Genomic DNA, 120,875 nt, shown 5'->3' with positions numbered 1-120,875 from the left:
GCCTGAGTACCCAAACAGCACAGTAAAAATACTGACATAGTAATATGCAGCTGAAGCATACACTGAACTACATTTAAATCTCTTTTAGTGTCACCCTCAATGTCCGACCATTACTCATACTCTCCATAATGTATGTGCAATCTGAGAGTGTTTGCAGCCACTGATTGCATTCTGATAACAGAACTGGTTTGACTATGGAATTTTCTGGGCTAATCCTATTTTGGTGTTTTAAAGCAGTGGCATCACTACCTGGCTGGATACCCTCATGCAATTCCAAATTTAAATAACATCTTTCTCTCTTTTTTTTTGGGGGGTAATGTTTTAATGGATGATCAGTACCAGTAATGTTTACTGTGTTGACAGTAATATAGGTAGGTTGGTAAATATATTTTTTATTTCAATGCACTTGCATCTAGCTTTTCTAAAAATAAGCAAAGCAGTTGTTTTCTAAGTAGATACGTGGCGTGATGGCTCTTTGCCGTTGTATGCGTTACCTGAGAAACTGTCATGTTGCAAAATTCAATGTGTTGGAATCAAGTTACTTTATTAAACTGTTTGGAAATGTGTGTTTAAAATCAAGAAGTATTTATGTGTTTTAGCGGGTTCATGAAGGGTTAGAGCAAGTTTGGAAGAATTTAGTACAATGTAGCAAAGGTTAGAACAAATTTATTAACGCTGCAGCAGATGCCGTATAGAATGGTGTTTATTGAATATCTTCCATTTAGTACTGCTTAACAACAGCATCATCTAGCATAATGTGGATATTGGCTCTAAAAGTGAGTCGATGAAAACTGATGAACAGTGAACTGCTGTATGGAGACACCTAGCTTGGTGAAGTGTCTGTTTAGGTACGTATCACAAGGCAACACTTCACCTAAAGAATCTGGTGAGGAGAATGAACTAGAGAGTGGAACAAACAGGAGCAAGAAAAACCAAAATAAGAAATTTAACTAGAAAAATGAGCTCTTAATATCGCAGCTCACTTAATTTAAAAAAAAAAAAAATGTAGCTTTTATTGAAGTCCAAACTCTGTGAAAACAAATTCTGGCTTAGTGGACAAATTTATGAATAAAAGGTTGCAGTAAATCTATTTGCTGGGTGTTAACAAGGAACTTGGTATTTGCACATTGCAGAATTCATATTAGTAGTTATTTTATAAGTTGATGTGGTTTGTTTTAAACCAGACTACATTAAAACTGCATGGGTGAGGTTTTCAACCATTAAACTGAGGATACAGAGAATATAAGGCATGACAGAACCTAACGCATCTCGTTTGACTCAGCTTTTCAAAAGGAAAACTACTATATGCGTTTGCTTTAAACAGAAAATATAGAGAAGCACCTGTTTTCACCACTTCCAATTACAATTGATCAGTATATTTCAGGACCCCAAAAAGATGTTAGAAACACTCAGAAAAATACACCATTTTTCCTTTGTACATAGATAGACAAACAGATATGCTAATTAGCATTCTTATGCTAATTTATTTTTCTGCTGCTGATGGGAGGGGAAAATGGAAATTAGCTTACTTTCCTGTCTTTGATAAGCTTGCTTGTCTGCACTTCCCCAAGGAGGACTAGGGAAAAACACACATAATATATGAAATATAAATGAACAACAATGGTACAACAGAAAAACTAAAGCAAATGCGACCAGAACTGCCAGGTACAAAATCATGAGAAATGATAACAAATGTTATTACAGAAATAAGTGAGGAAAAACAATGTGCCACTATTATTGGAACACAGGGAACCTAATGGTACCTGAACACCTGCGGCTACAAGTGGAGGAAGGGAGTATGTAGCTGTTAATAAATCACAAGGGGAGGTCAGTGGGTCAATTGGTCTTCTGGGTCCTCCACTACGACTTCCAGCTTAACAAGTCTGTTTATAGTGGCAAAGGAGGGGGAGCACGGCATCCAGCGAGACAGAGAAGGAAGCAGAAGAGCTCACTCAATGGAGCAGGGGTGGTCTTCAACTGCACAGCCTGGTGCATGTACCACGTTTTATCCATGGCATTAGTTGCTTCTGCTAAATGCTTGGTGAAGGCCAGGGTCTGACCCATCAGAGACTTCAGGTGCATCTGTTTGGCACTGTCACAATGCTAGCCTCCCAGCTCCACACCACCCATCCATCGTCTAAAAAGGATCCTTGACTACATATCTCGTGACCGGTCCAGAGGTGACTTGAGCACTGAATTAGAAATGTCATTGCTCTTTCCTCTGCTGCCCCTTTGTGGCATGTATCTAAGGACAGAAACACCAGTTTATTTTACCAGGGCTGAACTAGGTTGAAGTTAGTACGCATAAAAGAACTAGGAGAACTTGATTCCACTCTTCCCTTAGGCTAGTTTCAAGAAGGACAGGAGTAAGGCAAGGTGTTTCTGACCATCAGTGGCAGCTGCTTCAAATTCAGGATTGTAACAGAGAAGACTGGGTCACATGAGAGAAAGAAAACCTTACAGATTCATTTTTTGCCACTTCATAGGCAACCCTAAATGCTAATTGATCTGCCTTCATCATTACTATACCAGAGCAGAGTAGGGACTTCTTTGGTGAAGGAAAGCCTGCATCTATACATTACTTTTTTATTATTTATTGCTGTTGCAGCACTGGCTGCTTGGGCAGGAAGAGCTTTTCGGCATGACAGCTCACAAACCCACGACATGACAGAGTACCACAGATGCTTCCTGCTGCTACCATTTAGATTTTCTCTTGATTATTACTCGTGTGGCTGGTGCACACAGGAAGATGAAGTACTAGTCATTTCAGGCTCTCAGAAGCTTTATTATTAAATACACTATTCTGTTTGGGTTCCTGCATTGAGTATAAAAGCTGCCACCATAAATGAGGCAGCTAGATGATGGTCTGATTCCAAGAGTAAGTGGTGCAGTTGCATCTTATCAAATGCTGCTTATGAAACGATAAAAATCTAACCAATGGGCCCTATTCCACCAATGAGGCATGCAAGTATAGTGGGTCATTTTGGCGGTAGAAAGTCCAAACTGCGAATATCTTCCCCACTCCACACCCCCTTTTCTCTCCTGCAGGAAGGCTGTATACACACCTTGCTTTAAGACTTCTTTCAGGGAAGAAAGATAGAATTAAGGAATCTTATGCTGATCTCAGCATAACGACTGGTTTTGTTTCAGGGAGGGACGACTTCTGAATGGCTGAACAACCCATGTACTGTACAGGGGAGAGAAGCAGAAGGTGGCATCTGCTTGATAGCACAAAAGGGAGGAGGGAGGAATGCCCCTAATTTTCTTGATAAAACAAGTTTGCAAGAACACTGCTCGGGCTCCCTATAGCATTCTGTTGTATCACGAACCATTACTTGTTTTTATCATTTTGCACACTTCTAATCGCAAGGCTGCTGCATATGGACACGCTATACCCAGAATCTCCATCACAGTCCAGTTGGGATTCCGCAGAGTGTTTTACAGTGGCAGTTTGCACACCGGTTCTCTGGAGACCAGTCCCAGCTGTGGGGAGGGTCAAGAGGGCGTCATAGCAAACAAAATATGCAGCACATCAGTATCACTGTCACCCCCGAGCACCACAGAAAAGAAAACAGAAGTCAAAGCGCTGCCCCTTTCAAAGTTTGAAGGGATATCTGGGCGCCACAGCTTTCGGAGCTGCAGTGGGAGGAACGGCGCAGGAAGCGTGTTCTGACGGCTTCTGCCCCTTCAGAACTAACCCAGGCACAGTTTTCCTTCAGTATCTTGCGAGGCTGCAACCTAACAAGTATTTTCCCACCACACAGTCTCTCTGATAGAGACAAAATATGAAATTCATGCTAAAATGGTGATAAGCCAGCCTGTCAGAGATGATAGCACCTAACTTGCTCTGTGCACTGCTTGCATTTTTTTTGCACTAATTCTTACTTAGAAATTGTTTGCTGGCTACTTTGACTCTAGTTTAAGAGAATTCATCCTTAACCAGACTTTTGTTTTGAAGAAGACAGCCTGCTGCCAGCATAAACATCTTGTTCTTGCACCCATAGAACAGTCAGGGTGTGCTTTGAAGTTCCCAGTCGTTGTCAGAAAAGAGCCCTGTGTGCTTGCTACAAGAGCTGCCTTCAAGATCACCCCTGCTGCAAGGAAGTTCTCCTGCCACAGTATTGAAGATAATCGTGAAACTTAGGTCTTCACCAAAAGCATAGGAACGCTTGGAGGTAGGCTCTTTTTACTGTGACACATCACTTAATTATGTTAGCTACATTTAATTTTGGTATTTTAAATAAAAAGCACTAGATTAAGTTTCTTACATCCGTTTACTTAGAACATTTGGTTTTCTAGTCTTTTTACACTCCCTCCAACCTATCATCACTTATGTCAAATCATGCAACGATCCACAGTGGTTGTCAATTTTCGGTATTCAGATTCACAGCGCAGATCATAGCAGGTTCTCCTCCAAAGCAAAACAAGGAGTAAAGATGACTGAAATGCTCAAGCAAAAGCACGAGCTGATAGAGGGCATGGTTTGTAGCACTCCTGGCATTAGTGCCTCGAGCTGGAGGAGGCTGCTTTGGGATACACGCGTTTCAACTTGTATATTCATTCTTTTTGCTCCTATCCTGTTATCCTGCTTTGCTTCCCTTGAAGCTTCCAGCAGCGTCCACTCTCGCCTTTCAACTCCCACTTAACTTCCCTCATCCACAGCGTTTCAGCTGTTGCTTCCTCCACCTCCAGCTACTGGAGCACGAGGAGCCACAGAGGGGAGCACCTTCCTGCTCGAGTTTTGCTGTCCAGAGAACAGCCCACGCAGCCGGTAGCATCCAACAAGCGCCAGCTTGCAGCAGCGGCATCACTTTACCCAGAAGCGGTTCCGGTGCGGTTCACCACGCTGTGGCAGAAGCTGTTGAAATGGCACAACTGAGGGGACGCTGCAGGAGGAGAGGAGCGGAGCGGAGAGGGGAAACCAAAGCCAGCATCATGGAGTCCCATCCTGCTGTGCCCAGCCACATCCCCCTGCAACCAGGCAGAGCGGTTTTCTCGGAACAGGTACGATTTTCAGGGAGTTTTGCTGAACAACGGACAAGGCTGGCTATATAGATATTTAAAGGGTTGCAACTTGTCCACGCTTTCCACTGGGATAGCAAAAGAGATGCCCAGCACCGGGAGATCCCCCTTGACAAGTGTTAAATCTTGTTCAAAAGCTTGTGTGTCTTTCACTTCAAAACACTTCAACACACTTCAAAAGTAGAGTGTCAACAACAACAAGCATTCACAGAAAAAAAATAACACTTCTCCCTCAAATTCCGTTCTTTGAAATGGTTAAGCTCTTTTATTGCATAACATTACTCTCCCCCTCCTAAAATCAAACCTCTTGAGCTGCATAATTTTATCAGGGTGGTTAGTGGTTAAATGTATCTCTCTACAAAGTTTCCTCAAAGGCCTGATTTCTAAGTTCGAGTACGACCATCAAGCCTTGCAAGACTGAAACAAGGCAAGAAAGCCACAGGAGCACTTGTCCCGCGTTTGGCAACATCCCAAACCTAGTCAGTTTGGAAATAACCATCTACGGCTTAACAGTTAGAACTTGTATTGATTCCAAGCGCAACATTTCAAACTGGGTTTACGATCGCAGGCAGGAGTCTGTTTCAGCATTTCATTCTTCTAGACACAAGATAGTCAGAGATCAAGCGTCACTTCGGCAAACAAACACTGAGGGGTCTATTGGTTGTGCTGATTGCCTTCGGGGACAGTAATGAAGAAAGCTGATATAAAGCAGTATTCTCAAGTGGCGTTTTATCAGCGCACGCTCCTCATCCAGCGATCAAAAAAAGCCTGTAGCACTTCTTCATTCCAACATATAAAAATGCTGATCGTGTTGACTGGAATCAAGCTGACACATGATCGTTTAGTTGATCTTGAGACTTGCACTGTTTTAGCCCCTTTGAAAAAGAGCGGTCTGCGATACCTAAAGCTGTAATAATTGTAATCAGCTATTGCCGTGCTTGCAGAATGCTTGGGGACGGACTCCTGATATCCCAAACTCTTTAAAAATGGCAGCTCGGAAGAGTTCTAACCACCTGCTGTAGGGATTAAGTTCATTTTTTATTGAAACATTAATACCTTTGAAGTGAAACACACTGCAATATACTGGCCCTACAGAAGAAAATTCAAATTATTTCTGCACCTTTAAGGTAGAGAACCAGAATGCAGCATATTAAGATTTAGTGGTGTAGGCACTCCCCCACATCTTCTAAACGTACTTATTTTAAGTCTGTTTTAGTTTCAGAAGCAATGTGTTATTTATAACCAAAAAAAAAAAAAAAAAAGGCTACGACAACTGTTTTTGCAGAAACCCAGCTATCTTTTTTTCAATAGTTAGAATGTCAAATTTCTATTTGAATCATCTCACATTACTTTAACATTTGGTCAACCAGCCAGCTAGTTTCGCTATACAGCTTATACGTGGAACATTTGACAGAAGCTTTTTCCTGTTACATCCTTTTTAAGACTAGAATGGCAGTTTGGTAATGTCAGGCTTTCTGCATTAGCATTTAAAGTTTTATATGCAATTATCTGAGAACGGGTAAAAAGAAACTCCAAATCTGATATAACACTAACTTCTCCAAGTGTAACAAAGTAATTGTGTAACTCAAGGCAGAAGAGGGAGCATTTGCCTGTAACAGCAGAACCAATACTGCATTGAATTTACTTTCACAGGTTTTTCGCTCAATTAAAAGCCTGTAACACTACCACTTCATGAACTAAGGTACGGAGAAAAGTCAGCTTCTCAATTAAATTTAAACTATAGGCTTCTATGAAGGAAAATCTATTGTTTAGTGCTTTTTATTCTTGGTAAGTTAGAACAATAATATAGCTTTCATTAACTTTATAGGACTGCAAGAGAACTTTCTTTTTCAGAAACTGATTTTAAATACAAAAAAACCACACTAAAAATGCACAGTAGAGAGCAGGGCAATGAAACCCCACAAATAAGTCAGCTTTTCCTTAGAAATAACTACAATTTTTATTCTTTATACACCTGAAAGATTTGAAAGAACCAAATAACAGAGTGAGAAATCCTCTTCCTTGAGGAGCAGCTGCTTTCCACAGGTCTGCAGCAGAGCTTTCTGGAGATCATATTAAAAATCTATGGGCCTTCCTATGAACTCCAGAACATTATACTTTGAAGTGGCTAAGAGTGTCTGGCTTGTAGTATAAAACACAAATATTAGAAGGCATAAGAAAAGTTTAACAGATACCCACTGACGACAGTTTAAAAATGGGATCACGGGATAATTCAGGTTGGAAGGGGCCTTGGGAAACCATCTAATGCAAACTCCTGCTCAAAGCAGCAGAACTTCATGAAGCATCATTCACATTATTTCATGAAGCATCATTCCTTTAATGCCTGCAAAAACAAAAAAGCTGTGAATTTTCCTCACTGAAGAGTAGTTTTCTGCAGACTAATCTCCCATCTTTGCAAAAGAATAATTGAATAAACTGTTATTTTGAGTGTTTGAATACTGATTTAACCCAGTATCCCTCTTCACGGCTCAGAATATCTTCCCAGAGCGCTGTCTGCAGAACTGCATTGGATAAGCTCAGGGAGGAGGGGAAGGGGCAGGGATTAGAAGCCACACAAAATCTCTGCAGTTCAGCACTCAGCATTAACAGCCACGCTCTGTGTTATTTCTCCTGCAGGTTTCTCTTCTAACAGGAGATGAGAAAAGCTCAAGTCCAGTTTAAGCTTCACTGACCTTTACTAAGCTGAAGCATCCTACAAGGAGCTTTTCGCTCATGACCAGTAACTCAGTTCGTGACCATCTCTGAAATTTAAAAATATCACCACTGAAGACTTCAAGATCAGATGTTAGCTTAAGTTCAGCTCACTAAAGATCAGCTCTAAGAACTGCAAAAACACTTAAGTAACATTATTTGCACAAAGCTTCTTGTTACTTACATTAGCCACAGGATGAACTTTTAATTCATTTTATTCCATTTTCAGCTTGTAAGAAGATGATATGAGGAAGAGCTGCTAGAAAAGAGAAAAACACATGCTTCTATTTACTAGAAGATGTTCCTGCAGGGGAAAGGGAATTGCAAGTTTTCTTCAATGCACATATGCTATCCCCTTTCTTCTGCACCTAATGGCCCCATCTTTCCAAAAAAGATGAAAGCCACCGGCAACATTTTAGACAACCTGAATCCCCCTCTTGTAAGAACAACTCTGGGATACCTAACAGGCCAGCAAGCATAGGATATCATCTTGCATGCAGTAATGTAAAGCCTGAAAGTTGTAGCATTTTAGATAAAAAAACAAGCAAGGCAGACTTACTTATGCTTAATCATATCATTTTGGGAGTACTTTTTAAGTGGTAGCATCTTTCAGTGCTGCCGTCTAGAGCAACACACATAGGAGAGGTCTTTTGATAACACATATGGAAAGAACTAGCTTTGAAAAAAATACCTATTTTTAAGACAGAAGAACAGCTTTTTTTCCTTTCCATTAGAAAAACAACAGTATGAGTTTCATTTCAAAGTTTCAAAGCCCAAAAAGCTATCACCAGGACTGCTTCGCTGGTTACCTAGCACATCAGGATTCCAGAAGGCCCATCGTGACTTTACAGAGCACAGCTAAAGTTGATGCCATTTTAAGGGATTAGTTTTTTACTTTCCCAGTCAGTCATAATTCAAAAAGGTTTACTATAACAGAAGTGATCCAAGCTCTGCGATCACAGTAAGTGTTACAGCAGACAAATACCAACAGGCCCATTGGTCAGGTCCGTTTAAGATAAGAGAAAGAGAGGCGTCTGTTGCTTTCTTGCTTTGGCTCAGGTTTGATCACTCCAGTGACTGATTTCTTTGTTGAGTCCCATCTGTGTGTACAAATAATATCCCTGAGGCTAATGGGGAAACCCTATAGAATCACACCTCCTTCTCAAGAAGTTCAGGATCACAGAATGGACCCGGTTGGCAGAGAGGTCTGCAGATCATCTAGTCCAAGCCCCTGCTTTGAGCAGGGTCAGCTACCACAGGTTGCTCAGGGCTGTGTCTAGTTGGGTTTTGAGTGTCTCCAAAGATGAAGACTCCATAACCTCTCTGGGCAACCTCGTCCAGCATTTGACCACCAGCACAGTAAAATAAGTGTTTTCTTGTGTTCAGGCAGAACTTCACACGATGTAACTTGTGCCTGTTGCCTCTTGTCCCGTCAGTGGGCACCACTGAGAAGCATCTGGCTCCCTCCTTTGATTCCACCCATTGCACATGCACAATTGTGGCAAATTAGACCCCTACACAGCTGAAGAGCTTAATGCTTGTTGTTGGCGTTGGGTGGTGGGGAGGAAGAGGGGGTGTTTAGCAGGTGTTTCCTACCCGGGGCGGGGCCAAGGGATCTGTGCAGCAGCGCACAGCCTGCGCCTGCTCATGTTGATTGTGTTGTGGATCGATCACTCCTCCATGTACGGGGGTCTGCAGGTCAGAATCACTACGCTTGTTCAAATAAATAGATGTTTTATAGTATAGCTACCTTACATTGCCGCTTTATTAAATCCTCATAGGCCTTTTATGCTTATTTTCAAAGCCCTGCCCTTAGGACTTTTTACTAGAAGTGGGTCTTTATGACATACCTGATAGAAGTCTACTGTAAGGCATAATCTTTTGAAGTTTCCTGCCCAAGGCTTAAATTTAAAAGTGTTATCCTAATTCTCAGCACCTGTACACCTGCAAGCATGACCTCAAAGTCTCGGTATGTGTAGAGCTGGAACCTTGTCTATATACCAAGGTGCTTTCATAAAAGCAGAAACAGAGGTACAAACGAAAATCAAGGGCTCAGTGAGGTAAGGGGATTTTATGAACTACCTGGGAGAAACACTGGGTCTTAAATGTTCGCTCTCTACTGCTCATTCTTATGTTCATTCACTGTTCATTCTTAGTCTAAAGCCTAATTCTGCAAGCCTTCACACCAATCAAAAAGTGGAAGGAGCACATTAAGGACCCTTCACTGGAAACACGAACAGCCACACTGCACAGCAGTTTTCCAGCGTGTTTTCTGATAGTGGGCAAGATCTTGAAGTAGAAGGCAGAAAGGAAGATCATAAGACAGGGTAGAAAGATGATAAAGGAGAAAAATCCACAGTTGCACCTCTTACTCCATTTGTCCTTCACTGATTCCCTACAATAGTCCTTGTCAGACTGGAAGGGGGAAGAGGAAAAAGGGAGAAGATACCAAGTTTTAGGTCACGTCCACTCTACTGCCAGTTTTAGTAGAACAGAGCCTAGTTGATGTGGTAAAAGGAAAAAAAGCTAGGAATGACTCATCTTTTTGGAAATTAAAATATGACAGAAAGTACATTTTCCAGAGTATTTTTTATTTAAAAACATTTAATAGAGTGCTTTTTGAATTATGGTCCTCAATGAATTAGACTGTTGCACTGATTAGAATATTAATGACAATACAAGGCATGTGAGGAAAGACCTAACTTCCCATCTTCAGATGTAGTGTCGTCAGAAAGCAAATGCTATCACTTCCTACCAAAATATCAATTCCAAGAGCTCCCTATTTCACATAATCTATGCCTGACCCAAGTATCCTTTGACAGGTCCTATGGCATGGATCTGAACGTTCTAAATTGATAGTTTTGCAGGTCCTCTCCTAAAATACATATAACAAAACACTGCGCATTAGTCTCCAGCACAGTATTTAAAATAATCTATTTCCCCACAAACGCCAGCCAAAATAGTGGGTTACCTTGAGGAGATCTTGAGGCTAGCTTAGGTCATAACTGAAGATGCTTTATACCTACAGCCATCAGAGCAACCAACTTGTGGAAGAGGGAAAATGTCAAGTCCTGTATTTGTAAAAATAAAATTGTCAAAGATCAAAGATAATAGATGTATCTTCTAGAGTTTATTTGTAGAGTGCTTTTGGTTTTTTTATTGTAGTATCTTAAATCAGAAGTTTTGTGAGGCTATTCATACAAAGTTTAGAAGCATTTGAACGGTATGGTCTGATTTTCTACAGGAGACTCTGAAAGCTTTTAAATGTGAGAAGCTAGCATTCACTTTGCAGCTTCGCAATTGTCATAGAGCAACGCCAAGGTTGTGCCTTTGTTAAGGAGGAAGCCATAGAAAGTTTTCTGTATGATCATACTTACTGTCTTCCAGCATACTTCAGCTTCGTGCCCTATAAGAGAGGCAGCCTAGGAAAGCAGATGAAGATGTTCAGAATATTGTTAAATACTGATTTCAATGAATCAGAGGGATAAAGAATGCACACGTGCATTTCAGCAAGCAACTGCTGCTTCACAATGGGATTGACACTTGTCACTACACCACAATTCGAGATGCCAGTTGATGTTCCAGTATTCCAGAATGTACACTTCCATCAACCAAAAGCTGTTAATTCCCAGAAATCCCCTTGCTAGTTGTTTTTCCAAGCTTTAATTCCCACCATCTTTCAGTAGGAGCAAGCCAAGGAACCCTTTTCAGCCTAAGGGTTTTATAGATTTTTAGAAAACTAGATGTCAGGTGCACGCAACAGTAGTAAAGAGATACAGAGGAATTCACTAGATCTTGAAGATCAGATATGGCTGAAGCTAGCTACTGCCCATCTTCTGCAATTCTAGGCATCCTTATCTGCCTTTTAAAGGATCAGACCCAGAACACTAATAAGATGTGAAGTGGTCATGAAGTTGTATGTGGACACAGAACAAAGTCCTCTGCCTGCTCCATACAGGGCAGGAAAAACCTGCTTGCTTCCTCAGAGCTGTTCATGTTCTGGATATAAACTATATAAATCTCTTTTTATGTAAAATCTCCTATTAATGCTGCGGACTTCCTATGAAAGCCCTAAGAGCCATGTCTAATTTGTTTCCCATACTGAGGAATGCTTCCTGCTTCGCCAGATTTGCAGTGTAAGCACCAACTCTAGCTTCATGCTTTGCAACTAGAATGGTGCTGCCACTGTCGAGTGAGCAACCCTTTCCATGCTGTCTTCTTTCAAGTGTTTAAGCCCATCCCATAGTTTTCTAAGCAAATCCTCATCCTAGACCTCACTTTCAACAAAAAAGACAAGTAGTACCTGTAGGAAGCTTTTGGTTTAGACCCCGTGTAAGCCAGATCTCCTTGATGGATCCTGCAGTCTCTTGAAGAAGGTGGTTAGGTAGTTCTGTATACAGTCCAGGGGAGAAGATAGGCAGGAACAGCTCTAAGGGTCTCGATTCTGTCCCAGAATTTCTCATGACATGGCCCTGAATGAGCAGACCAGTTCAGTCTGGAGGCAAGTCGGAGCTGGACCCTCCATGCTGGCCAGGCTCATCCAACAAAGTTAAAGTATTTCAGTGAGGGCTTGAAATCTGTAAGACTGGAAGATATGCACTGCTTGGGGAGAGGGTGGAGGAGGAAAAAAGCAGGAGCTCTTTAGAACCAAGTATTTGCATCAGAAAAGCAATAAGGACGTTAAGACATTCTACTTCAATGTATGCAAGGCTTAGCATGATCCAGATTCTCCTAGGGCTCTGCAGAGGCTGGCACTACTGGCAGTAGAAACTAAACTTATCAGGCCTTTGGAATAACTTCCCAATACAGTCAGCCATACATGAGTTACCCTTCCATGAATATTACATTTGCGTGCTTACTTTGAAACACATCAGAAAACCTCCTGTTACTCTAAGAAAATCTCTGAGAGTGTTAGTTCATATTTTCTGGCTGCTTACACTTGCGACAGACCCCTGCATTTACCCATTGGTTGGGCATTAAGGCATTTGTTTCCGTTATTCTCTCCAGACTACTCCGTGACGCAGCATTTTCCTCTTCCTGACAAGACCAATACAGAAAAACAGAGTCCTCTTATATGAGAATTTCCACCCCTCCCTCAAAGCCAAGGTTAGGTATCCTAACATTTGTCTTAAACACAAGTACAGTAGACACCCTACCCAGAACGCTGAATTTTAAGCCACTTCAAACAGAAATGCAGTTCTGGCCTGACTGATAAGTTACTATTGCTTGATTCCAATACCATGCAGACCATGACCTCTTGAAAGGGCTTTAAGTCGTAGTAAGAGCTATTTTATAAAACTGTCATGCATTTCAGGTTTAAATCAGTACTGTACTGACATTCAAGAACTTCAGTCCCCATACAGACTGAGATGAACAGCACTTTTATTTATTTCAGTTACAAGACGACAAGTAAACCTTACAACCAAAAAGGCAATGAAGGTCTCATGAGCTCAGTGATAACCATTTCATAATCTAGGCAACACGTCATGATTTCTTGAGATCACAAAAAAAGCACACCCCCCCCTCAAACAACTTCTCCTTATTTCTGCAAGGAAATTTCCTGTAAGAACAGCGTACTGATGTTAACAGAATCAAGAGGGACCACTGATGTACAAAGCCTACGTTCATCCTCTCCCCCCCCGCTCCCCAAAAGGCTTAAGCGTAGACTTTATTCTAAAAAAGATAACATGCAGTCATGGTCACAGCTGGAAGAGAGGGAAGAATTAAAGTCTGTTTTCAAATTAAGTCAAATTATGATGTGCTAATGAAGTTAAGTGAAGATACTTTCTCACACAGCACTCTACTTCGCAGGTAAAGAAACTCTCCTCATTTTAAGCCGATGCTTATCTGACTTTTGTAGTAGGAGAGAACAGCTTCCATAAAATCTGATCCCCCTACCAGGTAAAAACTATGACGAAAGGGAAGTGCTAGAAACACGTCAGAGAAATTACTATACAAAGTGTCAAGTGCAAACCCCCCCTTGCCTAGAATTCAGTGTCTTTACTTAAGTACCACAGAAAACAGTGAATTTAGGAGTGGTTGACAGTGGGATACAGTGCTACAGGTTGAACACCAGCCACTACAGGACAAACCCAACCATGCATGTATCCCACCACAAGGGAAAGACAGGCTTGAGCTTCCTAACCTGCTCATTTCTGCACTTCCTTCTAGTATTATCTCCTCCCTCATTAACAACTTAATTCCTGCACTCCTTTGAAGTGACCCCTTTAAAAATGCCCAAAATTCTGGTTTATTTGGCAAAAAAATTCACTTGCTATTTTGAAGAACACAGGGCTGGCAAAAGGGAAAGGAAAGAGTTTACAACTGATTTGGTTGCTCTTCTAAGCAGTATTGGACCTAGAAAACATGAGGAAGTACCAGATCAAGTACCGTTCCATCATCCTTCGCCATTTAAACAATACCGTTGAGGCAGACCATAACTTCTTCAGTCAATCGCTAGCAGGTCAGTTTTGGTGCATAAGGTATTAACCAACTGGAGAAATGTATTTTCATCCGTGCTGTTATGTCAGTTCTCAGTTTCCCCTCGCTTAAGTGGTCAGGGATACGTTTATTACACAGTACTCACAGGAAGTCTTGGCATTTCAGGCAGACCTAGTCATTCCCAAGGAGTATCCTTTTGGCTCAGTGAAGACTTTTGAGTACTCAGCTTACATTCATTCTGGAGGCAGCCACCATGATTCCATTTACCCAAAGTACTATTTTTAGTGGGGCTGTTACCATCTTGAAATTGCAGTTTAAAAGTTAAGCAGTAATACAAAAAGAGTACTTTTCAGTGTTTCCAGTGAAGGAGCTGAGGAAAAAAAATCATCTGTAAGAAACCATTGCTGCAATTTTATTTTAACAAAAGGGCAGATTTATTCATGTTTACAAACAAGTTTCAAAAACAAAAAGGAGAACATGTATGCTACCCACTAACAACCTTTCAAAATGCCAACAGCCCTCATGCTGCATGAAGGATTCTATAGATTAGAAAAAAATCACAGTTCCACTCACAGTTCACCAAGACAGCACTAAACTAACATGTTTAGACAAAAACAAAGGACTAAGATTCTGATGTATTTTGATTTAATCCATTTTGCCCGAGATAACAGAAATATTTCAAGCAAGTTCCATCACATATTGATGTCCTGCATTAAACAATCCTACTAAGTTCTGAACAAAAGTTATTCAGTAAGTTTCTCAAAATTTTTAAAAATTAAACAGTTGTTTCAAAACCATTAAGTAGTAAATGTATTTAAGAAACTAATTAGGACAGAGGCCATAACTTCATTAGAACACCACTGCTCATGTTTTTACAAAGCATTAGTGTTATCTATTTGGCTATTAGTATTAGCAATTTATCTACAATATTTAACAAGGTAAATTGCAGGCAAAATTTAGTACAGTTTCAATAGAAACACCCTTTTCCTGAAAATACAGCAGTATTTGAAGGACTAGTTTTTTTGTTTTTTTTGTTGTATTTTTTTTTTCTCTGCATCATTTATAAGGAAGCTTCCCATCTATGAACAGGAACAAAAAAAAGTATCTACAAACCTTGTAAACAGATCTGTATCATTTATAAACATAAATAATCCAAATTATTAACAGCCAACAGCAGAAATTAAAGTATCAATTCAATGATCCAGGGCCTCCTTGCCCTTCCCAGCCTTCCCCTCAGAAAAGGATCATGATAAACTAAAGCTCTGCTAACACACTGTTCAGGACCATTCTTAAGTACAACAGATGATCCACAGGTCACTTATGCCGAGTTACTGTTTATCTGTCAGAGTTCATTATTACTCCCACCCCCAGAAAAGCACCCTCCAGTCTGGCAGAAAGCTTTTTTTTTTTAAAAAAATAAATCTACATTCGTACAAGTGTGTCTTCTGTTGAAGTCCAAGACAAGAATGTCATCTTGTCCATCATAATGTGTTGAAGAGACCCAGTTTCAATTTCTTTACAATGCAGATAGTGTGTTAACATTCAGCTTACAATCAGAGTGATGTTTCCAAACTATGTAGCGGGCTCCCTGGGGATGAAGAGGTAGCAGACTTGTTCATGTCTGTTGTAAGGTGAATTCCACTGTCAACCGCATTGTTATTTTTATTGGGAGAGGGTGGGGGAGTAGAGTTGCGTTTTGTTGGAGCATCATCTTCAGCATCAGTATCATCAATAAGGGGAATATGAGGCTCGGAGTCTTCTATTCTAAACTCGGGATGCGTCATAAAATTGTGAATTGAACTTCGTGTCTCAGGTTTCTCTAGCCCCTCGTACAAGGAGCTACGAAATGCATTCACCACTCGGATCTGTAAGCGAAGAAAAAAGGCCATTAAAATGCTGCGGGTTTACTGGTAATGGCATGGTTCTTATGAGTTTGAATCCACACACAGCTAGACATGAGTGAATCGAATTTGTATGTGATGCAGTGGAACTTGCAATAAACTGTAAAAAATGAAGAGCATTTCGGTACAGCACTGCCAGTCTACACAGTAGGAATAAAAATTGTGAGAGTACTGCAAAAAGCTGAAGGGCCTAAGAATTCAGACATGGCACTAGAACTGTTCAATTATTTAACACGGGCTAAGCATTTTTCAGGAGTGAGGCCAACAATTCTTTACTTATTCACAAATTAAATAAATCTCAATGAGTGTTTTACTGAATACTTGGGACAGGTGTGGGGGGGCAGGAAGGCTGAAAATAAGTTAGAGGATAAAAGGGTTACTAATTCTCATGCGAGGAACTGGGATGTCAACTGACTATGAAAAAGCCAAGCAAGTGTAAAGCCAATGTCACGATGACTAGACATTTACGGAGAGTCATGCAAAAAAGGATACCGCTGTAACAGCTGTAAATATTCGAGTATATACCCATTTACCACACTAGAGAAAGTTCCTTACTGAACAGTGCTTTGGAAACTTAAGACCAGAACTAGGAAATTGAATACTCTATTGTACAATTAAGTAGCCACGACAGGTTGTAACTTTAAAAGAGACTATCCAAGTAGCACAAAGTACGAGAGCAGTACATGATCAGCCTTTGCTTGAGCCTTCAGTTTATGCTGAATTCACGGACAGAATTCCCAGGCTGAGTATTATTTCAAGTCCTTTACATTGTTCAACTACTGTTTTTCAAGTCGGAAAGCTAAGTTTACAGAATTGATAAATAAACATTTCAGAGGGAAATTAGACAGAATAAAGTGCAGCTTCATTTTGCAAATCGTGCGTGTCCAGGTTGACTTGAATTTAAGCTTTCCAAATTGTAATTTGAATGATGAAACCACCTGCCCACACCCCCTTCTCCTCCCACGCCCCACACACTTCCCTGAGCAACTACAGGAATTCAGGATTCATTCGTGAACTGATAAAACAAATAAGGCTAGGCAGAAGACAGTGACCCCTTTGTCCAAGATTTTGACAAGATAGTTTCCCCCTCCTATTACAACATCTCTACTCTGATTCTGATTAAGCGTCCAGCAGAGCAGTTTCAATCCCAGAGCTCCTCTGTTGCATAGTAAGCGGTATAAAAGAACTTACTGTTATAAACATTAAGTCCAATTTAAAGATTTTTTTTTTTTTTAAACACTTCCAAGATGACTCGTTTTGAGCTGAGAAATATGTCATGACTAGTGGTTCCGTAGAGTTCCTTGACAGTAAAAATAAAGTGACTTCCAGGTGAAGGAATGAAGCTGGAAGGTCAAGCAGATCAACAGCACAGACTTCAAAACACCTAAGATACGCCAAACCACCTCGCTGTAAACACAGAGAAGGGCTCCCCAAAAGTAATGCATTACCAAATTTGTTACCACAGAATCACTGTGGTGATAAAGGCCTAAGCCTTTACCACAACCTTCTGTTCTCTGACCTCTAGAAATGGTGTTGTTCCCTTACTTCTACTCCCTCTGAGCAATTGCACGAAGAATTTTAGTCCAAAGCTACCATGTCCCCATTTTTATACTACAAGTACCGGTCTGAGCTCCATTAACCACGGAAACAAGGGGAGGGGGTGCGCTACACACGCAAGGGGGAGGACATTACCACCCAATAAAGGGAGGAGAGAGAATAACGTGAATGTGCTTGAGAAGTAAAAGATTACAGCAGCAGCTAGTACTTTAACTGTTCATTCACATGAAGAAACTGAGCACGCTGTTAAGGAGCTGGCGCGCTACATGAGCTTTAAACAAGTCCAGCAAGCCACATAAACCGTCTTGGCACTTACCAAGAAAAAACAGCAGTGACAATGACAGACTGAAAGTTTGTAAATGCCTTTATTTGGCATGTAGCATCCCACTGTGACACTGATTTCTGTGGCAAAATGAAATACGACTGCCTCGTGGGACTGGTTTTTCATTGCTTACAGATGGTAAGTTAGAACATAAGTAATAATGGAAAACAATTTTTGGCTTAACAGGACAGCTGTAATTATCATAGGAATATGAGCATACCAAGCTTGATTCCCACGCAGAATCCACACTAAACAAGTGGTCTAGACACTCCTGTGAACCCAGGATCCTCAATGAGTCCAGCCATGAAGGCAGAAATCAGACTATCAGCATTTTAAGTTATACTTGAAGAGGGAAAATCTAGTGTTTCGGAGGCTTTATTTTCAACCACTCAAGATAATTAGAAGAGAGAGGTAACTATAAATAAATTGCATAACTGAGGAGCAAACAAGACAATTTGTTATGTGTAATTTATACTGTCATCAGGCCTTCCTCATATTAGGACCAGAATAGTAAGGAATGCACTAAGCACTCCAAATCCTCCTAGCCAGATGGCTGCTTAGGAGTTGCAACCTCACTTCAGAAGAACAGCTGAACTATTTTCCAACAAACAGCTCCGAAAGAGAGACACAATGAAATAACACATCTGCTTCCCGTTAATACATATTAGTTATCTAAAGTTGTTCTCCTGGCGGGTGTAGCAGAAGGCCGTACGCTACTTAGTGAGGGGGAAAAAACTAGTTCTCTGCTACTGTAGCTCCGTATCTGCACTGGTCATTTGATGCCATGAGATGCTGCAGTGCCCATTAGATTCTGCTCAAATGGCAGCATGGCATGAAGTTGCTCTCTAGAGAATTCTGAATGTCTAATTAATGTTCTTGAGTGTAGTTAGGGATACAGGTTACTAATTAGCATTTTAAGTAGGAGATGCAATCCTGTGCATCCCCACTGTTAAATCTACTTTTCATTTTGTGTTCTTGAGGCATGCGAATTGGTGAGCCGAGCTTCTCAATACTACTGCAAGGTACCTGGTCTTGCTGGTGGAGAACAAGTACAGAGGTAAATACCTGTGCAAGCTCACACAGGAATTCTAGCCAAGCCAAAAAAAAAAAAAAAGCCAGAAGAGAAAATTTAATTTAAGACAGCTCCTGAAATTAAGGGTCTTCATCCATCTGGTAATCTGAAAGTTTAAAAAGCCGGGGCGGGGGGAAAGAAGCCCTCTCAGAGTTATTTTAAAAAACAATTATTTAACCAGTGTCTAGGAAGTTAGAGAAGGAAGTTAAACATATAATTAAGAGGGAAAACTCTTTGAACAATAGATATTAGCTATCAGTGTTTAACTACAACTGTTATGCATATTCAGGCTCCAGAGTTTAAGCCTACATACACGAGCAATTAAGTGTCTAGCCTCTACGAGGAAGGCTGAAACTGAAATGCCACTGAGAGCACAATACGAAGAGGGCAGAATTAAGACGAGATAAACTTTACTTTCAGTGATGGCTTATGAACTGCTGCCAGAACCTAGAGAGGAAAAAACCCTTCAGATTTGAGTTTCACCAGTCAACGCTTAAACTTTTTTCCTTTTTAGATTAGCTAATTAAATCCTTCTTCTGACTTGCACCCATTTTATTAGAAGCCTTGTTTCGCCACCTGAATCCTGATGTTGAGAAAGTTGTGTTATTCAGTAAAAAAAAAAAACAAAAAAAAACCAACAAAAGCAGAGACTCAGAAGTTCCTTACAGGCTACAAAGAAAATATATTTAGTGCTCCATGTTCTAACTTCATTATTTTTAACATACCATTTGCTTTCCCATCAGCTTGTTTACCTTAGGTAACATTTGCACTGCAGCGCCAGACATCTATTTTTGTTGACCTGGGTCCATGATTATACATTTAATTTGCTTATTCAAAGTAAGTCACCCTAAGAGGCATATACTCGAAAATTTACAACAGTTTTCCTGTTTCATCTCAAAGATCCCTCTGTACACGAATGGATGAAGGCACAGGATGTGCAGGCTCACAGCTTTCACATTAAAGTCTTTTGTTGAAACTGTTCCACCTGTTCTCAGCCCTCTAAGAAAAAAAAGTCTTGAGGACTCCACTTTGTGGAAGAGCTCTATAAAAGCCTGAACGATGATTTTAAGTACTAAGGAGAAAATGAGAAACGTTAGGTACGTGAATTAGGAAACGTTAATTTCATGCACTTTAGGAACACACACTCACACCCCACAGTAGTAGAAGCAGTAGTAGAGGAAAACACTACATGTGTAGGGGTAGAAATATTTGTTACATCATGGTGCTGGCTGGCGATGGAGGGTTGCCGCCTTAGAGCCCCCTGAATGGTACTTCCACTCTGGAAAGCATTCACTACATCCATCTGCAAGGAATCAGAGATTGTGACAGCTTGCTCAGCAAGAGAGAGAGAGAGAACAAGAGAAAGGACCATCCCATCTATAACACACAAAAAGTAAAGAAAAAAGGCACTTTTTTTTTTTTTTAAATAGAGTAGATACACAAGATACATAGGTAAGAGTTGCATTTAGAGCTGAAGAAAACAGAGGACCCTGAGGGATTACACATCCATCCATACCCCCTTTTGGCAGTCTCAGTCACACCAGTTAGAATTGCCACCTTAGTCAAAGGACTGTAGATGGAGAGGAGAGATTTCCCTCATAACACCCACTGAGTCCTACCTTTTTCAAGACCATACCTGAGTTTGTATCCTGTTTAGGCCCCTAAACCACAAGATCTGACCACGACGTAATTCTCTCTCAGCATGATCGATCTCCTCTACATCTTCTGCTAGTTCTTCCTCAGGAATCTCTTCCTTTTGTGTTCCATGACCAGCTTCTTTAAGGAATTTCAGACGGCTGGTTGGAATTGTTGAAATCAACTAACGGTGAATGAAAAGTATGAATCAGAATAATTCTTTTTTTTTTTTTTTAAATAACAACTGTAATACCAGACTTAAGGCAAAGTGGAAAAAACAAATTACATCAATGGAATGAGTGCATCAATGTAGAGGTGAACAGCTGCAGAGCTGTGAATATCCTCACCACCTCAACTGAAATTAAACTTGGACTACAAACCTAGAAAACAAAACATCCTTGCTAGGCACAAAGAATTCCACTTTAACATTACTTGACTATGCCAGGAAGGCGCAGTACTGGAGGTACAAAATCCATTAATTCTGTAGATGGTACTTGTATCTAGAGCTTTCAGAGCTCCATTAGTTTGATGAGCATGATGTGATACCGCATGTGAGAGACACAAAATTTAATTAAAGTAGCCACAGTTAATTCAGAAATACAGAACAGACATGCATTATTTTGTGACCTGGAAGGTATCAATCCATTTGTAAGGCAAGTGAGGTTTCCAAAACCCTTATTCCAAACTGTTACTCTGTTACTTGGAGTACACTAGCTCATCTGTCTTAAACTAAAGAAGAACTACATGTGGTTGTTCCATCTTTCCTTTTCATCCCCACCTTCAGGGCTACTCTGGTGAACTATGGAGTCAAGGGGAGTCATCTTTTGATACGTCCCATCTAGCAGATCCAGATCAGTTCCAAGACTGCTTTCCTTGATCATCACAAGCCTAGAAGACCCTTTCAGCAGCTGCAGAGGGAAAAGACTGCTCCAAAAGCAAGATAAACCGCCCTTTATGCTGAAATTGCTACTATGAATGCTCCCAGATCACACTTCAGTTTCTGCTATTCTCAGAAAGCCAAAAGCTCTTTGACTTTAATGAGATGCTAGAGCAGCATGAACTGCAGCAGGGAAGCTTTGCCCTTGCAAGACACTCTGGGTCAAAGGTATTTCCAGTCATCTCGATTCTCTTCTAGACTACTTTTAAACCTCAGAGTGACTCTATCTGATTTTTTAAAATAATTGATTTTCTAGAGAACCTTAATAAAAAGCTTATAGTCACTTTATAAATATGTGCCTATGTACATATTCACAACTAAAATTCACCCTGTCAGTTTTGTACTGAAGCCTGAAGTGTCCTTTACAAAACGGAAGGAAAGAAACTGTAATGGAAAACTCTTCATGTGGTATGAAAAGTTTAGACAACTATGTCATTAAATAATGGAAAACTCCATAGCTCTGAAGTTTCATGTAAATAAGCTTGCTGCTTACAAGCACTGTTGTGCATGCAATAGTAATTAAACCCTAAGAGGGGAAAAAAATGCAACAGCTTAATAGGTGGGTGAACTTTCCAATTATTTCATAATTATGCAGATGAAGATTAAAGAGAAAGTTGTTTTCCATTTTGCTGCATTTCTTGCTACTCCAGGAAGTTTTCAAATCAAGAAGAAAATACCATCAAGTTAAACAATTATGATTTTTCAAGAAAACCATTCAACACTAAGTTAAATATTTCAACATTAACATGTTCATTACCTCTGTATTCTTACAGAACTTCTAGCACGTATTTGTTTAAAGATATGGTCTCGTATTTAAAAGATAACTACAGCTCCTTCTAGTTAAAAATTACTGAACATAAACCAGCCATAGCATCTAGTTATGAAATGTAACTAATTGATTGAGTCAGAGTAAGGAATATCCAACTAAGGACTTCCTAGCTATGGAACTAGTCAATTTTTCGTAAAGCCATATATAAACCAGTCAATTATTCATATAGTCCACTTGAATGATCTGAATGCTAAAAGACAGTATATTTTGATTTTCCATGTAAAGTATTTTAATGTGAGTAGGCATTTGCCATTTTGAAAAAGCTAGTTTACCTGGCCCCAGAGTAGTGTTCCCATGCCCAGGAAAATGGACCACAGCCACTGCTCAATCGAGAGTTCTGAGCAACTGAAAGGCTTCCCACCAAACTGCACAATAATTATCTGTGAAAAGCAACATCATTAAAACAATCAGTGACCTGTTACTAGAAAATTCCCCAATGCTTCAAGATCACTACAGACAATTCTGCAATAGAACATAGGATTTACCGTCCTATTAAGCATACACTTTCACTGCCTCAGCAGTTTGGGCTAAGTCATCTTCTTATGCTTTTCAGTATTCCAAGAATTACCCATTTATTCTTCAAATGCCACACTCACAAAAACCTGTTGGATACTTCATTTTGCTTGCAGTTCTTTCCCTTCATTCATTTCCCTTCAATTACAGCATGTATTCGATGCTACAAATTTACAGTGATTATTTACCATATGAACACCCATCTCAGAACCAAGCTGATCAATAAACTTGTATTAATACAAGTCGTAGATCCACACGACATGAAGCATTTCAGAAATAATTCAACAGAATATTAATATGTATCCCATCAGTGTTAAATGTCAGGCTTTAAATCATCACGGTGTAACATCTATGTAGTACATCTGGGGAGAGGGGGCAAAGGTGTCAACAGCTAAATTAAAAAAATCTTCTACTGACTTACCTATTACAACAAGCTGTACAGGCCCTAACGAGCAACGTATTCCTCTGCATAGGAATTATATGCATGAAAGTCTGCCCTGGAGAATCAACAATTCAAGTAGCAGGGCAGGCGTGGAAAGAAGACAGTATTGACCAGTAAGTAGGACACCTGACAGCTGAAAAGCCCAAGAGTATCTTCTTTTATTAACACAGAATAAGACACTGAGACGACAACTCAGGAGTTACTTATTGGGAAGGCATTCAGTCTGCCAAGTTTATAAAGGGAACACAGTTGCAGTCAGCAGTAATTTCTACACATTTGGCTTTGTTGTACAACAGCAGTCAGTCTGCTGCATATGCAACCCTAAAAATTAGAGTGGCTTCTGAAGAAGTGTTATCTAAAAAAAGCATAAACCTGGGTTGATAAGAGAACTAACTTTATGTGAAGCAGAGGTGCATACATTGGCATCACCTGAACCGCTATGAATTTGGTTAACTTCATGGAATCCCAAGGAGAAACTTAAAGGCGTCGGTTATATTTTAAATCCGAAATAACTTAAGCCAAAATGGGAAACAGTTCTGAAAAAAGGCAGTATACTGATTTGTTGGTTATTTCTTTTGATGAATTAAAAGTTAGAAGGTGAAACTATTTCTTGTAAACTATTTCCTTTAGATTCAATTTTGACTTGGTGTTTTTCAATACCAGAGTGTTAACCCAATCAATTTCAGACGATTTCATTTTATTTGTTAGGATATATTGAGTTAACAAACTAGCTTTTACAAGTCTGCCTAGAAGGTCCCTGGCCATCAAAGTTTGTCGCCTGAAACAGCAGCATTTATACAGATAACTGTAAAATATATACCAATAGAATCATAGAATGTTCATGGTTGGAAAGGACCTTTGAGATCATTGAGTCCAACCATACACACACACACACACACACCCCTACAATCTCTGTCACTAGAGCATGCCCTGAAAATACAGATAATTGATTTCTGCATCAGGAAAACAAAAAAACAATACTTAGGTTTCTAAAGCTTATTCATGTCCAAATCTCATTAAGAAGATATGAGAAGTTGTAACTTTTCTGTAATTGTTTAAATGGGCTCTCACTCAGATGCACAGGCAGATACTATGAGGAAGAGTTCTGAATGGGGCCGGGGGAATATACAACTTCTTCACATTTTATCATGACACTAGAACACTAAGATCAAATTTAAGGACTAGAAAAGTAAAAAGTTAAATACAAGTATTTCTCCTTTCCAATTTTACCAATTTCAAACAGGTCTTACCTGAAAACCCTGTCAAGCAGCACTGCCAAGTGACTTATAGCGCGTTTGACACCAAAGGTTTTTCACATCGCAGAAGGTAAATGCCTGGCACTAGCTGATTAGCGTTTCCAAGCTAAGCAAGTACACCAGTGTACTAAGCGCATTTCCCCCCACCCGCCAAGAATTTACTTACCTGCACAACAAATGTCCCCAGAACAATAGAACAGAAGATAGCGTTGTTAAAGATTCCTTCAAAAACGTTTCTTTCACCGTGAATTTTTCGGGCATTTATTTCATTAAAGAGCTGCATCATCACAAATGTATTAAATACAATAGTATAATGCTCTGAAGGAGGAGCATGCAGAGGTGCATTTCTTCCACTATCAATATCAAAAATTTTCTCACCTGTGAATAAAAGGCATTTATCAGCAGCTTAATTGGCATCTTTACACACATACACTACAACAAAAAACTAGTTTTAAGATCACATCTCTGTACGACTTTTAGAATAACTTTGTAAAGCCTCAGTATTCTTACCAGCAAACAGGAGTGTGAAGACCACTACGAGTTGGTAGAACGCATGACCCAAAATGTTCTTCATCATTGTACGGGAAATCAAAGGTTTGTTTCTACCATAAGGCTTCCGCAACAGAAGAGATTCAGTAGGTGGTTCTGTTGCCAGGGCAAGAGAAGCTAATGTGTCCATTATGAGATTTACCCACAGCATCTGCACAGCTTTAAGCGGAGAATCCTATAAAGATAGATACATAAACCCTCCAATATAAGTGAACAAATTGCAGCTATTAAAGGCATCTGTTATACAACATGGGCATGTTCTTTGGACTAGCATTTAACTGAAAGTTTGAGTTCGACTTAATCAGTCATGACATTTTTAACCTTTATTAGCTAAACTAATCCACCACCAGTACGTACTTGTGTTATGCATGCTCCTGTAAAAGCAACAATTACTGCTACCACATTGACAGTAAGCTGGAACTGAAGAAATTTGGAGATGCTGTCATACACGTTTCGTCCCCACATAACTGCTTTAACAATACTTGTGAAGTTGTCGTCTGTAAGGATAATATCAGAAGCTTCTTTAGCTACATCTGTTCCAGCAATACCCTAGTAGAAAAAGAAAAACACTATGAAATATAACAGGATGCACTGACTTATGCAACAGAAGCTATTATTATATCCTTGGGTCAGCATTCACTTTGACGCACCACATCTGAAGGACTATTTCAATGTAAGCACCTAATGTGCTACTGATTCAAGTTCGGCTTGCAAGTTCTACTCAAGTATGGTGATGTTGTCTTTAAAATAAAGACCTTAATAAAATCCTCAAGTTGACAACACAGACACTGTGTGAGTTCTCCCCAAAAAAATGTCACTGAACTCTGTTCAAGTTAAAGGCCACCAGATGGTGCAGTACTACAGTTTAGTTTATGTCCTAATAAGTTTGCTATATGGATTCCAGCAGTAGGGAAATGCATATGTTAACAATGCAGTAGAACAATACACATTACCAAACACCTTTTGCAGAAGAGCATCGGCATTAAACAGTAGAATATACAATGTCATTGCAATGCAATATGAATTCCTTAGTTTTAAGCACCTGTAGGTCTCCCACAGTATCCAAACAGTTAAGCCGAGTTCTGTGTAATACCTACTTCAAGGATGTTTATTTTTGCTTTTGGCATTTCAAACCCACTAACTCAACAGCAAATTTAATGATCCTTATTCTTAATACATTATTTTGCCAAGGAAACGAGTCACCTGCACAGCTCTGTGTAAAGCTTAAATGGTACCTTTAAATATCATATAGTAGACAATATATTTTAAGTGCTATTTAGGTAAGCAGTTAGAAAAATTAGCTTCTTACACAGATGAACATAGACAGCAACTACAGGAAACATTTAAGTTCTGGAAGATTAAAATAAATCTGTCCCTGACAGTGCTAACTACAGCAGCTGTACAACGGCAGAAAACAGATACTCATTAAAACAAGACTGTTACAGTCTAGAGAACATTCCGTTTGTAGCTATCAAATTTGGAAGTTATGCTTTTGAAAAATGCTCCGTCCAAATGACATGAAAGCTCTTCCTCCTCCCGTTTTTTCCTTCAAGATTACCATCCAAGTCAGTGCATCTCCATGTGGTGTAGGAGGAATGCGGTCTTCACATTTTTTTCCTTCAAATGCTCAATAATGAGTTTTTAAAGACTAAAGTGACCTACTAGCAACAAACTGCACCTTCTCAGCTTAAGACTGAGGAGGAATCTTGAGGAATCTATCTTAAAGTATTGCGAAAGAGACAGAAGAAAGCTGAAGCCTACATACTTCAGGCATGAGTCTGTCTAGTACTAGCACTTAAACACAGGACTTGGTTTGGCTACCATTTGAAAGGGTAGTTGAGAATTTAAATTGAGAAAGCCAAGTAATCTAAGGTACCATCCAGAAAAATGCAGATCCTAGCCATTACTTCAGTTGTACTGGAGATGTTTCTTAGTATAGCTTCCCAAGCCATTTTAAACATCAACTGTCAGTCTCTCTCATTATAGTCTCCCTGCTTCTACGCATCATTTCATGGAAAACATTTAAAGTAATTTTGCCTTATGTTGAAAGATCTCATTTCAGAAATCTTCAGCATCAGTAATTCCGTTCCTACATTTTGTAACAAGACTTTTATTCAATGGCAAATGCCACAAAGACATTTTCCATCAAATAAAAAGTTGGAAGACTGAAGAAGGAGGAAAAAGTAATTAGTATTAAGTGAGACATGTTGACTCCATTAACTTAGTTGTATATTAAGCTCATGAAACAAGCAAGGCTATTCAATCTTCTTTTAAGTGATTTGATAAGTTATTTTATCAAAATAGGTCTCCAAAATACTGAAGATTAAAAAAAATCATACCATAGCAAATCCAACATCTGCCTTCTTCAGAGCTGGACCATCATTGGTACCATCACCAGTTACTGCTACAACTTGCCTCTGTTCAAAGACAGTGCTGTCAATTATACCTAAAATAAAATGACACAGTACGAAATTGACAACACAGCACAGATTAGACCTGAAAGAGAAACCCAGCTTTTGTCTTCCTCAGAGCCATTAAAATAAATATATATATACACACTTAAAAAAAATCACAACAGATAGTTCTAGTTGGCTCCATTTCTCAAGCAGAAAAAAAACCAAACAGCAGTTGGCAAATGAAGACACCCTCATAGGCATTTCCCACTGCTCAGTTCTAGATTTTTTTTTTTTTTTTTAAGAAGCTTTGCTTAAAAGCTGAGAGTTTTTACCTACCTTTTACTAGAGTGTGTTTGTCAGTGGGAGAAGATCTTGCAAGAACACGAAGCTTTGGCCAGATTTTATCTATTCGCTCTTGCTCTATCTGCAAAAAGAGCATTGGTTATATCTTACAGTTAAGAGACTTAGAATATCTGCTGATCTACTTTACACAGTCAGCATGCTTACTTCTCCTTTTTCATTGCGTATTCTCCTGTTAAAGTCTTTGCCCTCTAAACACAGGAAGTCTTCGCCAGGATTCAGGATACCACACTTCAATGCAATAGCACGAGCAGTGTTTATGTTATCACCAGTGACCATGCGCACAGTTATGCCTGCACGTTGACACTTTTTTATTGCATCAGGTACCTGTAAGAAAAAAACAAAAAACAAAAACAAAAACCAAAAAACAAACCAACCACAGGCTTAGAGACTGTACATTAGCTGAATAAATCTAGACATGTCAGTGAAAATAATGGTTTTGGCTCAATCCAGGATAACTCTTATTTTAAAATATCAAGACTGTTGCTATGGAACATTTTTTTTTTAAAAAAAAAAATAGCTTACCATAATTCTTTTCCTGAAAAACACACAAATGGCAATTCTGGCAAAGGGGCTTTCTTGTTATGTCATGGGGCCTTGCCACATGCCCTCCCCATTTTTCAAATACTGCAGTATTCAAAGATACCACAAAAATCCCCATGACTACAGCCCCCACGACAGGCTGTAGTATTCAAAACTAGAGTACTGGCTTTTCATTTATGATGATATGAAATAAACTACTGCTCACACTCCACTACTTCACCCATGACTTCTAGTGTGAAGGGGTGACAGTGCAGATCAGACTGGAGTTCCACTTACACGTCGTTTAAAAACTTTCGCTATTGAAAAATACTGCCCTCCTTAGACCCCAACCACAAGCCAGACTCCTTGCCTCAGTTCTCAGGTGACAAACCCTCCTTCTCCATCATTCCCCAGGAGAAGCTGGCAACAAGCACAATGGCTAATATTATCCTAAACAATACTCCTAATATCCCAAGTGGTAAAAAAATGACAAGTTGTTCCATCTACTGAGACGCTGCACAGTAAGCGCCTTAAGTCATTAATTTGTTCAGAGCTTCAGTAACACAGCATAAGTGACATTAAGAAGTTTTAATCTGCTTTTATAGCTCCATTAACTTTCCCTCCAAGAAATTAGATTTTCATTTATCAACTATGCTCAAGGCATACAACAGCAATTCAGTTTCTTGTACTCTCTGCATGATGAACAACAACATGAATCAAGATTCATTGTAACAGAATCACTGCAGTTTAGTCAGTGACCTCACCTCAGGTCTCACAGGATCTTCAATCCCAACAACAGCAATGCACGTCAGACCAGTAACAATATCATTTTCATTGTCCCATTCCGGCTCAGGTTCCCCTGCTGGGAAGTCTCTGAATGCAAGGCAGATGGTTCTGAGCCCTTCAGAAGCCATTGGCTCAATTACGGTTTTCACGATATCATCGCGGTCCCTAGGTCTAAATACCTTTGGTTCTCCATTAGCACTCAGTATTTTGAAGCACCTGAAAGGGAAGGTTTTAAGAGTTATCAAATTCTAACCAGAAGTTCAGCCCATTCAATGGCTTATTAGTCAACGGCAGTAAGTTTCCACTTAGTAAACAAAAAGTTTTGTTTTCACTAGACTCACTCACTCACACACACAAAAAAAGCCAGTAGCAGCATCTCCAAGGTAATCTTCTCCATATGTACTTAATCTCTTCCCTATTGCAAAACATACTAGAAAGTTAACTGAGCCAGTCATCATAGGATGAAAAATAATGCACAATGAATTTAGGACACAAACGTTAGTTACCTCCCAGAAGCATCCATTTCTCCATTGTATGTAAACAGACTAGTGTCTGCACTGGTTGAGTCAGTCAATCCAATTTCAAGTTCAACAAAATAATCCCACCTTGTTAACAGTTATACAAGTCTCAGAAGTACAGTATGCTTCCAGAACATGCATGTGGTGCTTACACAGCTGTAAGCACTAAACTCACAGCATTAAAAGCAATCTCTGGTACTGCTATCCTTAAGAGCGGTAAGGTTTGCCCCCTGCTCCCCCGACAATCTGTGCATCTGGCATAGAGTTCTTAATGTGAAGTATTAAATTAAAAACAAATACTTAAATCTGATTTAAGTGTTCGTAGAAGAGACTGGATTCAACACTACGTACTCTAGCATTTCAACACATGCTTTTAGTTACGTTTCTTCATGCCAAAGATGCCATTCATTTCATAGACAGCATAAGTACGTTACCAATACTGATGCCATGAATATAACACTATGAAATATTTTTATCAATAAATTTAGTCTTATTCATCTGTGTCCTTAGCAAAGTTTTCCCATAAAGCAACACCATAAGCATGTGTTTTACGAATTAGTACTAATTCGCATTTACTATTTAGTACTAAAAGATAGGAATTTATGACTATTTTAAAGTATCACAGTCATACCTGTCAGATCTGCTAAGATGACTACTGCTACATTTAAATGCTTAGTCCAAGGGGATTCCCAGATACAATACATATTAAAAAAAATGTGAAATTAAAATGAAGTAATCCCTTAAAGCTTTGTAGTATTCATCATAACTGAAATTTGAAGTCTATCTGAATTTGGTTATCTGTTCAAACATCAGCAACCACTACGGATATCTTGTGTTATCTGCCATCATAGAGGTTGTGATAAATTCACAGCATTCCAAGATGACTAAATGGAAGGCAGTAAGTTTTATGTAAAGATTTCATTGAAACTCACCATCAAGTCAAGTACTTGAAGTAAGTCAAGAATAATAAAACTGCTCTGCTTGAAAAAAAAATTGCTGCATTTTTTTATACACTTCTTAGTGACTCATTTGTGTCTTATAAATATTCATGTTTCAGCTTTCTGTGCTCAAGAATAGTCATACATGTTATAATAAAGAATGAGCAGCACAACTGGCAAACCAGGTTACAAGCTCTGAGATTAATTTCTGGCACTGCATAGGTAGTGGGTAAAGAACGTAGTTTATGATGCTAAGCCTTTTTCCTAGTCAGTGCATACTCTGAAATAGTTTTGGAATTACAGCTATTCCAATAGTATCCAAATCAGTCTAGGTTTTCTTGTTCTTTGCCAAATGTTCTTATTATTTATTTTCTTATCTCAGTTACAAAGCCAAGTGGACCACATGAGTCCGGGCTGAATGAGTTCTAGCAACTTCTACAGTTCAATTGCTCAGTAAGATAAGGTACAAAATACTTTTGAAGGTAGAAGTAATGCAAATATAGGCATAGTTATCCACCGATGAGACTTGGCTTAAAATCTAGCTATGAAATAATTCACATATCAAAAGGAACAAGAGTCCTTTAAAGACTGACCTTTTGTTGTCAGCACTAAGTTGAGGAAAAGGAAGATTTCATCTTTTTTCTTTAGTGCATTAGTACTTTCCTAGATAATGATTTGGGGAGCTAGTAGAAAGCAAAAAGGCAAACTGAACTGATGAACATAATCTATGTGGTACTCAGACTAGAAATAGTCTGACGTTAGAACCGAAACCAGAAGGGCTGCAACTGCTGTTCCTAGAGAACATGATGCATACATGCTTGACTTCTCTCCTAACCTAGTTAGGAGTTACCACAGACGCCTTCACGCCCAAAGGTTTGTCCCAGTAGTGACTAATCTCTCACTAATAGTCTAATCTCATTCTAATAAATCCTCTATAGATGGCCAGATGAATAAGGAAGCAATTTGCTTTGTCACATTAAAAACCCTCAAGTTTCTCCATTGGCCAAGTTCAACCTCCTGTTAAAATGATCAACTTGGACACGAATTTGCAGAGTCTTTTGAAGCTAAAAGCAATCGCTTTTCATAGGCACAAGTCTTTCCTTCCTGGAGTTAAGGCATATCAGCTGTTGGGGCTTCACTGGAAGATGGGTGAGCATTCTGACCAACCTAAAACTTAAATAGTTTAACTAGAGAATAGATCAATTCATAGATGCTTTCCTGTATCAGAGCAGAGTTCACAAGTTAAAAATAATCACCAGCTCTTTTGGGGGGGGTGGGGCTGAGATGTGAGAATTAAAGTAAATGAAATGCTAGTTGCCCACCTTACTGTAGGAAGTCAGTTAAGGGAAACAAGGTGGGAAGCCGGCTGCAACCACAAGGGTACAGGATGGCTGCATTTGTTTGATAACAGGACGACAGAAACATTTCCCAGATTTATGGCACAATGTTCCTTAGCACTTCAGTCTCCTCACCTATCACAACATTTAGCCAAATTTAAGTGCTGAATTACAATAGTAGTTTTTCTTACTTTTTAAGAACTATCTCAGAGGCACCTTTACTGAATATCCGGAAACTGCCATCAGAGTTTTTTAACACAGTACTCATAGATTTTCTAACAGAGTTGAAGGTGTACACTTTGTACAAATCCTCTTCTGGTATCTCATTTCTTACGTCCTGATAATCACGTTTTAAATCCAAGAGCAATCCCAGCAAGGCACATTCAGTTTTATTTCCAACATGACGTGGTAGGCCACCTTCTTTTTCAGGAGGCTGCAAGAAGAACAAGAACCTTTGCTGATTAGGAGGTTAACTTACGAACCACTGAAGTACAGCATTTAGGCAACAAGGAAGCTAAGGCCAAGCTCAGCTCTGAGATGGGGAAGTTTCGCTTTCACTATGATTACGCTATAAATTCCTATGAGACACGAGTCAAAATCATAATGCTGGCTTTTGTACGTAACTTCTTCTGGAGCTGTTTGGGATTTTTCAGTCCCTTTCTCAGACTCAAAAATCACCCATTAAGTTTGTGTCAAATCCCAACGTGACTTTTCTAAAAGGCAATCTCCATTGCTTGAAATATCTACCTGATCAATTGAGTGTAGTCCCTGAATAATTATTTTTCATTTTATAAGTACAGGTAAGTTTACTTAAACTGATTTAAGCAAGCTAAATGGCATTATTTCTGCTAAATTAATGTATCCTCTCCTGTAATAACTCTTCCTCAATGACTTAGACTACAATCACATCACCTGTTAGCCTTCTACTGAACAAACTAAGTCTTTAAGCCTCTTAAGTCTCACTACGAGTTCTGTTTTCCAGGCCATGGCCTATTTAACTGGAAAGAGTTCAGAAACAAGTTTCCAACCCTTTAATACCAGAACAAGTTTCTAAGCTCAGCAATGTGGAATATGCACATACTAGTGCTAAAAGTAAAGGAGTATTCCTCTCAAGATATTTCTGAGCTTACATAGCTATAACATTGCAGTGTAGTTTGTAGCAAAAAAGGCAGAAGCACTTACTCAGCCTGACATGCCTCAAGCAACTAGAGCTGAACTATATATATTAATCAAAAGTCAGTGATCCATCTTCATCGTCCAGAGCTGCAAGATCTTGTATTTGGCTGTACTGAATACTCACACTTTCAAAATGTTCACTTTAATGTGCAGTTTAAGATGTCCAATTCTGGGCTCCCTGGTACAAAAGCAATGGACATCCAGCAGCAAGTCCAGCTATGGGCCACAAAGATGATAAAGGCACTGGAGCACCTGACATAGGACAGGCTGAGAGAGCTGGGACTGTTCAGCCTGGAGAAGAGAAGGCTCTGGGGGAGAAACTTACCAGTATGTATTAAATGCCTGAATGGGGCAGGCGAGCAGGACAAGGCTAAAGACTACTAAGCCAGAGTTTTTAGTGGTGCCCAATGAGGGGACAACAGGTACAAACCAAGGCTCTTGAAATTCCATTTGAACACAAGGAAGCACCTTTTTTACTCTAAGGGTTGTCAAATAATTAATGAGGTTGCCCAGAGTTTGAAGAGTCTCCATCCTTTGAGATGCTTAAAACCTAACTGGACATAGCCCTAAGCAATGCACTCTGGGTGACCCTGCTTTGAGCAGCGGGTTTGGACCAGAGGATCTCAGGAGGTCCCTTTCAGCCCTCTGTGATTCTGAAAAACAGACTAACTCTGGCTGCATTGGATGTAATTTGATTAAAATTCTAGTAGTAAAGGACCCGGTCAGTTTACATGCAGCTACTTTTTTTTTTTTTTTTTTTTCTTTCTATAACGCTCACATGCTCTATCTCATTAGTACTTCAGTCTTGTTTCAGAGAAATCTGTGCTGGTGATCTTGATGTGTCGCCTCAAGTACTGCTACTGAGGAAACTCTTGCCAAGGTAGCATCTTTATTGGCTGAAAAATAGCTTTTGGACTGGGGTTTTACTACTATTCCTGTACAAAGGCATTCACAGTGGAAGCTGCTACTAAATCTTGAAGTGCTAATTTATTAATATTTTTTTAAGCTAAATTCTAATTATTATTTTTACTGCCTTAAAGAATAGAAGTTATGCAACACATCGGAATAGCTACAGCAAAGAAACTATGTTTGGAGTTGCAGAAAACGACGCATGCAAAAACGCTAAATAGCCAAGTATGTAAAATGTGTAACAGTCCATTATTCTTTTTATTTCAAAATATTTTGGAGGTCTCAAACAAGGTATGAGCAAAGATGTTACAACTATAAAGCCTACAAACCCATACAGCAGTATCTGGGCTAAAAAATCCATCAAAATCCTCATCTGTACTTGCATTGTCTCATCACATTCGAGCTAATGTTATGCTACTCTTACATGCTTACTTTGAAGTAGCACTCAAATCAAGCCAAGATGCTCTTCAAGTAAGGTATGAACAGCCCCACTTCTAAAAAATTTAGACACAACTGTGAACTTAAAGGAAGTTATCTTCTGGGGATGGTATCTTTGAATTACCAATTCCAACTGAAATAAGCTATTTTTGAAGCTTAGTCTCAAATGAACAGTTGAGCAATTTACAGCAGATACAAAATAACTTACACTGCATTTTGCCACACACTTACACTTAACTGCCTACCACGCGGCCACCAGACAATTTGCATCTTTTGAGGAAGTTGTTTAGTTACCTTGATTAGAATGAAGAAATCCACTTACCAGTATTTTGGAAGTATAAGCACAATTAACAGAAATTCCTGTCACAAGGTAAGCCATAATTTTCTCTGGAATAGCTTCTGGTTCTGGAATTTTTTTATAATGCTTTTCATTGATGTAGGCTTGGACCACTGTCATTCTGTTCATAGTCAATGTTCCCGTTTTATCTGAGCAAATGGCTGTTGCGTTGCCCATTGTTTCACATGCATCCAGGTGTCTCACCAAGTTATTATCTTTCATCATTTTCTAAGGAAATAAAAGCAGTCAACAGCCATCCATGACCATTCTTTCACATTTCAGAAATCCTTATTTAGGGTGTCCAGTCTTACACAGCAGTTTCAGAAGACACTCAGCCTTTAAGTTATCTGGCATCTCACCAAGGAAGAATCTGTAGCTGCCACATTCTGTCAGGATACCTTTAAGTCTATTATATCACAGTAAATTTTGTTTTGAACAAGGTTCATAAATACAGTCTTAATCTCCTGTATCTGCATATCACATCGACTACTGATACTATTCAGACTATTATGAGCAACTAGTTTACGATATATTTAGCAATAGAGAGGTACAGACTGAGCTTTACCAGATACAACATTAAAAAAAGTCTTTCCTCTTAAAAGAACGATAAGTAAGCTCTGTTACAGACTTATCCGAAAATCACAGGATATTATTTCAAAGACGCTAGAGTCAGACTTAAAATTAAATACAAACTGGGAGCCTAATGTTTCAGCTGAGATAGTGAGGATTACAGAAATTTCACAGATTAAGTATCACTTCAAATTCTTTACTCAGCAGGTTTTGGATAGTATTTTAACCTCAAAGAGGAAGAGTAAATTCAAAGGATACAATACTATGACTAGTTAGTGCTGTAAGTTAAGTTTTAGAACACAGCCTAAACAGCCATAGTATCTACAATTGGATTTTCAGATCAATAATCAGTCCCAGCACGCTAAAGCAATAAGAAAATCAAGACAGCAAAGAGCAAAAAACCATGCTATATAATAAACGGAAAGCTATTTGAAAGCTATATGTTTGACAACAGTCAGTCCTCAAGGAGAATCAATCTGGAAACTTTTGTAGTAGTTGCTTAACACATCAGTTCGTTAGAAGTTCAGGTTCACAGAAGAGTTTGTTATTCACAAACTCTAATGCATCTATTTATTATAAGCAAATGCTACAATGTTATGAGCTAGACCCATTCATCTTTAGTTGGCGACAACAGGCTGTTACTGCTCACTGTTCATATTAGTGTGTATTCAGAGATTAAGAGAAAAACTGTGTCAGATTTCTTATGAAGTTCAGGGAAATGAGTAAAGCTTCTCCCCGGCCTGTTATGTATACGTGATGCAGCATATCTCACCTGAGATTGTACAGCTGATGAATACAACCACCTACCATTAAAATTTGTTCTCCCATCCATTCACTTACCTTAACAGAGTAAGCCAGAGATATAGTGACCGCAAGTGGAAGACCTTCTGGTACTGCCACCACCAAGACTGTAACTCCAATAATGAAGAACTTCACAAAATACTGAATATAAATTGGTGTACATTCAGCAAGCCAAGGTCTCTTCTGAACCCAGAAGGTATCAATTACAAAATATAACACCAGGATAATGACTGTGATGGCAGACATCAACAAACCTTGTTAAAAAGAGAATAAACAGTTTTCAGAAATTATCTCAAATATTTGGCAATACAGACTCTGGATAAGTCAAGTGCAAATAATTCTGCCTTTACAGAAGTTAGTTTATAACTAAGATGTTAAACAGGCAAGACAGGAAACACTGAGGTAGCTCTCATAAGGTGTTCCACCTTCCAATGCAAGTATTTTCTCATGCATTGCACCTAGAAACTTCTAATAACTTTTTTTCCTTCCCATTTAATTGAAAAGCATAGATCTAATTATGAACAGGAGGCACCCATCTATAAAGTCAATTAACCAAGCAGAATAAGAACTGAAATAATTCAGCAGGCCTTCAGCAATCATACTGCTAACTTATTCAGTAGGGAAAGCTGCTGACAGTCTGCACCCTGCTTCCTGCTGAAGGTGGGATTAAATACGGCAGCTAAGCACAGTGTTCAATGAACTGGGAGTAACTGGGAAGACAAAATCAAAACTGCTGTTAGCAAGCTGGGTGGCACACTTAAGACACCGCATGAAAACAGTGAAGGAAAATGGACCTGGCTGGAATAAAGGAACAAAAGTCACCGAAGTTTCAGCTCTTCATAGAAAGATGCTTCAGTGTGTGCACCATCCCAGAGCAACAGGACAAGCTTCATTCAATATTTGTTAGTACAAGTTTCTCTGAAAAGTTAACATTGCTATACATAACTATGGAGTGCTAAAGCTAAAAGTTTAATTGCTTTGTCCTCACACCACAACTGTCTTCTGACATAGATGCTGCAGTCAGCCCTTTTTGAGCTGTGGGCTGGGCTACAAGACTTCTAGAAGTTCCTTCTAGCCTAAATCTTTCAACAGTTCTACACAGACAAAAACAAATCCTGAAATATTTGAATTAAACCTCTACATACTAGACAATATAGCCCAAAATTTACGCTGAACTTCATTGTTGTTTTAGTCTACTTTCAAGAAACAACAGTTTACCGAATGTTTTGACAAGACAGCTGAATATTAGCCCACAGAAGAGAAACGGAAGCTAAAGGATAGCAGAAAGTCAATAAAAATGTTACATATCAGCAAGGTATATTTTAAGTGGAAATCCCTAAGCCCCTGGAAGTACCAGAGATAACCTGGTTGCCCCTACCACATTTTCCAGACTTCGCTCAATTTGTAGTTCTCTAGGTACATCACTAAATGCCATATCTTACCTAAAAACATCTTTCATAACAGTTGTTCAATGTTATGAAGTTGGAATTCTCTCTCTCAGAAGCTGACACTCTACAGCCTGAATCTATTTAAATCAAGGAAAAGTAAAAGCCATCTACATGACATGCTCTTGAGAAGCCATCAGCATGCTTTGACACATTGGAATTTTGCATTTAAAATAATCAAACCGGTCAAGGCTAGCTACTTAAGTTATCACCTTACAAACTATGCATATTCCAATTTTATTCAAATGTGTGACATCAACGTAAGGAGGGTACTGATACATCATACCTGCTTTGCCAATCTGAACTGCAAGCTTTGTAAGCTTGCCTTGAAGAACCGACTTTTCTTTCTTTGGCAAATTTGCTCTCTTCTTGTCTTTCTCATCTCCATCCCCACCATCCTCACTCTTCAGTGGCTGCATTTCCATGGCTGCACCATCCTGAGCTTTAGCTAGAAGTTAAGATGAAATAAAGTTTAGTCATTGAGGAGTACCCAAAATCAGGGATACTTCAAAAGCTTAATAACACCAGGCTGCACTAAACACCAGTACTGCACAACACCGTGTATCCAGAGATGCCATACTACACGTGAATGTTTAAACAAGCATACTGGGTGTAGGTGCCCAGGTGCTGACAGCAGCAGCCTGTGGATCAGACCATGGTCGGGCAGGTTGTCCTCCTGCAGCCCACGGAGTACCTCAGTGGACCAGATATCCACGCTGCAGCCCACGGAGGACCCCATACCACAGCAGGTGGATGTACCCTGAAGGAAGCTGCAGCCTGTGAAGGGCCAATGCCAGAGTAGGCTCCTGGCAGGAACTGTGGGCCTGTGGGAGACCCACATTTGTGCCGTCTGTTCACAAAGGACTGTACCACGTGGGAAGAACCCACACTGGAGAAGTTCATGAAGGACTACATCCTGTGGGAGGGACCCGGACATGGAGCAGGTGAGGAACATGAGGACAATGGAGCAGTGGAGACAAGCGTTATGAACTGAACAAAAACCCCATTCCCCATCCCTCTGTGCTCCTCAGAAGGCTGTAGAGGAGTCAGGAGTGAAGTTGAGCCTATACGAAAAGGGAGTGTGGGGATAAAGTGTTTTTAGTTGGTTTTGTTTCTAATCATCCTACTTTATTTTTAATTGGCAATAAATTAGTCTTCCCCAAGTTGAGCATGCTCCAGCTGTAAAGATAATTAGCAAGTGATGCCCCCATCCTCATCTCAACCCACAAGCTTTTCATCCTATTTTCTGCCCCATCCTGATGAGGAAGGGGAGAGAGAGAGAGCAGCTGGGTGGGCATCCAGCAGCCAGCCAAGGTTAACTCACCTCAACAAGATAGCTTGAAGAATCATTGGTAACATTTACTTTTGTAGTATCTAGCTATGTTGAGACTAACAAGTTCATTTAAGCGTTTGTTTTGGGCAAATTCACTTATGCCATCTTTAGCATAAGCACCTTGGATCCAAGTCTTCAATATGCATTTTCATAAGAGAGTATGTATTTATTACATACACTTTCAGAAAACACGGAAGGGCAAGAAAGGATCAGAGAACATGCACTTACCTTTGTTACGGTTTTCAACAGCTCCATCTTGCTTTTTACCTGTTGGAAAGAGGAACAAGTTGTGTTTTAAATTGGCTGTCCATAGTTCATTTCAGTGTTTATGTTTATATATAATGCATATATTACCATATGCTGAAACAAGCAACTGCATTTCAGAAAAAAAATGTAGAACAAGCTGGAGACAGAGTGCTGACATAACCAAGGCTTTAAAAGTGTAAGTCAACTCACAGAAACATCTCACATCATTTTTTTGGACTTTAGTTTTCCCATACAAGACTGCCGCAGTGTTATGCTACCACAGTTAAGTTTGCACAAATTACTAATACAGATATTTATTACTTGTGAGGAAAGCTTTTAAAAGGCTTGCCTAAACATTTTTCTAGGAAAGAAATTTGTGACGTTAAAGTGATTCTGATGGCCTCAGTCTTGCTTTCTGTTCTTCCAACACTTGGTAACTGTATCTGACTACTACTGTAAATGAACTGTAGGATCTCACTTCCAGAATCAGTGATTCTGTACAACATTGCAGAAGCTACTGTAGTATAAAATACTTATAAATCCACACCAAAGCTTAATGGAGGCACAGCACTGGATTACTGGATCTATGCTAACCCTATTTACGCAAGCATGAACATAATCTGTTGGCAACATACCAATATTCCACCGCTAAGAGAATAGTTCAAGTTCATAATAAAAATATCACTCCTACCTCTGTGCAGGAATGGAGCTCAACAAGAGACCATAAAGAAGGACAGTGAAATAATGAAATACATTAATGAGTGAAACATTAAAGGTAACCAGAAGACCAAACATTAGGAGTAGCTTATTGGGGCAGAGGGGCACACACTACCTTCTTTTTTGGGGTTTTCAGGTAAAAAGGTTTAGATAATACCTTGGCAAGAGACAAACGTTTCTCCTAAGTAGAGAAAGCAATGGTTATAGTTACTTTTTGCAATAACCTGAAATGAAAGCACAAAATTGGGGAACTTAGAACAAAACCCAGAATTTTTCAGTATCACTGGTAATTCATTAAGTCTTCAGCCTTAGGTTATGTAGGCTGAAATGTATGAAAGTACTCAGGTAGAAGAAAATCAAATTATCAAGCAGCACGTGTGGCACGACATTTAATACCTCCACTACATTATTACTATAGACATAGTCTGATTTTGATACATAAAATTTCCCCTCGAGCATCCGCAGAACAGCCAAGGAGGAAAAAACCACAAGGCATGTTCACCTTCTCCACAAGATGCCACTTCAGACTTCTTAAGAACTCATCATAGTCTCCTAAGTTAGTATTTGTTCTTTCCTAGTTCCCCTTTCCCTCTTACATGAGCAAAGCTCTACACTTGTGTTACTTCTAACTCCTTGTACATACGTTTGCTTTCACTGTGAACCAAGCCATGCACAGCCAACTAAAAATAGCCACTTTAATCTCCTTAACATTCACAGAGAAGCTAATTTAGTTTAACCTGAGTTTTACCAAGGAGAATCTTATTAGGCACCTAACTTAAGGGAAAGAGGAAGTTGTCTACCTTGAAAGACAAAAAAAAAAAAAAAAAAAAAAAAAATCACAGAAATTCAGGCCCTAGGATACACCAGAACACTACTTGTCAAAAAGAATTCTGCTTACAGAATAATAAACACTGGCAGACTATTAATAAAAGCTATACTCTTCTTCATATCTCCTGTAACAGCTGGTACTGTTGCTTCCTTCCTTCTCCTTGCTCTGTAAGGGAAGGAGCAAAGGATAAAAACTGTTCCACACTAATCCCTGGAAGTGTTGCAGGTCAACTTTTGCTCTTCACTACCATGACTGAGCTTGAAACTAGTTTTGAACCTTCGATTCTTCTTGTAACAATTCCTACAACTTACTTCTGAAGAAACGAAGGGTCAGAATTGTAAAGTATTTGTGGATTAGGACGAGACAAAAAGCAGAGTTCAATCCTAATTCCTGCACCAAGCACACGTTGCAACAATTGCCTCCTTAGTTTGAAGGCCACAGAGATTCCTAAATGCATTTCTGTGTGTGGTTTTCCATTTATGGCTTTCCATTACTGTTTCATAGTCCTCTGATGAAAAAAGTATATTTTTCTGCCAAGAATCCTCAGGCTCAGGCCCATGAGTAGGCCTCACAACAGTTCCTAGAAAAAATTTTGCTGTGGTGAAGCTTGGTCCTGAACACGCCTTGGGAGAGCTTATATTAAAACATTACTGCTTAACATTTCCAAGCTTTGATTCTCAGGATAAAGGCTGCGGCTTAGGTATGTGCCCTTCTAATTCCAGCGACTAAGCAAGTCCTTCAGAACAAGGAAGATAACCCATTTCACAGAAGGGCTCCAAAATATTCTGGGTTACAAGCCCTTCATCCCTCAAAAAAAAAAAAAAGTTTACAGAAAAGTACTGCTAGGGATTTGCCTTTTGTGTATCTCTGAACATTCAAAGTTTCAGCTCTGGAAGAAAGAGTGGCACAACAATCTGTCTGCTCATTTTTTTCAAAATCAGTCTTATATATGTTTAAGATATTCACATGTATCAATGATACAAGCTTTTCCCCTTCAAGTGTTGTAGAAGAGCTCCATATAGAGGACATTTTCTATACATCAAAAGCAGAACTAGATACTTACTAGGTTGAGTTATTGGTAATAACCTGTATGCCATAAATAAATATTTGGTATTAGACATAAGTGTACTTTGAAGTTACACAAGATGGCAGTTTAACAATTCATACATGGTATGGCTGGTTAGGAGTTGTAAACTTTCCAGCCTCTAATTGATCAACAAGATCTGAAGTTTAATTAGAAATCCAAGTGAGAAGAGTTAGTAGTAGTGGTGTACTCTCAGGTCACTGGACCTGGGGCTTTTTTCCTGTGAAACCTACTGAAAGTATGAGGTTTAATGAAAGATTTCTGGCTCCAGATGACTAGAACATGTTTTTATCCAGAAACAGTCAAAAGTTCACCCCTCCCTCCCCAGGGATTTAAGATTATTATGCCTACTTTTCTTGTCCTTCTTCTCTTTTTCCTTCTCCTTCTCTTCTTCATCTCCTCCAGCTCCAAGTAAGGTAAAGATGATTCCAGTCTGAGAGTTCACACCTACAGCAGTAACTACCATTCTTCCAGAGCCCTCCATCACATGTGTACCTGAAAGATTGAATGAAGTTTTCCACTGAGACTTGAGCGGTCATATGGCAGAGCACAAAGGAAACGCGCTCTCAAACGTCATGTTGTTGAAACCATAAGATGTGTATATATACCACTGTGTTCCCCATGAGCTTTAATTGACAAAGCTATCAGGAAAATAAAACCATAAGCAACTACACAAAATGTTTGTCAGCTTTAAGAGTCTGCTTGCTTTCACCAAGTTTTGTACTAGTTGCACTGGCTTTGGATACTTTTAGAAGTCAGCCTAGATAAGGTCCAGTCTGCCAGATTTTAACTTCAAAATTTTAAATAACCAGTTTACCCCCAGGAAAAAAGAAATAAATAAACATTTTCTGCAAGAATTGCGAAATGTTACACACCTGACAGCAGCATAGGATCTCTGTCCAGAGATTTCTTAACATGATCAGATTCTCCCGTCAGTGAGCTTTCATCAATTTTGAGGTCATTTCCTTGAATGAGTACACCATCAGCCGGTAAAAGATCACCTACGAAAGATCACTGGGTATGTTGACTGCAGTTCCTTTTTTAAAAATAAAAGAAAGTTCAACTTTAAAAATAAGTTTACCATATTTCACTTGTGCAATATCTCCAACAATTATGTCAGCTACTGGTATTTGGATGACTTGGCCACCTCTGATGACTGTGAATTTCTGTTCTTGTTCAATACGGCTCTGCAATCCCCGAAATTGTTTCTCTTTACTCCAGTCATTGAAAGCTGTTACTAATACCACACAAACTACAGATAGGAGGATTGCTGCTCCTTCAATCCAACCTGCTTCAGATTCCTCCTCTTCTTCACCAACATTTACTGATCCACATACTGTAGAAGACAGGTTTTAGATTTAAGAAAGTTCAAGCAGATAGTTATTTCAACCAAAAAAAAAAAAAAAGTTTTGCCAAACAGAAAAACTTCTAATAGCTGCTAAACATTTTCCATGCTAGCCTTCTTTGTAATTTTACATTTATTTTCAGTAAAGGTAACACAGACAAAGCTAAAGAATCTGAAAGCTAGAGCAGCTCAGGGAAGTTAAACCACCTAGAATTTACATCCCTGCTTATCTGAACGTAAGAAAAGTTGATATAGAGAGTTATGTGTCTTTATTATCCTGTTTAATAATGGCATAAGAAAGCCACGCTAGACAATTAGTTAACAACCTTCTGCTTTCTCAGCATTTCCTACTTTATATTAGCAAGTCAGATATCATTGCAAAAATTCAGTTCAATGAAGGCCAGATCCCTTCATCTTCCATTTAGAAGTACAAATATAGCTTAATTTCTTAAATTAGAAAGTTACCAGTGTCATATTGCAAATGAAGGAAAATTTAAGACTTGCTGACTCCCCAAAGAAAGCACATGACCACAAATAATAAATTGCTTAAATATTTGAGGCAAAGCTAAAAAAAACCACTTGCACAGAAACATGACAGGATCTAAGACAAGTCCTTGCTCCTGCTGCTTGCACTTTACCTTTGGCATTATTTTGGTCAGAGTGATACCAGATCATGATAAGGGAAATCTCTCATGTTGCCCTTTTAAGGCAAGCTAGAGTTTTAGTAACATTCTCTCAAAAAGAAAACAATAAGCTGCTTTTCCACTGACTTACAGTCTCCAATCAGATTTACAGTACAGGCATGTTGGACTGTAAAAGTCAGTAGTATAATACAGGTAGAGACCTACTTTTTAAAAAGTTTACTTACGTGATTCATTTCCTCCCGGAGGCTGGTAAAAAGAAAGGCCCAAGGATACTACGGCTGCAATTTCTAATATAATTAGTGTAACGTCCTGTAGTGCTTCCCATACTAACTGAAGAAATGTTTTTGGCTTTTTAGGAGGTATAAAGTTCTTCCCAAAAACTGCTTCTCTCCTTTCTATATCTGCTGGATTTCCACTTAAACCTATTTAATAATAAGACAAAGTTAGTGACACTTATTTGCATTTCACCCTCCCATTAGAAGTGACTGAGGTTTCCCATTCACAGAGCGAAGTCCCACTCCATATTTCAGTAACAATTCTGAAAAGCCGTATCTCAAGTATAATTTCATAAGTATTATCACTAACTCTGAGTCACTATAGAAAATCAGCTATATTTTATAATTCACACTCTGCCAATATAAAGTAAGTTGATGGTCTACCTACTTGCACTTAATATGACATAGCAACAGAATTAATAGTAACAGACATACCTTTGTAAAAAGTAAACAAGTTTTCAAGACAACATCATTAGCAGAGTTACTACTATCGAGACTGAGTAGCACCATGGAGCTTTAGCAAGACCACAGCCTGTGAAGCCAGCTCTGGTTCCCACTGTAGGGATTCTGTATTCAGAGATAACATCCTAGGATCCTACAATTAATGTAACATTTATAATGAAATATTTAATATATCAATAAAATAAAAGACTATAAACGTTGTGTTTGTGTATTATTTAATTATAATATAAAATACTATTAAAAGCTGGTGAAGCTCTCCAGGCACTTAATGATGCTGCTTCCACCTGGACAGCAGTTGTTTGCTCTTTTGAATCTTCTTTTTCTATCTCCTTTCATGTAGAGCCCATATTTAACACTGTGGAGGGTCTGTCACCTCAGTTTTGTACCTATCTTCTTTCTAATATGGCATGTTTCTTTCAGAGCCTCAACTCTTGTACCATCCTTAAGGAACAGTAACTAGCAGGCAAGAGTGAGGGACCTTCACTAAAAGGCACTACATGCTTCAAGAGTTAGCCAAGACCTTAAAAATAAAGGAATACCAAGTATATTCACTCCAGAATATGACACCAGTATATGACACTCCAGAGGGCCGTGCTGCCATCCAGCGTGACCTGGACAGGCTGGAGAGCTGGGCAGAGAAGAACCTAATGAGGTTCAACAAAAGCAAGTGTAGGGTCCTGCACCTGGGAAGGAAGAATGCCAAACACCATTATAGGTTAGGGGCGGACATGCTGGGAAGCAGCTCTGAGGAGAAGGACCTGGGGGTCCTGGTAGACAGCAAATTATCCATGAGCCAGCAGTGTGCCCTTGTCGCCAAGAAGGCCAATGGCATCCTGGGCTGCATAGGGAAGACTGTGGCCAGTAGGTCGAGGGAGGTCATTCTCCCCCTCTACTCTGCACTGGTGAGGCCACATCTGGAGTACTGTGTCCAGTTTTGGGCTCCCCAGTTCAAGAGGGACAGGGAACTACTGGAGCAAGTCCAGCGTAGGGCAACCAAGATGATTATGGGACTGGAGCACCTCCCTTATGAGGAAAGGCTGAAAGAGCTGGGACTCTTTAGCCTGGAGAAGAGAAGGTTGAGGGGGGACCTGATTAATGTTTACAAGTATCTAAAGGGTGGGTTTAAGGAGGACGGAGCCAGGCTCTTTTCAATGGTTCCCAGCGACAGGACAAGGGGCAATGGGCACAAGCTAGAACATAGGAAGTTCCGTTCAAATACACGGAAAAACTTCTTTACAGTGAGGGTGACAGAGCACTGGAACAGGCTGCCCAGGGAGGTTGTGGAGTCCCCTTCTCTGGAGATTTTCAAGACCCGCCTGGATGCAGTCCTGAGGGATGTGCTTTAGGCAATCCTGCTCTAGCAGGGGAGTTGGACTAGATGATCTCTAGAGGTCCCTTCCAACTCTGAAGATTCCGTGATTCAGTGCAAGGTCATGCACTCCAAGTCTTCTGTAAGTACACCTCCTGTTTACTCCTTCAACAGTTTCCAGCTACCTAACCTGCCATTCAGAGCTCATTTTTCAAAGCAAAATGTCCAAACGTCCAGCCATGTTCAGAGCAAAGATCTGGATACTGCAATCGTATTGCCCCCAAGGTTATTGTCACCTACTTAAAATACAACAATTTTCCTAGTAGCAGTTTTTTAGTAGTTAACCCAACTGCTTAGTGATAAAAGCATTGCAAACACACCAGGTAATCAATAAGAACCTCTTGCATCCTCTGCAACTGGCTTTCATCATAAGTGGGGTATTTAACACCTCTAACAGACACTTCCTAGAACCATCACATGGTATTTCACGACACTTTCCAAAGACTATGGAACTGCAAAGCTCAGTTTTAAATACTAACAACTGCTATGTAATCACTTAACTGAAAAGCAAAATATGGAGTGCAAGTCTTTTCAAAAGTGAAACAAATTAAACTTACTGTATATAATAAATTAGATTTATTCAAACACTCTTAGATTCACATTGAATTCACAGGCTTGGAGGTTTAATACAAAGGAGTAATTTTAGTGGTTAGCCATAACACTACACTTCTTGAAGTTCAAGCTCTGAGGTGCTTACTTTCACTCAATTCAAAGAGCACTGTAAGATCATTTTGAAAAAATAAAGCTATAGGAGAGGATTGAGAAACTCAGGACAGCTTGGCCATTCCAAAAGGCTAGACCATATTGCTATTCTGCAACAGGTACCATCTATCTCTTCCTTTTAGCATGGCAGAGTCTGGAAGATTATTTACTTATTGTCAGTGGGACCACTTTCTTCATCCCTTCACAGGGTACCAGGATGCAGAACATCAAAAGCATACAGCAATGGTCTTTGAAGAACAAAGAGCATTTTCCAACAAGGCTATATAAAGTCAAGCTACTATCACAACCACTTAATGAAGATTAGTAAATAAGCCTAGCAAAGACAAAAAGCATTTGTATTTTTAGTATTTGCCATACTACCACCATACACCATTGCTGAACTTGCTACGTTTACCATGCGGCTGGCAACTTCGTAGTTTACAATCTAGAGTCCTAAGGTTGAAACTACTGCCATTATATTGTTTACTATGTATCTTAACTAGGGTGATTTGTGTTACGTGGGGTTAAGTTTGAAAAGTATTAGGCAACGGACTAGTTAAAGCTTCATACACAAATTTTATTAAAAATCTAGAAGTTACTAGACAATGAAAACTATGTAGATCTGTGGAAATATCAATGGTGGTCCATCTCTCCAGAATATAGGAAGGACTTTAGCTACTACAGATAAGTCAAACATTCTTTTATTCCCATTTGTATACATCTGTACACATGTAAAGGGCATAAAAAACATTAAACCCTAAGCAGTAAAGTCTGCTTAGTGTCTGTCTTTAGTAACACTGGTAAAGGACAGTTCCCATTTCTCTTTTCAAATCAGTTAGGTCTGATACAGATTTTGCCTGAAAACAGACATTGCCTTACATTGTCAACAACTTCAAAGTAAGAAATTATACGAGCTGAACTCATCCACCGCATGGCATTTTGGAACTACCTGGCACTTTTGCCATGAAGCCCCCAGTGATTACATGAGTCAGCATTTCATATCATAAAGAAAGCTTCTGAAGACGAAGACGTGTCATAGGGCCTTGCAAGTGTACACACAAGATTTTAGAGAGCCAGACCTAGTCACATAGCAGTTTTCTGCAAAGATCTTGCCTAGATTCTCTCCATTAGAAATGTCTCCATCTCTATACTTACAACTTGAATTTGACAAAAGAGGAGATCTAGTTCTACTTTTACAAGAACTCTCCAGTACTACCTCAGAGAAATTTGTAGCAGCTCACCTGACAGAGAGGCTGGTTCTCTAAAGGTTTATGGAGTGATTCAGAGCCTAAATGACACCTTTGTAGAGGACACTGCTCTAACTCATCTTACTTAACCTTTTCTGAGCTAATTATCACAATCAACTGCCAAGGCCTTGCTGTGCTTATGAGCTGCTCTCCCACAAGAAAAAAAAAATGGTGCCCTTTTATCATGTTAGTGATTGTATTTAACTGATTGCAGGACAGTACATCTAAATGTCAATTCCTTTTGAAAGGGAAAGGCCTTGATCGCGCAGTCCTCAGTACAGCAGGATCTAGGGCATCTAACCCTTTCTAGTTTCAGTACCCTGACACTCATCATTCCCATGTGTTAAACCCACTTGTTACTTTAAGGGACACACAGCGAATCCTTCAGTATACCAGGTATTTGGTGCTTACTGCATCGTGGCCATCTACAATCATATGCCCACCTAGCCTGCAGTAATAATGGGCCTTAAAACTTGTTGATTGCTGTAAAACAGGATTCAACTTTCAGTTCAGCTCCTGACTAGAAAACTACAGCCCTTTTCACTGAGAAAGGAACCTGCCTTTCAATACTATGCAACAGGTCAACAGAGTACCGAGAGACTGCTGCTCTTACCGAGGAGGTGTTACACTGCTCGTACACAGCAGCGCTTCACACGCGTGCACTAAAAACTTCTTAACTCCACTGATGCCAAGGAACAGAAGTTTGCACTCTTCATGTTTTAAAAATTTCTTCTTCAGCCTAAAACTGGTTTACTCCCATTCACCGTTAGGTCAGGTATGAGAGCTGGCTACTTTCAGTTTGGTAAGAGGAACCCAGTTCATCTACCGAGATAATTTCAGGAGCCTGGAAGTCAGGAGTTTGGCTTCAAAAGCAGATCAAGAGAAAACGTGCTAAATGCAGATGTACCCAAGATACCTTATGGCATTAGTAGTCTGCTCCTGATCCAAGGAGAGAAGCCTTTCCATAGCATTTCTGAAGAACGGAAAATAACAGCTCTACAGGATTAAAACCACAGGTACTTTACTGCTACCAGCACGACAACACACTGGTTGAAATCTTTGTGAGTGTTTAAATACGGAGACACCACGATCTGGCAAAAATCTTGATTTTGGTACTTCTCAATCACTATCAACAGCAGGCATTCACGTTAAGTTTATTTGAAGTTAGATACGTTACATTTTTATATTGGATAAAAATATGTAAAAACATTTGTACAGGATACTACAGTTTAGATAACTTAAGCAATATGACTTGCATCTTTCACAAATTAAAGCTTATAGCTTTCATTCACATTGGAAGAAAGTAGTAAGAGAGGGACAGATCTTAAGGAAAACTTCCGGAAACCTTTCAGGAAGGAGACTTGATACATTTATTTCCTTCTTCACATTTGTACAGTTTATCTTGGAGTAATAACTCTATAAAGAGCAAAACATCAGGTAGCCAAGAATGCCACCAAGTCCAACATGGCAAAGACTTTTTTAAAGATGCTGTTTCTAGAGAATAAGATTGTGTGATCACTTTGCAAACCTACTACCAATAGTGACAGTACCTCTTAGTGCCTAAAGCTGTATTGTTATTTTGCATGGATCAAATGAAATCTACAGAAATACTATAGACTTAAAAACTAGATCCTGCTATTACGAATTCAATTCAACAAATAGAAAACATATGTAAGTTTTAAAAATTGTTGCATCAGAGAATATAAGAACTAGATAGCAACACAGAAGCATAAGCAAGCCCTGCATTAGGCTATTAAAACCTTGTGTTCTATGACAGCATGATCTGAATTGCGAATTATAGGTTATATGAGCTATTCACAAAACTTACACTTTCACAGTAAGTTAAACATTGCTATGTTGCATTGCTATTCCATACGTGGATGCCTACGCCAATTAACTTTATGGGAAAGTGCAACTTCACTACTAATCCAACATCTCACATGAGTTAGACCAATTGAAACACTCTTGCTTACTTATTAACAGTGAATACCTCTGCCTTAGAGGAGTAAGAAGCTGTATTTTATTATGGTAAGTGAAATACTTTTTAAAACTTTGATATATTAAAAGAGATGTAGTTTGCTCGACTAAGGTTTTTCCTAAATGGAGTTTCCTCAATAATAGCGTTAAAATTGACTTACCTTCATTTGGTGAAGTTTTCAATTTTGTACAGATGCCATGTACATCTCCATAGCATTCCTGTATTTTATGCAGTGCATCTGTAGCTCGAAGTTCCATAAGAGAACGGAGCTCTGCAAGAGTAACTCCAAAATCTCCATGATTAGCTTCTTTTACAGCATTTTTTACACCACTGTATGCAACGGAGTTGTTTGCCATATCACCCATGATGCATGCAGTCTTTAGCGTAGACAGTTTCCAGAAAGGAACAAGATTTCAACTTAAAATATTTCCAAAAGGAAAATAAATCCTCTGGGTATGAAGACAGTCAGGAGAGGAGACACATCACCCAAGTAAGAGACCCCGTCTGGAGAGATATCTTTGAGGTTGTCCCATGGCGCATTCTGTTCCCCAAGCCAAATGGCATGTACAGTCTAGGGAAAGAATAAATATACATTGAGTTACATAACAGCTATACTGGAATACATTGCAAAACAACCCTACTCTTCGTATTGAGGTTACAGAACAAATTTCTGCTTAAGGACAATTCCTTCAGATTTCCTATATTCCTATTTTTAGTTAGCATTCAGCTGGCAAGAGTGACGAGGCATAAAATGGATGTTTCCCATCCCAAAATAACCTTGCATTATTATACTTGCTTAACTTCTTAGAATAGCTGTTGCCTTTAAGTCTTGCATTTTGCTTGGCATATCCATGCCGTTCATCATCAAGAGGAAACTTAAAAACACCTGGAAGTAAATCTGTTTCCAGGGAGGCTGAAGCATCTACCACTTATGTCACATGGGGTAAGAACATGCTCAAGTTAAAAATCCCAACTTTTCACCAAAGCTGTCACCTTACAGTTTGGGATGAGCAAGCTTTTTGTGCGTTCCCATGAATTCATTTGTGCAAACCTCAAGGTAAACAGTTTCACCACTAAGGTAGCCCATGCGTGAAGTACTTTTGTAGTGTAAGTAGGAGTATATCTTCAGGCAGACTTAGGTCTTAATGCATTTTCGTGTCCAAACACTTTTAGCCTCCCCTCCAGCCCATTTCATCACAACTCAAGCCTCCCACAGTATCTGCATTTAATTCCTTGAACAGACAGGAAAATTGCACAATACCGCTTTCCTACAGAAGGGATAGGGAGACTAAGAGCAGCTCTTCCATCTGACTATCAGAGCACTGCAGCTGAGAAATTAACATCTACCCACAGGATTCTTAACCTGCCCAAGCACTCTATATTTAATTCCTGCTCAGCTGACACATCTTGCATGTACCCATGTATCTGCACAACAGTATAGTGAATGCACAAACACTTCATGCCTATATAAAGATCTGCTGTGTGCAGAAGACAGAAGTCTGATCATGTAAGTCAGCTTTATCGACATAATGGGGCACAAGTAACAATATATTCCCCCATGAGACGTGACTACTGTCAGGCTCAGATGAACAATAATTTGGACACTTCCAGGTCAACAAGACCCTCAGGTGTCATACGCCTAGCAAAGGGAAACAGTTATCACTGACTGCATTGCTTTACGAAGGCAAAGAGTAAAACAGCGAAGAAAAAGATTTCTGGCTATTGCCCTACAATGTTAGAGGATAGTTCAGCTGAACTACCGTGTCTATGTTGAGGTCCAGGTATAAGCACCTAATTACCAAAAATCTAAGGTCTTGGTTCCAGGGAAGTCTCAGTTTTCTGCTCTGGAAACAATCAGCTTCAGCTATAGTCCATCTATCGTTTCAAGCGCTGAGCCACAGTACTGTATTTGCACTGAAAACAACCACTAATGCTCAGAAGACCCTGAAGGGATGTCACCTGACCACAAGTGAGTCTCATCTCCAGCAGAACTGCCACCACTCTTTTCCTATCACTGGGAGATTCCTATAAAAGCACTGTCTATAGCTGTTTTCTGAAGAACAACAAAAAGCATAAAGCAATCAATATTCATTTGCATAAAACTTGCAACATCCTACAACATCAAGGTACCAAGTTTAAAAATTCAGTTTAAACCTTCATTGCTTTCTCTGCTACTTGCAGAAAAAAAAAATTACTACAGTTGAAGAGTCCATGGCAATGGACCGGCACACCAGGGTGCGGTTTTCATTAACACACATTCTTCAGCTGACTATAACATGTCCTGCTATAGTATCCTGTAAGTGAAGAAATTCATGCAAATCATGTACAAAAGAGTGCTCTTTAAAGCCACACAACTTCTTCATTTAATGCCCAAAAGCCAGATGCTGTTGACCAACTAGTAGCCTAGGAGAATTTATCAATTGGCATCTGATCATAAGCTATGACGGTATAACAAGAAGCAGATCAGGCAAACGTGTTTGTACAGCTAAGGAGAAGATGCTGCAGCTACTAATTAGGCAAAAATAGACCAAGCAGAATGCCCCACCACTAATTACATCAAACTTGATTTAATTTTAATTAAGAAAAGCTCTGTTCAAGCCTCCAGCAGGAGCCCTGCACTTGAGGCCCAAATACACCCAAATCCCAGTGCAGACATGAGGTTAGGAAAAGCTGCAGCTCTAGTCACTGCTTGTCCGGCACCGAAAAGATTTGAGACTGAATACTGGACCATAGCAAGACTTGTGTTCATATGCAAGTTACCTGAAGAACAATAACAGTGCTGAATCATAGCCCCTACTCTGCTTTGCATTCAGTTCTATCATCTCTATGCATCTGGATCCATTTCTGTTAGGACATAACAGTCCACTGATTAGCTATTACTAACAGATTATACTAAAAGGGGTTCTCAGATGTTCTCAAGTACCTCAGTGATGTCCAAAGGTAGCAACAGACCCCCGGGTTCACAGACAAGTTCAATAAGCTGACATTAACACTACACAGGCAGTGTGGCTCTGCAGATCAGCTCTGACAGCGGCACAGACTACTTGACACACCCATGTTAGGAAATAGCAGTGGAAAATTGAGAGGAACACCGCAAAGACTCTTCAAGTTCAGTGAATTCAAAAACAGTGTTGCTCCAAATGATAAAAACTTAGATTAGCAATTGTTACACCAAATCAGACCAGAAGGAATTTGCTGTAGTCGTCCATTTTTACCAGGCATTTCAACGGACAGTATAAAAGCCTCTCAGCACACAGGTACAGAAGGGACTTTTAATACAGTTTCTTTGCCAATTCCTACAGAAAAATCTCACTACAACCTTCTTTAAGAAATGTCCTTAATACAGTTTTGATGTCAAACCTTGCAACATTCAATCACTTCCTGTTACAGCAAGTTCCAACAGTCCACTTTTGTAACAAAGCGGTGATGCATAATGCAACTATAAACAGTGAAATTCAAGTACCATAAAAGACAGCATATTTTTAAACTGCATAGATAATCTAATAGTATTTATCTCTTCAATTACTGGAATATTTTATTTGTTTTGACTAGTGTTTGAATTCTTAATTCTTGCAGCAGCCATTTGAGATATATTTGAGTAGCACGAGCTCTTAAGTACTATAGTTTAAAGCAACTTGCCTCAAACTTCCAATCTCCTAATATATCACTATTTAAATTCCAGAAACTAAAGGCCACTTATACACCACTGCTGAAGTTCCCGCTTATTCAAAGTTTAATTCAGTTTAAGTTATGTTAGCGTCCAGCTCAAAGAAGCTGCACAGAAGATGATTGAGAGAAGTCTGTCTTTCATTAGGCACATCAACTTTTGGATAATCCTTTGTTTACATATCACTGAGAGTAGGAGCAACTTCAAAGCTATTGTCTGTCACACTCAGTGACTGAAAATCCTGTGCCGCAGAGGCAGCTTGCTGTAGCAGCAGCACACACTCCCATAGGCAGGACTCAGATATTTGTGGAAGTGTCCCTGACAGGACCCTGATGCTCCACGACTGCGATGGCTTCACTGACATGTCATGTCACAGCGGCTGCCTACGAGAAGCACTGCATCTTAAATTCCTTAACCAAATCAAATTAGTATTTACCACTAAGTGAATGTGCTTTGTTACCAAAGACAATAATTCAAAACTGTAACCCATGAAACAAAGGCCAGATCATTTTACCAGTTATTAGAAGCTCAGTAACCTCAGGAGCCTCTGTAGTTGGCCTGGAAAAAGGACACGCTCTGAACAGAAGTCTACATGTAGAGACGTTTACCAAAGCATGAAGAGACTATAGATTACAACTCTATTTAGTGCCACCAGAACATACTGTGCTGACCAAGCTAGAAGCTGTAATGTGTTTCTTGAAATGTTCTTGTAACACCACCTTAAATATAAACCCATGTTAATCCCCTGTCCCGCCCCCAAAAGCAGCTACTTTTGAGGCAGGCCCGAACATTAAGTGTGCTTCAAAAATTGCTTCAAAAATTACTCCAAAAATAGTCCGTCGTAGGTGAAAGTATTTAGGAATTAGTAATTTAGAAATTCCTTGTTTGGAAGAAAGCTGTAATCTGTGTTGTACTTTCTTTAAAATTAAGGCTACCTTGAAGTGACAGCTTGCAGTGGCCACACACTGACAATCAAATGCGAACAGCAGAGTTTAAGAGTGGTATAAATGCTATTGCCGAGATGCACAGGTCCTAGCACACCTTAGAGCCCTATCCAAGCCTCTCCTGTTATTGAATTTGCATTTAATACTTGCTTCACCAATCTACAGGAAATGCATCTTAATATTGATTAAGAAAATCAAATCTTAAAACACTTAAGCAAACTCATACCTCAAGAGCCAAAGCTCCAGCAATTATATATCCTGTGCCATTCAATTTAATTTTTACATCTGCTTGAAGACTTTGCATTCAGATATTAAGTATTACCTGGTACTAGCATTTGACCTTCAACAACACACTAAAGCTGGTTGCTGTAACATAGGAAAAGGCTTGCAAAGTGATTATCTCAGGAAAGCCTTTGTTTAATCTAATTAGTCCAATGAAGACTGGACAGATTGACATACCAAGAGGTTGCAGTGATAAAAACTGTCCCCATCTTTCAGTTGTTGTTCCATTTTAATCTGTTTCAAAAAACAGCTTTTAAGATACCGAAAAATATAATATGCCTTTGCATACTTTAGTTTGAAACCCACAGCACTGTGTGTGTTCCACAGCTTCAAGCCATCACATGACATTTTTCCTGGGGGGCAGAGGAAGTTGCTTATAACATTATAATAATGGCAAGCAATTTTACTGAGAAAGCGACCTGGAAATCACACTGAAAAGGTCCGAGGCCACCTGCCCTGCAGAGTCAGTTTTCTTACTTTAAAAGACAGACCCTCATACCTACTTGAAAGGCTACAGGAACTCACCGGCTGTTTCACAAGAAATATGAATGAATGCCAATAAAACAAGAAGTTTACACACAGAACACTACGCATTTAAGGGTCACCAGTCCGCATGTTAAAATGTGCCTAACTGAACAACTAGGAGTTAAACCATTTCAGTGGCATGCTGTTGTTTTTAAAGCATCTCAGAGGGCCTGGTTTAAGAATTACAAGTAGATCGAACAGCTAAGGGGGAGAAGGCACAATTTTAGAAGGCACTCTGCAATAAAATTTTGAATACATCACCTTTGGCCTGTAACGTGCCCAACAGTGTTGTAATGGCAAGTTTCCCTTATTACAGCTCCCGTGTTATAAACTGTAAACTCAAAGGTCACAAGTTTTGCTGGGTTTTTAAAGAGAAATCTGACTTCATTCTGAAGCTTAATCTCTTAGGAAGCAGATGTACTTGCCTAACGAATAAAAACAGGCTGCTGTTTCTAGACTCTGCGGTGGAGGTAAACACTGGTATTTATCACATTTAATCTGAAGGATTGCTGCTGCCTACCGTGATCGACACTTCTGTGGTAGCAGTTTCATCTAATGGTTGTTTCTTGCTTTTAAGACCCCAAATTATTTCTTATTGAAATGATGGCTAACAATTAGGGCTTCAGTAGTCTGAAGTCAATTTGGTAGTACAAATTAGTTGTGTGCATGCAAAGGATTCTCGCATCATTTCGCTCCTGTTTTGGTAGCAGCAAGTGAAAATCGTAAATCCTGAAGGCAAGGTATTACGGCAGGAAGACCATGACCTTCTTGTACGGAGCAGCTCGCTCCACAGCCTCTGCAAGGAGCCCGGCAAGCCAGCAGACGTTGTCTCATGCCATTGAACAGCTGCACAGGCCTGTACCGCCCTGCCTTCCCCAAGCCATGGCCCTTCCACACTCACGAAGCAAGTCAACTCCGACCAAAGTGACAGCTGGGTTAAGAAACAAGATCAGGAAGTGCTGTATAGAAAAAACTATTTTATCAAAAGCTTAAACTAATCATTAGCTTTCTGAGTTTGAGGTATTTTGACTTGAACATGAGAGAACTAAAGAGATGCAAGAGACTGAACCAACAAGTAGGACTTCAGAAAAACCTACAAACACCTTCAGGGAACATCAGACTTTGAGGCATACTAGAAAGCCCTAGAGAATAAAACCAATGCGGTCATCATTACAGAAAGCATCCAAGTGTCCCATTTATTTAAAATACTAGGCTTTCACACTCTCCTATTTCATATTACAATGCTGAATTGTCCACAAGAAGCCAAACACTTCAAGACACAAACCCACACATAAAAGTTGAGTTTGTAACTACGTAAAATGCTTTTCTGGAAGCAGGAGTTATTCATTCCAGATACCCAGGAACAGAACAATGTCTTGAAGGGTCTGCTGCAGTTCACAACTCTGATCAGCACTCAGACAGCTTCTCCACCGGCAAGCCCCCAAGCTTCCTTCTCAGTACTTCCTTTTACTAGGCTTACCTACTTTTTGCTCTGCAATGACATCATCAACTAAACCAAAAAGGCTAAATTTTACAGGACGGCTTATAATACCAGGTAATTCCAAGTTAAGACTATAATACCAGAGAAAAAAGTTTTAATCTCTAGGCATGACTCTGTCCCATTTGGCCTTGTTTCAGCGTGTTCAAGTACCTAAAATGCATTCACTGCAATGTGTCAGCTTCCTCAGATAACTTCAGATGAGTGGAGCTGCCAAAACTTGAACTATGGCTAAAGGCAAACCTGGGATATCACAAAGCTCTGCCTACTAGTGTTTAAAATGCAAAGAAAAAAAATATGTGCCCAATGCCCATCAATTATTTTCCTTTACTTTAGATCCATTGAATCCTAAATAAGATGACTGAGGACTGAGAGTCTATTAATCCTGCACAGTTCAGGCTAAAATTGTTTTTTTTGGCATAATTATGCTGTAAAGTAAGTTGTATTAACAGGTCTGTCATATTAATAACTTCATATATATCCCTAAAAGTAGATTATTATTTTTTTGTGCAGTGAAGTCATCCATTGACAAATATTCACATTAATAGATTCAGGAACAACTTACTACTCTTTTCTCATCAATATTTATCAAAACCATATTGGCAAGAATTGCAATACAAAAAGCTGAATTTTTTCAAACAGAGATGGTAGCATGGCATCCCACTTATTAAAATTATGCATCTTAAGACTACATCAGAGTTTACTTGCATTCCCAGATTACAAGGTGCATTCCAGTCACAAAACCTGACAGGCATGCGTTAAATGAGGCATAAGACGTCATTATATGCAGCTAAGTTTCAAGTAAAGGGAAAGTGAGATGGTACCAAATTTCATCCAACAAGAGCTGGAATTGGATTCCTGCATTTCAGTCACTCGTCGCACGCCTGTAAGCAATGCATCCAGCTGATCAGTTCTGACAATAATTATGACTCAGAGCAAAGCAGCAGCTGACTTCCTCATAACAGTTATTCCTACAGCTATTGTACTTGTTTTGAAAAATCTTTTTACCTTTTTTCACAAAGCCTCTAATTTTTGCTACTTCTCCTTAAGCCTGCTTCCGATACCTTTTGAGATAAACACACATTTCAGATGTTACCTCTATTTTTATTTCCATCTTTCAACTCCCACAATACCATACATGCATACTGTTGAAATTGCTTTTGTCAGTTTGAGCAATGATTTTCTTCCTTTCCCCTGTCATTAGACACTAAGTAGCATTAGTGTATATATATATATTTTTTTGTTCTGGAGCTCCAGGACAACTTCAGGAGTTCTTAACACCAGAAACCTTGTTTTAGAACTTGTTGCGCCCATATAAATTAAAACATGTTCAAGTTAAATTGCATACAACACTTCAGCCAGAACCAGACGTTTACCATCTCATCTCAGTTTGAACAATCTCCCTTCTTCCTTTCAGAAAGTATTCTTTCATATTAACATCCACTTAAGCAGAGCGGTATGCTTTTGACTGTAACCATGCTTCCTGATATCAAAGAGGTGCCAAAAGCTCTTTTGAGCTATGAGCCTTCAGGCGAATGGCAAAAGTCCATCCCTACCCGATTCTTTTTGTATTCAGGAAACCTCAAGAGAAATTTAAAATTAGTCTTAAAACTACTAGGAAATATTTATGCCTAATGAGATTAAGCCTAATTACTTCCATAAAAATCACTCTGCATATGACTGACTCCTTTCTATTAAGGCAGTAAAATCAACTTTGTAGGCTAAGTTTTAAGGAGTTTTTGACTACCTTGGACTATGTAGAAACAGTACTACAAAATATTCTATATGCTCATTGAGCTGTAAACACACAATATATAAATAGCAATGTTTATACAGTAAGTCATCCATTTGTGATCCTTAAAATCATCATCCCCACCAGGCAATAGTTTGAAACACAAAAAAAACCAAAACAAAACACAAAACAACAAAAACAAACAAACAAAACCCCCAGCTCTGGTCACCCATCTCAATGAGCACACACTACAATGCTAAATTAGGTATCAATTTTGTCCTCTTGAAGCCAAATTTAAGAAGCTTCCCTCTTGTCCTCTAACATGCCAGTTTAAGATCTTTCATCTTCAGATTTCTCAAAAGCATTTTTGAAATACAAGAACACAGTTTATCCTCAGCCATCCTCAAACCACCAAAAAACCTTACTTCTTGAAAAATTTATAATTTGAAAGCTATGCTAGCTTCCCCTGCATGTCGTATTAATCCCTGCCTGCCAGAAATACACCAAGTGAATTGGCTAAAGAGTCATTCTAAGAAAACCCCTTTCAAAAAACTGTAATTACATTTGCCATCTTCTATTCCTAAGAAGCCAACGTTTTTTTAAATTCAAATATCATAACTGGTCTACACTTAAGTAGCTCTTTCAGTACTATTGCCCAAGTTTGCTGCTCCTGCTGGTGGTGGTAAGAGGAGGCTCAGGGAGGTGTTTTGTTGGTTTTTTTCATTTGTTTGTTTAACCTCAATATTTGGATTTGAGAATTCACTGCATGGCTTTGCAAGAAACACAGGTGTGGAATCTCTTGCAAACTTCTTCATTATGATTATACTGATCATCCCTTTAGCGCTTTTTGATAAATTTTGAGAGCTTAGCTCACTAATCTATTCCAGCGGGCCTCCTTTTTCTGGTACACTGTAAGAAGCATCTTATCTGCTATGTTTTACCATTTAGTGGGGCTACATGCTGCTTTATCCTTCAGGCCAACCTCCAGTTTCCAAACTGGTCCTTCCTCATGACTGTACTTTTTGATCTTTCTGAAGTCTGACACCCACTTGAAGGCTAAGTTCTCATGCTGCCTGCACTGTCCTGTTCTTAACTACTCCTTTTAAAGAACTTTCTCATTTATGCAGGGTTGGTTGCTGGTTTGGGGTTTTTTGCATACATTTAAGCATTACTGCAATATAGCTATTGGTACCCGTCTGTAGAACGACATTGAATTAAATGCTGTGTGATCAGTATGAGTTACATGGCAATCCCTGGTCCACCATTCAATATAAGGTAATAAATTAATCTCTTGGCAGTTTGTTTCTTTAACGTAGAGAGTGTGCGCAAGCACTGTTAGTAGACAAGATGCACAAATCCGCGATTCCCATCATAGCACTTTAATAATGCAAGCAGCATGTCTGTCATCCTCAAGTGACTAAAGGCATGGCTGTGCTACAGTGTCAAGGCATACGACTTCCAACCCACAGAGGTCCTGAAGCAGCTCTCATTATTTGACACTAACAACACTGCAACTTACACCTGCCACCCTTATCCTTTTGCGTTGGGAAAAGCCGCCTACATTAATCGTCAACTGCGTTAATGAAGTAATAGACTGTGTGAAAGCCTGCTGTCGCAACAGTCACACAGGCAACCCAGGGCTCAGAACGGTAACTTCTTGGGTGCTTTTTCACTCTTCTTTCACAGCACCCCAGCCACTGAGAGATAGCACTTCATTTTGCATCCTACTCTAAGTCCGTCTCTCATGGGACACAGAGCACTCCAACCAGTTTTAGCACTCATTCCTTTACTAATCCTTTTTTCCACTGCTCTTGCCTTCTCCCTGCACTTCCACGATCCTTAAGAACAGACAATTTTTTTTGACAGCAATGCAATCTGCCCCTCTGGACCCAAGGAGACAGAAAGCACCATGCATGTTCCCAAGCCTCCACCGTCCCACCAGCTGTGATCGCAGCCATGCATTTTGCTTCTCTACAGTCTAAGAGTGGGCTACTTGCAGCAGCCTGGTGCACAAAGACATCTAAAAAGCATTCACCCCCCCGCCCAGACACAAAATAAAACCAAAAGATTTAAATATCAGGGTTTCTACTGGCTGAAGAAGTTGCCACAACAGATTCCCCAGATGTTTTTCCACAAGATGCCAGAATAGCTGATTCATTTGTAAAAGTCATAAAGGCAATGTGGATATGCCAAATTAAGGGACACACATTCAGCTAATGCTGGGAGTGTCTTCATCATGGAACTATGTTGCTGCCCCCTTTAAGATAACATTAATCTCCATTCAAGGAAAGGTTCATCCTCCCTCTGTTATTTCAGGTAAAGTGACACGCCACTAAACAAATCACACAATTTATCACTTTACTGCCAAGGCCAGACACCGTTTGAACTGAATAGCAAATTCACCAGATGGTCAAATGCCAGTTCAAGCAGACCTAGTAAACTTAATTCGTTCCTCAGTTTTGGTAGACTATTTAATAATTGCTGTACAAACTGGCTATGCCCAATTAACAATTGCAGCTTCATTTCTAACATCTCCAGGTGTGAAGATCTGTATTGTGCACAACTCTTCAGGTTTCTGAGAGCACAAAGACATGAGGCGCATGATTAATTCATTAGAAAAAAAGTGGCTGGGGAAAAGAATGCAAGTGAAACCATGCTCCATGACAATATTTAAAAGTCCTATTCTAACCAGTGAAGGAAATCCCTCTCCCAGTTTCCCATAAACCAAAGGTCTTAACTCTTCACTAGCATCAGTGGATCCTAATGCAATTTGTAGATGGTTGTGCGCTTCCAGTTTAAATAGCAAGCATTCAGATTAGGAGGTGAACTAGGCGTCTGTTTAGCTCTGGCACAATGCTTATTCCTCTAAGTATGGAAAGGCTGTGCCTTGAAACACTTCATAGCAACTAGCTGGACCTATTCAGTACTGAAGATCGACTATTTGTTTCCCTCACTCCCCTGCCCAATCGAAGCCCAAGGCTATAAGAAATAACATGACAAACCAGCAGGTACTCATGTGCCTAGAGCATAACCACCACTGGCATAGACAGTGAGGTGCCAGTCTCCTGCTAAGGCAGCTCTGAATCCTCAGCATCAATTCCTAGCGGCTAGTTCAATAAGGGTAATATCCCTCCTTCCAAAAGACGGCATCTGAATTGGGAGTCTACTGCCATCAGTTCAGCTGCAGCTGACCCTCGGGGCCAAGAGTCTACCCATCCGTGAAGACTACAGATCGTCATTCTGACTCAGTGAAGTCAGACCTATTTTGTTGCTTCTACATAAAGCTACTTCCCACATGTGTTTGTTTTACAATGGCAATGTTCTGCAACTTCTGCAATCAGGTTGTTCTTTTATAATAGCATACAGTATCTCTGAAGAAAGGGAACTGGGAACGGTAGTATCAGCTCCTCCACTCAAGTGACAAACTCCAAGCAACCTGCTAAACTGATGAATTTGTGCATGCTAGACTAGTTCCAACTAGCCACTGCTGAAGGCACACTCTTTTAAGAGCCAAGATTTTTATGTCCCGCTCATGGTTTCCAACAAAGGGACACTGCAATCACATGTCTGACTGCAGCACACTCAGCTCCGCGCTTCTTTTCCCATACAGCCAAGGAGGGGCTCACAGACTAGCCCTGATAAATCAGAAGCTAACTACATTTTTAATCTAGCCCCTGCAGCTCACAAGTTTCCCTTACTGCAGCAAAGAGGTAAAGCGGAGTAGAGATGGTGAGAGCTGCCTTTAGCCTGAGGTTAGTGAGACTCAGAGAAGTGACTCCCCATTGGAGGGAAGTGACCAAGAAGAGCAGCGTCATGAAACAAGAGTGACGCAGCACCATGAAACAAGAGACAACATGAATTACCGTAACTCCCACAGTTAGGGACTCAGTCTTTCTAGAGGTAATTTTGGAAAATGCCTACAACTTTCTCCCTCTGCCTCCTAGTGCTCCAGTTTCCTAAGCAGCCTCCTGTATCCCTGTCTTCCCTCCAGGATACCATCAGCTGGTTTCTCAGCACCTTCAATAGACTCTCTAACTTGAAAGGCACATAGCAGTATGTCTCCACTTCCAATGGAGAAGAGAAAGCAGACCGCGAGGAAGCAGCTGTGCTAGGACTGTTCTCCAAAAACCTGCTTATTATTTCAAGTCCCATTAACAATGGCTTATTTCAATTAGGTTGTCAAGGGAAGTACAGGAAGAAGCCATCTGAAAACCTTTGTAATTAAGGACTACTTTAGTAGTGTTTCCAAAAAACCTACCTGAGGTAGACAAGACTCAAAAAACGGGCGCAAGCATGAAGTCTGCTAGTTAGAAGTAGCAGACTTGTTTTTCACACTTTCAGACTTCATAAGCTCTCTCTAGGCAGGCAATCAAACACTGGTTAGGAAGAAGGTAAACTTCTGAGTAGTCCTACACATTGAAAAACAACCATACACCTCATTTCAAAGTTATGCTATGAATTTGGCTAATTTAAGTTATATGCATATTCAAGTCTGTACACCGTGTCAAGGAGGTTGACAGCCAAGTTCTACTATGGTATCTAATCTATGTTTAGTCAAATTCTTAGCTTGATTCTACTTCCAATATTTTACAACATTGTTTTCCACTTCCTTCTTTTTCTGCAGGAAAGGGATGCTTTAAAATAGACACAAATTTATACCAACAGAATCCTGAGTATCCTTAATAAGTTTAACATTCACAGGTATAGCAAACAGTGCTTCCAGTTCACCTTCAGAACAAACAGGCATTTACACTGAACATTTAGGTGTGGTTTTGTATTTTGCACTTGTAGGACTCAACATCAGAAGCCAGTACCTTTCCCTAGACTGTTAATAGCACATTGATTCTTGGTGCGCTACACTCCCGCTACAGGAGTCAGATTTTCGCACATGTACCCATTCCTACTGAAATCTTTCCCTCTCATCAAAACAGCATGAAATTAGGGTGATAGTTCTGGCTGACGGGTTTTTTTTTTTTTTTTTTTTTTTTTTTTTTTTGGGGGTGGGGGGGTGTCTCAGAATGTCTTTTCTTGTATTTGAGCACAGTTTAGAGCAGGTATCTAATTAAAGGAACTCGGCAACGTGATCAAACCATATACAGTTAGAATCCAGAATCAAACAATGTGAAGGAACAATTTTCAGCAGCTACACAGCTGTCAAAACCACGATCTAGTTTGAGGCATGACGCTTTATGCACATAATTAAGACTAAACAGCTTTCAAGACAGCTTTCTTCCTTAAAACTCAAAAAGTAGGTGCTTACTAAAACGTTAGCTTGTTGTTGAGCAATTATTATTGAAATAAGCCATTAGCTGTCAAAAAGTATTTTTCACTGAGCAAATATTTTCAAGTATTTAAACAACTGCCTCACAGCAAAATTGCTCAAAGAAAGCCTAAACCAGGCTATTTTAAGATACTTTATTATTTTAAGCTATTTTAAGAATAGGAATCTCTGACTCCTTAACTTGGAGGTTTCTAAAATGCGCTAGGCTTTCCTAGAAAATGGAAGCATTTCCCTGTGCAGTGAGAATCCTCAGCTGTTCTTGCTTGGACAAGATTAGAGTTCAAGGCAAGCATTGCTAAGCTAAATTTTATGGCCTGTATTATGCAGGTCAGCAACTTTTGGTTTATTTGTCAACTAACGTGAACGTTATCAAAATACAACTTGGGACATTAAAACAAAAATTATTGAGCATGTCAGTAAAACTCTAAATTCTGATCGTAAGCAGGGCATATCCAAGTGACAGGGCTAAACTTCAAAACCTTAATCCACAATAGCATGCCCAAAGGGAAAAACTGGAACAGCAGGATATTTGGGAGAGGGAAAACACCCACTGTGAGAGGAAGACTTGCTCTATCTAACCTTTGTGTGGATGCCCACGCAACTGTCTGCTTTTATACAGCAGTCCCTTCTCAGTACAGCAATGCCTAAAGCCATTTGCAGGCATCCACAGGTAAACCCAAAGAGAAGTCTAACAGGAGGAACCACAGAGTCTCTGGCTGCACCCAACTCTTGAATCGGGTTTGCACAGTAGTCTTACCGTTCCGAAATTTTTGACAGTCATGAATTATACAAGCAAACGTCTGGACAAGAGACTGCACTTTCCAGGAAATGCACCTTGCAGGCATGAAAAGCCAGAAAACACCCTCGGACTTAGCAACCAGAAGCCAGGCTCTCCACACCACAAGGTTCAGGGGTTCTTGTTCAGAGATATCCTGAACTAAAAAATACTAAAAAGGCAGTTTGGCTTGTTATTCCACTTAGACAGCTTCAGACCAGTTACTGACCAGTATAGCAGGGTAGGCGATTCCCTCGGTCCTCCAAAACTGTTAAAACCATCCCTAAATTCCAGAAAGCAAAAATAACTAGAACAGTATAATAGAGTAATAGTATCAGAAAACAAGAAAACAGAATGAACTGCATTGGCATGTAAAGATGTCTCTGACTTCCAAGATCAACTGTTTTGATTATGAACATAACACCTATCTCTATCTATCGTTCAAGGGCTGAACTTCTTCCATTCTGGCTGAGAATTTTTATATCCGATATCTCTTCACACAGGAAGAAACCAGCAGTCTCAAAACGAGGAAGTAAATGTACAGCGCACTGTAATTTATGGAAGGACATAAGTTCTCCTCCCCCATGGGAGGCTTCCAGATATCATACCTCTTTTATATACATATGGCACACAATACCTATAAAAATAGGGCTCAGATGTACGACTAGATGCACAAGTGTTTGGTATCTTAATTTGGATAGTCCCATGCAATCATTGATACGCAAAAACAGACCAGACTACAATTACAAAGGTATATACAACACCAGTGTTTACCATTATGGCAGGAGATAGCATCTGAGACACCTGATTAGCTTTCAGTAACTATTTGTTGACCCATTTTTCAGGAAAACCCCTCTTCCATTCATTAAACTATTCCAAACTCAGAATTTCACACAGGCATATTTGTAAGAGGTGCTACTCGAATATTTAAGCTCATGAAAGCTATTTTTGCAGAGCCAGCAGAGGGAGTACAGACATCATTTTACTTATCGGCTATGGAAAAGATACTCACCTTGTAAGAAAGCACTAAAAGAGCTGTGCCTGCAAACCTAATGCTGTTAATTTAAAGCATGCCAAGAACTTCCTCAGGCTTCCACAGACATGTACGTCAATGGCCAGTAGAGTTGGTGTTTTGTTTCTGATCCCCAACCAGCAGTCACATCTCCAAGTCTCGTATCTGACAAAAATGGCAGGACCAGCTCTAACAGTACTAACGAGTACCAACAGCCTAATACTTCACACGTCAAAACCCCCCACATTATCTAGCTACAGTCCACGATATTTTTTATTCCTATTGATTCTGATGTTTCTCAATTTCAGAAAAAGCTAAACTCCTTTGGTTGTTCATTTCTTAAAAAGCAGCTTCACCTGGAAGAAAAGTTAAGAAACTCAGAGTTCAAGACGACCCACTAGCAAAGGAGCCAGGAAGGTATGTCACGGTGTTGGACTGGAAGGTAATAAACAGCTAACCCTTCTGCCGGCGTTTGCAGAGGCACACACCTGCTGGCGAATCTGGTTCTACACATCCTCTGATACAAGAGTTTTGCTGCTTTATTTAGCATTTCCATTGATCAGTCTGCTCTGGAGTTGGCAATTACAACTGAACAGTGTTGACACAGCGGAGGCTGCGGAAACAGTTTGAAAGAGGAACAGGCTTTAAGCAGACAGATTGATAGCTTTTTGCCATCTCGAGGAGGTGAACGCTAAGCTCTAGGCCAACAAAAGACAACATACCTTCCTGGCAAAAACTCCACAAACAGACACTCCTTGCTTGTATAGACTGAAAAATTTTGACAAGATTTTTTCTTTATTTAAATAAAGTCAGTATTTCCCAACTTGTTGGTAAGAGGCTAAACTAAGAAAAAATTCTTGCCAATCTTAAGCGTTTATCCAATTATTTTATTGGGTGGCTACTTTTAAGTTTTGCTATTTAAAAGTTTGTGTACAAAAAGCTCAGTCTCAAAATTTCCTCTACAAGAACACTCTCCTGCTCCCAAAGAAAAGATAAATTTCCATCATCTTAAATTTCACATGAACTTTAAAAAGCTTTGACAGCTTGAATCATTAGATTTTGATTACTACCTACCCAAGAAGAAGAATGTGCCTGTAGCTATGGAATTTAGCCTTCACTTGTTTCAAGTTTTGAAAATAGAAGAACCACCCTTTGGCAAGTTAGAAGGCTGCTTCTGCTCTGTACTTCCTACAGGAAAGTGGCGTTCACTTCTCAGCTTCATTTTCACATGTAGCTTCACTAAATGAGCAAGTCAAAATGGGCCAAACTGGTTCCCATCTTACAGAGCTTGTGGCAGAATATTGTATATAGGTGACTAAAGTTTCTCCCCTAGCATGGGACAAGACCACCTCACAGTTCTGCTGTGGAAATTCAGGGCTCCAGCAGCGATCTGTATTTGCGTGTGTGTAGGGCAATCATGCCAGGAAAAGCCCTTCCTCTTCCATCACAAGCATGGTGATGCCCAAGTATCAGGATGCATCCCAGCCACTCTGATCATCCTGCCCTTCCCCAAGTTATTGCTGTCTCTTGTGACAACAGTGAGGTTCCTGCAGATACAAGAGATGCTGATTCAGACAGAAAAACACGCTGGTTTTCAGGCAGACCGGTCATCTAATCAAACTCATCACACAGATAATCCAATACCAGTGCCAACTCAAAACAGGGCACAGAACTACAATGAGCCTGCTTGAGTAAAGCAAATGTGAAGCCATGCTTGCAAGAAAGATGCAGTTTTCAAAAGACGTGACTGAATTTATGACTAAGTTGTAAACCGGCGGTCTAAGCACAGTGAATGCCAAAAATTTACATACCAATTTATTAGTTGAGTATGGTATCACAACTCTAATTCATCCTGCAACTGGGGCATCATTAAGCTCCCAAATAATTTAGTATCCTTAATTATAATTTAATATCTTGGCTTTTTGTCTCTTCCAAGCCCTCCCTTTTCTAATTTAAAAAAAAAGGTATCTCGCTGACAGCTGAATGTACTTCACCTTAAGCTTCTGTATTATTAATAGCTTATATTTATGTTCATAATACCATTACATTTGGGAGACTGACAATAGGCTTCTAATCAGCAAGTTAAAACATGTGATCCATTTATATGGAATAGGTAGACTGGGGGGACGCAATGAAAAACCCCTTGAAGCATGAGTATGTTTGGAGCACTTCTCTTCTTGGATAAGTTTCTACAAATTCCACAGAATTTTATACTTTAAAATTACTAGAGCTGCCTTTATGGATCTACACAGGTTTGTTATTATCTCAGTTTTTAACTGTAAAAGCTTAAGACCTTATGTTTAGTATACAGCTGAAGAATCACTGATTCCAGTATTAATCACTCCTCGAGATTTAGTACTTCAATAATTAGTAACAGCCAGCCTGCAGCATGTGCCAGAGGTTTTTTTTTCAGAAGCCGATGCTGAAGTCGTGCTCTTCCCCATCCCCTTCTCTCACCACCTGGAGGTCCGGTCTGAAGTTCTGAAGCCTGTTTGCATTCCACAGGGTTAAAAGTTTACATTCCTCCCATCATATGCAAGATTTGCCTGACCAAATGGTAACACCTATATCTTAAGGTAGGCACTTCAAGCTTTTTTTTGTTTTTTTTTTGTTTTTTTGTGGTTTTTTTTTTTGTTTTGTTTTGTTTTTGTTTTTCTCAATAGGCAATGAATAAATTGTAACTTCTCTGCTGAAAGATTAAATTTAGCCACCTAGGGCACGATCTGAAACAGTCAGATGACATTCATCTTAGACATGCTGGTGTCTCTTCAGCGTCAGAGGAGGCCCAGAGCAACTAGTTTCAGGTTTTGAAGATGCTCGTGCCAGTGGCCGGGATTGAGCTGCCGAAGCAAAGCGCTGTCGGTCGGCTGGGCTGAGCTCGCCTCTCAGGCAGCTGCATCACCGTCTCGGAGCAGGCACAGGCAAGAAGAGGAAGGATGTGGTTTCACAGTTAGTTTAGGAATATCCGAGCCTCCGCTACTGCCAGGAGGTGCAGTCCTGTGCCATGGCCTGTGCCTGCACCAACGCTCACCTGAGTCCTTGGCCAGGGGACAGGCCTAGGTGAGAACCAGTGACAAGGAAGATGGCCACATGATCGGCGGTTCCTCCTGAAGGTCACAGAGGTGATGGGGACTGCCCGCTCCTAACACAGCACAGGCCTCACCAGCTCAAGTCAATCACGGAAGCTCTTCTCCTCACTCTCATGTTCATCCTGGGAAAAAGAAGAGCCTTCTGGCTGCACCTTCTCTGCAAGGCCCCACTGAAGACCACCATCAGAGTCCCTCCTTATCCTTCTCCCTTAGAGGTCAAAAAAAGCCACCTCATTCAACCTCTCCCCACAAACCACAGGATGGCCCCTAACCAGCTTAGTGACCCTCTGCCAGAAGAGGTGCAAAATAGAGCACCATTTTGGACAGGTTGACGAGCACAGTGGAGGGCAATAATCCACTGGCCACGCTCTTGCTAATGCAGCCGAGAGTGGGCAAGTCCTCACCAGCACAGGAGAGCCCTGCTGCGGACTCCGGGTCCGGCAGGCTGGCTGAGACCTCTCCTGCGGACCTCCTCCTCCAGCCCCACCACAGGGGGACAGGCGCCATGCAACCCCAGCTTTCCTCTTCACCCTCACCCCCAAGGATCTAGACCTGCTGGCAGTCCTGCCACCACAATCCAGCACCCAACACACGTGGCCATGTCCAGCTACTCCCAACTGTCACAGCAAAAAGCAAAACCCTTCAGTAAAGTCTCTGCTGGGTCAGCAACACTCAGAAGGGGTCTTTGGCAACTTCCAGCAGGAGCTTGAAACTGTCCTGTTTTATGATCGCTGCCTCAAAGTAACACGTATTTGCTTTGTCCTGTTCAAAGCGTTTTGCCTGTGGTTATATATATAGATTTACTCTTCATATTCATTTCTCTAGCTTTAGATTTGACAATGGAACGAGAACATCGAGCTTCGAGCCTATGCAAATTCAGCATTTCAGTTCTGGAATGAGGAGTCCAATTACCAAAAACGTTACTACAGTATCTTCTCAGAAAATATAGAGTAATTCCTTCAAGCACCCACCCCTTATATTATCCCACCTGGTCAGCTGTTTTCCTGTGCTTTGAGGTAGCTTAAGTTCACATCATAGTTTTAGGGTGTCAGACTTTGCATAACCAAGACAACCTTTTCTGAACAGTTTTGGTAATACAGTTTGAGGTGCTGCTGTCCAGTGCTCAGCGATGCCAGGATCAAGAGGGAAAAAAGAAAGCCACATGTGAATTGTCCACTCGCAAGCAGACAATATCCTTAGTACGTACCACTGCTTTATAGGCTGGTATTTCATTTTTGGAAATATGTATTGGTACTAAAGCTCTTTCAAAAGGTTCCTGTAACCTGGTACAGGCCCTGAGCAGACACCTCCATCTGAAGGATAGCTCCACTGCAAGTGCCTCCACTAACAGAAACCAAGTAACAGGCCCAAAAAAAAAATCCGAAAGGCAACAGACCACGCTTTGCACAAATCCTAGATAATTCAGTACTTTATTAACAAATCTCTTTCAACTTGCTCCAGTTTAGAAACAAACCCCCTAGATCCGCAGTCACCACAGCCAGATCTACCCATTACCAAAACACGTCTGAAATCAGACTTTGTGAAGATGTTAAGACATTTCACTATGCAAAGCAAGCTCACTGCAGAATGTGAAAATCAATGTCACTGTTAACTACACGGATTTCAGAGCTGAAGTAGGTGCACACAAGCTGAAGTGATTTGAGTTGTTAATAAAGCAGAAGTAAAGCAGTTTTGCTAGCAGTGGTAGAGCACCTTCCCAACCCTCCCCAGCTGTCACTCTCAACTATGTATATATTTGAAAGCCACCTGGGACAGACCCTGCCAGACAATTTAAATCATTTCATGTTTCATACAACCTCACTGGAGTGAGACTGCTAGACACTGCTCTAATTGAAGTATTGATTTGTATGGTATTCCATAGGCTTCATGAAGTTTTGCACCAGCTTCATTCCCAAGTGAAGAAAAATTGGCAGATCCAAGCTACATAGAGTGCAATATCAACAGTGATAGCAGTAGCACCTAGAGGGAAGTGAAAAACCTCCTGTCAATATGCATATTAAGATCCTGCTTTAGTCTCTACTGTATCTGAATAGCCAGGAGAAGTTAAAAAATACCACCCTTTCTCAGATAGTTTAAGGGCTAACCATACCTGTCACCTTTTCTACCCATTTCTTGTTACTCTCTCCTCAGTCTTATCCAAGTAAAAATCACAGAAAGCAAGACTGGACACACAATACAAGGACTTTTTAATTTCCTCCACTGCAGTATCAGAAACCACCTAGGCATACAGCTAATGTGTTGTAATATTCTTTATTAGTGCAAAGATCTTTACGGATAGATTCAAATAATCTTTTCTGGAAAATCATTAGTTGAAGGCTGGCACTCAGACTGCTCTCCGATTTACTGTCAGAACAGTAACTTCAAGTTCTTCTGCATGAAAAGGTTAACACTCTCTAGGGAATGGCTTCACGTGACAATCTCGCGAGGAGGAACGTTCCCACACCACTGTTCCCACACCACCGATCTGAAGACACACTGCTTCTCTTCTCTTGCCTTGGAGAGCCCTGTCTGTGCACACGGATTGTGCAATACAAATCATCTACTGGTGCTGCGAGTAGATGCAAAGAAGCAGAGACGGCACAAAGGAGAGGGGGAGTTATTGAGCAGTCCAGGACAAGGTGGAAATGAAAGCAGCTACCGGGTCACTTCAGCCACCCCATGAAACTTTCCACTCACAGTGACAAGCCAAATAGGCAAGCACAAATGAAGTTGTCTTGTCGTCCTCACAGTCTCTTGGATTATTCTGATCAACATAGCATCTTCAGAAGGCCATAAGTGTGCCGTAACTTCAGAATATTGAAAAAAAGCAATCAAATATCTTATATTAACAGAAGTGACTAGCAAGTCTTCTGGATCAGGACTTAACAGACTCTTATCTCTTGAAACATCCACCATACAAAACCAAACGTTTTCCAAGCTTTTGCAGAGTCACGGTGGCCATCATCTTAACATTCTACAATATTCTACAAGTATTCTTAAAAAGCAGTTTGCAGTAGCTACAATACTTCTTTACTTCTAGTGGCTAAGCTCCTTATTTCAATGAAGAGCAGAGCACTAGGGGTATTTCTTTCTATGGTAGAAAAGCTCCACCTAACAGAGCTAATGTCTCTTCTTCCTCCTTTCCCCATATGGAGCTATCAATTGGTTTTGAATTATTTTAAGTCCAGATAAATATTCTGATCCGCACATGGATGTTTATTCTATCATACAGCAATATATACACTTCACTTTTTTTTTTTTAAACACAGAGATCTGTTATCACATAAGGCCTGAGATGTCTTGATTTCATTAGAAACGCAGTAGTTCAGGAAGCCAAAGTACACACCGCAACCAACACAACCTTGTGTTTGTACAGACACAGAAGCAATCCTGAAAGGGCCACGTGGACAAGCCGCCAGTCACTTGTCAAATAACAAGTGCAAAAAAGGTTGTGTGATCTCTATGTAAGCACGCATCTGTGACACTCCAGCGAAAAGCACACTTGATTTTTCTTCCACTGGTGCATATACTGTAAATGTGATTAAGATCATCTCGGATTTAGAATCTTAAAATGAATACCAAATTTTGAGTTTCGATGAAGACGTAAGTCAAGCAGAAAAAGAGTTCATCACTGTGAACCTTGGGTTGAGTCCCAGGAAGTTCGATAGCTGCTCAAAGCAAGAGCGGCTGAATCATCTTTTCTGCCTTGAAACAGGGTTTGTTGCTATCACCTATGCAGAGCACGGTACATCCCGGGCCTCCTCTTCGTAAACCAGACACTGTACACCAAGTGGTCAGAACCCAACAGTGTTGTATTCCCTGCTGCCACCTTATCTTTCTGTGAATATAAGGGCACAAGTAAGGGTAGCAGATTACAAGTGATAGGCTCCACAGAAGTGTGTTTTAAGAACATGGTGTTTCCTGTGCTCACTGGGAACTGAAGCAGCATCCAGCTCATAAGCAATATTGAAAACCTGAAACATGCAAGCCACTGAAGCTCACCACAAGTTAGGAGGCCATGCAGGAACTTACCTACCTCTCTCCTCCAAAGCAGTATCAGAAAATAGCCAGTAATAAGCAACACTACCCCTTAGTGCTGAGACCGGTCACGTTTTAAGTGGCAAAACCAACCAGACTTAGTGGTCAGCACCAAAGCTTATCAAATCCTCAAAATGCATCCGTGTGCTCCTTAACTGCACCGTACAGTTGCAAAGAGCAGTAAGGGGAGGGTATACCCTCTTCCTCAGTCCATCCCCCTCCAAAGGCAGGGCAGATGTTATTTGTCTGTCTTGTCATCTTATCTCTTACTGGACAAAAAGAATTTGGATTTATTTTTAGAGCTATTTCTGGGTTTTTTTTTTTTACTCCTACATTTTCTTTACATTTCTTCTCCCACCAGACTTTTGAAATACCAACTGAGAAAGCCTCATGCCTACTTTGCAATTCACCAAAATTAAACTAATAACACCTCCTGCTGTCATCTGTCAGTTAGAATAAGATTTATAAGTGGCAGCAGAAATCACTTTCATAATGTTTGTTGGAATATGAATAGCCTGAACAGGCAGATCCCTCAAATTTACTGTTCATATCAAGTGAAACCTGTCATGAAAACTAGAAACTCATTTTTATAAACTGTATTTGAAAGCCTCATAATTTAGAAATAAGAGACAAACTGGACGATACCATGTACTTGTCCTGAAACTACATTTGATGTAAGAAAGTACGACTGTTCCAAGATGTGTTAGTCTAATATTTTGCCTGTTGATTTCATTGTCCATGTTACCTCCTAGAAATCCTCATTCTATACTGCTCATTATCATTGCTTCCATCTTCTGTATGCAACTGCCCTATTTTAAAGATGCTGAACACATTTTTATTTTTTACATGTGGATACAAATGTTTGGGGGGACTTCACAAACAAACAAACAAAAAATTTTCTTCCTTGTTTTTTATCACTCTGCTGTGCAATGAGTGAACATGATCTTTTCAACGATTTGAAGCCAAAGCTAGGGAAAAACTAACATTAGTGACAGTTATTTAAAAACTGAAAAAATCCAAATCTAAAGACAGGCCATTTTGATTTAATTCGTAATCCGTAATGCTTGTGAGAAATACACATCCTCTACATAAATCATCATAGGTTCACTTTTCTTTTTCAAACAGAGAACAGCATCACCTCATGTGCGCTGCCCTCTTTAGTCTTCAATCAGTTAACTTTATAACGAGAAATAAAATTGACACCTTTAAAAGAAAATTCAACAGGTTTAAAAAAAAAAGACAACCTACTTGAGACTGTTGCACGCGCTATAGCAAGCCAGTAGGCAGAGCTAATCTTAGCTTTTTAGACACGATACTGCAACCCCTAGATTTTATCTAATTTTTAATTAAAATACTCTACAGAGAAAGATCATTATCTCCTGAACAGCAGCTTTTAACAAGTTTTATTATTATTCATTTTAACACAAGTTGAGAATGCTAAAGAGTACAAATTTAAGAATATTATTGCAATTTTCTTGATCCTGTTTGAGGAAAGCAAGCATGCATTTCTACAACAAAATCTGCTATAGATTCAAGTAGTCTTTCCTTATTTCTCTCCTTATTTACATTTCAATGCCCTGGGCTAATCATGGCTGTTCATTATTCTGCATTAGATTAAATGTTGCTAACTGAAACCCGACTTCAACTCTGAGCAAAATGCGCATCCTTGTTGCACAAGTGTTATTTTCCCTTTAAAACAGAAGAGAACGTATATTAAAATAAACAGTTCAAACACCGAAAGACATCACTGAGGTCACATTTCAGCTGTAAAGAATGCTCAGTGCCATTAATATTTAGTCTACCTTAATGGAAGAAATTTGAGTTAGAAGATACTTCAGGTTATCTTGTCCACCCTTATGTCAAGGGAAACTTGCTTGCTATGGCATGTTATTGACTGCTTTGCCAAGTCCATTTTGAACTTGTCAATTAATATTTGAGTTCCTAGCTCTAAAATCTTAAACGTTGGCAAAGTTAATTCTTCCAAAGCATCTGTTTTTGAGGTGGCTTCAGCAGATCCAGTCTATGTTTCTTTCTTAATATCTTCATCTTATGACTGTCTCCAGTTTATCATACTCTTCCAAATAAACTCAAACAGCAAAAAAAAAAAAAAAAAGGTAATTACTAGACCGTCATGACTGAGCTGCAGGACATTTACAAGCCTCTCAGCTTCCTGTTAAGCTCCCACAACGTGGTTTAGAGGTTCTCAATTTTAACAGCTGAAAGAAGTTCTCTATATTGCGGTCCATGAAAGACTCACTTTCTAAACGAGATTCTGTGTTGGACTGCAGAGCATTTTAATTGGCAGGATCACTCTACAGATTATTAGCTGATTGTGTATTACACGAATGGGGATCCTTTGCTTGTATCATTACCTGTATGTAATGCAACTTTGTAAGAAACCAATACACAGTTTACCCAATGCAAATGCAACACTAGTCTGTTTTCTGCTTTAAGTTCCCAAACACGCCTGCTTAATATGCAATAGTGAGTCACTGTATGTGTGCATACACACAATACAGCCACAATTCCCTTTAAATTTAGTTTTGACTTGCATCGTTCTTGTTACCCACATCATAAGCAGCATTTTTCTTTGAATGAACTGAAGTAGTAGTGCTGCAATTCAGCGCCGACAGCAATATTGACTGGGAAAACCTGCAAGTGTCCGTACACAACATGGGATCCCCCATTTTCTTCAGATAACCCAACCAGGATGGGTTACCATAGTGAACCGAAAGAGCAGCAACACACCAAGCGATGCAACGATGCTGTTCCAGACTGAAAATTTCACATTGAAGCGTACGAGGTTTTTTTCCCCTCACTGAATTCAGTGACCACTTTTTCCACTGACACCGAGAGAGTTTCCATTCATTATGCCATAAGTATTAAAGCCCTAGTACATTGGAATCTATTCCTGCCAAAAGAGCCAATAGTTTAAAGATACACAAGTTTACTTCTGTTGGAATTCACGATTTGTGGTGTTTGGACCAAATCCTTGAAAAGCTCCAACAAACAGGCAAAAAAAAAAAAAAAAAAGGCACTGGCTAAGCTGCAGCTGCCACCTTCTGAATATACTATATGATGAACCAAGGAGCTGCCAAGTTACCTAGCTGAGATCTTTTCAAGCACCTAAAAGACACTATTTCAAGTCAAATTCATTAGGACCCACGAGTGTTTTAAAGATGCAGCAGCTTTTGGACAGGTGGTGGTTTTCCAAAAATACGCTCTACTTCTGTCCCCCCCAGCAACAAGCCAAGGCGGCTAATGATGCAAGACATGTTTCACAGGTACATTTGCCTTGGGACTTCACTTCCCAGCAGGGACACGTTAAGGGACACGATTTGAATATTCAGCTACTTAGCCACCCCTCAAACACTCCTCAGCCCAATACCAGGGCAAACACATGCTCAAAAGGACCGTTTAAGGCAAGGAATAAAGTTATTATCACCTGTTCCTTTTAAACAGACCTTAAGAAGAAAACCTCAGCACCTGAAGCTACAAATTTAAGAATGCTGTATGCAATAGATATTTAAGGATTTCTGTAATGGGGATCTCGAAATTACAAGAAATGACATGAAAAAAAGAAATTTTGGTACTGTGCATTTTTCTTCCCCACCACCCATTTTAAAAAGTGAAACGGAAGAAAAACCCAAACAAACCACGTTTAAATGTTAGCGAGGCTTTTAAGTCGAGCGTGGAACACTCGTAGCACTGCACAGACTCCTCTTACAGCCGTGCAAATAGGCTGCCCCCCAGGCTGAAAAACCTGGGACAGACTCACCCACCGCTCCCGACCTCCAAACGCTCCTCCGGGCTCCGGCCGACCCCTCCAGTCCTCCCCACCTCCCCGGCAGCCACCCCTCGCACCGCCGGAGCCGACAGACGCGCTCCCGAAGACCACCTCTGCCCGCCAGCTTTCCACCAGACCTTCCTCCGCAAATCCTAAATCCATCCCACCTCAGCCTTTTTCCGACGGGAACCCGAGGAGATGGGGGGGGGGGAAGCCCGGGCAGGCGCCGGCGCGGACACCCGCCCTCCCGCTCCGCCGTGAGCGGCGAGCGCTCCCTCCCTCCCGCGCCGGGCAGCCGGCCGGCCATCCCCCGGCGGCGGCTCCGGCCCGTTTCCCGAACTCACGTGGTGCCACATCCAAAGGTTACACGCACCGCCGGGACGAGGATGACCGCGCCGCCGCCCCCCTTAGAGGCGCTTCCCAGCGCCGAGCGGGGCGGCCCCCCAGCGCTCGGCGCTCACCCGCGCAGCGACGCCCGCGGGGGCTTCGCGCTCCCGGCTGCCGAAGGAGCGCCGCATCCCCGCTCGGGTCGATGAGCTGCCCGCCCGGGCATCGATAAATCAAAACAGCCCGCCCGCTCCGACGGAAAGCGGCGTACGACTCAGCCGCGGCCAAAAACACCGCCCCGGGGGCGCGGCGAGCGGGCGAGGGAGGAGGAGGCGGCGGGGGAGGCTGCGGGGGTGCGGGTGCCGGGCTGCCGGCCCCCGCGGGGCGGCGGAGAAGCGCCCGGGATGTCGGTGTCGTGCAGCCGCAGCGGGCTAATCCCGGCTACTTAACCCGGCGGGCGGCGGGGGCCGAGCACCACCTTAATCCGTGGCGTGTGCGCGCCCTGCCGCCCGCCGGGGGCTGCGGAGCCGCGGCGTGCCAGCCCTGCCCGCCCGTCGGCTCCGCGGCGGCGCTGCCGCCGCGCCCGGTGGCCGCCACTCCCGCGGAGGCTTAGCCCCGCATCCGCTGCCCTCAAGGTCACGCCGCGCCCCGACTGCACGGCGGCGGCCAGGTGCGCGCTCCGGTTACCTGCGGGGAAAACCAGCGAAAGCCGGGGAGCGCGGCATTCAGCCCCGCGGCCGGCCCCACCACCCCCGCTGCACCAGCCGCCGCCTCCCCCGGCCAGCCACGGCCACGGCCCGCAGCCCCGCCGCGGGAGCGGACCGACGCTGCACCTGCCGCCGCCCTCCCCGGCCGACCGGGAGGAGATCCGCACCGAGCCACCACCACCACCACCACCGTTCTTACCTTGGCGCCCGCGGAGCCGACCCCGCCGCCCAGCCGGGGGCCAGGACGAGGCGCCCGTGAACCTGCCGCCGCCGCCCGCTCGCCGAGCGCACAAGGTCCCCGCGCTCCCCGCCCTGCCCACGGCCGGCCGGCCCCGCCGCGCCGCCCCCGCCCTGCGGCCGCGGGGGGAGGAGGGAGGGAGAGGGGGCGGGGGGGGGGAAGCGGCGACCGAATTGGGGAGGGAAGGCGGGAGGGAGGGGGCACCGGCGCGAGGAGAGCGGGAGGAGGAGGAGGAGGAGGAAGGGGGGGGGGGGGGGGGCGCGAACCGCCCGCCCCGCCCCCGTCGCCTCACCGGCAGGAACCAACGATTCGCCCTCCTCGCTGCCGCCGCCGCCGCCGTTCCCCGGGGCCTGCCCGCTTCCTTCTCCCCCCCGCACCGGCACCAGGCAGCGCCGAGCGCGCCGCCGAAGCCCCGGCGCCGCAGAGCCAACCGCTACAGGAGCCGGGGCGCCACCGGGCAGGGCGGGGCGGAGCGCAGCGATCCGCCCGCCTCCTTCCCTCCCTCCTCCGCGGTCACTCACTTGTTCGCTCCCGCCGCCCCCCTCCCGCTGCCGCCGGTCCCCGCCGCCTCCCTCACCGCCTGCGGAGCGCCGGTCACGTGACGGAGGCCCCTCGCGCGGCCGGGGTGAGGGGGTCCCGCCGTGCGGCGCCTTCAGTGGGGGAGGAGGAGGAAGGAGGGGCCGCGATAGGCACGGCGCCGGCCGGGGGGGGGGTGTGCGGGGGGTGTGGGCGGGGCCACTGCGCGCCTCGCCCCGCCCTCCGCCGCCGCCACTGGCGGGCAGCGGGGTGACGCGCTTGTTTCCATGACGTCGGTGGGCGGGGCCTCGGCGTTTGATGGAGCCCGGCGGGCTCCGGGGGTCGGTGACTTTGCCACGAGCGGCTCCCGCGGGGCGGGGCGGGGGCGGGGCGGCCTGTGTCCACCCCCACACACCCGCCCGTGGGTGCCGGGCCGCAGCCGCCGGAGCCGGGGACCGCCTCGGGGAGGGGGGGGGAGCGGGCGGGGATCCCCCGGCGGCGGGAGAGGCCGCCGTCTCGAGAGGGAGGGAGGGGGCCGGTGCGCAGCGCCGTGAGGGGAGGTGTGACCGCGCGGGGCCGCCCTAACGGTCCGCCGGGGCGCGGTCCTCCCCGTGCCCGCCGGGACGGCCTCGCCTCACGGCCTGTCACCCCCCACCCCAGCCCCGGCGAGGGCAGCCGGGCGGTGCCGAGCGCTGAGCCCGCTGCCTGTGAGAGCCGCGGGGGCCTGAGCGGGCGGGCGAGGCTCTGCGGCGGCCGCAGGGATGCGGCGTGGCGGGAGGTGGCGGGTCCCCTGTTGCGCGGGGGGCTGACGAGGGCCGGAGCGGCGGGAAAAGAGCGTGTGGGCTCGGTGCCGGCGGTGGGGACCGGGGAGCAGCGGGGCCAGCCGCCTCCCGCCGGGCGTGCCCGCCTCTCCCCCGCGGGAGGACGGGGACGGAGCGGGGGTGGCGGGTGCTCAGCGCCTGCCTGTCTCCATCCCGGGGGCTCTTCGATTGGAGAAAGGGAAATAAATGGTGGGGTGAAGGACTGAGGCCCCCAGTGAGGTGTCCGGGGATACGTATATGGATGTCAATAACAAGGCTGGGAATGAGACTGGAAATAAAAGACCCCGATTTCAGTTCTCCTCTGGAGATCACACACCCCACGCACCCTCCCCGGCTCCCAATGAAAAATCCCCATCCATAAACCATACGCAGTTCTCTAACCCCTTTGTGTGGTTTTTTTCCAGCCTTGTTTTGACATCCTGCCTGCCCGTCCGCTGGGCATCCCGCTGGAACGGCTGGCCAGCTGTGTGTGCCACGGGCTGTCAGCCTCTCCCAGCCTGCCCTCGGGACCCCGCGCCGCCGTTTGTCACCCTCCAAATCCCACCGCTGCCGGAGCCGGGGCTGCGAAGGGAATTAAACGGAAAAGCCGATGTGTCACTCCTGTTGCAGCCCCGAGATGCTGCAGAGCCTCGAGGGTTAAAGCAACAGGATGAAGTCAGCACAAAACAGCCTACAAGGACTGGCAAATAAATAAATCATCCTAACGACGTTATTATCATGGCTTGCCTGAGCTTCATTGTCTCTTCCTTTCTTACCTGAATGCCTGTTACATTTTTTTCTCCTTGCTCAAGAGAGGCAATCAAAAGAGATTGTGAGCAGTAATTGGCTCCTGCCCATTTTGGATGTTGCTAAAAATACTACCTTACCTCTCCATATCTAGAGGTCAATTGAAAAATCAAAATACTGAGGTAAGCAATCCTGCAGGCTGCTCTGCTGAGGAGATTTCTTGTGTGTCTTCCCAGAAGGGGAACATAAAACTATCTGAACGCGTATAAAACACATTCTCTTACATTCTGTCTGCAGTTCTGCACCCTCCTCTGCACCCATCGCTGTAGCTCAGGGAGGCTTCCCCAGGCACTTGGAAATTGCATTTCTCGATACAGCTTTAGAAGCCCGGCAGATGTGTTCCGCGCAGTTCTGTCATATCTCCCGGCTTTCAGGCAGACAAAATTAGCTTTGGTACAGCTAAGAGGGAGATGATGTGTTCAACGCATTGCAGTTTGGGTACATGTCTGTACCTGCTCCCTTTTGTCTTGAGGGAAGGCAGGTAGGTTGTACTTCAGTTCTTTGTCTATGAAATGGGAATAATACCCTATTTTCTTCGCAGGAAAGAAGCGCAAAGGTGGGAAGGGTAAATATCCACATTAATTTTTTTACATACTGTTATGGTAGAATTCTCTAAGTGGATACATTTTTCAAGGCACAAAATAGTTGTTATTTAACATTCCTCTTGCACTCATACCCGAGGATAGCATAAAAACATGTGACACCTTGAAAGTAAGAAGAAATTTCTTCCAGCCCTCCAGAATCTTCTCCCTGAGGATTGCAAAATGTTTTCCAAATTAATCCTCCAGCTACAACACTCTTCATGATTTTTTTTGTGAGAAAATAAGCACTCCTCCTATTTCTAAAGGTTAGGACATGTAATTGACTAACAGAAAACATTCCATGTAATGTAGGTCACTAATCGTATAAAGCAAGCAAAACCAAGATGCACAAAGGAATATTTCTGGAAATCTTTCATTTAACTTTTGAGGAAACATTACCATTTCAGGAAAATTCAGCGTGGTTTGCAGGCAATTTGGAAAGGCCAGACTTGACAAATCAGTGACAATAGCTCAACTCATTCCGTGACCAACACTCTAATGACAGAAGTATCATACAGAGGCAGAAATTGTGTCACAGAGAATTCAAGTGGGTTGCCTGAATGTGATCTACTTACTGTGAGACTTTTAACACAAAGAGTATGAATTGGAGTATTTGGATCGTTACAATATTTGGTCAAAAATGAGAAAGGCCAGCCAAGGTCTGAGTGACCACCTCACCATCCTGTATGAACTAGGGGCCTTTTGGCAAAATTGCGCGATGAGCTTGATCTGAGAAGGGAAAGCAGAAAACAGACTTTTCCTTGTTTGTGCATAGATCTAAACTTTATTTCATTCTGCAGCTGTTTACCTGACCATCCTGCTAGTGCTGATGCCGTTCAAACTGAGCTCATGAATGACATTTGATGAAACTGGAGAGTGGAGAAAGCATGAGAAGTTGGGAGAATATTTGTGTGTAAGCACGGAGATGTGTCCAAAGCTTCCACCGGGCTTGAAGAGCCAAACATTTTCCATACCAGCTACAATTCTCCCAGTCAGCTTTCTCAGACCAGTGCTGCTGTTTGACCACTCACCACAGACCACCCTGGAGAAGATTCCTTCTCCCCATGCTCCTGGCCCGGGGTCCTGCAGGGCTGTGGAGGCTGCATCTCGTGATGGTCCCAGTATCCTGCATTGTAACATATCAGTCTGTTGCCTAAAAGACTAGAGGGCCGTCTAGATAAGGAAACAATTGGCCTTTCGCACGTCTTGTAGGTGTCACAATGGCCAAATTGCTCTATGATCCAAACATGCATCCTAGCAATGACCTTGTGAAACAAAACAATATCGCTCAATTCATCCTGAAATCATCCACCTCTCCCTCAGGAAAGAGGCCTATCTGTAAACATTTGCATTTTTTATCAGCTCAAAATTCTTTCTCTTGACTGTTCAGGAGCTCGGGATTTGTGAATAATGTGTTTCCTGTTATGAATACATATAGTAATTTAAAATACTTGAATTATTATTTTTTTGGCTCTGTTCCATTTCCCTCACAAAATTTTTTTTTTTTTTTTTTTTTTAATTAGGTGTTCTTTTACTGTGATACAGCAGGATCAGGAGGGGAAGGATAAAAGAAATAAATAAAGGAATGGGAGAAGCAACAGTTATTGTTGTATATACAAAACACTTTTTCTTTTATATTGTATTTGAAATACATCAGAAAAAGTACACTGGACTTCATATATTAACTGTTTCTTCTTTACATTTTCTTTTCAGGTGCCACCACAGCAAGAAGCATTATAGCCCAACACCAGATGAAAGCAGAAAGATATTTCATGAACAAAGGTGCAATGTCTACATACAAAGGAAAAAAAAAAACAACAAAGCATAAAATCCTGGAGCTGATGGAGAATCTGACAAATTAAAGGACTTGGATCAGGCATGAGAGAGGAGAAGAAAAAAAAGAGGGCAGAGTAGGATAACTATACTTTACACTGCTATAAAGCGTAGGAAAAAAACCCAAACACATGTTTGGGGAGCTTTTCATGATAAAACATAAAAAATAAAAAGTGTATGTGATGAGACAGTATGACCATGGCTGTGTCTTAGAAAGTTAGAAATGGCTGATGAATGAATGTGTGCTATTACTCTGCAAATAGCGCGCTGGTAGAGCTCCAAAACACATACAGTGAACACCCAGCTACCTCCACTGCAGCAGCTTTTGCTATGTAGCCCTTCCCCAATTTGGAGCTGCTACTTTCTCCCTCATGGCCAGACCCTTCCCGCATCGTTGTTGAATTCCTAAAGGATGGCCAAAGTCTCAAGCAGGGCTGTCGTGGAAGCATTTCGGTCCAGTTCGCTAGGAGGGTTTTTTAAAAATCGCAGTGCTGTTGCCGTCTCCTTGGAACTGATATTAGCCATCATCTCTTGGTGCCCGTCCTTGGTACGGATATGTATTGCTCAGGCAGGTCACCTATCACCCCAAGACTCAACACGTGGGAGTATCCGTTATACTCACCAAGGTGCAAAAGTGCTTTTAGGGCTTCATGGTACGTACAATTCTGGATTGAAAAAAAAAGTGTTAGTTGATTTGACTTGTGCTACCGTGGGCCCTTCTAGATGTGTTGCTTTTTAAGGCTTCCCTGCTGAACTTGTCTGATGAAGTTGTGGTCTTATCTTTGAGAGCCTCTCGTCAGCTGATGTTAGTTTGTGAAGCTTCATTGATTTCACTGGTTTTGTGGGCCTGTTCCAATTCATGCTGACTGAATACCTGGTTCATAAATTGTAGTGTTGTGAGCCTGCCCTCTGTGATCAAGTGACAAGGGTTTTGTTTGTTTTTCCTCCCCTCCCCAAGATAAGAAGCAACACGGGGAACCAAGCTGTCTCTCTCTGAAGCTAACATCAACATCACTGACCGCTCTGAGTCACGCTCCTGACTCACAAAAGTTAGTTTTAGGAAGGGTAAATGTAGCCCCTCCTCTCTCTCATCACTGCAGGGTAATTGTCTTGAGGAGAACAATAAATCGTCTCTCAGCAATGCTACTTCAAAGTCCTTTGGATAAGAAAATAGATAATTCAGTTAAGCCTTAGGTTCCTTCAGCAAACATTAGCATTTCTGCCCCTTGGCAATTGTTCAAGACGATTTTGAAACATTTAAGAGTCATTAGAGCTAATAGCTCCCATTCTGCATTTCCTTCAAGGAGAAGTATCAGAAAAAAATGCACTACTTATTCCCACTACCTTAATCAACAATTAATCGTTCAAATGATAAACAATGACCAGAACATACTTGAAAAAATTACTTCTTTTCTTTGTAGATCAGGTACAGCTCTAAACCATCTTGGCTGTTTTTAAGTTACTACGAAAAATATCCTATCTACCTAAAATTGCATTTAAAAAATATTAATAATGACCTATTTCACATGCATTGTTTAAAACTCTGGGCTCAGCCTAGCAATGGTTATTCAGGAATAATAATTTCCAGATTACAAATACATACAAATAGATCTGCAGATTATCAAGATCGAAATTTGGATATCTATGAAAACTTGGGGATATAAATAAAATATTTAGTATCAAAGCCTTAAAGTAAATTATTCTTCGTACTAGTATAAATTATAGTAAAAGTATTACATAAAATGCTTATACTTGTGTATATATAAAATCAAATATGCTTAGGTGCTTAAGGATAGATTATGAGCAGTGAAAAGATCAAAGTCTTGACTGGGGCATTGTCTTTATTATCAGGTAATACTGCCACTATAAATACTAAGTTGAGTAGGAACAAACTTTTTAAAATAATGTTGCTTGTTAGTTCATAAAAATGAGGAAAATTAACTGAGTTCTTGTGACATTGACTCTATTCCTATTATGTACTAGTAGAAAAGATCAATAGGATTTTCCTCTGCCTAAATTCCCTTTTGTCAATTGGATAACATGTCAGCCTTGTATTGAACCACCAGAGTTTAAATATATCATGTTATGGGCACATCTACTAATAGGACTGCTGTAGGTTATTTTCAGGCTACAACATGTCATACAGCATTAAAGGCAGCTTGGTTTAGGACACAAGTGGATTAAAAGATATAAAAATATTTTGTACGTGACAGCAGTCCAAACATTGACAGTTTTGCTCTCATCAGTTCTGACGGGATTCAGTGAGAGTTGCACAAGCTTAATAATTACTAAAACTGACACCTATGCTACTAAAAATACCTTAGATCAGTAAAAGGTATTTAAAAATGAATTCCCATTAAAAGGCTTTTAGATCTATTCCATTTTAGATTTAAAATAAGGGTTAATTTTGTTTGTCTTTTGTGTTTCACTCAGCTGGATGTTAAAGACAATCATGAGAACGGGCCTCCAGGACATCAGAAGGGGCCCACAGCTGGTCTGTGAGACTATAGTTAGGAGTAAATGTATGAGATGTTCTTGACAGCATATGTAATGGTCTTTAAAATTGATCAGGGCTAGTGATAATCCACTGGTCCAAAGCATCTGAGAACCACTATCCTCGTGCATTTGTGCAGGTTTTGGCTGTATACTTTGAAAACGCTTATTTACTTACTGTTAATGAGTAATTCTGCAGGAATACTTGCTTTACACTTGCTGCAGAAGGACTTGTAATGAGTGGCACTGGGGTGTCAGAGGTTTAAATCAAGCTCAGCTAGAATCACCTCTGCCCATCCTCTGCTCCGGACTAAGAGTTGTTTCATAATGGGGATGACTCAAGTGTTCATACTTCTCTGCCGTAGTAGGGAATATGCGGAGGTGAACCAATCAAGAATTCAGTCACATCACAGTGCAGTTTCAGAAACAGCCAAGGTAGGCATTTGGGATCTTCTAGAGATCTGTCTTTAGGACTTGCCCAGCCCTGTGCCAAAATGCTGAACCATACTCTTCCACTCCCTTTATTCCTTTGCATAACTCTCTTTGCCTCTTTTCCTTTTATATACTCGCTTCATTTTTCCTTCAGCTTAGCTTTTTTTCCCAAGTAACACCTTTCCCACACTTCCTGCCAACAAAACCAAAGTCAACCCAACCCAACCCAAGCCCAAGAACATCCGTAGAACTAATGCACCAGATGATGAATTTGCAGTTTGTGCTGTTGGTGTGTGGTATTCCTCCTCTTGCCAGTATGGGATGAGATTCATTTGTCCTCATGTGGACATCTAAAAGGGACACATCTAGATCTGTACCAGTCACCCTAGGCTCCTCTTATGGTCAATGGTAAGAAGCTACATCCTCTAGAAGGCAATGTATGTCATTCTAAGTTTAATGTTTAGGATAATTCTGTACTTGTCTCTATTCCTTCTTTAGTTCTGGAGGTACACAAGGATGAATAGTTTGAATTTAAATGTCTAACTCTTAGAAGGTTAACAATGGGTATGTGAGATGAACTTCTCTTTCAGACTGCATGATTTTCTGGACTCCCTTAGTCTACTAACCATTACTTTTATGTGGCCTCAGCCGGAGAATGTATGCCAAGAAGCCAAAAGGAGAAAAATACGCTAGGAGAACCAGGTTTTAAAAAAATGCATTGCTAGTGATTCTTAATTAACGCAACTTTTTTAATTAGTCCAACTTTTGCTAACAACTTTTAGTAATTAAAGCATGGAAACTTGAATTGAGGCGAATAATCCTTATGAAGTAAATGACATGATCTTAAGTAACAATATAAGTGAAGTTCGTCTGAGTCCAGTGGAGCTATCCAAAAGCAAAGGGATATCGGCATGCGGAAGGCTTGCAGGATGTGGCTCCTGTCTGGAATTCCCTTGAGCTGGTCGGTTGCAGTCCTGATAGACTCAGTAGACTGTATCCTTTGTTGCTAGGCTAGCCAGTCATGGGAAGAAAATGGCTGTGGGTCCCATGCTGGGTGTAGTGTACGGAGTTTCTTAAGAATAAGGCTTGAGATGCAGGGTGGAAGTGCCAGCGCCATCACAGCTTATTTTGAAAATGACACTGAGACTTGAGTGGCACTGAGACTTAAGCTTTGATCTTTCTAATCACTGTATGTTTGTCTGCCTCCCACCTTTATGTGGTTCTGTCGAAGTCCGAGATGCTCTGCTGAAGTACAAGAAAATGTTAGCACTTGGAAAAATGTCGAGAATCCCCCTCAGAAATATAGTGTTGGTGTGTATAAATAAAAACAAATATATACATAAAGAGAACTTGCTTTAGAAGGAAACTGGAATTTGAAAATACGGCCAGCTAAAACTTGAAACCAGTATTGCAATTAGCAAAAATAATAAAAATTTAAAAATTGTAAACCAGCAGTAAAATGTCTATAAATTCTGTTGGTATTACAAAATCCAGCTTGTTACCTAAAACAAAATTGTTCCTTTCCTTATTCATGATATTTTCCTCATGCATGTCCCCATCCATTTTAATTTTGCTGTGAAGACGAGCAAAAATATCCATTTTAGAAAAAAGTTAGGAGGTCTGATGGTTTTATATGGGAACAGTACAAAATTTTGTTCTTTTTTTTAAAAAGGAACCACAACTTCTGTGGTAAACAGTGATGTTAATAATGAGAAATGGAACCAGCAAGAGTTAATTAAGACTTCTAAAGCTAGAAAACAGATAGTGTTGTGTAGACAAGGTGTTTTTTTTTCCCCTGATCTTTTCCTCTTTTCTAAATTAGATAAAAACTTACATGAAACATTAAATTGACAGACAGGTAAAGATAAGATGAAGTACCTCTCTTAAACCCATAATGCCAGGAAATTCAGAGATGAAGCTACAACATTACTCTTATCCCATGCTACAGTACTTTTGGTGTGTGGAGTTTCTCATTGTTGACATGATACTGAGGTAGGTAAGAACGCATAATTTTTTGCCTTCCCTCAATTTTTATTTTTTTTTTTGGAGGTTGAGGGGTAAGGTTTTTGAATAGCTTACTACAACATTTTTATTTTCTCCTTCAATGTGTTCCACACATTGGAATGTATTCTTATTTTATTTTTGGTTTTATGGTTGACAAAAGTAAATAAAATGATGTGAGAGAAAGCAATGAATATAATATATGCCTCATACCTGTATTAGATGAGGGGTTTTTATTACTCTGTTGCAAGCTCCAAACAGAAACATGTACATAGGTTAAGTTAAACTTGTGCATGCCTTTGCAGGTTTAGGATATAAACTGCCTAAAGGAACTCATGAAAATATATTGCTTGCGTCATATCAGGGAATTTCTGTATCTCTCTCAGTATAGTAATTGCTTTCCATTTACAATATTAAAAAACATTTGCCAGAACTCCAGTCTGTTCCTTTGAAAATTTAAACATGTGCACTTATTTTCCATTGTTATGAGAATAAGGAATGTTTTTTTTTTTTTCTTCTTAATATATTTCAACTTTATTGCCCTCCTGAAATACATCAAAGAAGTATCTGATCTGAAGCCTCACAGCGTGTGTCATTTTCAGCAGGGTTACAAGGATCAGCAAGTATTTTTAAAATAGAAGTCACTGGGCAGGTCCAATTTATTTTGTTGTTCAACTTTTCCCAGTTTTTACCTGTGTCTCACTGCATGGAAAGGATGAATGACTTTGCGGAGTGTTTTCCTCTTTCAAGAAGTGGTAGGTGGGAGGGACCAAAGAAGAAAATTAATTAAGTCCTTATTCCACACATCTCTACTCAGCTACCACTTTGTGTATGTTGTCTGTTATAAAAGAAAAATTTATTAATTCCTCGGGATAGGGAGAAATCAGAGGGGTAATGGATCTCAAGCGTGAGCCGCTGAGTCGTAGTATCTTACATATTCATTCCCGGAATGGTGCAATCTTGCCATCTCGTATTTTTCAGGGCTGTCTTTAGAGGTACTCCATCACTGTACAGGAATGAAAAACTATTTGAGCACAAAAATACAAATAAATAATCAAACAAAATGCATTCACCCATATTCCAATTCCTTTAGTCCGTATTTTGAACCATGAGTGAAATAAGAGGCAATAAACCCAAATTTGTCTAAATTATGTTTCAAAGATACAGTTTTTTTAGTGTTTAAGACAGATATTACTTTTTATACCATAATCTATGTAAACATCAACAGCATGTTCTGTTTCTGCTTGGCTTTAGTCACATGAGTTATTTTTTGTTTTATTTTGTTTATAAACATGACTCATGAGTTTTCTCTATGCTTCTTATACAATACTTCTTCCTTCCTGATAACATTTATTTGTTCTCTATTTTTGGCTCGCTTTTCTATTGTTATCTCTAGATTATATACATTTAGCTGACGACTGCAGGATCTGTTTAATTAATACAACTGTTACAGCATAGTTACCATATTTTGCTATATATTAAATGTCTTTGGAGAAATAATTTTTAGTATCTGGTGCCTTCATTTTTTTCTTCTACCATCTTCCTATACTATGAGACATTCTATGCATTAATAACGATGTATCTGATTACAAAGCCAAAAATAGGTTTAAAATATAGCCAGGCTTCCCTGAAGAAGTAGTTTCGTGTTATCAAAATCAAATGCAAGAAGGAGTTAAAGGTGATATTTGTGTAAACTGTGGAAGACATATCAAAGGTTCATGAAGACTCGGGTGAGCTAAAATAATGTTTGTGTACATCGGTAAGACAGTATACTAACTTTTTATTGTGGTTAAAAAGGGAACAGCCTTTTAATGGACTATTAATGCAACAACTTGGAGAAAAAATAATTCACTAAGCGCCAGATAGTACCAGTTTCATGAGTAAATAAACAAAGCAGTATTAACCCAGGATGATCATGGTAGAGTCAAGCTTCCAACAGTCTAAAGAACATCTCGGGGAAAGGTATCCACGTTTTATTCTTGTCTTCCCTGATCTTGGGTTTCCTTCATAGTTAATATTTATCCTAACTATGGGTTTAATATTGCTTTGAGAAAGAGATGATACAGTGAAGGAAAATATGTGTCAACAGTGTATAAGATCAGTTTGTTCTCTGAATTTTAATTTTAAGTTTCCTTAATAAAGTTTTCAATCCTTATTGTTAAAGATAAAATCTAATCTACGAAGAGATACTTGTTATCCTTTGGTACACTTTAAGTTTCATATATTGTTCACTCATTAAATTTAATTTTACAAGATAATAACAGGGATATATTTTTATGAATATAGTTTGATATAATTGCTACTCCCTATTTAATGATAGTATTACCTTGCAATTAAACAATTTGCTTTACCCATACAAAAGATTTCCATGATATAGTATATCTTTTTGTCCACTGAATTGTTGCCAATTCTTGGGTGAAACTATTTGCCTTTTCATCACACTCTTCTATCCTTTTATTTAAGGCACGCTTAAGTGTTCTCCTGAACTCTGGATGTTTGATGTCAGGCTTGCAACGTTCAAAACATTAGATTTGTTGGGCGATGTCCTTCGGAAATAGAAAACAGAAGAAAAAATAGTGTTGCCTCTGAAGATTTGAACGGGATATAAATTGTCTTTCATAGCCAGTATAAGCCTGTGAGGGTTGTACCTCTGCGGGATAAGGATGAGACACTTTAAAGGAGAAGAATTCAAGTTCCTTTTCTTGAGGGATGGTTGCCTTCCTTTAAACATGCCTGACTTATTATAAAATCTGTTATGTGGCCTTTTACTACTGAGTTATGCAGTCTCTCCCTACTAAGTTATGTAGTCTTTCAAGAGTTTTGTCTGTAGTACAGTGTCTACTCATCAAATGTGTAATCGCGCACCACTTGTATAACGGGCTGAAGTGCTGTGGCGCAAGCGAGTTTTTACATCAGCATTGCAGCCTATTGGTGTCTCTGCATATTCTGAATGTGTTTTTCAGCGACACTCTCTCCTGGTTTGTTGTTGTCAGAGCTGCTTTATCCACGAAGCACCTTTCTGTCATGTACCAGCTCGGTAATCCTTTGAGCGTATTCCCCTTAGAAGAGGGGACCCGCACGCTGTAACGACAGCGTCCATAAGGACTTCTTCAGAAATAAACCCATAGCGTAGGAAACAGGACACTGAAGTGCTTTCAGGAAATGCTTTTCTAAAAATTATCTGCCAGATTGTTTATGCTATGGGGAAAGTGGTGGTAGGGAAAAATAAGGCCAGAATTAACAAAGCATAAAGCCCAAAATCTTAGAAACGTAAATCCAGTATCTATCTGAGGTATATGAGGAGAAAAAACCCCATTCTGCTTCGGCCTTATCTCTTCTGGAAAAGTCCTCTGCTAAAGGTGAGAAGCGAAACTCGCCTGTATGTCTCTTTGACCATACCATTTGTTTTATTTATAAATTCATCAGTCTTTTACTTGTACCTATTCATATTTGCAGTTCTTCAGTAGCTGACAAGCAGTAACCAACAGACATACGTGACAGCCCAGCTTACCTACCCCAGCTTGAAATCCTGGTGAATGACTAAACAACCAGGTTCTTAGCTAAGTTTTTCTGCCTTTTGTGCAGTTTTTACATCAAATACTCCATATTACATCCAGATTTTGATAATGTAAGGCACCACTTCAGCCAAATGGCCTCTATGAGTAAGGCAGAAACATTTTTTATTTTCTAGGGCAATTAATTAGACATCCACACTGTCACTCCCACACTGAAATTAATCTCCATATGTTCAGTTATCATAGGAAAAAAAATAAATGAAAGAAGAAGCTGAAGGGAAAACTCATAGCCACATCTCTGCGATGTTTTTTCAGACACCTAAATTTCTGTCAGCATATTGGGAATTCATAATCTCATTATTACATGCTTAACTAATCAGCACACTTCATAATTTCCGCAGAAACACCGGCCTGTCGCTCTCCATCACATATTTAAAATAGAGAAGAAAAAAAAGAGGTCTCACTCATGAGACTTTAGTACTTTTATTGCACGCAGTTCAGGACAGTTACTATTCACCTGTGAAATACTACCTCTGATTTAAATAGCACTTCTCAAGTTACTTGTTTTGTGATATATTGTCTTTGGTTCATTTAATTTCTTATTTAATTTTCTGGTTAATTTTTAAAAAAATCCAGACTTTCTCGGTCATTTTTCTGAATTGCCAAATTTCTAATAGGTCTTATTGGAAACCCTTTTAGATCGCTTTTTAAATAAAGTCTCTTGTGTCATGGGTGGTCTCTGGTAAAAAAAGAAATATGGAAAGCACATCTGAATTGAAGTAGTTCAGCACAGGAAATGTTAAGAACTTGCAGCTAGTGAAATGTAGAAATACATCCTGTAATAACTTAGGTAGCCCTGGCCTGATACAGTTGTTTTCTCTATGTAACACTCCTGCGTTTTAAGGCATTAAAAATGTTCCCAGCCAAACGTTTTCACCCTTGCCCCAGCATCTCAGTTGGAGAAGGCGCAGTCTGACGGATCCGTACGTACAAGGGAACAGAGTTTACCACACAGGCACGAATCTTTCATGCAGGGCTGCACAGCCAGCAAGATAGTCCCCTCTTTTGGACTGGTGCATATCAGTGTTTAGGGTGCTTACCACACAGTTCTCGACATGATAAGGAATTTTCTTCTCCCCAGGTTTTGGAAGGAGTATGAAGAATTAATCCCAACCCTCTGCTGAGGCTGTGGAACCACACCAGTACCAGCATTCTTTGCTCTACAGCACTTCAAGGCACAGCAGGTACTTGAAACCCATAGTCTTAGGAACCTGTCAACCCGCAGGATTATATAGCCTCAGTAAACAAAAACAGATTACGGAGGAAAGGGTCCAAACCTTTATGCAAAAGTCTGCTTGATATGCCTTATATTAGTTCTGTGACTTTCCTGTCTTTAAGGCTTCACTTTTAATTTCTGCGTTTTCTTGCATCTCAGGATCTCACTGCTGACTTTGTTCAATGTTTTCTTCCAGCCACTGCCTACTTGCTCACTTTTTTAATTCCACCTGGGTAATTCTCCATGTATTGCTTTAGGGCAGAGAAGACTGCGTAGTTGTAGTCACACCTGTGGTTTGTTTTTTTTTCTTTTGAAGAGATTAGAGAAGGGTGTATGAGCTTAATCAGTTGTATTCAGAAGCAGAAGGCCTCCCTCCCTTCTTCTTTTCTTGCCTTTCTCCTCTCCCTTCCCCCCTTATCCCTCCCTCCCTTCTTCCCTTCTTCCTTCCCTCCCTTCTTCCCTTCTTCCTTCCCTCCCTTCCTTTCCACCTTCTCTCCTTCCCTGTCCATAGAACCACTAAGGAATCCAGTGAGATTTCTGAATTGATTGTAACTATAACTAGACATTAAAAGAATTGTTCTTCTGTGTAAGGGCAAATAAAACAGGAGTTCAGTGAGAAAATTTCCATGGAAACTATAGTTCAGTGACAATGAAAAATATTTCTCACTACAATGCGCTAAAAATAACTTCACAAATAACTTTATAAAATTGGACAATTTTATTGATAGCATGGCAGGCAAAACCATTGTATTTTTCATCTGGAGGATAACGTGTCTCACTCAGAGTTCTGCATCCCTAATTCTTGAATAGCATACCTTTGCATTTGCCAACATGCTTTTTTAAGCCTGTTCTGGAGTTATGTATTCTTATTCATCGAGATATGGGGATTGCAAAGCAAAGTGGGCTACATTGTGTGCGTGGTTGCTTGCCACTTCCCAAATTCTTCTGCATTGTTGCTGTTTCATGGCAGTGCTAAGATCAATTCTCCGGGAAAAGAGCAAGCAGCTCGGATCTGCACATTCTTCGCTATTGCAAGAAAGCTGTGTCTTCTTTTACCTTTCCTACAATTTTTAAAGAAAGAAAAGTTGATTGGCAGTTCCTCTACAAGGTACAATAGAGCAGTGAAATTGGGTTCTCCTTTGTGAGAACTGTCACTGTACCATATATGCTGCCGCTTCCTCTACCATTGGGCTTATGAAATTCCCTTTGGGATCCCAGTTTTATGATAGTATCTCCAATAGTCGTGTATGTCCTTGTTTGTTTGTTTGTTTGTTTGTTTTTCTGCATTTAGCTTTCAAGTACAAATATACAAGCACTTATGTGTGATGATTTACGTATTTAGCTATATAGGGTTGATTGATACCGGTTGATGTTATAAGGTATACACAAGTTGGCTGCAGATTGCAACTCTGTTTTGTCTGTAATGGTGGTACGGTCATACTTTGCTTTCACATGGTGTTTCCCTTTTTTGGTGAAGTAAAATTTCAGTGGAATTATCTGTATAGGTTGGTTTATTTAGCTAAATGAAACTTCATAGTCATAGAGGAAATGAAGTCATGAAATGAAGTAAAACTGTGCAGATCACTTGGTCAACACATTCGCCCAGCAGGGTTTTGTGGTCATCTGAATCCCAGCAGGGTTTTGTGGTCTTGTCGTACAGACAGACTGGAAAGTTTAGAAGAGAAGGAGCTAAAGTAAATACATATACTTTTTCATTTTTGACAGCCTACTTAAGGAGAAATTGTCTACAAGAGTAATTTGAAGGAAGAGGAAATATTCCTGTCTTCTTGCTGAGTGCTGGGCTCTTAGGGCTTTCAAGATGAATGGGCTTAGGAGTACTGTATTTAGATCTGCTACTTATAAAGCAGTCTCTGACTATCTTTGTTTTCTCCTTTGAGTAAATGAAACAGTACGCTTGAAAAGGTCATGCAGAAGTACAGTTACTCATAATTATTGTGTGGGGTTTTTTTCTGAGAAACGGTATGTCTAGTTTATGGTGTTAGCTGGAACCGGATCCTATGTAGATATAGCCGTATCGTAGGTTTGTTAGGAGAAATGTTAGATAGTTGGTCTATGTTCTCAAATTGAAAAGTTGCACTTGGATTCCATCCAGATGGTAGAGGTCTCGACATGAGAGTCGGTAGACGAATCTCTTCACGGTTACATGAGAGTGAGCAGAACTGGGTGCTTTATTACGTGATATGATGGTAAACAATATAGGTTATGTTCTTGGGGTATCCTCTCTGCCAATGACCCGCTCTTCTATGTCTGTTTGTGACCCACGCCCAAGAAGGGTGTCAGCAGCTTAAGTGCCTTAAGAAATGACTTACAGAAAGTTAGGGAAACTATCATAATTGAAATATGTAAACATTTAAACATGAACAAAGCCTTCAGGGGGTCAGGGCCAGCATACAAAGACTGCATAGCCTCCTCCAGTCATATGATGGTAAAGCAAATCTAATGCTCTTTTGAACATTAAATTCTGTAAAAAAATAGTGTGATATGTAAAATGGGACATACAATGACAAAGTAATGATAGCTTTGTCACATTGATAAAATGACTGCTAACGATCAGTGTATTTTTCTTCAATGTTTTGTCCATGTATGTAGTAGAACTTTACTTTTAGATCAGTGCAACTTAAAGTTGAAAATGTGTGACATATTTACGTATTAATGGGAAAGAAAAAGCCTAAAATTTGGATTCTGAAGAAAACAGTTGAGGCAGAACTCCCAAAGGAAGGTTTGGCTGAAAGAACAGATTGGAGGGGGAGGACATACTCCTTATTTACAACTCTGGGGCAGAATGAACACAATAGCTGACATCACTGAATAGGGCCAGTACAGCAGTGCAAAGAAAATGAAACCTGACTTAAATGGAATTTCTAGGCTAGTTAAGGACAGCATGAAGCCTTGTTGGCCATTCTGCACAGGGTTTTGTGGCTGACAAAACGTGGGCCAGCACCCATCCAGCTTGACTGTTGAAAATGCCTTTAGTCTACTAGTGGCCTTTACTGGAGGAGCAAATTGCTCTTAAAACTAGCCTTGATATGCAGGTTTTATTATGTAAACATGTTTTAATTAGGCGCTTCTGCATTGTTTGAGTGACTGTTTAATTTCTTTGGGCTTAGAAGTTTTGCGGCAATCTCACTAGTGATCATGCTTAAAAATAGTTGTTTTGAGTAGATTTAATAAATACCCTGAGCTTCATCATTTGCAGTCAGAACTCATTTTGAGTGGATTTTGGAATGTCAGACTGAACATGCCCTCCTGCCTATGATCCAGGGCACTCAGCCATGGGAAAGGTTTTCAGTCTCTATTTGTCTGTGCTCTTGGCTGCACGGGCAGCGTACGTCTTGCAGTCGATTTAAGCTGACTGTCAATAAGCAATTCTCTTTGCTACCTGTTAAAGATGCTGGTAACAGCTTATGCAGAATATGTAGACCATAACTTGAAAACCTTCAGCCTAAGAAACTGCTGCACTACCTTATATGACATATTAAACAGTATGTAGTGTGACAGACTTGAAATAGCCTTGTAGTAGTGATCATTTTATGCAATAATTATTTTCACTAGATCTCTTTCTTTGCATTACCTGAGCCTAGATCCAGAAAAGCACATATCTATATCTATACATGCCTTCACTGATAGTTCATTTGACCCTGATATTGACCTCCAGCCAGGACCTAGTAACCATTTATATTGCATATACCTAAGCTTTACTCTAGCAGAGTTTAGCTTGGTCCTGGGAGGTCTAAACATGCTCCCCAGAGGCTCATCCTGTTCCTCAGGAATTTGGAAAGTGAATGCATGCTGAAGTGCTATTTATAGGCTGCAAATATAGGTAATTATGGAGTTCCAAAATATGGAACTTCAAACTTGGCATTGCCTGACACCTATGTTGAGATCAGTCTGTTTCTACCAGTAGAGTTCTCCAAGTGGGCATAGGTCTCACCTGAGGGTGCTCAGAGGCACTGACAAACTCATGGGATGGAAAGAGTAATTGAAACGCACAAATTAGGCATTGACTTTCAAAGTGTGGATATTCAGCTAACCCACTGTGTGTATTCAGAGAACACCACCTGGAAAAAACCTACCCCAAGCCCTGACTGTGATGCTGGAAGAACCCCCTTTTACTGCTAACTTGGTGGCTAAATCTCACACCTGGTAGATGGGCCACAGGCGTCTGGTTTCCTTCTGTAGGGGATTTCAACCTTCCACTTCCTGGTGAAAGTCTGAAGATCAACCAGTAGGATATTCTGGGCTGGGCTCTTTCAGCCTCTTCTGATGAAAGATGAGAAAGAAAATTCGTTGTGTGGAAACACAGTGTTCACCTAGGTGAGGCCACCTCAAGGGTGCCAGCAGCTCCAGTGGGTTCTTGAACATCTACAGTGACCCACCTGCCAGGCTGATAAGGAGAGCTCCTTCTGCTTGGGCTGCTTCAGTTCTTAAAATCATCTGTTCTCACAAACGGTGTGAAGGCTTTCCTCATTCTTCATCCTATGTTTCCCAGAAGTGGAACTGACTTTCTTCTGTTCTCGTAACAAGGAGAGGAAAATGTTTCTGGGTTTTATAAAGCCGGGAGAAGATGCAGCCTACTCTAACGGAAAAGGCTGCAGGCTCTCTTAGCTCTTCTCCAACTTGCAGCAGACGTTGCTTGAGGGAGATGGGTCAAACATATCTAGAGACCTAACTCTCATCGGCACAGGAAAATGCTGCAAACCTGTCCCAGTGCTGCAACAGTTGGTTTGCTCCTCAGGTGCTGGCAGCGTTTAGAGCTTTGGGATAAACAAAGCTGCCAACATTTTCAACGTTGTTATCTATTTAGAGTAGGCCTAATCAACACCGCTTAAAATGTTAGAGGCTGTCTGTGCTCTGTTTATGCGATGGCTCTCAACTTTACTGATAGTAGGGGAGACGAATCAGTCAAGATTTTAGGTGTTGCCATGATTTAGAGGCTTATGATTCTTTTTTTTCCCGAAGTCTGCTCGCAGAGTGCAGAGTGTCCACTCTGCTTCCACTGGACCGGCTTCTCTCTGCAAGCTGCCTTTGCAGCCTGGAGGTGTAGTAATGCATTTTAGCTACTTCCTAAGAGCTGGGAAGATGGTAAGAAGTACAGGATGTGCTGCAGGAATGTAAGAGGTGTCATGTGGTGGGCCTTGAAGAAAACCTGTTCATAATCTTGGTCCAGGCAGGAGGCTGCTATTTGAGAAGAATTGCCATCAGTTGTCATTACTAACGTAACACAAATCTGTTATATAAGAACAAAAATTGATTACACATGAATTTCTTTTATTTTCATTTAAAAGCTAGCAAATGAACTTTTCTTCCTAACCTTAAGCTAGACAATGAATTAGACTACATCAATATAGGCCTTTGGACTTCAGTTGGATCAGAACACACTTGCACAATATTAAACTGTAGATGACTCTATTAAAACTTTTTATTTGTGTCCAGTGGGTGCAATGATTAGCTTCTGTGACATAAATAAGATTCTGATCTTGTGAATGCTCACATATGGTGCTTTGCACTGTAAATCACGTATGTTTTCCAATATACATTGTACTACAAAGTAAAAACATCTTTTTGAGAGTCGGAGATTGGAAAAAAAGGTTGATATAAAGGACAACTGGAAAACTTCACAGTACTTTTTATTGTGCCTGACATGACATAAAAATATATCTGAACATAGGGCGGTAAGGACAGAAAGCGTGATGAAGGCCCTTGGCTGTTTTGGTGGCACCTTGGCTGTCTGCTTTGCTATGTTTGCTTTGGTTTTGTCTTGTCTTTACTGAATATTTAATCTTTTTTAAATCGTCATGTATTTGTCAATGTTATTTTAAGATTTGGTTTCTTTTAAGTTATTTGTATGTCAGAGGGTAATATTTAACTGCTTGATTAGGCTTCTTTCTTGCTTGGTAATTGAGATTCTTGGGGAGACTCTCAGTTCATTTCAACTGGGATTTCTTTTTCAAGTTTTAGGATAACATTCCTAAAAATGGAGATGTAGTCTACACAGAAATTGTCTGTCACTGACCTTTTGTATTGCTACTCTGCCAAGTTTGAAGTATTGTAGATTTGTCTTTTTTTCCTTATTTTTTTCTTGAAGTTTTATTTGTTGCTAAGTTCCCACCACCGTATATGGTGTCGTTTCACTTATTCTATGTATTTTTGTGTTCTGACTAGATTTAGTGGAATGATTGAAAACAGACAAGTTCTAAGCATGCTTTGTGGGATACTAAAGCAGTATTTTATTTCTGGCAACATATTGTAGGTATTATCTCAGCTGTGTTTGTAAAAATAGGAGGAAGGAAGAGGAGAAAGAGGCAAATCTTGCTCTCCCTTACATGGTTGCAGAAGACAGACAAGGGTGTGGAAGGAGCAAAGAACATCTCTTTTATAGCTTGTGTAAAGGCTTTGGTAAGACCACAGGGTAGCTGCTGTCAGTTTGCCCATCCTGAAATAGACTTGCTGGAAAACAAAGGAGAAGAAGAGGAAAAAAAGGCCACTAGCTGGTCTGGAAGACTGAATATTGTACCTGTCAAAAATGTGCACGAGCTGACTTCCCTTCCTCCCTTATTGACCCAGCAGCATATCTCAAGAAGATGCTGTGAGTAGCAGAATACTTCCCCAAGAAACCCTCAAGCACCACAGAAGGTTGAATAACCGGTTTGTTCTTCCATGCTTTACCAAAAAAAAAAAAAAGAAATAAGAAATTAAACATCATTCCAAGCATGATGATCTTCCAAATTTCAGCTTTGGACAGCACAGAACATGAGAAAGGTTCAGGAAGGGGAAGGCATGAACAAAAACCGGGTAGGTTAGTAAAGGTGCAGTGAGGTAGTGGGTTTTAAATAGGGCTTGAAAGCAAAGAAAGATGCTTGGCTGACAATGAGTGGGAGGCTTCCTAACATAGGAAGCAACATTAAAGAACGTAAGAGCTGAAAGAGACAGAAGGATAAAAGAAATGAAAAAAGAAGCCAAAGCTGAGTGTAGGGGCACAAAGGGTCACTTGAAGTTTTTCAGTTCTATTAGATTTTTTATTCATTTATTCCCCCCCGCCTCCCCCTCCCTCCACCCCCAGAATCTTCATCTCTTCAGTTATCTAACTTTTTAGTGGCTTTCTCTTCTTTTCTTTCCTTTTGGAATAGGTCATATACTAAACATTAACTTCAACATATTTGTTTTTAAAATCACTGAGCAGTACCAATTCTACCCCTCTTTTCCCTATTTTAATAGTGGAAGAGGACTTAAAAATACTTTTTTCCATCTGTTCATGAAGCCAAAATGAACACGATTGAGATCTGAGACTTGCTATTCAGCACCCGAATAGCAACTCCTTTTTAGCTGGAAAAAAAATACATTGATCTGAGACTTGGCTTGGCAGGTTTTACATTTTCATTAAATATTGATAATCAAACATCATCTTTGTTTACACTGCATGCTGCTTCCCCTAGGTTTTAAACAAGATGGGGTGTTTGCAGATAGCGTTGGAAGTCAGGAGTTCATAACAACTTTACTTGTTGATGTATGATAAGAGTTTATCAGTGTGTATCGAACAATATGGATATACTCAGGTACTGTGAATGATGGTTAAAAGCTGTGGTTTTCGTGATATCAGGTTTCTGACTCCAGTCATCTTAGAGACTGCTTTCGATTAAATCAGTCATTGTCTAATAAATAATCTGCATAAACATCATGTTAGGTTTGGTCAATGCACTAGAGTGTGAACAGTAAACTTTAAGGACATCAACATTTGAAATTGATTTAATTTGCCATTTTGTTCCGGGTGTTTGAATTGTATTTGTCTTCTAGTGAAACATATTCTGGTGATTTAAATGAAAAAAATTACTTGTGTATATAGTCCTTTAGTTTGGTGTTCCTGTTTTCAATATATTCATATCTGTTGTTTTTTATTTGTATCAGGGATTAGGGAGAGGAAGAAGGAAGGCGGAAAAGAAACAGTTTAAAGCTGTTTAGAGTTAAAATTTTGAGATATTGTGAAGATGAGCAAGGTCCTGCTTGTGTGTTGGGCTTCCCAATTCAGGGTCAGATCCTTCCTGCATGTCATTGCAAGAGGGTAAGTAACATGAGACTGCTGTTGGCTATTGCTGCTTTGTGGATGAATGTGCAGGGATTGCACAACTGACAAGCTACTTGTGACATGACTGGAAGCTCAGGGTACAGCAGAAAGGGGAAGGGCTGCCTCCACCTTACTTCCCCACGTCTCTTCTAATAAAATCACAAGAGGGAGAATTAAATCAGCACTTTTCCGCTTGTCAGTGATATCAGTACCCTGTGAGTTCATGGGAATGGAAAGTTCAGGATATTTGCAAAGTCAGCGATTCAAGAGGTGGTGGATGTGGCACAGTGATAAAGTTTGCATGTTGCTACATCAGCCTAGACTTAAGTGGTCCCTGGCTGCCACGCAGGGTGGGTGAGAGCATGGAGCTGTACCGTGAACACCTACTACAAAAGCAATGTAGGATGACACCAAAAAGTATGTTAGAAGGCACAGGGTAACTCCACCCTAAGTCTTCCAACAGCCACCTGCTCAGAGTTCTTCTTGCTTCCACACCTTGCCTGCAGTAATTTTGGCTTATCCAAGTGTCATCTGCAGCACCAGAGACACCTGTGGTACATTACTGCCATATCACACATAACCACCTCTTATCTCCGAAAGATCCTGGCAGGTATCATCAGCTTGCTAAAAGGAAGCTGGTTGAATCTGATGCAGTCTTGAGTTACCATGAAACATCCAGGTTACACAACCACGGCCTCCCTGCCATCTTCCTTTCGGACAGCATTTGGGTTGCTGAGTCCATTGTCCGGCCTTCTGCACTCTGCTGGACTGGATCCGCTGGTCTTTCTCCTCATGACCCTCAAAACAAATATGAAATAGACTAACTCAAGAGGGCAAAAACAAGCAAGTTCAAGATAGAGAGCTCAGAGCCTCAGATATGCATCAAACAAGCCTGATGGACTATTAGAATAATTTATCAAAGGAGACAGTGGATTCTCAGTTCAGCCCTTACAGACCAATTTTCTCTTTCATAGAGATACTGTAGTGCAATCAGAAGTTACGGCCTTCATGCAGAAATTAGTTGGATTAAAATTGATGACCTAGATTATCACTGTGAATATATTTGTTTTGCAAGCAGAGTCCATGCAATAATCTGCTTATATCTAGCTGCAAAGAGTAGGTAGGCATCAACATAATTTGAAGGAAATAAATCTAGGCATAGATACAAACTGGAAAAACATCCCTGAAGCCAGTAGAGCTATTCTGATGTAAACCGGCATGGGTTTGCAGTGAATCACGAGCAAGTCATAAATACTGTTTCGAAAAGAAAGAAGGCACATGGAATATTAGTATCTCAAACAAAGAGTAAAGGTGAGTTACTATCACCAGCTCATTTTGTTTATCATAGTAATGACTGGCTATGGAGGGAGGCAATTATTTCATAATTTTCCATGAGTAAGTTTTTCCATTGTAGCTTTTATGCCCACACATAACAACCCGAAGGTGCAATGAGGAGTTGTAAAATGGTTTCTGGAATTGCAGGCGGCTGGCGGGTTCAGGTTGGAGGTGAACGGGTGCGTCTGCCGCTGCGCGGGGCTGAGCCGTGCTGGGAGGAGACCGGGACACCCTGCTCCTGCCCGGAGCTCCAGGCTGTGTGCCTCAGAACCCACCACCAGCACTACATCTGTTAATTGGTGCTAACAGGAGCCTGAGGTTTGAACGACAGCAGTGCCAGTCAGCAGATCTGAGAAAAGCAAGTGAAAGGAAGAGGACGGTCTGAGCGACACCTTGATCTTCTGTGCCGGGAAAAATGGGCAATAAATGAATTAACCTTCACAAGAGGCACAGAAATATGGGCATCCAGACAAAGAGGGAATAGATTGTTGAATTTAGTCCACTGGGCTAAATGACAGGTAGAGCTAACGTCCTGAAGACCACCACCGACCCTTCCACTCGTTGGTGTGCGTCTGAGAGGGGGAGAGGGAACGGCAGGGCGAGAGCTGGAGTATCATGCACGGAGCCGACAGATCCAGCTTGTCTGTCATCCACTTGTGCCTAGTTTGTTTGCATGTTAGCCTTTGGCTCTGGGTTCACTAATTAGGTCTTTTTTTTTTTCTTTTTTTTTCTTTTTTTTTTTTTTTCATTTTGTTTAACACTTCTGGGAGATGTCTTGCATCTGTTTCTTAGTCTGGATGTTGCGTGGTGAGCTAATCCTCTCTGACTGCGTGTAACATGCAGAGTCAGCAGCTCAGCTTTTCTTCTTCTCATGCTTTCCTGAAATGTCAGGCAGCAGCGTTCATATCTGTGCAATGACAGGGCAGGAATCAGCCTGAAGAGAGAGTTTCGGTATTGATGCAGTTCTAGTTTCTTTTCAGCTGAGTGGAAAAAAAATGACTCTTTTTTTTTTTTTTTTTTTTTTTTCCCAGTCAGTTTTAATAGTGAGTTAAACCACTTTTCTATAGGGGCATGCGAATTGTGCTACCCTGACAGCAGCAAGGTATGGAAATTAATGCAGAAAGCCAGCTTGACCACTACATTTCAACAATACAAAAGTGGTTGATTAAGCTGGATTTACACTGCTTCATACTGCCAAATAAAATAAAGATAGGTTTGGTAAAAACGAATACATCAGCGAATCATTCAAAATTTGTAGCCAGGACACGTTTTTCTGTATTATCTTATTAATTATTTGCATATTTCCCTGCTCTCAGAAACACATCCTAAGCCATGTATTGTGATGGCAATGGGAATTTTGATTACTGTCTGCATTGCTGAAGAGATTGTATAATTTTGTTTAGATTTGAGAGAAAAGGGTGGTCAGAAAGAAATGCCAGAGACAAGAGATTATGAAAAATATATTTATAGCAGTTACATTTGACTGGCATAAACTCCATCTAATTGATCTATACCGGGGGGAGCACTCCCCTTTTCTGGCATGATTTACATATCATAATAAAAGCTATGAAGATAGAAATGAGACTTGATCTAATACATAGTTGTTGGTTTGAGTTAGCCTCTTGAAGGGCAATACGGCTTTGTCTACAACAGTATTGAATAAGTCATATTTAAGCTAGTATAATTTCTTGATTGTAATGAGATCTAGAATCTCTACCATCAGACATAAAGTCCATGGGTTATGGCCTCTTCAGGACAGAATGAAGGAGGGGAGAGGGAGCTGAGTATATACATGTGAGGAACACGATGAAAATAAGGCCACACTGCATATTCATAAGCAAAAAAAATCAAGTTACTGAGAATCCAAGGGCTTTAATCGTTTCTTTAGTCTTGAGCGCTGGTGCTAGAGAAAATAGAGAAAACACACATTGACTGAGAATTCATTTCACAGATGTGTGAACTCTTTTCTGCAAAATGCTGTTTGATCAGTTTTGACCACACCTTTCCTGTCTTCTAAAAAAAGCTAAAAATATAAACGAGGGCTTGTGGTTAGAAACTGACAACACTTATTTGGTTGCATGGTTACAGGCTGTAAGCATATAATATCTGTTAGGGTAAATGGGTTTACATTATTGTCAGCTCTGAATGTCTTGTGAGGTTGTTTCTAGGTACAGGCCCAGAAGCTGTTGTGTAGATCAGGAGAGACTTAAACAACAACCAGTGTTTTGATGAATAACTGCTGAATTTGGTATAAAAGGAAAAGGAACTAGTGAAATAACAACAAGTTCTAGATGCTGAAAATGAGAATAAAATTTACATCTCACTGTAATGTCATTGGGGGGATTAATGGGATTTGGCTTTGCATTTTTGAGGGGGAAAAGGGGATGGAAGATGTCTTACAATAGCAATCACAGAACAGGAACTGTGCAGAACTGTCCTTGAATATTGTAAGTATCTTGGACCTTGTTTACAGGGAAGAGTTACCACGTCTTTAGAGCATACCTGAACTTTAGGCTAACCTGGTTTGGATGTGCTTAGCATGCAGCATGCATGACACAGCTGCTTCCACTTACAAGCATTTCACAACCTGAAAATAGAGTAAGTGGCTTCAAAAAAATGGGCACAAAGAACAATATCATAAGTAAGAGCTTGGCTTTTGAAACGCAGTGTGGGCTTAGGTCTCTGTACTAATGTGTGCAATCTTTAAAACAATAAAATAAAATAAAATAAAATAAAATGAAATAAAATAAAATAAAATAAAATAAAATAAAATAAAATAAAATAAAATAAAATAAAATAAAATAAAGCAAAATGAAATAAACCTGAATAAAATAGACCTGAATGACCTGAACAAGGTCCTCAAATTATGGAGGAACCTAAGCTTTATGGCAAAAGTCCCTTGCAGGCAGTTTGGTGGTTAAAAAAATATCCTGTGAGGGGGAAGGGGCCTACGCAGCTTCAACTCCCTGCTCGGTATATTGCTGGAGTAAAAACTAATGTAAAATTCAGAAAGTTTCCTGGAAACAGATGATATAGTAATCCTTCAAACAATGTGCTGTTGATTTAGAAACAAACGGGGCAGGAGCCGAAATGGAAGTGAGGCAACAGGACAAAATGTCACAGATGCTGTTGTGGAAATCCTAATAGTATTCACAGATTGCTCTTACCCCTGTTGCAGTCGCTGATGACTTTGTTGGTTGCTCTCAGAAGGCTGAATAGAAGCGATGTGGCTGTGTAAGTACCGACCCTTGCCTAGCAGAACCTTACTTCCACACCGGCTTTGATTTGTGGGGGCGTGGGCTGCACAAAGCCTCGCTAGATCCTCCACGTTTGCATGCTGGCAGGGAAAATGCTGCCTTGTTACCCAGTTGTCGTGACATCTTCAACCGCGCAGCTACCAGACCTGGGACGAAGGCATCTGTTCAACCTGTCTGTGCAGAGACACTAATAACATGGCACTCTGCTAGAACTGTCCTGTCATTCTTGCTAGGGACAAGCACAGTAAATGAAGTGTAAGACCTCACTCAGACCATCCAAAAAGGGCATTTTTTTAGCAGCAGGGCATTATACCATGCAAACTGGCATAACACTCATTGGCTGAAATGGAAATGGGTGGATTTATACAGGAGGTATCATTTGAAAAGGAAAATCTTCTTGTAGAAGTCTGTACTGCTCCTAAAACTCTTGGGGGAAAAAAAATGCAAGGAAGCCAATGGGGAAAAAAAAAAACAACACACCCCCACAACATTTTAAGATTATTACATTAATTTTACAACGTATCAATATACATACTGCTAAAATGAGTTGTAAAAGATGGGTTAATGACAAAATGATATATTAGATGATGGAATTAAAACCAGGTGCTTGCTACATTAAGAACACTTGATATTTCATCATCATCTGTACATTTATCAGCATTGTGACTGAGATGGCATGTAATTTGCTCCTGAAAGTATTCTCCTGCAGACCTTGGGTCCTCAGAAGCCATTAAAGCAAATTAGCAGCAGAAGTCTAGAGATCAAAGATAGGCTGCCAAATAGCTGGCCATGGATTTTCAAGCCCATAGGTATAGTAATACCAGATAAAAATCTTAATGCGTCCCTGCAGTTGTAGTCCATGGCAAGCATCAGGTCTGGCAATGATTATATTGTAATTGCACTTTTTTTTTGCTTGAAAAATCTATGCCTTTAATAGACATTATACATTAAAGTTCAGTAAAAGTATATATTTTTTTTTTTTTTTAAAGCGGCGAAAGAGTCTTTTTTTTTTTTTTAAGGTGATCCAGCTATTACTGATACTTTTAGCAGAAAATGGATATAGCTGAGGAAAGCTCGTCTACTGAGTCTCGCTCTGGTATATATAAGCATGCAGACTTCATGCCTGTAGAATCTGCAGCGTTAAAGGCAAGAAAAACATTTGGCAGACAGGAGTTATCTGAACGGGAGGTTACAGACTGCATAATGCTGGTAAAGTAAGCTCACACTGTTTATGTCCGCACCATATGGCCTATGTATAAACACAGTAGTTCAATACTTGTCTCATTCTTACCCAACATTCTCTTCCTCTTATTCTCATCTTCACTTCCTTGTTTATTTTTGCTGTTAACATCAACAGCATTGTCTATGGTTTAGGCAGGCATGAGCACTAGAGTTTCATATAAAGTTGTAATTCCCATTACTGACTTTTTTTTTCCTTTTTTTTTTTTGCAGTGGTCAGCATCTTATACTTTTCAGAAATGTCTACAACCCTTAAACATGTGAATATAAATTCCTCAAGCCCAATTAGTAGCTGATTTCATTAGAACTAAGAGGGGATCTGACCACTCATGCCTAAAGAACAAGTCCAGAGGAACAAAGAAATATTGTGATAGGTTATCACTGGACTAGGCCTATAGTGAGTGACTGGATGATAATATAAATAAGGATACCATAATAGATGGAAAGTAGCAGTTACTGATCACTTTACCAGACATGAACATTTAATTTTTATTTTTTTTTTAATTCCACTGGAGTTGCTCTGAAATTCCTAGTTCATAACAGCAGAATTAGACACGTTTGTACAGGTAATTTTGGAATAAAGCAAGGTGCAGTGAGAAGTGCTATTCTGGAATTGAGGAATGCACAGAAGATGTTCAATGTTCCTTCATTTTCTTTTGCTGAAACTGAAATCTCTTTTCTATGGCAAGGGAAGAAACTGATTGAAATACCATTTATATCAGATATTTCCAAACAAGTGAAAATACAATAACTCTTTTTCTTAACATCAGTGAGTTAATTGGATCAGATAAGAGATATGCCTGGTTCTATCCCAGGCAGCATTTTACACTCTGAAATGACAGGGTGATGGAGTTTAGCATTTTCCAAGGACAAACACAAGCTTTAGTACTGCCAGTAATTTAGCTAGTGATTTCAGAAGAGCAATAGTGTGTTTAATGGTGCTATATTTCATAGCAGTTATTGAATTAAAGGTGGCAGAACAGTATCCTGATCAAAACACATCACTGGAAGTGTTCAGCCCTGTGGCAGGCTTTGGTATGTTATCTAACGTGGGTTAGCGAGCACTTTTTTACTTTTTGTGATCCTGACGTTCCTGGGTGTCCCACATCCATCTGGACCATGCAGGACCTGGACATGAAACCAAGATAGTAGACGCAGTTTGTACATCTCCTTCACAGCTCCCAGATTCCAGAGCTAACTGAGAACCATTCTGACTGTCATATGCGACCACTTCAATCACAGATTGCTCTGCTGACTGAGAATATGGAAGGTGTTCTGGATGCGGCCATTTTCTCAGAAAAAAATCTAGGCCTACCAACTTGTACTTACAGATTTCTCTCAGAGGAAATTTCTCTCTGATCAAACATTTATATTTATGTGCTATTTGCACCACTAAAAAGGTAAGAGTGACGTTCAGTGCTCAAGGTTGCACAACAAATCTCTGGCAGAGGGAGTTACCTCGGATCTCTTGGGCCCCCGTCTATTTTGAATTTAGCTGTGAAGACTTTGGACTCACAGGTTGTGAATCCTCTTATTCTAGAATATAAACACTTGTGCTCAAAATGCTCCACTGAAAACAACCATCTTTAACTAAATCTGTTGTTTTAACAGAAAACTCTTTCATTCCTTTTTTTTTTTTTTTTTTAAAATGTAGACTGAATCCGCAATAGAAATTTCTCTGCTGTATTTTAGAGAAGGTCTAACTTGTGTTGATCATTCGTGTACTCTCATTTGTGATAGCACTGTCATCAAAACGTTGCTTGGAATTTACTCTAGCTCTGGGTGGGAATCATATTTATTTATGATCAGTATTACAATAGTACGTGCAATGCAAACAGAATCGGTGTCTTGTTCTATATAGGTACAAACACACGTAAAAGATTGCTCTGCCTGTGAAGAGTTTTCATGATTAACTAGACGTCTGGTTATTAGAGACAAGTGACATCTGTATTTCACCTAAGACAAAGCTTTAAATTCACTAGCTGACATTCCTTAGATGTGTCTCTACGTAGGGGACTTTGGGTTCATGCATACTAACCTCTGTCCGCTTTCAAAACTCACTGAAAAAACCCTCTCTTCACCTCACACCCTCTGAAAGCTATATGTAAAAGAATGCAACAAAATAGAAGTGCAATTGTTTCTTGCTTATTGAGTCCTCTCCTATGATGTGAACCACCTGTCTCTTCACTGGAGCCTCTGCAATATTCCAAGCATCCTCAGGAACTTCGAATTAACTAGCAGGGGTCTTATCTAGTCTTGTAATTCACCCATTGTAGTATGGTGTTGTTAATTTCCTCCTTCAGCTGCCCTCATGTTACAGGCTGATTACCTGACAAATATTCCTTCCCATTTTGTTTTCAACAGGAAAATAGCAGACAGTATTGATAACATGTTGACCTTTTCTATTCTGTCTTGAATCTGGAGGCCCTCCTCCTCCCAGATGGTTGGCCTGCTGAGATTAAGTAAACCCTAGTTTGTAGTTGAGTTTCTTCTTCTTGTTACAGCCAATCCGTAACACCTTCTATTCTTTTGTCCTGTGCAGTTCCACAGAACGGGTTTTCTTCTATTTGCCTCATCAGGTATTTGCTCCTGTTCTTTTAAAACCTATCATGGAAGCACAGAGCTCAGAATAATCTAATTACTTTATCAAGAGGCCCATATTGAGCTCCATGTCACTCTACTGAGGTGACTACTGGCGTCTAAGCTAGGTAGTAGGTTAATGCTGGCTTAAACATAGGCTTTTACAGGGCAGTAGAGGTGCTTTGCTAATGTATGTCATGCCATTCAACACCCAAAATACCAGATGTGCTCTTTATTTTCTTTCCCAATTTGAAGAATGGCTGCTACCTAAACTGAAGAGAACTGTAATACAATTACATTTGTTACAACACTTCATGGCTTCTGTCTTAGAAATGAATAAAGTAATTATGGAGAGCTATGCAAAGGAATTTCACCATGTCCTTTTAAACGTGCTTTCAGTGCAAAATAAGTTCAAAGTTAGAATTTCACGTGCAAACTGGTTGATTAAATTAACCACTCATGCAAACAATTGTTCAGACAAAATAAAACTTGCAATTTAGAGGCTTTTTTGTATATATGCACTTTTTCACAACAGGAGAGCTATTGTTGTCTTGATTTTGTTACTGAAAACTTCCCTTGAAATTCAAAGATTCCTGTAGTTCAAACAGGATCAATCTGGGAAAAGTCCAAGTGGAGATCAGAAATATCAGTCACTACCCTTAGCTGACTGACATGCTATTGCTAGTCTGCATACCTTCTAATTATACTAAGGAGAAATGTGGGGGCAGAGAGGGATGTTAATCCTATTCCTAACTCTATCTCAGCTCACAGGGGTGATGAAACTAAAGAATAAGTGAGATGAGACATCAGACACTAATTACTATTACTATAAAAGCAATGGCAAGTGTGAATATTTCATCATGGGTCTGAGTGACATTAGATTTTTTTTCTTAGAAGTGCAATTCTTAAAAACCAATGAGTGGGATTTTCAACTTTTCTTAAAACACAAAAAGAATATCTTCCTAACCTTTTCCTTTCAAAGAGAAACTTGAAAACAAGGCACAATTTCACCCTGAAGGCTCAGAAAGTGAGAGATAAAAGCATGCAAATATATAATTAAAAAATAAAGCATCACGATTTTTGTAGAAAGAAGCGATTCATAAATTTTACATGTTTGAGGTTGTCAGTACTGTCACTAACGCCCTTAAGTAATACACTGATCCAAGTATTCTAGGCACTACGTCCCGTGTTTCACCTTTGGAGAAGGTGGAAAAGAGCAGATGCGACCCAGTTCAGATCATGAGAAGACATTGCGGTGGCTCAACGAAACAGTGTTTAATCCTGAAATCACTTAAGATTCCCATTTTCTTTTTAATGCCCGTGGAAGGCATTCAATTGCCAACTACAGAAAAAGGCAAGAGGTTCTAAACCAAGTTGGGGCTACGAGTGGCCGATCACAGCAGGAGGCAAATGACTGGTGCTAACAGAAGTGGTAGATTCCTTCAAGCACTGCCTGCTTCCTTCCACCACCTCCCGCCCTTCGTAATACTGTTGATTTCACCTTGCAAAAAAAATCACACACACAGCATTCATTAAGTCTGACCGGGTCCAAAATTTTTCATTGCTCGTTTGCTTCTTGTGCTTCAACCTGGATTATTAAACTAACGCAATGGCTTCCTAAGGATATTTAGTAATTTAGCAAGAAGCCAGTTCTTGGGAATGTGGCCTCCTCAGACAAAGTAGGGACTTAAGTGGCCTTACTTCACTAATAATCAAGATGAACTAATGATGAGCGCTGGTCTACAAGTACCTTATTTGTTCCTTTGCTATTGTTGTTAGAGAAAACAATCCTTATCTTAGAGCATTGAGGTGGCAATGCATTGAATTTTGATGCTGTATGATTCTTAATAATCTTAGATGATGTTGTTTCTTTTTTTTCTTTCTCATTATCTTTGGATATTAAATAAGACATTTAAAAATTTAAAGAGACATTTCAAATAAATTCTTTTAGGAAGGGATACAGATTTAATTTAATTTTAGTTTTCTAATTGTTAATTTCCAAATGTTTTTCTGAATGTTTTGGAGTTATTCACATGCTTGCTTTTTGGAGTAGACTTTTTTTTGGATTCTTGACTGTTGTGAGTAAGCTCTACCTCGTTATATTCAGTTAGCTGCTCAGAGCTAACATAGTCTGAGCAATTTAAAGATTTATTTTGCACCATTCCTTATATAAATATTTTTATTGTAAAAATAATCATTATTTATAATTGCAAACTAGTTTATACTCCAACTGGAAATGTGTATTCCCTAAAAAGAAGACTGTTTGGCAGATAGGTGATATCTTGGGACCTGCAAATTGACAATGTAAACATGAGTTAGTCAGAGTTAGTTCATCAACTTCTGTGTAAGGTACAGTCCAGTATTTTTAAAATATGTTAAGTCATAAAGTAGCTCCTTAGTCAGCCAAGCCTGTGAAACATCTGGGAGGAGAGAAGCAGTGGACTTACACAGAACAGTAATTATATGATTTTCCAGCTTGCTCAAAGGTCAGGTCCCTGGCCTCATGTCCGATTGCACTGAGGTTCTCAAGCTGTGCAAGGCAACGAGGAATCTGCTCTTAGTACAATCAAATCCCTGTTATGAGACTCCTAGTCCCTTCCCCTTACAGCCACGCAATGTTATATCAGGAATAGACAGCTTTTACAGCGCTCGTTCCTGCGATTCTGCCTGAGAGAACTATTTTAATTGGAGATTTGGGTTTTGAGGAAAGCTGAGACACAGCCTTATGGACTCATTCTGGACTGGCAGACTGGTCCTCCTGGATCTCTAGTAGCCAACAACCTAGGGAGCCTTGGGCAACCTGAATTATTCCAGAGATGTTAATCCCAAGGTGTTCCCAGGTTGAGGAAGACCAAAAAAGAGATTTAAGAGTCCGTTCCTGTGTAAACCACGATCACAGATAGCTAAAAGTTCTTCAGCAATGTGCAAAAATCTGAGTTGTGTTCCCTGGGAACACCCAAACTTGGACAGTTCTTCCATGTGGAGGAAAGACGCCAGAGGAGAACTTTGGAGAGGACAGTGCACCTATTTTTAATGCAAGGAGAGTTAACAAGCGTCAGTTTTGCCAGTGTCTGGTTCTGCCTGGAAAAAATGCCACTAACCCTCCTGCTCCTAATCACTGGTTCTCCCACGCTTTCGTGGCTGCAGCCACAGCTGACCAGCATGCTCTGAACTCTTCCTCCTCAGCAGCAGCTGCAGACATGGGTTTCTAGGACTTGAATAGCCATTTACTGTCCCTGGCTCTACTACCGCGGAAAACTTACTCCTTTACCTGTATCTATAACTTGCCCCGACTGTCCAGTCTGCCACTGAATATCCAGTCTGGACTCTTCTAATTCTCTAAGTATTTCTAGACCAGTTGATAAACCAGTCGGCATCCCCCAAGTACACCTTACTCCATTGCTATTGCTTTCCCAGCCTTTTCCTGGTGAGGCTCTTAATTTTATGCAGTCAGAAATAGAATGTTTTTGGTACTAACTGACCTTGATATAATCTAGACTAATGTTGCTTCATGCCTCCATTTCTATGGAAGAATTGGTTCAGAGTGAGAAATCTCAGTATGTTGCAGACAAAAAGGGTTCCTCATATCCTATCCTGCGTAGGATTCTTGTTTTAAGGTGTCTCCCAAGGCAGGACCTCACTTCATCACACATATTCCTAGGAATATACGATTGACTTACCCATATAATTATGCTCTGATTGCAAGAATCATGTTAAAGCACGATGAGAAATGCCCTTGTTTAACATTGTATGTTAACATGAAATATGGCATAAAAGCAGGGTGCTTGTTTTTGTTTGTGTAGAAAACACTTGAGCTTCTATCCAGAAATGTCAGAGTCTGTTTTTGAAATATGTGTTTCTTTCCTGTACTAGTGTCACAAGTGCTGAATTTGGAATTTGTACTAGCAGAATCGTTTGTAAATGTGTGTGTGTGCAAATGAAGATATTCACATGTTTCTGTGTAGTGGTGGAAATATAAACCTTGATACAGAGGAGTGTAATGGATTTCGGTGTGCCTAAGTAATTATTGGAATGCTTGATTCAGAATTTTAAATTTCCAATACTAGCTTATTTTTTAAAATCAAGTCTTTTGTGCCATTATTGGTCAATCATCCATGTGGAGCTAAAGTACTGTCCTAGTGTGAGGTAAAACAACTAACTTTCTGTTCAGTAATTTTATTTCTTAGCTAGGCCTCTTCTAACTCTCTGAAATTAACAGCATGTTGTGTCTAAAGCGGTTCGTTCAGAGTGGTAAGACAGTTTGTGCCAAGGAATGGTACTCAGAGAGGCTTGTGATTATACTTATTGCTATAACAACCAAGGTCAGCTAATTTCATTATTTGCCCTGTTGGAGGGTTGGAAGCGGAGGGGCGTAGAGGGGTTGTACCTGTGGGGAGGAGTGGACAGGACAGGTGACCCCAAATTGACCAACAGGGGTATTCCATCCCATCTGCCTCATGCTCAGTATAAAAGCTGAGGGATCAAAGGGTCAACTCACTTCCTTCAAAGGCCAACGTCTGAGGAGGACCCTGTCTGCTCATCTGCCTTTGATCCCGATCCGTGTGTTCCTGACTCCAACTCTGGAACCCAGATCCCATTTGTCTCTGAGTCCAGCTTGGGACTTACCCAGTGCCTGCCAGTGACATCCTGGGAGCTTAATATGGTTTTGCATGTACTGTATCTATTTCACTATTTTCCTTTTTATTTTATTCTTAATATTTCATTAAAGTAGTTTAGTTTCTTCTAAACTCATAAATCGCGTTATCTCTCCTCCTCCTCTCCGTGCATGAGAGGCTGGCAGGGAACATCTGTCACCGGCCATTGGCCAATTCGGACAAAACCATGAAAAGTACTAAAGAAGCAACAAGACTTGAAAAATGGAAGAATGATGCTGTTTGTAATTCTGAGGTGACTAATTTCAGATCCTTAAATAGACCTGTTTTTTTTGAGAGTAGATCTTCATCACTTTGTGGAAAACTAACATCCGCAAAACTTCTCAGTGTGGATATCAAAACACTGAGCTATCCCGAAGGGTCATTTTCTGCTTGATTAGAATAAAGTGCCCAGAAAATTATTGCAAATAAGACTGTATAACACTGTATAACAATATTGTTCATGTAGCATTGTATGTTGTAGTAACAACATACATTTCTAAAGTGTGTTATTTACATTCTGCTTTTTTACAATCTTTTTACTAGATTTTTTGGTAAAATTCTCTATTGATTCTAATCCGCCAACTGGATTTAAATTGCTTTGTTCTTGTACCTTTGTTAGAAAATATATCCACATTCACAAAGAGCTAAAGCTATATCTAGACTGAAATATTTGCAGAACACTTGAGGGGATTAAATATCCCACCACATTGAACTCAGTTGACTGAGGTGAAGTAAATGGAAAAATTCTACATCTGGAATGTTTAAAGAAGCAGAAATCTAAACTCCTGGGTTTATTTGCATTTGACCCATGCTTAGAATTTGCCACTGTAATTGAACATGTGATAGCCATGAAGTGTGCTAACTGACTTCTGTGCTATAATAAGCACTGTTCTGCTTCATGGCCAAATCCTCTTCATCAACAGAACGTTTTAAAAGTTTCAACAGCAAAATTATAACAACTTTCATGTTGGAAAAAATTTAGTAAGATGCTGGTTATAGACAGCTTCATGTTTCCTGGCAAGCAAGTAAAGCAGGTTGAAATATTTTTACATGAAAAATTTTCCTCTTGGAAAATGTGGTTTTGCTGAAATAAGAACTTTCTGTGGGAAAATGTCAATTTCAGTGCATATTTTTTATTTTACAATTGGGGTAATCAAAACGAATCCCTCCACATTTCAAGGTGACAGTTTGAAACAAAGATATTTTTCAGTTCCAAATAATTTTTTGATTTAAAAAAAAAAAATCAAACATATTAAGTTACACAGGAACTTTTGTTCCAATCACAGGTGTGGTAGTTTTTCACTTTTTCAATTTTCTTTTGAAACTTCTCATAGTTTTTTGTCCTACTTTTTTGATACTCCAATTTACATTCTGCTTTGAAGACGAAATTGATTTCCCATGGAACAAAATTTTATTTCACAACCAGGTCTGCAAGACACTAATCAGTGAAGATTTTCAATAGGAATAAGGGAGAAATACTTTATGAATATATTTATATCAGTTACAGTTACCTGTCTGATCTCCCAAGCTGTTTTCAAACAGCTCAGGAGAAAGCGATGTCATTATCAGATGTAGAGCTCCTCAGAGTGCCTTTATAAGCAACGCTACACGTGTGAAGCTGTTTTAGATGTTTCTTGACTGGATTACACACACAAGAACTTCAGAAACTATCGTTTTTTTGAATCAGTTCAGAAACCTTCCTCAGATCTGTCACTAAAGTCCATGAGAACTGGGGAAAATTTTTCCATGTGAGAAGGATGTAAAGACCAACACCTTACATTCCCAAAAGGATATCGTCCTGCATGATCAGTGCCCTTCTGTCTAATTACTTTTTCTTATCTCATGAAATTATATGTGTCAGCATGTGTCACGAAGGATCTAACAATCTGAAAAATCGTATCTGAGGAATCACCTCTCTCTGATTTCCACTCCACTCGGTAAATAGCTCCTTTTGTTCACGACAAGATCTTTACAACCACCCTCTCTGTCATCTTCTACGATCAATGACCTACTCAACAAATACTATGTAAACCATGCCAGAAGAACATTGTAGATGAGCAGTTAAATTATTACTATAACTAGAGATGATCAAGTGTTCTGTAAGAAATAAAGTATTCCCTAAACACAGCTTTTACCTCACCCGATTGCTCCTATCTAGACTTCACTATCCGGCTCCCAGAAATACAGGATTACTTTTCACTGGAGTTCTAGTCTCTGATGTTCTGAGAATCTAGATACGATGAAAAACATATCTATAAAAATAATACATGCATCTCACATATTTTGGGAAGACTAGCCAGAAAAACTTGGGAATTCCACTAATTATGCTACTGTTTATGATTTTGACCGTGGTGGTAGCCGATCAGCGCCATTGTGGCTAGGAAATAACATCTAAAAAATATCTCTTCCAGCACAGAAATGATGCTAGGAACAGTATCAGTAAGCCTGGAATATACCCAGTGAGGTGGAGTGCTGGATGTTATTGAAGAAAAAAATAAATCTGTCTTTGTTTCTGGAAGCCATATAGTTAAAAAGAAGTATAGCGTTATAAACAGCTTGTTTCAGAACAAGAATTTTCATTGCAGAAGATATGTGGTATTTTCCTCATTCTTTCCTGATTCATTCTGAGGGCAGACTTTACAGTATCATCTAAAAAGACTGCTATTAGGCATAAATAACAAGGAACTGCTTCCTTAATCATATCATAAAAATCAACAGTTTGATTAGCCAACATGTGTTTAACTGAATGAATCAGAGAGCGAGACGGCTCCTTGCGGATAGAACATGCTCTTAAGAAAAGACTTTGGGAACAGCTTGTAGGACTAAGCTTAAATGTCCTACACACGCGTACATGCCCATGCATCTCGGATATATCTCAAGGGTCAGAATGTAATCACTGGAAACCAGTCAGCTTTCCCAAAGCGTTATAAGATGGAAGTAGATAAACCCAGCTCCCTGGTGGGCAAGGGAGGGAAGCCTTGCATAAGCTTCACATTTTTCAACACTGGAGCTATCAGTGTATGGCTGGGCATTAATTAGCTGTCTGTCAATGATAGCATTTATACCTGGCCCCAAACCTCCACAGGTGTTTTGTTTCAGTCCCATCACAGTTGGTGACACTCATGTGTTCCTATTCGTTGTCTCAAACTGGGAAGGTCAAAAGACTGCTTGAGCAGAAATCTTTAAGAAACATGGGATCTGCAGGAAATGAGGTAACACAACACGCTTCTTTCTGAGACCTTCCTACTAAACCATGTATCTGCTATGATTCTGTGACCATTTTTATCAGGTTTTAGTTTACTTGGATGCTCTCTTCCATGGTTTACAAGAAGTGCCAGATTTCAAAGGGGAGAAGCTATCTCATTTTCTTTTTCTGTAAATTGTAGAAAGAAACTGTGTATATGAAGTAAACCTCATCTATCAAACAGGAGCTCTAAAGACAGTACATGGCTGACATTTCTTTTTTGATCGCAGGGGTGACACTATTCAACAAGCAGCTAAACCCATTTGGGGAGAAAAAAACAGTTCCCTGCCATAATGCGGTAGGCTACTATCCAATTAAAAACAGTCTGATAAAAACACTTTTTAACATTTGTCACATTTTTTTGCCTGTTTGTGATCCAGCCAAAGAATTTCTATCATTTTCTGAATGCGACCAAGATGTAACTAACTGTTGCCATACCAATAACTAGGAAGAAAAAGAACCTCCTCCACATGGACTACCCACACAGATCTGATGGGCACAGTTTGTGAAATGCCTTGGGAATAAAATGGCGTGGTGACTGATGGCATGCACTTGGCTGCTGCCGTTGGATCTGGCCTTAGACTTGCACGCTCTGTGTGTGTCTGTGCATACGGTGTGAGTGTGAATCACTGAGGCACTGTATCTGCTCATGTTCCCAATCACAGCTCCCGTTCAAGTCACTGGCTACTTTTTTTTTTTTTTCCCTCAGTTTGTCAAACTGTACTGTGCCAGAGGAGCTGTGGGCCTGAGTCTGGCTGTTGGTCTCTGACAGCACAACTCACAGAATCTTCACAGCAGAAAAATAAGATTTTTCTTATTTTTTTTCGCTCTCACTTGAGGATAGTTTTGCCGATGTATCATCTTGAGTTCTTTGATGTCTATGTGCTCAGTGATACCTGTTCACTGACACTAGATGTTGAGTCATTCATATGTAAAGTGAAAAAGACTTTATACGCTGCAACTTACACAATATTTTCACTTTTATTACGTCCACTAAATTTCCTTTTAAAGTAGAATTTCTTTTCCCCTTCTTTCTCTCTGTCTTCTTGGCTGTTAGATTGTGAGTACCTTGGAATAGCATTCAACTATTTCTGAATGATTGCAGTGGGCTTAGCACATCGTGAAAACTAATACATATATATTTTAAAAAGGATAAGTGTCTGAAAAAGTGTCTGAACCAGTTATTTCTCATTTACATTATAAAACAGTAATAAAACAATAACTAAATCTCTGTAGTCCATGGAAAACACTCAGTAGAAGAGAGAGCACAATATATAGCTCCTTAAATCTTTAGTCTCTCAAAGATATTGAATTTACTAGTCAGTTATTGTTGTCTTGTAATGCCAATGTTGTGATATGACTTACTGTCATGAACAAATATAGTTGTTGAGCCCCCAACATTGAAAAAATTAGGCCAGTTCAAACCAAAACAAATTTTGCATGAGAAGCGAGGATTTCTGCAAAATGAAAAAGGAAATCCCATGCTGCTTCATTTTGACATCAGTCAAAAAAAAAAGCTTAATCTGAAATAAAATATCATTTGGTTGTTGGCTATTTAAGACTTTTAACCCTTCCTTACTTATTTCAAACTACCATGAACATTTTATTTTTATTTTAAAAGCATAGAAAGCAAAGATTTTGGCCTTTCCAAAATGAAAATTGTAAAAACGTTTTGACATTTAAAAAATTTCCTTGTTTTTATCAGCTAACATTTTTCTTCAGATCCTACCCACACTTGTAGATAGCTTCTGCCACGTCTGCCCCCTCCCCTCACTGAGAATACCATTAAAAATAATAAATTCAATGATCATCAAAAGCATGTACCCCCATTGTAACAATAGTCACACTTTTATACACACTTAAGTGTCTGCAAGGTTTCATAAATCATGTTCCAGTGCAATATATGCAGTCATTTTAAATGTGTCTAATGCTCTCTTTATTCAAGCTTTTATCACTTAGAAAACTGTCTTCTCACTTAAGACTACAGGGATTTTTATGCAGTACTTTGTTAATAACAGGACTATGTTTGCTAATGAAAATGTCTTCTAAGATATTTTATAGAAAAAAATTCAGAAGTTTAGGCTGGATCTGCCTCTTTACATTTCTGTCTCTTGGCTTCCATCTGTGAGAATACAAACTTATTTGCTGCTCAAATAGCTTTAATGTGGGACAAGTTCTGGTCTGTCTTTGCAAGCTGTACACCATCTCCTATATTTGTCCAATGTCTTCTTTAGCACTTCTTTCAAAAAGATAAATGGGTACCTTCTCAGAGATTTACATGTGAATGTCCAAAGAACACAGGATATGGCATATGGCAGTACAAGCAATTAATAGTTTCCAAGTCATAGAATCATAGAATCTTTTGGGTTGGAAGGGACCTTTAAAGGTCATCTAGTCCAACCCCTCTACAATGAGCAGGGACATCTTTAATTAGATCAGGTTGCTCAGAGCCCCATCCAACCTGACACTGAATTTTTTCAGGGATGGGGCATCTACCACCTCTCTGGGCAACCTGTTCCAGTTTCACCACCCGCATCGTAAAAAATGTCTTCCTTGTATGTAGTCTAAATCTTCCCTCTTTTAGTTTAAAGCCATTACCTCTTGTCCTATCACAACAGGCTGTCTAAAAAGTTTGTCCCCATCTTTCTTACAAGCCCACTTTAAGTACTGAAAGGCCACAATAAAGGTCTCCCAGGAGCCTTCTCTTCTCCAGGCTGAACAACCCCAACTCTCTCAGCCTGTCCTCGTAGGAGAGGTGTTCCATTACTCTGATCATTTTTGTGATCCTCCTCTGGACCCACTTCAACAGGTCCATGTCTTTCCTGTGCTGAGGGCTCCAGAGCTGGACGCAGTACTCCACCTGGGGTCTCAGCAGAGCAGAGCAGAGGGGCAGAATCACCTCCCTTGACCTGCTGGCCACGCTCCATTTGAGGCAGCCCAGGATACGGAAATGATCTTTTGGTATGACTAGACATCATATGATCCACCCACTTAGATCCACAGTGGTTCCAGCAACTCACAGCAAAGAAAATCGCACAGATTATGTCAGATTTTACAAATCAAATCTTATGTCAGATTTGATAAAACTTCAGCTAAAGCATCCACTGAAATGGGTCAGAAGTTTTGATGGTAAATCTGTCAGACTAGGGCATTTTTTCTGAGATCATGAACTTGGAAGGATTTATTCCCTGTAGCTGTCTGTAGGTCTGCTCTTCTGGAAAATAAAAGCAGTATTTAGCTAAGGATCCAGCTCTCCTCTGGAACACACATGTACCACTTCGATTTGAGTGGGGTTTACGAAGTTGTACCTGAGAAATGAGATGTCTAATTATTAATTTTAAGGATTTTTAGGTTAACTTTAACCTGTGCTGTTCCTGTTAAAATTCCCAATGCATAACCTTTGACAGTAGCAGAGCAAGCAGTAGAAAGGCATCAGTCTATTTTGTCACCTGCTATAGTGGTCACAGATACATGCATAGCATCCCTCTGCTGAGTATAAAGGGGAAAAAATATTAAATGTAATTTCTCTGTCTCCTCACTGCTGTGCTTGTACAAAGTTTGGCTTTGGTTTTCCGTAGGAAACTTCAGCTCCAGTGGAGCCCCCATCTTCTTGCATCTCTACAAGTCCTTCTAAGTTGTGCAGATGTGAGTAGTAGGGGCCAAGAGGTAAGGGAAAACCCATCCCACACTATAGTGGAGTGAATTTGGATCGCTAAATGCACAACTTCTGCACCACAGATGGCTACATAACATCTGTGTGCCTGTTCTCATAATGGTGCATACAATTGTATAGGTTGGACTACAATCTAAACTAACTTTGCACAGTTAATAAAAAATTTATGTCTTTCCAGTTATGATAACAGGACTTTATTGTCAATGCACAAGTATTTCGCTTCAAAAAAGTTAACTTCATAATGGGTTCAGGGTTTCGCAAATGATCCCTCAGGTTCCAGTCTTGGTGTTGTATAATGTACTTTAATACTCCTTCACACTGACTTTCTGTTTACTTAATAGAAAGCTATTTAGCTTTTGGAACTTTACAGATTTTGGCACACTGAAAGAAACCAACCTGCTTTATTAAATTCATGATTGAAGGAAATCACTGTAAGCCTAATAAGATTTACGTGTTTCCATTCAATGTCAACAGGGAGTCAGATTAAATCAAGGCTGAGGTTCTCAGCTGCATTCAAACCCTTGATCAAGCTACTAATGCTTCAGTTTGAAAAGTGTGACAAGATGATTAGATGATTTAAATAGCCCTGTGCTTTTTGGGATGGCTGATATCACTAAAGCAATTATTTTTGCAGTCAAATTATGGATTTCTTATAGTCATATTAGTAAAATGTGGTTTGTCTAGTTTTTCAGTAAGGCAGGTTA

General features: G+C 40.4%; 1 protein-coding gene and 1 long non-coding RNA gene across 10 annotated transcripts; one reads left to right on the top strand and one right to left on the bottom strand.

The window, feature by feature from the left end:
- Positions 1-14,585: 14,585 nt before the first annotated feature.
- ATP2B1 (ATPase plasma membrane Ca2+ transporting 1) lies at positions 14,586-78,548 on the bottom strand. 7 transcript variants are annotated; one of them, XM_063322819.1, is made up of 22 exons: positions 77,816-77,975; positions 50,113-50,523; positions 44,144-44,341; positions 43,012-43,266; positions 42,806-42,931; positions 42,282-42,425; positions 39,283-39,321; positions 38,008-38,169; positions 36,316-36,530; positions 34,891-35,133; positions 32,237-32,478; positions 29,231-29,468; positions 28,092-28,271; positions 27,921-28,008; positions 27,528-27,634; positions 25,546-25,737; positions 25,150-25,363; positions 24,806-25,017; positions 22,701-22,808; positions 20,664-20,846; positions 20,217-20,330; positions 14,586-16,040 (listed from the first exon to the last, which is right to left on the bottom strand). In XM_063322819.1, exons 2-22 carry the CDS (start codon positions 50,315-50,317, stop codon positions 15,729-15,731), a joined length of 3,777 nt encoding a protein of 1,258 aa, XP_063178889.1. In that variant the 5' UTR covers positions 50,318-50,523; positions 77,816-77,975; the 3' UTR covers positions 14,586-15,728. The 7 variants fall into 7 exon arrangements, with proteins under 7 accessions (XP_063178889.1, XP_063178886.1, XP_063178887.1 ...); XM_063322818.1 differs by having other exon boundaries at positions 15,878-16,040; positions 20,179-20,330; positions 77,816-77,972; XM_063322816.1 differs by lacking the exons at positions 20,217-20,330; positions 77,816-77,975 and adding an exon at positions 78,432-78,548.
- Positions 78,341-83,125, top strand: LOC134510040 (uncharacterized). Of its 3 annotated transcripts, XR_010069485.1 has the most exons (4): positions 78,341-78,479; positions 79,596-80,099; positions 80,215-80,458; positions 82,272-83,125. It is a non-coding gene; the product is annotated as an uncharacterized LOC134510040 (long non-coding RNA). The 3 variants fall into 3 exon arrangements; XR_010069486.1 differs by lacking the exon at positions 80,215-80,458; XR_010069484.1 differs by having other exon boundaries at positions 79,596-80,458.
- The last annotated feature ends 37,750 nt before the right edge of the window (positions 83,126-120,875 follow it).

This window comes from Chroicocephalus ridibundus, chromosome 1, assembly GCF_963924245.1.
Source record: "Chroicocephalus ridibundus chromosome 1, bChrRid1.1, whole genome shotgun sequence".
NCBI lineage: Eukaryota > Metazoa > Chordata > Aves > Charadriiformes > Laridae > Chroicocephalus > Chroicocephalus ridibundus.
Note: the sequence above shows the minus strand (reverse complement) of the source record. Positions and strands in the feature narration are given on the sequence as shown.

What these genes read in the sequence shown, in the direction of transcription:
- ATP2B1 (XM_063322819.1), bottom strand. Translation starts at nt 50,317, where the DNA reads ATGGGTGATATGGCAAACAACTCCGTTGCATACAGTGGTGTAAAAAAT. An exon ending in TATTGCACAAGTGAAATATG is followed by an intron (nt 42,932 to 43,011) that starts GTAAACTTATTT and finishes GATCTTTCGTAG; the next exon opens with GTGATCTTTTACCGGCTGAT. An exon ending in TAAACAGGATACAAACTCAG is followed by an intron (nt 20,331 to 20,663) that starts GTATGGTCTTGA and finishes GATTCCTTGCAG; the next exon opens with ATGGATGTAGTGAATGCTTT.